The sequence below is a fragment of the Myiozetetes cayanensis genome, unplaced genomic scaffold (genome assembly GCF_022539395.1).
Source record: "Myiozetetes cayanensis isolate MyiCay16 unplaced genomic scaffold, myiCay2020 scf19, whole genome shotgun sequence".
In the NCBI taxonomy this organism is placed as follows: domain Eukaryota; kingdom Metazoa; phylum Chordata; class Aves; order Passeriformes; family Tyrannidae; genus Myiozetetes; species Myiozetetes cayanensis.
Window position 1 is genome coordinate 10073312 of NW_026087400.1, and position 141296 is coordinate 10214607.

General features: G+C 49.2%; 3 protein-coding genes and 1 long non-coding RNA gene across 4 annotated transcripts; 3 read left to right on the forward strand and 1 right to left on the reverse strand.

The window, feature by feature from the left end:
* Positions 1-61374: 61374 nt before the first annotated feature.
* Positions 61375-66688, reverse strand: CEBPB (CCAAT enhancer binding protein beta). Its single transcript, XM_050314114.1, has 2 exons — positions 64310-66688; positions 61375-63682 (listed from the first exon to the last, which is right to left on the reverse strand). The coding sequence occupies exon 1, from the start codon at positions 66435-66437 to the stop codon at positions 65463-65465; it is 975 nt and encodes a 324-aa protein (XP_050170071.1). The 5' UTR covers positions 66438-66688; the 3' UTR covers positions 61375-63682; positions 64310-65462.
* Positions 66689-67476: 788 nt separating this feature from the next.
* On the forward strand, positions 67477-71594 carry LOC126639377 (uncharacterized). The gene is made up of 2 exons (XR_007628776.1): positions 67477-67616; positions 69392-71594. It is a non-coding gene; the product is annotated as an uncharacterized LOC126639377 (long non-coding RNA).
* Positions 71595-73938: 2344 nt separating this feature from the next.
* Positions 73939-90015, forward strand: PEDS1 (plasmanylethanolamine desaturase 1). The gene is made up of 6 exons (XM_050314115.1): positions 73939-74151; positions 77219-77338; positions 85395-85486; positions 87007-87151; positions 87781-87993; positions 88876-90015. The coding sequence occupies exons 1-6, from the start codon at positions 74025-74027 to the stop codon at positions 88995-88997; spliced, it is 819 nt and encodes a 272-aa protein (XP_050170072.1). The 5' UTR covers positions 73939-74024; the 3' UTR covers positions 88998-90015.
* A 2575-nt stretch (positions 90016-92590) lies between these two features.
* On the forward strand, positions 92591-114486 carry UBE2V1 (ubiquitin conjugating enzyme E2 V1). The gene is made up of 4 exons (XM_050314121.1): positions 92591-92659; positions 101604-101752; positions 105059-105184; positions 105490-114486. Exons 1-4 carry the CDS (start codon positions 92638-92640, stop codon positions 105634-105636), a joined length of 444 nt encoding a protein of 147 aa, XP_050170078.1. The 5' UTR covers positions 92591-92637; the 3' UTR covers positions 105637-114486.
* The last annotated feature ends 26810 nt before the right edge of the window (positions 114487-141296 follow it).

Here is a 141296-nt window from a genome sequence, read left to right on the forward strand (position 1 = left end):
TTTTTCAGGATAAAATTGTTATTTGTCTGGTTGTCTAATATCTCCTGGTTGTGTAATACTCTCCCTCTTGAGCTAACTGTCCCACAATGAGACAGACCCAAAATGGTTAGTCACTTATGGAAAACCATAGCATCCTTTACTTGGGAGGTTGGCTTGTTCGTGTGTAGTGATCTCAGGAAGGCAGATAGGTAAGAGGAGGAGGGACCTCAGGACAGAGTTGAGTCTGTGCAGAACTTGGCAAGTTCTACTGAATCCAGTTCACATCCACTAGAACCTACTCGACCACTTCTTTCTTCTTTCAGTAGTGGACATGGGTCAAGTGAGAAACATTTCAGTTTTATCATTGAAGTGCTATCTTTTCCTCGCTTCTGTCACCTTCAGGAAACCTGTTACCCAATGCTGGGTGCTATTTGAGGAAGCAAAGATTAAGTAATAGGCAGCAACGGGGGATGTGTGACACTGCACTGAGAAAGTGCATCTCTGATGAACAGCAGGTTCCGTAAATGTTGCCCAGAGCAGAGGGACCATTGGATGCTTCCCTGTCTGAAGTTCCTTTCTGGACGCTTTCCCCACTCACTTGGTGTTTGTTCTTCTGCAACAGCGAGGAAATGAAGAAGAGGAAGGAAAAGAGGCAATGAGCACACATCTAATGAGGGAGGGGGCAGATTAAGGTACTGGAGGTACCCTTAACACTTGTGCAACTGGCCTGTGCGCAGTAATCAGTGTCCAAACAAGGCACAGAGGCAGTTTTCCTGTCAGCCAAAAGCCTTGAGAAGGAAAGGAGAAGTGGAGCCCTTTGGGTTACAGGAAATCGGTGGGGACCAACCAACGCCCTGTCCAGCCAGCACAGGCCCTGCCTTTGCCCTCACCTCCCATATTGTACGTCTTTATCAGTCATAGGAGCAATTTTGGGTGGTGTTCAGTACCAGCTAATGATGGGTATCTTTGTCCCAAGTGAAGCAATCTGAAGACCCATTCCTTTTGTGTGACTTGCCCAGAGCCCTGGGGGCAATTCCAGAGACCAGTTTTTCGGCCTATTCACACTGTTATTTTTGCTAAATGAGAGTCTAATAAGGCAGTAACTTTGCTTCAAACAAAACCATGGCAAGGGGCAGAGCCCCTTCTACACATGGGCTTCAGGGAGAGGAGAAGATGCTGCTTGGCCAGGGAGGCTGAAGGCAGCAGAGCAAGTCTGCCTGCAGCTCCCACTGCCAGGCAGCCCCTTCTCCAGGGCCTGGGGGAGTCTATCCTGAGAGAGAAAACCTTTGGTTGATTCCTTTGTATGTTGTACCTGGACCCCAAGGATCTTGTGGCTCATGAATCGCCCCTTGCTGGGGACCTGAGTGAGATGAAAAGCTGTCCCTCTTCTAGAGGTTCAGGCTGTACACGGCTGCAACCATACTTTTGAAGGGCTAATCAGATGAGGCTTTTTTTTGCCTGAAATCACATGATTTTTAGGCACTGTTGTATTTTTGCCAGGTGTCTGAACTCTACAAGTGCCATGACTATCAAGCCCAAAGTAAACAATCTTTTTTTTTTTTTTTTCCTGTTGCATATGTCCCCACAAAGTTTAGAGTGGACCTGGGGACACACCTGGAGAACCTCTGTCAAGACAAAAGATGTCAAACCTTATATTCTCAGTGGCTTCTTAGATCTCTTTGTTATTTAATTGTGTTGACTACAGTAATGCTTTGAAATTTTTGCTGTATTTAATTGCCAGAGCAGATGTTTTAGTTTCAGGGCCTGAAAAACAACCTGGTTTTTACAGACTGTGGTGTGTTATGTCATGCTTGAGCTCCCTGCTTGGTGCAAGGGAGTCTGCTGAAGTTGAAGGGCCATGGTTTGAACTGAACTTGTTTTCAGGTAAGAGTTTCTAATAAAGGAGATCGGTTCTGCATGCTGCTGGAGCCACCAGCTTCATCTCCCAGTGAAGCCTATCGGGCTGAGCTTCACACTGAGAGTGGTCAGCACCTTGCTGACTGAAATCGTTATATGTGATCATGGGCTGACATACCCTCAGAGCAAAATTCAGGTCGTCTGTGTGTTTGAGAGCGGTGCTGGAGAGTCCCAGCTGTTCACCTGAAACTCAGCTGTGCTGGGTGCAGCACAAACACCGAGCGCCAAAATTGGGCCCTGACCAACAGGTTCCGTAAGTGTGCGCCTTGTTTTTGCACTGGGGAGGTACACGGGGGTTTTAAATGTGTCAGCCCCAGCACTGCCATTCAACTGAGTCAAAGGCACCAGCTGAGTGGGTGGATTTTTACAGAAGGCCTGGCTAATTTTTAGACCATTAGTAATGCGTAGTGTGGGGAAGATAAGGTAATGAACAGTATGATCCAGTCTCATGCTGCAGAGTGCAAAGAGTTCAGCTGCAAGAGTTAAGAAAGAATTATTTTCCCTGTCTGTGTCATTGCACAACAGCAGAGGTGCTTGAGGGAGGGGACGGCTGAGCTGGGGGGTTGCAGCTGGAGGCCGGATATCGGATGTGCTGCGGTTTATTGGTGACCAGCACGGAAAATGCATTTCTTGTGTTTCACGAGTGGGATCTCTATAACTAGTTCTGGACAGGGAGCCTTGCCCTTCAATTCCTAAACAGCCAAGAAGGAGCACTAAGAGAGGAGCTGCAGCCTGGAAACTGTGTTGCAGGAGCAGGAGCCTGTTCCCATCCCGCTGTGCCGAGAACGGGCAATACTGCCTGTGAGGACTGTGTCGAGGTGGTACGGAACAGCTTCAGAGCTTGGGAGCACTTCAGAGCAGGACAAAAGGCTAGAAAGTGATCATTTAATATTTGAATCCACAATTACAGGGCTTAAAATAAGGGATTCTTTCCACAGTGTGGTTTTAGATGGATCAGTGTCATCTCTTGAAACAAGTGATCTGAGTTTCTGTGGGATAGTGGAGCTGTTATGGACTCATAGAAAAGTACAGAAATGGCCTTTGATTTCTGTAAAACCTCAGTAGTTTTCTTCTTAATATGTGTGTCTGTGATTGCAGGCAAAAATTATGCAGATCTCTAGAGATACTCCCAGCCAAGAAAAATGGTGTAAATTCAGGTATAATTCTACCATAAGAAAAAAAAAAAGGTAGAGATGTTGAGTGACGGAGTGCACATAACTCTCTCTACATTAGATATTTTATAAAAGGGCCCATTGGGATACTAATTTATTTTAATTTTTGCATGCAGTGCTATGCAGACCCCAGACTTCTTCACTGTTTTTGGCTACACTGAAGACATCAGCTCATAGTCCTATTTACACACAGCATAGACACAGGTGTTTATATGCCTGTATATACTGTTACAGGATGATTTTTCTTGAAGTTAGATTATAGCACGGTGCGGGTAATTAAACAGTGATCTATACACAAATTAAAAGGTTTGGTGCATGCTTTAATTTGGAAGTACAATTACAGTAATTTCAGTGCATGCTGACTGCATAACAGCAGGCTGAACCCCAGGCCGTGGTAGGGATGTGTGAGTGCTGCTTGCACATGCAAATGTGAGGCTTACTCACCTCCTGCCTTTGAAGTGCCACCGCTGAGAATCCCTATGGAAATGTGCCTGCACTCCAAGGCTCCTAGATTTTCAAATGGTTCGGGAAACACTGCTTAAAAATTAGGAGCGTTATTCCTATTTCCTGTTAAGCACACATCTGAGCAATACCCAACACACAGCTCAATAGGTGCATTTCCTTCCTCTTCTTCCCAGATTGTGCTGGAGCTGACTGGCACCAAAGCAGCTGCTTGTTCACTTCGTTGCTGACTGTTCCTTATAACCTGAGCACTGTGCAGGCTCGGGGTGAGCTGGGTCCGTGCACAGCCCATCCCACACCTGTGCCGTCCCACACCGGTGACCCAGACCACGCAGTGTGGTGCTTTAGTCCAGTCAGGCTGCATTTGAGCACATTTTGGATTGAATTGTTCCACGTGACACTTGCCTTGTGCTAAGTCAAATGCTTCAAGCACACTCCCAGTGTTTTTCCCTCATGACCAGGCTCCAAGCCAGAGCTGATGTCCAGGCTCAGGGTGAGGAGCACAGCAGGCTCGCCCGACCCGTGGCATGTGCAGCAAACAAGGGCAGCACAAGTACGAACACAGTGCCTTGTGTCTGAGAGTCTGATCTCAAAATCAGCTGGGAAGGCAATGTGATTCCAAGTGACTGCTTACAATGTAGGTCACTTGAATGCAAAAGTGAAAGCAGATGTACCATGAGATTCCCACGTCTGCAGGGGGGAGGGATGTCAGCCTGCAAGTGCAGAAAGCCCCACAACTCATGTGTGACTCGTGTTTTCCGGTGAGTGACGGGCGGTACCATCCCTCCTGGATGGGAAGCGGCAGAATCCAGGTGCTAGGGTGCGTGTGACTGGAGGAGCTGGGGGAGCCTCCGGGAGAGGCGAACAGTGTGCGTGCCCGTGCCGGGATGCGGCTCCGAGCATCCCAGCCTGCGATCGCCGCCGAGCGCCCCGACCGCGGGACCGACCGAGGGGTCCCGGGCAGAGCCCCCGGGGCAGAGCCCCGCACTCCATCCGCGGGGAGCCGCCCGGGCTGTGCCCCGGTTACCACCCGGGGTTGCAGTGACAGTAACCCGCCCCCATGTGCTCCCGCTTCCCAGAAGCCGAGCGGAGCGGGGAAATCCCCGGCCGGCGGGCGCGGGGCGGTGCGGGGCGGGACGGGGCGGGACGGAGCCCACGGGGTGCGGGGGGGGCAGCGGCGGGTCCCGGGCGGACCGAGCTGCCCCCGCACCGCTCACCCCTACCAGAGATGTACAGAGACCCCGCGGACCGTCTGGGGAATCGGGCGATGGGTTTTCTCTCCCTGTGGCTCAAAAATGGTTTGTTCACGCGTAGTCATTAATTTGCTTTACGTGTGAGAATTTTAAGTGGATCGCTGTTCCCCAGTGGCGTGGATACTCTTCCAGGATATAAGCGTTGTAATGCAAATTAATTTTACTTGTTTCCAAAGTGGATTCCAATTTAGCGCCCGCACAGGGAATTAATTAGGAGTAGCTTTTGCCTCTACAAAAAAAAGTCTTGAAATGCACAGTTCTCTGGGTGTCCCAGAACACTGCTGTGAGATGAGACTGAGATATCTGAAAGGTGTCACTTGTCTCACAGTCACTGCTTTCAAAAAACCAGAACACTCTGAGCATAAAGGTTTTCTTCATATTAAACCAGAGAGATCGATCACCTGATTTTAAACTTCTTCCAGACAGTATAATGTAGTATTAAACTGTCCCAAGGGAGCATTAAAACTAATTATTTCTATGGGTATGGAGATGTGAATATGTTACTGTAGGGTAAGGTAAGGTGAGGTGTGTTCTTCCTGCACAGCATCTATGCTGTGATTTGCCACATGTCCTTAGTTTTACACTGTGGTAAATGAGAAGCTCCCCGAGTTTGAAAAAGGGAGTATCTCTCTAACTTGAAGCATCTTGGTAAGCACCAGAGCAAAGCAAGAATATTTTTATTTCTCCTTAATGGCTCGAGGATATTTCTAATTCTCACACATCTAATGCAAGAGTGCTGTCAAATTCTGACTGCACTATTGTCCTACAGCAACGTGCCCCTCCATTTGACCAAAAAGAGCTGTCAAAGCAGGTGATGGATGAAGAGTTCAAACTTCAGTGCTGAGGGAGGTCAGCTTGTGAGTAATGGTCTGTCACTGGCCTCAGATCATGAGCTGTTTGCATAACTTTGGCTCAGGACAAACCCAGGCCGAAGATGACAGATGATGCCATACAAGCTTTCCCAGTTGGCTCATTCCAGTCTGATCCAGATCATCTGGACCCCAAGGTCATTAGCACTCTAGAGCCAGTTATTGGCAAGGGTGACAGAGTCTGTGGCCTCCCTCCCATGTTCTGAAGGATGACAAAAGGGAAGATAAACAACTAAGTGGAGTTATCTGTTACTCCTGGCCTACTCTGAAGCTTCAAGAGTAGGGAAGAGAAGGGATGAGGCCTTGGTGAGTAACACAAGCCAGTGATGTTCCTTCACAGAAGCCACCGCCCAGCTGATGGCCCTGGTGAGCATGTGATTTCTGTATGCACAGATGAGAGCAGTATCACACTCTCCTCAGGATTTAGCCACTTCCTAAATTTGTGGTTTGGTGAGCAGAATAGTATCTTGTGTTTGATGGCCTCAGAAAGTGACTAAAATTAGAAACAGAGATGGACGTGTTTTCCAACTTTTTTGGACCAAGCCTCATGGCTGGCATTCCCCCTTCTCCTTCCTCCTTGCCCTGGGAAGTAGCTGCTTCTTGCTCATGCTGGGGGCTCAAAAGAAAGGCAGGGGTGCCGTTGTGCCTGACCAGTAATCAACCTCCCACCCAGGGGCAATGTGTACACAGGGCTGAAGTGTCCCTGGAACACAGGACTATCCCCAGCTGGCTCACTCTGCTGTGCCTCCTTGGGCCAGCAGGAGCCTCCTTGGTGATGTGGGAATACTTTCCAGTGCTGTGCTCCTTAAGCTCAGTTCCACTCTGCTGGGCACAGCACGAGCAGCTCTGGCAGACACTCCTTGCCTGTCACCTCCCTGCTGTGTGTCTGGAGCACTGAGGTGAGCACACATTAACTGGGTTCAGAATCTCCTACAGGTTACTCTGTTTTCTTCATCTGTGAGGGAGTTATTTCTGATCCAAGCAGAACCTTTTTCCTTGGTGGACAGTATCAGGCTGCAGCACATCTTCCCTGTCCTTCCTGCTCCGGGCTCTGACAACCCAATTTTCATCAGTTAATCCTCCCTCCTAATTGCCTGGCCTTCTTCTCTGGAAATCATCACGTGGGAAAATCGTGGTCATGGGGGAAGGGTCTTGAGTCTCACAGAGGGTTCTGGTAAAGTACCCACCCCTCTTCCCCGTGGCCAGGCTGGGGCTACTCCTTTTTGCTATGTTTTCACAGAAAAAAAAGGAAACCGTTAAGTCAGCAGCTCAAAAAATCAGGGAAGGAAAAGGCTTCTCCACCAAGGCAGGGGCCTCCAGTGAAAGAAAAGGAGAAGGAAGAGCCCCTGCACCCAGGCTGTGACTCAGTGAATGCTGCCACAGGGGCATCAGGGGGTCTTGGATCAAACTGCCTTATAGTGGGTGGGGGAAGTTTAGTGAGGAGCCTCCCTGTTGTTTGTCCACACTCTGGTGTTGGTAAGGGTCTGCTGAGTAATCTTTTCCTCCTGCTCAAATCCACTCCTTTGGGTGCAGCACCGACTGTAGGACAGCCAGGGCCTCACTCCTTCTTTCTCTTTCCCATTTGTGCATCTAAATGTGGCAACACCGGTGTGAGTGCAACCTGCTCCTAATACTGGGCCCTAGGACCTATTACAGTTCACCTTTTTCTTTCAGGGTTGTTCATGGCATTATTATCATTCTGGAACTGGGGCACAACCTTCTCTGTGACATTTATGTGCAGAGCCTCCTCATCCTTCCAAAGATGCCTGAAGTTCTGGGAACTGACAACCATCTCCTCTCAGATCTGCAAAAAGTCACTGTCTCCAAACTGTCTAACCAGAACACCAAAAGATACTTGAGGGGACATTTTTCATTCTCCATCTCTAGTTGTCAGTAGGGTTTCATTGCCCATGTGGATTTAATCCCTCCATTCTTTCTGTAGATCTCCACCATCCATTTGGTGTTGAAGGGTCCAGTAAATCCCGACCTGCAGTTCTGCTCCCCTCTGTTTCCATAGGAATTTCTATCAGATCCTCTTGACTCTGAGATTAAGTCCTTTGGAGAAAGGAGAGAATTCCAGTCAGTCTTTCCAAATCTCTGAAATTTGTGCTCCTGTCAGGACCCAGAAGGGAAAAAAGTTTCAATTGGATGGGATCTTTGCTGAAAAAATGTAACCTGTCTCTGACCTCAGTGACCTCATATTTCAGGGAGCTGCAGTTTGGAAGCAAACAGCAGCACTAAAAATAAAGATGTTGTACCCCAATCTCCATGCTATTAGCAGTTAGTATGATAGGATGGCTGAGTGGGTGGACTGACCTTTCCATGTTCCTTTTTCTTTCCTTTTTTTTGTTTAGTTTAAGTATACGTTGTCATTTTCAGGAGGCCTGACCCAGTGCGAGGCCTTTTCACATCGTTGTTTGCTCCAAAGCTGGGCCACAGTGTCCCACTTTCAGGAAGCCTTGGCTTCAGGCATTAAGCTGCAGTGAGGGGTTGTTAGTCTAATCTATCAGTGCAGCTTCTTTCCAGCCAGTTGTTCCACCTCTGGAACACCAGTACAAGTCTCCCCCATTCTCCTCCCCACTGCCTTATCAGAAACCCAGCCTAAGACCCGTGTGGGCCACCTGCCAACACATAGTTCTGCTCTAACATGGGATGAAACTCTTGATACTGCTTTTTTCAACTTGTTTTTCAGGTAGTTCCTACCCTTTGAACACTCTCATTTTTCAGACTGTCATTCCATCAGGTCTCAACCCCAGCCTCTGAACTGAGCAAATTTATGCGGCTCATTTTTGTGGACTAGAGTAAAACAGACCAGAAATTTCCAAAGTGTCTAATGTATTCTATCCTAGTGAATTCCTCTAGGAACTCATACACATGTACAAAATTCTGCTTATAAATTCTGGACACAAAGTTCCTCCATGAGTAGTTAAACCTGGATTTCCCTGTCAAGACCTCTGTGAGTTCCAAGGCACGTTGGCATGGCTGCATGGCCCGAGGTGGGCCAGGGTTCTCAGAGTAAATGATAACAAATGTATCTTCCAAAAGGCAGAATAATCATGCATTTCCTAATTAGAATCATTTAGAATCAATTAGGATGTTGGAAAAAGGCCTTCATGTGAAAGATCATGTCTGCCTATGACAAGGATCACGTCAGCCTTTCAAGTGCAACACCATACTCTGTGGTCAGCATGGGCCCTTCTGGAAAGAATGAGATGAAGCCCTGATGTAACAAATTGCCAGGCTTGGTCTTGCCATGCTCCATCTCAGCCTCCTGTCCTGTGGGCCACATGCTTTGGGAATTATGCACCACAATGTCAGAACCCAGAGGCTTTTAGTGAAGCAGAAAATAATCCCACAGCAATGTACATGTGCGTGAAGACTTGTGAACAACCAGCTAGAACGGAACAGCGAAACCTGATCAAAGAGAACAAACTCCATCATTTAAGCTGGTTTTGTAATTGTAGAACTTTATCAACAAAGAGATATTTCTGGAAGGGCTGGTTGTGCAGATGTGTAACATCTGTGCACATTTGGCCTCTGGAAAGTGTCCTGGTGATAGTTCATTCCAAAAATTTTATTGGTTTTCTAGCTTTTCTCTTGACCGGATAAAGGAAGGATGCTTTTTCCAAGGTCATTTTTGTGAAAGTGTTTTCTGGTTCGGGCAGTGGACAGGTCCCTGGGTTAGTAAAACATGGAGGTTGGGGTGGCAATCTCCTGTGAAGCCCAAAAGGCATGTGGTTCACGACAGGCCTCTTCGCTCCAAAATTCAGGGAAACCTGAACTTTACACAGCAGAGAGAAATTTATCCTCCAACATGTTCTTCCATGACCAACTCTGCTTTCTACCCCCACTAGCATTAAGCTGAATAATCTTTTATGAAATTCAGACTTTATGGGTAACTTGGTTATTGATTGTTCAAGGGGATGTTTTTAAGAATGTTCAACATCCAGGCCAGCTAATGACTGGTTTCATATCCAGTGACAGTGTTTTAAATCTGCAGACTTAACTTGCTCTTAATCCAAACAGCCGTGAGTGCTTTAGAAAAGGTGATATTCCCCCATTTTGGGGAAAGAGAAACCGAGGCACAGTTTAGCTCAGTTATTTGTCCAGTATCATTTGCTGCTGGGAGTAGAAAACAGAGCTCAGTCTCATGTGAGAATCATTAGATAATAATTGTTTTAAAGGAAATTCACGGAATATTATTGAATTTGAGACCTGAGGAACAGATAAGTTTTCTAAGTTGGGTGAGAAAGCTCTTAGCTCTTTCACCCTCTGCAGTATGTAATGCCTCGTTTAAATACAGTGAGAACATTAACTGGAACATAACTTTGTCTTCCTTCTCCTCCTTTTCCCTTCTCTTTCAAATTCCATAAATCTGGCCTTACTTGCCTGAACCAAGCCCTTGCATTTGAGACATTCAGAGCTGCTCTGGCTTTCCTGTTCCTGCCTGGTTTGTTCCCAGTGTGCTGCTTTCCCTGTGCTCTGCAGTTGGGACACACACGGGAGCCGGTGCTCCAGCCTGGGGCTGTCCCAACACCTCCTGCACAGCCCCTGGCCCTGGCTCTGCTGCCCAGAACTCTGGGGCTTCTTTGTTTGAGCCTGGCAAAGTTCCACTGAGGGGAAATCAGCTCAGCCCCATGAGCTGGCAGATGACGTGGGTGGGCTCAGCCCAGCCTTAGCTTTTGCCTTATTTATTTTGTTTGCTCATGGATGAGCACTTTGTCCCCTTAGCAAAGCTGACCACTCCAAAATCCAGACACTCTCTAGCACCTGATTGCACCACAAGTCCTGGAAAGCCACTGACGTTAATATGCACCTCGAGAGAAAGGTTCAGGAGGTAATTTTGAGTGGTTTGGGGTTTATTTTCTGTAATCTATGTATGTGCTCTCAGGCACACGGTGGGATTCTTGGAGCTGTCCTGTGCAGGGCATGGACTTTGATGATCCTAGTGGGTGCCTTCCAACTCAGGACATTCCCAGATTCTATGTATGTACCAGTGAACATGATTCCAAAGACATGCTGAGTGGATCCACATTTGCACAGCACTTTGCACAGTGTTTTCAGATCTGTTTGTCACCGCTACTACACTGTAAATGTTTAACACTAGTGGTAATCCTAAAAGCACCATAAAAGAGGATGCAAATTAATTTGGCTTGGTCGGATTCATTTTGGGGGTTGGATATTTGGGGGTTTTTTTGTGACCTAAAGTGATGATCTTTCAATATTTAACATCTCTCCTGTTCTGCTGGCTTCCAGCCAAGGCCTCCTTCCACGGCAGGTGAAGGAGAGCAGATTTGGGGTACAGCCTGCTGAGTTCCCTGGGAGGGTGTGCCCATTGCCCCCTCTGCAACCGGGACTTTCATCTCCCTCAACACCAACCTATGGCACAAGATCGTGTTTTAAATGTCACATGTGATTCTGGGAATACTCTCCCCAGTCCCAGAATACTTTTGGAACTGTTTATCTAAGCTCTCTCATGGTACGCCAAACCACCAGGTGTTCTGTGTGCCTGGGGCCCCACTTGTTCTGGAAGGCTTCCTGGTTGTTTGTTTGTACAGAGAGTTATCCTGGTCTGGAGAGTGGGTTCAGGGAGCCTCTCCCAGCGCTCTGTGCATGTTCCTATTGATCGAGGGAATCTTCTCCTTCTTTCCCACGATGCCCCCTCTTAGGATTGCTATGACCATGCTTCAGTGTCCACTTGCAAGGCCTGCAGTGGGTGTGGGACAGGGCTGTGCAATGGCTCTTTCAGCCTTGATCCTCTTAAATACCACCCGTGGGCATTTCTTGCTTCTGCACAGCCCATTCCCCCTCAGGCACGTGGGGCCTTGGCTGGGCATTTCTAAACACGTTTCTGTTTAGTGTTATGCAGCAGCCACCACGTTGTGCTTATTGCAGTGAAAACTGGGGGGGAAATCCATGGCCTTGTGTTATGCAGAAGGTCAAATAAGATGTCCATCACATCCAGGAAACTATAAATAGAAACTGTACAAAAATCAACAGAGGATGACTAGAGGAGAGGTGGTCATGTGAAACTGCCCAAATTTATGTGCTCAGTTTGGGAACTAAAGGTTAGGTTCCCCAGATGGAGAGGAATAAATTTCTTTTGAATTGCCCTCTGGAAGATAATTCCTTAACTCTTTCCCTAGGAGCTTAAAGCAGCCTCATTTTTGTGCTCTAGAAAAACAATTAGCTGCTTAATTGTTCTGTCATCACCAGCAATAGACACAAGCTGCTCTGTGACACCTGGGCTCGGTGGTGGTTTTGGCGACAGGGCTCTGCCTGCTCCCTGTATTTACACACATGACTGGCTTGTGCATTTGCAGGGATTACTCTCCCTTTCCAAACAGAAAGCAGTGACTGGATCAAGCCCAGGCATTGTTTAAGAGTGGCCTGTGACTGTGGTTTGTTTTCTTGTTTTGTTTGTAAAGGTCAAAGACATAATGATTTTTTTTTGGGGGGGGAGGTAAAATTTAACTTGTACTTGGATCTATCACTGGGCTGAGCTGGAGAGGAAGTGAGAAAGTAGGTCTTGCTCAAAAGCCTGGTATTTCTTTGGTAATTTCTCTCACCAAATACCTGCTTGAAGTGGAAGTTGATCATGTCTCCCCATGAGGCCACATTACCTTCCATAACACCTCAGTCTGCCTGTCTAAATGTAACCCCTGAATCTGGGTTTCAGTCTAATAAATGTCTGGTTCTGACATGGTTTTCCAGGCTGTAAACCTCAGTGAGGCATGTTGCCTAGGGAGCACTTTCCAGCACTAGACCCTTTCCTTATCTGGGCTGTAAGTGGGCCAGGCAGGAGGATTTGGGAAGTTACTGTGCCTTGCACTGTGGATTTTGACTGGAGCAGCCTCTCTTAGGAACCTGGCAAAGTGACAGAAGGAAGAATCTGGTCATGACTAACAAATCCTTCCTACTTTGCTGAGTTGAAAGAGACCTTCAGTGGATTATTCTTAGCTGTTTTTCAAGGTAATAGCCAGTGTGAAATCTTTAATAAAGGATTGTTTGCTATAAGCAAGCAAGCCTATGTGCCAGCAATATTTTCTGCAGGGTCTGATCTGTGCTTTCAGGGTTGTTTGCTTGGAAATGGAACAGACATTGTACATAAACACTGGTACAAACAGGCTTAAGAACTAACCCTCCAGTTTTTACAACTTTCTGCATGCTCAGTAACAGTTAAATGAAGCAGACAGACATTCAAAATATGAGTACAACTGTTGTTGAACAGGACATTATTCCCCTGAATATGTCAGATTTTTAAAGTGGAAGTATTCAGAAGTGCATAATTTGTGATAGTCAATGGTTTGTATTAGAAAAAAAAAAGAAACTAAGAAATGTTTTTGAAGCAGAATTTTTAACTGACCCATCCCAAGCTTTTTTTAACCCTCAATTTTCATTTTGTGAAAATCATAAAAAAAATTTCAAAGTACGTACCAGGGAAGTTTTTGAAATCTCAAAAATATTCACAGGAAAGGAAAAGCATTTCCTGTTGATCCCAGCTTGGATGCATGGGGGAGTATGACATTTTCTGCAAAACTGACAGAAACCAGGTTGGATTTTCACTGCCTGCCAGGCAGGTTTGAAAACCTGCTTGCTTTCCTTCCAGCTCCCCCGCCCAGCTCCCAGGGAGCTGACAGAGGGAGCTGGGAGCCAGAGACATGTTTCTGTGGCTCCTCAGAGCTCTGGGCTCTCACCTCTCCTCCTCTGGGGTCTGGTGGGGCGACTGCTGTATCTCTGTGCAGCCCCTCACAGGCTCTTTCAAGCTGTGTCTTCCAGAGTGCTGCATCTCCCAAATCCTGCTGGGATGTCCAGTGTCTGGCTCAGCCCTCGGCAGGCTCCAGCTGACCCTTCCCAGCCTGGGCCCAGTGCTCCTGGGGGCTCCAAGTGCTCAGGGCTGGTTCCCACCTCTCATCTCCTGCAAGGGTCAGCAGCCATCCCCCTGCAGGGCAGGTATGCAGCCTCTCCAGCTGCCCCACGTCAGCTTCAGCTGCAATGCAAACTATCAATTTTTCTCAGGAATGTGAATTTGGCCACTAATTCACAGCAATTTCACTGAAGTAACTTTTGAAATTGAAATGAAGCCAGTTGAGGAGTATTCTCTAGGGTGTAACTAGGAGTGTTCTGTGAGAAATATTAATCCTTTGGAAACTATAGACAAATTGAATCCTGGATCATTCTGAGAACTGATCCTTCCCATCTTTGAACACCTTCTGCCCTAAGCAACAGAGCTGAGTCAAAGCTGATGTGGATCAGACTCATAATACTCAAACCATGTTTGCTGGTTCATGTGAAATACATCACCATCAGTAAAACATGAGGATAAAGAAACCTGGTCCTAGGGCAGCAGTAAACCCTTGACTTCAGATGTGAAATTTTAAATTTGAGGAAGTTATCTAATGAAGACCCTGGGAGGTCAGGGGTTTTTCTGTCTATGTCACACCTGCCTTGGCCAACAGAACTACCTTGAAGTTCATCAGCACTCAGCCATCCCTTCTTGCCCGTCAGGAGGAGGTGGTGTGGCTCAGCCCCACAGAGCTGCTCTCTCTCTCCCCCTTGGTGGGGTGGGGGAAGGAATCGGGAGAGTAGAAGTGAGAAAACGTGTGGTTTGAGATAAACACGGTTTAGCAGGTGAAGCAAAATCTGTGTGTGTAAGCAAAGCAAACCAAGGAATTCCCCTGTCCCATAGGCAGGCAGGTTCTGAGCCATCCCCAGGACAGCTGGGCTCCATCACATGGAACAGTGACTCGGGAAGGCAAACACAGTCACCCTGAATGTCCCCTCTGCCTCCTCTCTCCCAGCTCCCCATGCTGAGTACCACGGTCTGGGATGTCCCTGGAGTCAGCTGGACTCCTGCCTGAGTCCCCCCAGCTCCTTGTGCACCCGCAGCCCCCTCTCTGGTGGGGTGAGTGAGGAGCAGAAAAGGTCTTGGCTCTGTGCAAGCTCTGCTCAGCAGTAAGGAAAACACCCCTGTGTTATCAGCACTGTTTCCAGCACAAATCCAAAACACAGCCCACACCAGGTACTGGGAAGGAAATGAACTCTATGCCAGCCAAGGCCAGACAGGAGGCTGGCTTGTGATACCTGTGTGAGCAGAGGAGCTCTGGCAGAGGCTGTGCCACACAATCCTTGTGTCTGGGGCCAGGAGAGCTCGTTTTGTCCTAGCATTTCATCAGCTCCTGCAATGGGCTGCGGTGAAGGGTGAAGCCTAGAGATAAAGTGTCCATATGGCTCCACCAATGAATCATGAGGATCCTGTGGAATATGGCTTGCTTTCAAAAGGTTGACAACATTTAACCTCGCAGAGCTCTCAGGCACTGGGACCTGAGTGCTTTAGCCTTTACTAAACAAATACTTTTAATGATTTGAGCCTTAACAGGAAAGTCCAGTGGGGGCTGTTGAACTCTGGAATTCGCTGCAGGGGGGCATTGGAGAGATTAGAGGCCATGGCTAATCAAAGAAAATCTGCTTTACATTGTACTGCTGCTTGCACAGCCCCCAATTCATATCTGTGGCTCCCTTTTGCCTTAGAGGGAACTGCATGTGTAGACTGACCCTTTCTTTGCTGAGCTTTCCTACCAAGATCTCCCAGGACAACCTCTGTTTCTCAGGCAGTGGATTCATGTCAGTTTTTGCAGTGGCCACTCTCTCCCTGCAGCCAGTTGTCCCAGTTTTTGCAGTGCTGCTGTTTTGGATCCGCACACCTTTTTCCATGGTCGTGAGGTAAACTGAACTGCCAGCTGAAAGGAATTTTTCAGCTGTTCTGGCCGGCTGCACGGCTGCACAACCAGCTGTGCCAGCACACGGTGGGTGTGAGGGCAGGGGCTGCCCCTGCACGTGAAACCACAGCTGCACCCTCCCAACCGAAAGGGCTGAGGTGGCAACAAACCACCAACGGCCGAGCTGGCGGCCGCTTCTTCATTTCTCTTGCAGGTAGTGGGAGATAAAGATGGACCTTCAGACTCTGTAGAGTCAGTAGCTCTTCAACACAGTAGGTGCAGATATTTAAAAAAAAAGCCTCCCAACTGAAGTGTGGGTGTCTGTTGGTGTGCTCCAAGGTTTATTCCAACCCAGCTGTCTCTGGGGTCTCACCTTAGCGCTGTGGGCCTTGGAGGCCTTGGATCTGTGTGCGATCACAGCAGATCAAACTGTGGAAATGTGAAACCTCAGTGCCCACAGGCTCTTTGTTCCCAATGGCTGCCACAGCTTGGTGCATCTGGAACTCAGCTGGCAGGGTTCTGTGGCATTGCTGCACATCAGCTTTGGGCAAAGCCTTACTTTCAGTTGTTTGTGATAGCTGGAGGCAACCTGGATGACTTTGTACTGAAGCAGATGAGACAAATGCACACTGTTGTGCTAACTCATCTTCCCTTAAAGCACTGTGGAGCAATAACTTTCAGAAATACCATGGTAAGAGGTAGGCAGAGTGAAGTAATATCTCAAACAGCTTCCTCTGTTTCTGCAGTGCTTCTCTAACCATGTTTGTAAACAGGATTGAAAATGCTTAACCCTGAGCTGTGCACCCACACCAATCCCTTCACTCCTCCTTGCTCCTGGGTAATAGCCACACTGATGGGCCTCAACACCAGAGCCCAGTTACACACACCCCAAACTATCTTTTGGCAGCATCTACATCCCAGTTGGAACATGTCTTTGAAAAGGCATTTTTTTGCAGTTTCATACTTCAACTACCAACTAAACTCCTTATCAGTGTGATTCTATCAACAGGAAACTGGTAAGAAAAAAAGAAGTACCCAGCCCATAGCCCACGATGTTATCTAATCTCTGTCCAATCTGCTCTCTGCTTGGGGACACATGCAACAGGCTGCAGCAACTGCATGTCAGAAGGTCAGAGAATCCAGACAGGGGACAGCAGTACAAATAACCAGCTGGGACTCAAAGAATCCAAAGTTGAAGCAGATTTTTAAAACTGCCTAGTAATCAAAACATCTCACTGTGCAAATCAGCCTTTTTGTTGTGGCCACAGCTCCTCTGTGCTCACTGGAGTGTTTGTCACCATCACAGGTGTGACAAGAGTCACGGGAAGAAACACGGCACATGGGTTGTGGTGGGCTCAGCAGTGTGGGGTTAACGCTGGACTTGATGATTTTAAAGGTCTTGTCCAACCTAAACAACTCTATGATTCTGTGATTCTGTGGAAATAGGCGTTGGTCTTAAACCACGTACCTGTACTTTGCAGATATGGAACAAAGTGGTTTCACTTACAGTAAGAGAGACCTATTTTGGAGTGCAAAAGTCAGTTCCTGAAGTGTTCAGTGATTACAGTTTTGTGGGAATATCAGACTTAGCTAAAACTCTTATTAAAAAAATATATATATATAATATAACGATGTATAGATTTGCAGTTGCTACAAATAGTTAATTATTAGTGTTTGTAATTAGAGTGGTCCATTCTCAGCACCTGGAAGATACTATAAAACTACTTTATCTTATTATTCTATATATTGGAAAATATTCAGACTCCCTCTGGTGATTCTTTTCAGTTGAGCTTCTGTCACTGAGACTGAATGTCAGCTACAATGGCTGATGCAGCCCTGGCTAAAAGGAAAACTCGGACAGCAGGTCATGTCCTTCTCCTGCCCTCCAGAAAGGGGTGCAGTGAAAATAACAGAACACATGCCAAGGCACATCTGACCAGCTGGAACAGGTGGCACAGCAATCTTGTCATCCCTTCCCACTGACCCCAGGGTTGCCTAAAACCTTTGCAATCCAATTACTGGTTTTAATCTGTTGGTGTTACTGCACTAAGCACTTTATTGAAGGACTATACAGGCATGGTGAGCTGGAATTTGCATGAGGCTTGAGAATTAAACAGATTAATGGAAGTGAACATGGAGGCAGGTCAACAATCCACTTATGAGGAGACTGAGGAGCAATCAAAGTGGGAAGATTGAGAAGGAGAATTGAGAGTCAAACAGTTTCTTAGCACTTTTGTTCACAGATCATGGAATTAACTGATTTCCAGTTCTGGGACCCTTTTCTTGGAACTGCAAGGGTACATCTGGGTAACAAAAGAGGCTGAGGCCAAATGTACACAATCCTGCTGCACTGGAGGTGTGAATACAGGAAGTGACAATAGGGTTTTGGTGTGTAAAGACCTGGAAAGTTTTTATTCAGGAAAAGTAATAATCGGAAAAATTTCCTCAACTGGTCTAGGAGTTTAGCAGAGTTCATCAGGAGAATCTGTTATCACCAACACAGCAATCAACACTCAGAAGGACTTTAACCCCCCTGCTCTCCTCTCCCTGGAGAGACTGATTTTTTTTTTCCTAGCTAAGGTACTTCTTGGTATTCTATTTCTAAGCATTTAGCCGCTTCAGCAAAATATGCCACTGAGATCTGTTTTAGAAGGAGAGATCTTAACCATTAAAAATGGGTCTGGTGCAGACAAGATGCTCCACTCGACATCACTGAGGTGCTGCCACTTTCCTCTGCCAGTGTCACAGTCCCAGGAGGAAACCCAGTGGGAATCATTTCTCATTGTCTTGGTCTGCTCTTCCTCATGAAGAACTGTGTACACAGGGAATTGGTACTTTTTAGTTTTAGATGGAGTCCATGAGCTGAACTCATCTGATGGTGGACTTAAGGCAGTCCCCATATTTTTGGGATAGCAGACCATCTGGGAATCTTGGGTTTAGCAATAGAAGCCAAGGTACTGAAAACTTGGCTGTGTTAGAACATGAGGGGAATTTCATCATGTTGCTGAGATGGGGAATAAAAATTGAATGTGTGTATCTTGGGAGACACAGCAAATAGAGGTGATTTAGCCTACTAAGGCACTGCTGCTCCATATGCAGAGGCTGGAGACGACACAGGAGATTTGGGTATTCCTGCCTCCTTGACCGCTAGTGTCTGAATGAACTTGAACAAATCATGCTGAGCTGTTTTGGCCTCCTTGTTTCTGTCTGCAAATGCAGACAATGCACCTTCGAGAAGTTCTATAAGCTCTGCAGGAGCAAGAGGATAGGTATCCTAGGGGGTTGATGTATAGGATCCCAGGATGCATATTAGAGCAATGTTTATTGACCAAAAAGGCTATCTTTTACCCATAAATCTATGTCTCTCTAGAAATCTGGCATTTTGTTTTGTCTTACTCTCTTTATTTTATCTGCATAACTATTTTCCCATTTCTCTCCCTCGTTTGTTTGGTTTCTGTTTTTGTTTTGGTTTTTTTTTAAATCAAAATCTCCACATTTAATTTGCAGAAATGTCTGTGCTGGACAGACTCGGGTTTTGCAATCACTGAAACCTGCGAAAATTGTCTTGTTGGGTATTGCTGTGTTTGACAGCCAACGTTCAACCTGTGTTACTGGTGTCACCTCCCAGGCCTGGCTGCCGGGTGCTCACTTCCCTTCAAGTGGTTTAGTCAGTGGTTGGTTTGTGCCTCTAATTTAGCTATGGGAAACAGCTCTTCCTAGCAATGTGGTACTAGAAAAAATCCCTAGAACTATTTCATGTTTTTTATTTCCCACTCACTACTATGAAACACTCATGCTAAATTACTGAACGCTGGCAAATGCTGTGCTCTGAGCATGTGTGCAACAGGGCTGATAATATGCTTTTTATTGCATATATAGGTCTCTAACAGGAGCCTCTAAGAGCACTGTCTGCTCTGGGTGGCACCTTGCTCTGTTGTTTCTGCTTGTTCAGCCCATGGCTTCTGCTGAAAAAACACGTAGAAGACACGAAGAGGGAGGAAAAGGATTAAAAAAGGGATTGTTTGTATCACCTTACAGCCAAAGTAAGGATAACTCTCATTACTCTCATGCCTGTATCAATGCAACTTAGCATGGCAAGTTAATTTAGGCCTGGTCTTTGCAAAGCACCTGCCCTAATTCAGTGATGTTCATGGGTTTGGGCAGAGGTCTTTATGTAGAGGGAGCTGTATGGGTGTGAAAATACAAAGTGAGTGATTGTATTAAAATAACTCTCACATCCTTCCTTATTCCTCCTTCTTGCTTCTTACAGCTTGGATGGGGAGTCAGAGCAGCACCATTGCTTTCACAGAAACTGCTGCTCTTGGGAATCAGCAGAGTCGGGGCTGGCCATGGGAAGCTCCCATTTCCCAGAGCATCCACTGAGACTCAGGGGCAGCTGAGGGGTGAGAAGCTTTACCCAGAGTCATGTCACAGGTAGCCTGGAAACATGGACTGGCTCAGAAGAGCCTCCTGGACAGAGAGGTGCTGGGGTGGGTCGAGCCTCAGCAAAAAGCAGTGATTATATAAACAAAGCATCCTGTCCCCTGCATTTGAGAGTGTTTGTGAAAAGAATCTGCCAGAACCCACAAGAGGTGAAGGGACATGTAGAGCCGCCTCCACCCGCCCTGTTCCTCACACACAGTCACTGCAAAAACAAACAAACAAGACAGGACTGGCTTGGCCAAGAAGGTTTTAGAGACTGACTCAGGCTCAGCATCCCGGCTGTAAACAAAAGGGAATCTGCATTATTTGGGAAATGGAAGGGATTGATCCGAGGACCCGGGTGCAAATAAAGGCTGAGGAGCAGGGAGGAGCACGGCAGGGCAGGTCCGTGTTGGCACCGGCAGTGCCCAGTGTGGGGGTGACGCGGTGCCTGGCTGGGCTCAAGCCCGTGTTTGTGTGTGTGTGTCTGACCGAGCGTGACTGCCCACACACGGGACCGTGTCCCCCGCGCCAAGGACGCTCCTCCTCGTGGAATCCGCTCGGCCATTGGCTCTGCCCTGCGCCCCCGGTGCTGCCCTGAGCAAGTCCTGGGCGTGTGCCCGTGTCCGTGCGAGCACATGTGTGTGAGCTGCGTGTGCTGCGTGTCCCAGCCTGCGCGCCGGGGATTGCACAGAGGTGTGCACAGACACCCGTGTGCAGTGTGGGTGAATAAACACGTGTGTGCACAGACACCCGTGTGCAGTGTGGGTGAATAAACGTGTGTGCAGGTGTGTGTTCATGCTCTCTGAGCAAAGGCGGGGGAATCTGCGCCTGTAGGCGTGACTTTGCAGTGGTGAGCGCCACGCGTGTTGTACCTGTGAGTGTGCAGGAGGCTGGGTTTGTGCACAGGGGCTGCCTGCACCCATCCAAGTGCTTGCCCATCCCGCACGGGGCTTTTCCATAATAGGGAACGCTGTTTTCATTTTCTGCAGACCAGTGGCAAAATAATAATGCCAAGCGAGAAGCTCGTGCAAAACCGAGCTACTCACTGGAGTGGGGTAACTACAGTTCTCTAATGCAACGGGGAGTTTTTGCCTCACCTGCTTTGTTGAAACCTTGCCTGCATTGACATCAAACTCTGCAAAAGTGGAAGGTGTCAGTTTTGTTTTGACTCGCACTGGGATTTGTTAATATGCTTTAAATGCAGCATGTCCTTTGTATACAGTTACACTGCAGATGTTAAGATAAGGCTGGATCATTTCTGCATCACTTAGAATCAGTTAATTAAATTATATTGATTTGAACATAGAGGTCCTGTAGCAGCCCAAAACTAAAACCAGCTGTGAACCCCCCAGCATTGGGCAAGTGGACAGCTTTCTGGAGTGCCTCTTCATCTCATCTGGGACAAACAGCATACCTGTATGGAAAGATCTCAGAGTCCCTGGGCAGGGCACTTACAGAGCCTGAGCTCTGAAGGGGGCTCAGAGGGATATTTGGAGTTATGATTTTAACCAGGCCTGTAATTCACCTGGCCCTGGAAGTGACAGAACTGATTGCCCAGTTGGGATGCTTACCTTTATTTCCTCCTCTTGTTGTTGACATTCTCCCTTTTAGGTATCTGGTTGTTTCAGTGTCTCTAAGAATCTTGTATTACAACACCTAATTTTCAAAGAAAAACACCTCTCTGTGCCTAACAAATCTCTTCTTCCCATCAGACAGCCCTCTGTGTGTATGTAGGTGTTTTTGTGCCAATGAAACATCCCTGAGTGTTGCATGCACTGGCTGTGAGCTGCAGGGCCCAGGTGTCACATCCTGGCTCCCTTAGCAAGGGCTGTGCTCAGCAGTACCAGCTCTCAGTGCTGGCTGCTCTGGCCTGGTGGCACGGCCGTGCTGTGACACCCCTGGTCTCTCCTGCTCACAGGGGCAGTGCCATTGTGGTGGTTTGTGTCCTGACAGTGTTTGTTTGAGCAGTGGCATCATCTGAGGCCAGTGAAGATGACGGAGTTCACACCGTCCATACTGGGCAAGCCTGCTGGTTACACTCACAGCATCAGACTGTGGAATGTGTGTTGGGAGTCCAGGTGTGCCAGGCAGTGATATCCCTGTCCAGTCTGGCAGTTTCTTATTGGAGCTGGGAATTCTTCTATTTGAGAAAGAGCTCACTGAGCTTCATTTCATCTGCTGAATCCATCTGTATGGTGCTTTATTTTCTGTGAGTGTACAGAGTCACTCTGTGTCTCAGTGAGGATCTAAGTGGTTTGGGCCTTTTTGTGCACTAGCTGTGATTTCTCTGGCAGAAGAGTTTCTTCCTTGGTTTCCCCAACTATGAAATGAAATGAACCCTCAATAACAAGCTAATTGCCAAGGACTGCGTAGTAACTACGATCATTGTTTAATTGGCTTTAGATTCCAGACAATGTGTAACAAATTAGTTCAGTCTAAGGAATCCATCTTTCTATAGGCAAATTAAAGAACTGGGCGAACAGATCCTAATGACCCAGCAGTGATGTGGTGTGTCTTTTGTGTCATTTAAGTGCATAGTACTGTGGTTCACTTGTGACTTTGTAATTAAAGCAAGTCAAAATACTGTTTAATAATTTAAATATTTTACCTGACTATTTGTTCAAACAGTGCCTGATTCTTGGGGAAGAAAAAAAAAAAGTAAGCTAAAAGCATAAGCATGTGTAGAAAATACTTATTGCACAATTTTGCATGCACAATTACCCTGATGGCAAATGCAATTGCACACTGCACATCTCCAGCTGCATGCACACATTGGCAAGTGCTCAGCTCCAGGTTTTTATGTAGTCTGGTGAATTTATCTGGCATGAGAAGAGTTCAGGAATGAAGTCTCAATCTGTGGACACAAGCAGCTCACCTTCCTGTAGGATATGTCTCTATCCTCGCTTCTCTCAGAAGTGAGGACTGAGTTCCATCTCCATTGCCTGTTCAGACACTGATTTTTTCCCTGGAAAGCGAGGGTGAGTTTTGAACTCTCTGGGATGCTCCTGTGGATCACACAGCATCACTCTCCGAGTGTCTCTGATAGGCAGGCACTTCCCTGCTCAGAAGTGCCCTGGATCTGTTCTGCCCTTTGCTAAGTGCTCTGAAGTGTCACTGGAGCTCTTTGCATGGTGGTGTTTTTCAGGGTCCTCATGTTCCTTGTTGGTCTTTCACTCTGGCTTAGGTAGGACATGGCTTTACTTTGAGCAGAGGAACCTCTGGGGCTCTTGTCCCACTGTCCACATTTCAAAGCAGGCCAGATCCACATCTCCAGCACTGGACACTTGCAATTAGAGCCCACCTTTGCAAAGCAGCCCCACTTCCATCCTCAGACTTTTGTTATTACAATTGAGTGCCAAAACAGCTGCTGCCTTGCAGCTCCTTCTGGGATGCTAATGGCTGGATTTTGCTGTGGGCTTGGCAGCTTCTCGGAAGGCTGAATGAGGTCTCAAAATATTTGAATTCCTGCTACTTTTGTTCCAGAAGGCAAAACATACTGTGTGGCAGCACGAGTGTCTGCAAAGGTATTGATTAATCCTGTCTGGCACCAACTGGCAGGAAGCAGGCCGGGTGGTAGATGAACCTGCAGCTTGAACCTGCAGCTTTTCTTCCTCCCACAGGTTAAAATGAAGATCTGTAGCAAATCAGTAACCTGCAGGGGGGAATTCCTGTAGAAATTGCTTCTATCCCTTCAGTATACTGAAAAAGAGGAGGGGGAAAAGCATCATTATTATTATTATTAATTACTCATCTGTGCTGAGGTAGAACTCACCGACTCTTGGTGACTGATTTCAAAAGGAATCCTCTGTAAGTAACAAGTGAGTAAGGAACCCTTTGGAGAGTTGAAAGCTCACTATGAGTTGTACTCTGTGTGTTCATTTGCTGCCCATGGCTGGAAGAAGCTGGAGAGGACCTTTTGCTCCATGACAAAGCACTAAAATTATTTTTCTGGCTTGCACAACAGATCTGATTCTCCTGTCACTTATGAAAGCTTTGTAATCTTCTTTGAGCTGCTTAATTTACTTCAATGCAAGAGAAGAGAAAATTCAGGCTATTGCTGCTGTGAGAAAAGAGCAAGCAGGGGCAGTGTGTATTTGTTTCCACCTTAACCTTGTTCCTTGCACTCACCCTTTTGTTAAGCTTCTACTTCTTGAAGGTCTTCTATCGAAAAAAAATTGTTTTCAGTATGTGAAAAGAATGTGATGAAAGGATTCTTTGCACAAGGATATGGTGGAAAGAAAGTCCTCCCATTTGTGAAGTGACCTTAAGCAGCCTGGCCTAGTGATGGACTCCTTAAGGGAAAGAGGAAGGAAATTGCAGGGCTCCAGCCCCCCTCCCATGCTAGATGGTGAGTTCCATGTGATGGAAGAGCATCTGGTTGATTACACAACCTTCCCCACCAAAGCCCAATTCCTTGTGCCCTGCTGAGACCTTTACTGTAGGATTATTGCTGCCGTCTCACTGTATGGCCCTGACTTGGTCAGTCTTCCCCTCCTGGCACTCACTGCTGTGCAACAGAAAAGCAGAAACACCACAGTAAAACTTGCATGGAGTGCCTGGGTGGGGGAGTGGGAACTGGGGACTCTGGGTGTGCATCCAGCACGCACAGGTGTGTGGTGCAGGTGACACGGCCTCTGTCCTAAGGGAAAGGTTTGTCATTTGTCTTTCTGCACGGTGAGTCACGGAGCAGCTCCCCAGCTGACAGAGCAAAACATGGGGAGAACATGTGAGAACACAAAAACTTGTTTAAAAGAGGCCAACAGTAGACAATCCCTAATTTAGCTGCAATTCCCTGTGGTTGGCAATATTGAGGTGGGGGGGAAAAAAACTATTTTTAATGCCTTCCCAGCTCAGCACTATAAATCAGCAACTGCTCTGATGTAGTTAGAGCACAAGTGGAAAGATGTTTTTCTCTTGTTGCTGTCCCAGGGAATTCACTCTGAGATCTAAATGTCAGGGTCTGTCTTTTGTTTCTTGCTTGAAATGTGCCCTTATCTCCAGATCTGAATGGGAAGTGTTTTGCCATCCCAACAAATTTCTCAGAAATTTGAGAATGTTCCTGTATTCACGCTGAGCTGAAACTCATCTTCCCATGCTGTCTGCACTGGCAGACACCCGTACCAGTGAAAGGAGCAGCCTGGTGATCTTGGCAGCCCCTTGGGACAGGGGCTGCTCTTGGTCCTCCCCCAGCAAGTGCTAGTCAGGGGCTGCTCTTCCTAATCCAGCTGGGAGCTGGGAAGCCTTTCTTTACAAACACCCCCTTAAAAAATACCTACAAAAGTGGAGCTTGATGGAGATCTCTTTCCTCTGTTCAAAAATTCTTTCCATTGAAGATTCCCAAGCAGTTGTAGACGACAAAGCTGCAGACAAATCAGGCACCAGGGCAAGGCTTTCCTGGCCCATTCACAGCTGGGTTTTGGTTTTACAAGAAGAGTCAGCAGCTACAGTGATGTCAGCAGTGCTGGTCACTGTCAGGTGTTATAGCCCATTTTCCTCATATCTGTTTTCTTTTCTATATAGTCCCAGTGCTGTCGTTCTTCTGGGCAGGAGTGTGATGAGGTGTAGCCCTGGGCAAGGGAGCCAGGCTGACAAGAGTCCCTCGTGTAAACACAGTCCTGGTGGGACAGAGTTCCCAGTTCATGCTGGGCATGTGTTACTGCCATGCAATGGCTTGGCTGTGCTAGTGAGGTAACAGACCCAGTTACTTAGTGCCTGAATCATACACAGAGGATTTGTTTACAACATGAACAACAAAGTCTTTGCTTGTCCTTTTAGTCAAAGAAGAGGCACTATGTAAATGGCATAATTTACCACTATTTAACTATATATCAGTTTTCACCTTCAAAGGCTGTCCAAGTGGTTTATTTACCATAAATTTAACCTTGGACTAAAGCTGAGATGCTTAGATACCCAACTGATAGGTACCTTAGAAATGCTAAGGCAGAGATAAAGAGAGCACCATCAGATTGAGGGAAATGAGAAGAACTGTCTGGCCCCTTCACAAATACTGAGGGTACACAATAGGGATCTTTGTGCTTGAGCTGTAGGCGTGTTGTCAAGGTAAATGAGACCTGGCAGAGGGCCCTATTGTCTCCTTTCCCACAACTCATTAAGATTTACTTGTTTTATCATCAATGAGTATAATAACCAGAGCTCTGATTATGCCACAAAGACATCCCAATGCCAATGATTCATGAGACAGAGACTGCATTAGTCATCAGAAGGGTCTTCTCAAAGGTGTCCTCCTGGTCTGGTAGGAGGCAGGAACAACATTTTGGAGTGGGCTGCTCAGCAGGGAACACTAGGCTGGTATTTCACACTTGTGTGAAGCTTTTTGTTTTTTATCCAGCCCTCACCCCCTTAAGTTTATCCACCAGTGACACCCTTCCCTAATGTGCAGCATCAACACCCCCACACAGAGGTGAGTTGCAATAGGGCTGGAGGCTACTTTACCTCGGAGTCTTTGCCAGCAAGGATTGCAGCACATAATGAATCAGCTGGATTATGCTTACCTTGAACAGGTCTGCCAAAAACTCTGACCTGATTTCCTCTCCCCCCACTCTCATTTCATTGTGAGGAGCCAAATGGGCTCTGGATGCAATACAGTGCCACTAGCTAAGTTGCCAACCCACAAAATTTTGCAATAATACACCTTTGTCTTGCAGTAGCATCTCTTATCAAGCAGTTCAGAGTTATTGTTACAGACCTCAGTGCTTCAGTGCAGCAGATAAGTGCTGTTCCCCAAGCTACAGAAGGACCAAATGAGATACTGAAAGATGAACAAGATCTCGGAGTAACTCAGTAGTAAAAATAAGACCACGCTGGGCTGTTCTGCCACATGAGCTATTTATGAACATACACCCAGTAATTCCCAGATGCAATACAGTACATGAGATCTCAACACTCTCATTCTTTGTGCTACTCCACATTCACTTGCTAAGGAGGCAGTGAAAGATCTGTGATCTAGTTCATACAGTGGGACTTGTTCCTCAGCAGATGGATGTTCAAGTACAGCTGTCCCAGCACTTTCACCTTGAGCTCAGTTCCAGGGAACAGTTGCCACTGGCCATGTCAAGCCTTGACAGAACCCATTATAGATGTGAATTTAGAATACATGCTTGGACATATAACCTGTAATATTGGAATACTGCATTTAAACATTGCTCTGTCAGCAGAAGGGGAGTAGACCTGTGACACCTTTACTCTGTTAGCCTGTGTTTGTGTTCCTGGTGGTTATTTTGCTGGAGATACTTCTTGAAAAACAGAAAATGTACCATGCTTGTTTCTCCTAGTTTCTAGTTGAACTAATGGATACCTAATTATTGAAGAGTTAATTGCATAAGTCATGTGTTGTAGGGCTTTGTCCTCATTCCTTCTGACATGGAAAGCTGTGCAGCAGTGCCCTGTTTCATGTTTGTTTGGTTTTAATACACACGCAATCCATAACGACATTCATGTCCGAGACAGCAACATCAAAGGGGAGGAGAATGGAACAGAGTGAGAATTGGGAGGATTCTTGGTTCCCGGGGAGTTTTTTCCACTCTCTTGGACTCAACCACAAACCCCAGCAGTTCAGGGTCTCTGCAGCCCTGCGGTCCCATGTCCCAGGTGGGGGGAGCTGGGGCCAGCACTGAGTGTGACACTGCCTGGCACAGCACAGGGTGGCGTGGGACAGGACTCAGCCCATCCCACAGAGCTGGGATGGCTGCAATCACCCCCAATTAATCCCTCCTCTTTAACCTCCGGGCAGTCCTCACATGGCTGACCCCGGGCAGGCCATGGGCTCAGAGCTGGCACTGCCCTGAGGAGCACAGGCCAAGGTGTGCAATCAAGTGTTAACCCCTGCTTGGGTTTGGACACCACTGCAGCATGGAGGAACTATGGAAGTAACTCTTACAGATGTATTTTTATGAGACAAGGGGAGGATATTATTTTTTAATGAAATGACTATAGGATTTCCTTTGGTGTTTCTTTATTCAGGGGAGATGTTTAATATGATGTACTGTGTACATCTAGCTCACACATTGAAATAATGTATGTTGTGTTAGATTAAAAAAAAAGACTATTTTTGAGGATTAACTGTCTCCCAAACATCTTTAAAATCATGTAAGTGTTCATAACTGAATTCTTTTCTTGAATAAGATAAATTGTTTATTTGCCTGTATTTGGATTTTTATAAACAAGTTAATTTTTGAGGTCAGTGCTGCATAACTTTGCCAAAGAAAAAACTGATGAAGAGGGGTTTTATAAGTGATTTTTACATCAATTGTTTCAGCAGAAGTGAAGTAACTCTCTGAAACAGCCACTTGCAGAATTTTCCTTTTGGGAAGCCAAGCACTGGACAGTTTCTTTGCAAGCATGTACTGCATTTGGACCTTGACAAAATGAATTCAGGAACTGAATGTGCATTTTTTTTAATCCATATGAATCTTAGCAAGACAGTGCTTTTCGGAATAAATGTCACTCAAGACTATTTGCAGTAAAATCAAACCAAGGCCTTTTTTTCTCCACATACACTCTAAAGCTTTTTTATTGGTAAGACTCTATCAGTATTTTTTTCAGTCAGTGGAAAAACATATTTGTAATAATATGCAAACTATAAGTAGGCAACACCTTACACAACACTGTGTACAGTGCTCCAACCACCTCCCAGGATGTCAAAAAAGGCTCTTTGAAACAGTGCAAGCTCGAGGAATGTTTGCAGGACAAATAAAGTGAAATTTTAGGTAAAGATTCTGCTCAACATAGAAAAACTCCTCCTGTTTTTTTGTGGGAAGAGATGGCCTTTTGATCAAGAATTCTAGCAAAACTTTTAATTCTGGTGAAATATAGCAATCAATCCTAAATATCTGAGTTTTGTCACCTGTGTAGGTTTTTCCATTTCATCTCCCAGGTCAGATATATCTATGCATAATTCTCCCTACTGGAGGGTTACTAGGAGTGTGTTCCTGCCTACAGATCACTTCCAAATATTTGCCTCTGCTTAATTAGTGCTGTAATTGGCACTGGCCATCAAATACATGGCTCTGAACAGATAACTCGTGCAGGCTCTTCAGGATGGCTGCCAGAGTATTCCTCATGGAATACACCATGGCTGAAGTTGTACCGATATGGGAATTCCTGAGCATCCCCTCATGAGCATCAAAAAAAAGAAAAAAAAAAGAAGAGGGCATTTCAGAGGGGAATGGGACCTGTTTGGCGAGGGACCTTCCAATCTGTTGAGTCCTCAAGGTTTTGCAATCCCCGGGATGCACCGCGTGCTCTTTTCACTGTCGCCTTGTCCACCGACTGTGGATGTGAAAAACATGGAAGAGCTCTGCACTGAGTCACACTGCAATCTGCTTAGTCCATCAGGCTGGTATGCCAGTCTGGTTGAGTTCTTCTCTTGATAAGGGTAACAACAGAAAAATAGATAGCCAGAGAAACGAGGGATGGGAAGAGCCACAGCAAGTGTCGGGCTTGCAAGACATCTGGCCCAGATAACCCGGAGCAGGTCTGAGCTGGTGACAGCATGGCCCAGGCCATCTCATCTATAGCCTGAATCACTGTGAACCCCAGCAAAGGTAACAGGGTTTCATCTGACCCACACAAGTCACCTCTGTAAGTGGAGTGAGATAAACCACGCGGAAAGTGCCGTGAGGCAGCAAAGCCAGGCAGAGGGAGGTGGGGTGGGATGACGCTGACCCAGGTGGCAGCAGGTCACATCTGGACATGGGTGTTAGTGCTGCAGCCTGGCAAACACTGTCCCTTCAGTTAGGCCATGTGCCTCAGATTTGTGCTTTTTACTCTCTTTGTGTTTTTTTTATTTGCGCTTTCCTGAAAACTACTGGGAAAATTCCAGCCACCTCTGGGAGCTGAGGAAGGTCCTAGCTGGCATAGTGAGACAGAAATCAATTGACTCTTTTAGAGTTGTACTTTCTGATGCCAACAATGTAATTTGTTTTATTAGTCTGTATGGGCTTGATCTCACTCTCGCTAAAGTCAAGGAGTGAATGCAGAGCCTGTCCTGACAATCAACCTTATCACCATCAGGAGAGACGGGGCTCACAGCATTTTCTGTCTGCTGCCAAGAATTAATTGTGTTCAAGTTAATGCCTGAGTTAAGATTAAGCTCTGCTTGATTGACAACTATTGCTATGGCAGGAAGCACAAACCATGAGCAGCTAACTCAGAAATTAGCCATTTTGTCTGGATCACCTTCTGCAGATGGGGAAAAAATAGAAATCCTGCTTCACTGGTGTGTTGAAATGCAGCCCAGCATGTGCCAGGGCTGTGAGCAGGTGTCCCCTGCCCAGAGGGGCCATGGCTGGCACTGAGCAGCTGTTGGGACAGTCAGGAAAAAGGGCTCCTTTGGTGCCAGCCAAGGAATGGGTAGAGCAGGAGCAGGGAACACAGCAGGGATCCAGCTGGTGTAGCCAGTGAGCCCTCTGGGAGAATGGGACAGGCTGGGACTGACTGGTCATAAAGGGGCAGAGCAGCTGGGGAAGAATTCAGACTTGAGTCATCAACATATCTGTGTCCAAAGTCCCCAAGGGTTGGAACAGAGCCTGGCTGGGGACAGATTAGGAGCCTGGAGAATGGGAATATGTAGCAGCAGTAGTTTAGGGGTAGACAGTGGGTGATGTGAGCCTTTACATTGTGTGTCCTGTGAGGTTTCCCCACTGCCTTGTAGGTTCTGTGATGAGAATTGCTTTGGAGTTCAATAATTATCAGAACTTTAACATCATAGCCCTTAACAATATAGCAGGTGGGTCCCTGTTCCCTATTCTTAGTATTTTCCTGTGTTTGTGCCAGGTTTCAGGTAGGTTAGATTAAGCATTCAAACTCTTCAGCAGTTCAATTCTTTGTGTCCAAATGGCCAGAGAACATTAGAACATTGGAACACAGAGCACTGGAGGGATTGGAAACAGCAGCACTTCCGAGAAATGTTTCCTTCATTGCAAATGTATTTTGTTGTGTTTTTTTTGTTTTGGTTTGTGTTATGAGTTATGAATATAGATGCAGGGACAGTTCCTGGCTCAGAGCCTTTGGCTGGTACAAACTGGGCAGGGATTGCTCTCTTCTGCTCAGACACCCAAAGGACCTGAAGTGCTGCTTGTCTTTGCTTTGTTTTGGTGCAGTTGTTGCAGATGCTCGGGGCACTCAGGGCTTGTTGGTGCTGGGCTTTGGGAGTGAGTCTGTCCAGGGGCTGGACCAGCCTGCCTGACACCCTCCCGCTACCTGGGCTGGCTCTATTGGAATAAGCAGGGATTTCTTTAGAGATTATTATTATTACTTACAAGTATTATTATTTCAATTCAAAGTGCAGCTTAGCAATTGCAACATTTCCACTTCTCCCTTGGCTCAGTATCTCACGGCATTTCTGATTAGACTGTCAGGAGGGAACAGAAGGGACCTCACAGGCAGGAAAAGGCATCACTCTCACTGAAGAGCATTTACGACCCCCAGGTTGCCCAGTGCCTCGGAGCAGTCGTCTGCACAGGCACCTCCAGGCTCCTGCGCTGAGCACTGCCAGCCCCAGGTCAGTCCAGCCGTGCCTCTGGAACACGCCCGGGGCTGGTTGTCTCGGAGGGAGCAGGACGGAGCGGCTCCTGCTGCCTTTTGTGCAGGTGGTACCGCTCCCTCCGGCTCAGGCGGAGGCAGCAGCGCTGATCAGCTGAGGGACAGCAATCCCTGGCAGTGAGCACTCCCAGGAGCTGGGAGCTGCTCTCCCACCAGGGACGGCGGGTTCGGCATTGCCTCCCGAGTGGTAGGTACCAGCTTTGAGCTGCAGCTGGTTGGAGATGCACAGCCCCAGCTAAATCCCAGCCCCTCCAGTCCCCTGCCTTGTGAGTGTGACTGCCAGACACGAATCCTCTCCCCAGCTGGGAAGGGCCGTGCTGTATCTGCTGCTGCCTGGGCAGCTCCTTGTTGCCACATCCCGTTTTTCTTCACAGTGTTCAGCCACACTGGAAAGGAATTGAGAAGGGAAATTGCTGTAAAAGGGCTGTGCTTTCCCTGTCTCTCCTGAGGGATCCAGTTCAGAATGTCCAGCCTGTTTGAAGCCTGAGCTCTTCAGGCAAAGAACGTGTATTATCTAGTTTGTATTTTATGGCAGTATATGAATGTTTTGTTATAATAACAACAACAACAATAATAATTAGGGCTGTGAGAGCCCTGGAGGGCTGGAAAGGAACCAAGCCCTGCAGGTTCTCTCGGATGTTCAAGTTTGACGAGGTTGAACCATCCAGGTTTAACCCCCATGGCTGGTGTCCTCTCTCACCCTACTGGCTACCATTACCACCAGGAAGTCTGCTCCCGTCCCCCACATGTCAGCTGGGAACTGGGATACCCTGGGGCTTCTCAGGGAGGAACCCACAGTTACTGGGGAGGATGTGAGCGAAACTCACTGAAATTTCGTGAATGTGGGATGAGGGTCGTGAATCATCAGACCTTCAGCTGAGGCCAAGGCTGAGTTGGTCTGAGTGAGCCACACTGTGATCTGGGATTGCAACACTGTCCTTTGTCCAGGGAGTGCTCAGAGATCTCTGGGTGAAAGTCCCTCTTCTGTGTCACTCTAAAAGCACCGTGAAGGCATTGAAGCTGACTGTGTTAGGAAGTGCTGTAGGTAATAGATGTCCTCTTCCAGGACCTCAGCCCGTGTCTGTGTTTCCACCTGCTGTCTGGGTGACAGCAGGAGCTGGAACTGATACTGAAATCGAAAAAAGAAAATTTTTTTCAGATCTCCACACAGAAAACCTTTGTGGGCATAGAAGGTCAGACATTTTTGATGCACCAAAGGGCAAGCACTGCTTGTATTTAGGGACTGTGCTTAGTGAGGCACCACATGCATTTCCCAACGAGGCAGCCTGGCAATCCCTGTGTGGAACGGGGGTCCAGGCACTCCTGGGTTCTCCTGAGCACTAATCCCAATTCCCACAGTGTTGCTTCAGCTAATCGCTGCCTCAGTTTTCCTCACTTGTAAAATGTGGGGGTAATAACTGTGCATACCTCAGAGAGGGCTGTGAGGATTCATTAATTAAACGATGTTCGGGAAGTGCTTTGAAGATGAAAAGCCCTATATAAGTGCTGGGTGTTACTAGTGCTTAGTGAGTACCTGCACAGCCACAAGCAGGGTGTGCCTGCAGGAAGCAGAGGCATAGGCTGAGGCTTATGGCTAAGTGCCTTAAAAATAAATATGATCAGTAAATGCACTGGGGAGATCAGCTTCCCTGTCCTCCCCCCTGGGCTGAGCTCCCACCTCAAAGGAACTAGGGGTTTTCCTTGCCTCCTCCACTTCTGGAGAACTGAAGGAGGTTTGGGAGTGCTGAGGAGAGAGTTGTACTTGGACTCATGCTGGTGATGCTGGGAGCTGAGACATCACAGGCAACCAGTTTGCTCAAAACCCAACAAGTACAAAAATCTACATGTTCAGTGAGAAGTACTGTCCTAACAGGTACCAGAAGTCCAGGGGAGCGTGGGGGTAGGAGAACAGCAACTCTCACAAGCGCACTTTGCCAGAAGAATGTGTTTCCATGAGTGTGAGTGCCAGGGCTGCACACACCAGCAGTGTCCCTGTGAAGACAAGCAGGTGGCCAGCCGTGCCTGGAGTCCATGACTCCCTGTGCAGTCATGCTAATGACATGCATACTTCAGGGAGACGAAGGCAAATCTGTACTTGCTGCTTCGTGCGCATGCTGGAGTGAAAACATAGATGCTGATTTCCTCTTCTCCTCTGTGCCCCTGGAAAACCTGGTATTTAATATCCACCTGACTAAGCAGAAATAAGAGAAAAGGGATTTTTGATTAGGTTAATTGTTTTTAATGACAGCCTGCCACATTTGACAGATCCCGCTTGTGAAGCCTCAATAGAAGCAAACTCCTCTTTCAGATATACTCTGTGTGTGCCTGTATTTTGTAAGCTGTGCTGAAGTTTTATTTTCTGAATTGGGCAGGGAGGTCACTTTCACAGTTCTCCCCAGGTTTCTCTGGGAATGACATTACCTAAGCAATAATGTATGACCTGGTGAGGTGTTCAGGTGGAACTAATGGCAGAAACTGGTAAGGTAGAAGCTGCATTTACTAGCCTAAACTAACCTTGGTTATTGAAAATTGACAACTTAAGGCCAAACTTTGAACCAGACTTAAAAAGGTTCCTGTATGAGATTGAGGCAAAAGCTGGACATTCTTCTGAGAGATGTGTAAAGTGCTTCAAAAGCACATGGTAGTTATTGAACGATTTATAACACTAAAATTCATCAGGCCAAGTATCATTGGTTCTTTATATTCTACAATTATACAAAAAAAAGAAGTTGTAAATACCTGAGTCATAACTGAGGCTGAGGCCAGAGGGTATCTATCACATCAGGAATTCTTATTGCTGGGCTGCTGAAGGGATCAACAGAAACGAGTAGATGTTACAAGGGAAGGACAGACGTCCTGGGTTTGAGAACAATCCCTGCTGTAGGGATCAGCCAGTGATTAACAAGTTCTGTGCAGTCTGAAGGGAGTTTTATTTCATCCTTCCTGGAATGCACTCCTGGTTTGGCCCTTATCATAAAGCCTATCAGGCAGCTTGGGAACGCACTGGAACACGCTGAGCACCAGGCTGGGACACAAGCTCACCACCACTGGCAGGCTGAGACTTTAAATCTTTGTGCCTCAGTTTACCCATTGATTAAGATGATAACCTTCCCAGAGTGTTGTGGTGATTAATTATTAATGTTAGTAAAGGGTTTTGAAGATGAAGAGTGCTACATGCTGGCTAAAGATCTTAATTACCTCAGCCTCATGATGAAATTTTTATATTTACATAATGAACCAGTCATGGAAGAGGTACAGAGATGGTCTCTCCTGGTGAACAGATTCTTATAACTCAGTTATCTCAGCCATTGTCATTATCTAAATCAAATCCTTTTTTCCATAGGGAATCTGCTTTTGGAGTGAGCAGAGCCCACATGCTCCATGTGAGTCTCCTGGGATGGCAAACAGCCACAGTACCTTGGCTAATTTCAGTCCCTGCCCATGAAACTCACCTCACCCAGAACTTGTTTCAACTTCTCCAGCTGTTCTTGGCATGTGTTGAGATTTCATAAAGTTGATGCCATCAACTCCCACACATATGGCAAGAGAGAGTGAGAGAGAAAACCCACACACAGTAACTAATATATAGGGAGAAGAGGTATTTGCATGGGAGAGCACAAACATGAGGCTTTTCCAGCCGGCTCCGAAGGCTCCTGACTGCTAATGCCGAGATGCAAAGGGATATGCAGATCAGGGGGTGACTCAGAGAGTCCTTTCCAATGCATAACTCCAGGAAGAGGCAGGATGCTTCCAGCAGGGCCACTCCATGAATTTTATGGTCAGCTGGGTAATTTTTACTGCTGGCCACACCGTGGTGTGGAGCAGTGGCAGCGCTTGGACCATGCCAGGCTGGACAGGGAGCATGTGCTGGGCTCACAACTGGAGCTGCTGTGGCAGCTGCTTTCTGAGGGGCTGCTGAGAGGTGTCAAAGGTGACACATGTCTAGGTCCCTGCAGAAAATGGGAAGACTTTCCTCATGGTCCAGATTCAGAATTCAATCCCCCCTTTGAATTACTTTTGTTAAGACATTATACCTGCGGTACAGAAGTTTTCTTTTGTGAGCAAGTGCATGATTTTTCAAACTTTCAATGATACTTGTTTTCAATCCGTAATTCATTAGCAAGCTGACAGCTAATTTATAATCTCACCCTAGTTTCAATAGGAAAAATCTGGAAACTGCAGGCAAGGGAGGGTTTGAACACAAACACAGAGTGCAGGCAATAACACCCATTTCCATACTCACTTTTAGATCTGGGCAGATTTCCAGGGGAATCCACATTTGTCTCCTGGAGACAGGACTTCAGGAGAAGTATCGCGGGTGGGGTTCGGTCCCGCGACAGACCCAGCGGCACATCTTGTATGGGAGACAGGACACACACACACACAAGTGTATGTGACCCACAAAATGGCGTTTATTAAAACAAGAAGACAGTTTATATACAGGGGGATACAGAAGGTTCAGGAATAGAGGTGGGTTTCTTGCTGGGGAACCTCGAATCCCGTGAGCTAGTGATAAGTGAACTTGGAGGGATAGGCTGCATAGAATATGTCTGGTCACGCCAGGGGAAGGGAGAGCTTAGGGAAGAATGGAAGGATTGTCCTGGGGGTAGAGACATGGGAATCTGCAAAGGCTGCAAGGCTGTGGCCTTGTAGCTGGGTCCCAAGCAGTTCTGCGCAACTGCAGTTACTAGGAGACTTCGATAGAGATCTCTTCTTCTGAGCCTTCTTTGTAGTTCTTTTGCATCTCTCGCCACTCTCTGTAGGCCTCTTCTGGTCCACCCCTGACATTTCCCCCTTCTCTGTTTTGCAAGACTGGAAAAGCTTGGGAAAAACTTTTAGTCATGGATTTTTTAACGCAAAAAATTAGACAGGGAAGGAAGACAAGGATGGAGACAGTGATAATTAGAAACAAAATGATTCCTTTAACAACCTTGTTGGCCCAATCAGAAAGGGAAGGAAAGTGAAGCCAGCTAAAGAGACCTGAAAAACCTTTGTCTTGGTTTATGGTGATGTCATTAACCAGTTGTTTTAGAGTGTTGATGCTTTGGAACACACTCTCAGAGTGGTCTGAGAAGTTCAGACAACACAGCCCTTCAAATTCTTGGCAACCATGGCCGTGGGCAAGAAGTAAAAAGTCAATGGCTGCTCTATTTTGGAGAGTAGCTTCTTTGATTTTCAGGGTGTCTGCTAGCAGGCTTCCAATGGCGAAGGAAGTGGCATTGGCTTCGCTGGCCATCCAGCAGGCCATGTGGGCTAGAGTGGAGAGGGCTTTGGCTGTACCAATGCTGGCGAGTGGAAAACTACCCCAGAATCTCTGAGTATGGGACCAAGTTTGAAATTTGGGGTCACAGTCTGGTGGAACATGGATGTTTAATTTATCCTCCTTGGCTGGATTGTTTTGAGGGACCTTGTGTGCCCGTGGTTTAGAATCAGGCACGACTGGGAGTGGTCTAGATTTGGTGCGCATTAAAATGTAGGATCTTTTGTTTCGAATGAGTTTGGGTTTGTCAGAAATTTGGTTCCTGATTATTTGTAATTTAGCTGGGTTGTACAGAGTAAGTTTCCCAATGGTACATGGCCCTCCCACTGGATTTTTCGGGATGCCTTGCCACGTTCTATCTCCACAGATAAGAAAGTAGGTGGAAGGCAGTTTTGTGGGTCTAGAGAAACGTTCAGTGGGAAGAGGGTAAGGTTGGGAGTAATTGCACCATGCGGTGGTGTTAGTATAGATGGAAGAATTGGGGGATATGTTAGGTTCTAGGGCGAGGTGATTACTAGTGGGTGTGAACCTAAAGCAAGTGGCAGCTACAGATGAACCTAAAAGATCTAATTCTTGGGGATCTGTATCTAGGGTACCTAGACGTAGGAGAGTTTGGGAAATAGTGTCTGGGGAAGGAAGGAAATTATCTACAAGGGAAGTGTTTTGGATAAACCTGTTCCACTCAGGTATACCCACGAGACAGCTTTTAAAAGGATGACTCACGCTGTCGAGGGAAAGGCACATTGTGTCTGTGTTGGTGGCTTTGGCTAAGGTGATTGTCATCCCTTGGCTCGGATGGGCTCCCCATCTCTGTTGAAAATGGAGCGGCAGTAGCGTGCCCAGTGATACCCCTTCTTGCATATGGGACACAGGGTCTTAGGAAACTTGGGGTTAGGATCTGGGTTAGGGCAGTCTCGTGTAAAGTGTCCTGCCTGCTGGCATTTGTGGCACACACTATTAGCTCTGTGTGCTTCCATGATTGCTTCTGTGATGGCTTGTACTCTGACTGGTTCTGCCTCAATCAGTGCATCTGCTATTATTTTGCTTTCATATTTGCTTGAGCCAATGTCTTTACAGGCTTGTATCATGGACATGGGTGTGGGGTTCACCAAGGAACGGAGAACAGGCTGACAATCTTGGTTAGCCTGTTCTATAGCTAATCGGATAAACAGGGCATCTTGGGCCTCTAAAGGTTTCACTTGCCGAGCTATTGCTTCCCTCAGCCTGGTGGCAAAGTCATAAAAGGGTTCTTTAAGGCCTTGCTGTATGTGTGCAAATGAAGGAGAAGTGGTTGTGGCTTCTGCCACAGCCTTGATGGCTTCTAAAGCCAGGCTTTTCGTTTTATCTAGCCTGCCGAAGGGTATCCTTGCCTGCATTCTGCTGGAGGAGTAGGGACCCTCCCCGTACAATTCATTAATTAAATCTTCCACAGGCACTCGCAGTGCATGGTGTGAGTTCTCAGCATATTGCCTTATGAGTTTTTTCCACTCTTGTTCAAAGAGGGAATACTGCATTAGGTTTAAAATCCCCTTTGTAATTACCCGTATATCAGTTGGTGTCAGGGTGTATGCTGCAAATAAGGAATCTAGCATTCCAGAAACAAAAGGAGAGTTTAAACCATAGTCTGTAACCGCTTTTTTCGCGTCCCGTAGGATGGGGTATGGGACCGGTTCCCATTCGGGGTCCCGATTGCTTTCTCGGAAAACTGGGAAAACTTTCAGCAATTCCAAGTCCCCTGCATCTTCTGCCTGCTTTCTCGGACCCTGCCACTTATTGCTTGCGGTAGGGGAGTCACAGCCTGTGTTGTTACCGGCTGGGGTGTCTGTTGTTGCAGGGTTTCTACTCGCGGCACGGGATCCATGGGCGCAGTCAGAGAAATGCAGGCTCCGGCTCCTCCCCCCGGGGCGGGCGCTGCGTGGTCTCGGGGAATGAGGGGGCGTGGAGTCAGGGCTAGAGTCCCTTTGTGCGCTGACCTCATCCCGGGGTGGGGGCGTGTCTAGCTGTTTCAAGCGCTTTAGGGTGGGGGGGTGGCTGTCGGTGCTATCTTGTGAGGGCGGTGGGCGGGGTTTGGTAGTTTTTTCGGGCTTTTTGGACGGAAGAGAAGGGCTCTCGTCGCTACTTTTGGCATGTCTCTGGTTTTTCAAATGTGGAAGGATGGCACGCCACGACATGAGAGCGAGACCTGCATTTTTATCGCCCTGTTCAAAGGCATGTCCCAGCGTGTCTCCTAGCTTGTACCACCGCCGATAGGTTAATAAATCTGGGGAAATGAGCTTGTTCTTGGAAAGCCATTTCGTTAAAGCTTTGAGGGACTTTTTATCTATGGGGTGACCCTCAAAGAGTAGTATGGCTTTAATGCGTTTATAAAACTACTTTTCTGAGTTGGAAAGTGTGTTGCCCATATTGAAAGTAAAAGAAAAGGATTCTGGGATCACTCACAGGCTATCTTCAGCGAAGCGGTTCTCCAAACGCAGTCTGACGCTGGAGCGGGCTGCGACTACGATTCCCAGCGGCGTGTGCGGGGGCGCGGGGATCGCGGGAGCCTGGGTGGTTCCGCTGAGGCGCTGCTCGGGTCCCGGCGCGGAGGGGGTCTGGGCGCTGGTTCCCGGCGCGGCTCCGCGGCGGCTCGGCGTGGCGGTGCCGTCCGAAGCGGCGGCTGCCCGGGCGGCAGGGGGGGGCAGCTGCGCTGCTCGGGTGGCGGCGGCGCGGTCCCGGTTCCTCTCACTCGGCGCGGGTTGTCCCAGCACCGGGGTCTCACGCAGCTGGTTTCTCGCAGTAACAGCGGCTGAAGACTGAGTGGGCAAAGCCCACTGGTGGCTTCTGTGAGTGGGGTCTTTGGGATAGACCGGACTCCGGAAATCCAAGTCTATCAGTAGCTCTCGGGAGCTGAGATCTCTCTTAATATAAGAAAGATGAGTTCGAGCCCCACGTTGGGCGCCATTTATCGCGGGTGGGGTTCGGTCCCGCGACAGACCCAGCGGCACATCTTGTATGGGAGACAGGACACACACACACACAAGTGTATGTGACCCACAAAATGGCGTTTATTAAAACAAGAAGACAGTTTATATACAGGGGGATACAGAAGGTTCAGGAATAGAGGTGGGTTTCTTGCTGGGGAACCTCGAATCCCGTGAGCTAGTGATAAGTGAACTTGGAGGGATAGGCTGCATAGAATATGTCTGGTCACGCCAGGGGAAGGGAGAGCTTAGGGAAGAATGGAAGGATTGTCCTGGGGGTAGAGACATGGGAATCTGCAAAGGCTGCAAGGCTGTGGCCTTGTAGCTGGGTCCCAAGCAGTTCTGCGCAACTGCAGTTACTAGGAGACTTCGATAGAGATCTCTTCTTCTGAGCCTTCTTTGTAGTTCTTTTGCATCTCTCGCCACTCTCTGTAGGCCTCTTCTGGTCCACCCCTGACAGAGAAGTACAGTTTTTTTCTGCACTGAGCACTCAACGCCAAACTTTTTGTTGGAGTTTGGTTTGCCTGTTATGAGGCAACAAGTTGAGGTACTGGGATAAATCAAGACTGGGAACAATACCAGGACTCAGAGCCACACACGGTTCCTTCCGAACGGGGATGAATCTCGAGTTCCTCTGCTCATCACCCTCCGAGTCACTGGGTGTGAGTGGACCCAGGATGTGGATGAGACTCAGCAGCTCTGTGGGAATGAGGCTCTTGGCAGTGTCTTCCCTGGCCAGTGTCTCACCAGCTGAGACCAGAATCACTTCTAGGAGCTCCTCAGGTTCATGCACCTGCCCTATGCAGCTCTGGGGGATCCAGCCCATCAGCTGCAGTCGCTTCATTAGTCACTAATGGGCTGCACACTTAGAAACCATTTACATTTATTTTATAGTGATTGAAAGACTGCAGAGACATTTTGCTAATTATCCAGTTGCATACCCGGCAAGCCCTGCAAAAACTTGGCCACATTGTGGGGTTTATTGGACACCAAGTATCAGGCCCTCCATTTCCTCTTCTATTTATATTCTCTGTTCTAATGAAAACCACAAATCTTTCCAGGTGACTTGTTTATTAAGTGAATTTAGAACAGTTAACATTTGCATTTATTAATTTTCTAGAAAAACTGGTATTACTAGTTACTAGGACTCTAACTGCTATCTCAGATTTCACTGGATACCAGCTGCAAATCTTGGTAATAAGACTTTGGTGATGATTAAGCCAGTGACGTGATTTTCAGTGGCGTGGAGCACCTGCAGCTGCCTCTGGCTTTGCAGTGACCTGTGAGGACTCAGCACCTCGGACAACACCTCCACAGCTGCTGGGCACAGCCAGAATAAATGCAAAAAATCTGCAGGACCAGATTCTCCCACCTGCGTGCACAGGGGGTGACTGCTGGTGTAACCTGGGTGTGCTGTTGGTGTAACCTGCTCTGATCTACTGAGACCTGTGAGGGAATGGCACAGCTGAGTTGTTCCTAGGAATTGCATGTTTGAGCAGAATCCGAGCGCCAAGTCCTAAAGCTACTCGTGTCCCAGTGAACTGATGAACACAAACATGAACTGACTGTATTTTTAATATGAATATTTGGGTTTCTGAGCTCAGGCACTGAATTCTGATATACCCTTATCTGAAGAAGTATCTGTAGTACCTTCTCCCCAGGGTAGGACTCGTGGATCCCTCTCTGCCCTGGAGTTTTGTTCTGTGTTTCCTTGACTGCACGATCAGAAATGCTCTTTCAGTAATTTCATCACATTTCTTTTCAGTAATGACAGATCTTTTCTTCTACAAAACAACCCTTGAATTCTTGATTTCTTTTACTGGGTCACTGTTAACTCTTCTATGCTCTACATAATAATACTGGAGATTTTTTGTAGATAGGCATTCTGCCAGTCTCCTCCATAAAAACGAATTACATCTGGAGCAGGTATGAACTTGGAACAATTCCTACCTCCCAGGTAAAACTACTCATCTGATGCATGGGCATACCATGAATCCTGCACAGACTGAAGAGACTGGGAAGGAGAAAGGAAATTTTTCTGATCCATAGCTGAATTTCTTCTGATGAAGGATATGTACAACCAACTGCAAGAAAACAAATGATTGTTCTGATTATTTTCCACTGTAGGAATAATTGGTAACATTGTTCTTCTTGGCAAAGATGAATAGTTGGAACCAGACTATTTCACAGAGACAAAATATCCACAGGGAGAGATTTCTGAGGCAGTCATAGGATGCACCCTACAGAGTGTGATTCTCATGACACTAAAGCGGCGCTAATGGCATTGCCATTAACTTCTAATGAAGAAAGAAATGGACCTGATAAACACAGCGTAAATGTTCTATGGAAGGGGAAATAAAAATATCACATTTTAGGCAAGGTCTGGCTCTCATTGAAGCCAAAGGAGTTGAACTTACTGAACTTATCCAAAACAGGAAAAAGAATTTATGACTGTGGAGGACGAAGAAACACTGCTGTGAATCTGAGCCGCTGAATACCACAGAAGAGATCCCCAGAGTTTTGCAATAGTAACTGTTGTGTTACTTTGTGGAATTTTCTGATCCTTTGATAATGTTTCCTCCTTTTAACAGCAAAATCCACACTGCTTCTTGAAGGCTTTTAGAATATTTTTCCTTATGCTTTTATCCTCGAGAAGGCAGGACCACATTTGGTATTTAGGACAGGGAGCTGGCAATCTGGATTCTTTTCAGCTTTGTCACTACCCCGTGGTATGACTTTGATCTCCTCATTGTGCAGCACCACGAGGAAAAGCCATGGGGAGTCCCTCTGTGCCTCAGAAAGGGTCCTGTCTGTGCCCACCAAAGGGACTGGCTGTGCAAGCTCGGCATTCCCATCTCCTGCCCTGATTCTTTGCAGCCTGGCAAAACCTACTCCCACTCACAGAGCCTCGTGGAGCTGTGCTGAGGTTCTCAGGGTTACCTGCATGTGGTGCTTTGACAGCCTGTGATCTCCCTGGAGCTGTACCACCACAGCTTTGGTTTCACTCACCTCTTCCCCTGGCCAGGCAAAGCAAGTGTTCCTTCAGGAACAAACAAAATCGAACATTTAGATACTAGAATAGGGAGGAAGTAAACAACTAAAATGGAAAGTAAACAAACAAACAAAAAATTAAATTCTGGTTTAATTTTTGCAACCAGAGGCCAGTGTTTTAAACACTTTTCCCCAGAATCTCATGGAATGCCCACACATTCAAGCACTGGGATACATTAGTCCAGTCTTGGACATACAGTGTGCTCCATCCTTCTTTGAACAACTCTTTGAAGTTCTCCAAGCTTTTATTTTCCAGAAATTAGGTTTTATAATATAAATGGGTCTCTAATTGGCTTTTACCAAAGCCAGCAGCAGTGGATATTTTACCAGTGGTTCCTCTGGGTTTAGACCTAATTGACCAGAAGGTGTGTGACCTCTGTAAACACACCTCTGGCCATTCCTGGGAACCAGGTGCCTTATTATTTCTCCCTTCCTCCTAGCCAGCCTTCTGGTTACTGCTTCCCACCCACTCTGAGCTGGTCCCTTTATTTCTTTATATAGTTGTTATGCAGGACACTGGTTATAGGCAGATTCTATTAACTCATGACTTGTGGTGGTACCAGTTTCCTACAGAGACCTGTATATGCTAATCTATACAGATCATTGATTGGTAACAAGTTGCTCTGAGAGGACTTGTTCTATGATAGCAGTAATTCCTCAGCTTCCTCCTCTGTCCCAGTAACTTGGGCTAAAATCTTCAAACCCTTCAAAGACCCATCATTTTTAATGTCTGCCTTGAAATGAGTCGCTGAGCACCTCGAGGTTCAATTGGCCCTGTCTGGTTTGGGAGCTTGTCTTGATGTGTGGCAGCTGTCCCTGGGTACCTCGAGATTCCCCTGACTGCTTGGATTTGGGGTACTTGCTCTGGGGGATGTACACACTGGAAACAACAAGCTAAATAAAAACATGGGCTTTTTGTCAATGCCTTCAACTTTAAAATGGGACTTTCAGTTTCTAAAGGCTGGCAGGGAGTTCGTTTTGAATCAGTCTTTGTGTGGTCATTTTCATTCTGGAATGAGAGTGTTCTTGCACAGAATTACACTAAAATGTGTTGTCAAGAGACATTGTCTTTTGTTTCCATGAGTTTGCAAATATCCCCAAACAAGTTTGATGTAAGCCAGAACGTCCCAGCTTTTATCCCACCGAATAAAAGCATCTCCCTGAACGCCACAAGCCCTCGGCTGACTGGGAGCTCCAGGAGCTGCCGGAACGGAGCACATTCCTGACCTGACAGTGCCAGGCTCTTTGCCATGGCCCACACGAGGTAGATTACAGCTGCTTCAGGGGGTCTCCTTGTAATGCTGCCACAACACCATGTTTTGATGAGACTTTAATGAACTTTCTAAGCTGCCTGAATTCCTCTGATGAAGGGCATTGTATGTGTGCAGTTTGTTTGTATTGTTGCCTAATTACGAACAGCAGTTAAGACTTCACACCTACAATTTGTATTCACAATTTGTAAAATTCCCTCGCCTGGAGTTCTCTACTACTGCTACCAACAAGGTGTAAAGCAAATCTGATTCTTTCCCTGAGTGCCCCAGAACAAAGCACTGCATCAGTCCCACGTCTCCAGCTGACAGCACAAGGGCCCAGAGCTGCAGGAGCTGATTTGAAGCCACTGTGTCTGACGTGTCCCTTCACAGGGGTTGAACACACCTTAGCACAGAGAATGGAAATGACAGTGCCCAGCATCCAGCATGTCCCACCAAGCCTCATCTGCACATCCTCAGCCCATGAGTGAGCTCTCCCACAGGAGCGGGCCTGGCTGGGGACTCCCACTGGTTGCAACACAGCAGGGAGATGATTTGATACAGAAATTGTTCATATGGGGACACTCCTGTGTTTATTCAAGCCTGTAGTCCCCAGGTACCGTCAACTCTCAGTGACCTTCCCAGGAACTAGCACTGTTTAGGGCTTCATCATGTCCCATGGCTCAGCCCTAATCCATCTAACTATGTCAGTAGTGTCCATTCCCTTTAAGTGATTTCAGGAGTGGGTAACACATCAGTTGTATTTATACACCTCTAATCTACAACTTACTTGTACTTTTGCTTTGAAAACAATTCTCCTGCTGAAGAATAAATCCAGTGCTGTTTTTTTCTCAATTTTTTTTCCTAGTGCTGCTTGGCTGGGTCAGGTTGGGCAGGCCATGTGCAAGGAGGGAGCAGCAGGAACGAGCAGTCAGTCCAGCTGGGTGATGGCACTGTTTGGGAGAGCTCCCCAGCACTGGGTGACACAGCAGCCAGAACACGCAGTTACTCATGGAAGTAGTTACCTGGGAGCCAGAGGGACTGAGCAGGGGCTCTGTATTATTAATTTTATTGCTGATCCTGTACATTGTGAATCAGAGGCAGAGGCAAACCAGAACAAGGTGACATTGTTTGCACAAACAGAACAGCAACAGTCTTTCCTTCATGGATGAACCCCTTGAAAAATGCTCATTTTCTGACTCTGCTGGGGAGTTTTGCAACGGTATATAGGGAATATATTCAAATGGGAAAGTCTCCAAATGGTGACTGTAACATTAGTACAAAGCATTGTTAATAAATTAATTGACTTTGGTTTTATTAGCTAAAAAAATAAACCTAGGCTCATGTTGTTTGAGTGAAACTCAACTCAGGACAGGCAACATCAAGAACATATTTAGTATAAAAACTACCACACAATAAATCAAAGAACAAGAAAAGTACAAGGCTATTAACGCTCTACTATAACATTCCTCACGGCCTCTCTGCAGTGTGGAGAACTGCAAGCCAACATTTTTTCAACTGTCCTAAAGAATGTGAAATGTAAATGTTTAGAAGAATGTTTTTGTGCCAAGCTGAGAGTGATCATAAACATCAGCTCCTAATAGAAACATTCGAAAAAGATGCGCTCCTTGCTGCCAGCTTTTGAGAGCAACACCATGTAAATTAGGTCGGAGTCTCCTTGGATTCTTGACACTCCATAGCTTCCTCTTATTTGCCAAAAAAATTGTTGGATCGATGTTATGTTTGAATTTAAAGTATCAACTGCAACTGTATTAAATATCCTGCTTAAATGTCGTGTGGATAAACAATAAATCACCTGCCTGGGATTCACTCTGGGGACAGGCCTGAAGGAAATCTTGAAGGAAAAGAACCACTTCTTTCATTATGACACTGTATTTCTGTGGCAGCACAAATGTGCCTGGTATTTTCCTGCCAAGTGGAGTTTATGGGTCCGTTGAGATGTAACTTTTCCACAGCTCGTAACACGCTAAAAGCAAAGCGTGACTGACTCCTGACTGTACCCACCCCACCCTCCTGCTGGGAGCTCTGTGCAGAGCAGGGGTGGAATAGTGCACACCTGTACACCTGAAACCCTGCTTCTGACAGCACATTGCTTCTCCACAGCAACATCCTCCCTTATTTATCATCAGATAATCCTGGCCAAAATGTTCAGATCTAGGAAAATCGAAATGCTTTGGGAACTATGACCAGTTTCAACGGATGGGTTTAGTTATATCACCCTGAAATTCCAAACAAATCTAGCATTTTCCAAGTGAAACATTTTAGCTTTGGGATTCAGTTTCCATTTTAGTTAAGTGCTTAATTATATTTTAGAAACACTTAGAGCAAAATTAAATACTTGAATCAAAGCATTTCCTTAAGAACCAAAACATCTGTTTTGCCACTGCTGCCAGTGAATCCCATTGTTGGGAGACAGAGCCATCTCTGATCACAACCCAAAGCATCTCCTTGTTTAATCAGAGTTCATGTTCTCCAGCCTCCCTCATTCTGGCCCATGACAGGAGATGGTTATTGATGGCATGATGGTTAGAGACGACATGGTTATTCGTGGATCATGGTTATGTGTCTGCAGCTTTTATTTTGATAAAGGCTTTGAAATAACTTAGGAAAACTGTTCTTAGATAAACTCTCCAGGTTTTATGTATAGCCTGCCACTTGTTGGGAAGAGGATTTTGAAAGGCAGAGAGAGCAGCTGTAGGTACCAACCCCAGGGATGTAGATAGTCAAAGAAGCACCACAAAGTCAGTACTGGTTTGGAAATCACACTGCTGAAACAGCAGTGCAGCCAAGTGCAATCATGGGATTTCACTTTCCAGAACAGTAATACATTTTTGGTTGATTCTTTTCTTCCTTTTTTATTTTTTTTTCTGTGTGTGTATGTGTGTGTGTGCGCTTTGGGATGATCACATGCCACATTTACAGACTATTTCTGCAACTGTGGCAGCCAGGACAGTCCAGGTGCCCTGTTCTCCTCCCTAACCCCACCTGAACCCGCCTGTAAAGCTTTTGGGGAAAAGCCAGGAGAAAACACGCTGTCACTACAAGCAGGAGATGTTCTCTCAATGGATGAAGGAGACAGTGTTTGAATTCATTTCCCCCTTTCCTGTTTTGGTAGCTACAGGAACAAATATGATCTTTAGGTGGAGTTAACAACTGTTACCTGTGTCAAAGAAACAGAGGCCAAAAATGAGCACGAGTGTCCTTGTGACTCTGCCAGTCAAGCCTCACGGCATGGAAAGGTGGGAAAGGACACAACAGCAGATAGTAAGAGGATGTGAGCTGTGCTCATGATGAAATCACCGGGAATTTTGCCATGAAAGCAGAACTGAGTAGTTCTTTCAGGTATGGAAAGTACTGTGAATGACAAATCCAGAACTCCCACTAAGAGGTTAAGATGGGAAGCTGTTTTCTTCCAGGGATGAGCCAAGAAGCTCCAAAAGCTGGGTCCCTAAACTTGGGTATTCTAGCCAAGCCTTGACAGGAGTCTTGCTTCCAGCATCCCTTGAGGGTGTCTTTTAACTCCCATTAATATCTATCATAATTTTCCCACAGCTTCCTTGAGTTCTAGTGGCCTTCCCTCTCTTTTCCATCTGATCAAGGACTGCACAGTGAAGTCCACAGGAGTCAGAGGATGTCTTTGCATTGTCTTTAGTAGCCTTTGAGTCAGAGCAGGGAGGTCACAGTCCTTGGGTTTATGGTTTGTTTTGCAGAGAAATCAGGACATTTTGCTATTGCTTTGGTTTGAACCCTGAAAACAACAGAAGCAGCAAATACATAAGACAAGGTTCATGCCCATGGGACAACCAAAAGAGTTTTTATGTATCATCCCAATACAAACAGGATCTTGGTGGCAGAACTAGGAATGAAGGCTGAGTCCTGACTTCTCTCCTTGTGCTTTCACCATTCAATCATGCAAACTCCCCCAAATTATCATAAAATTGTGCAAAGAGCAACATCCAGCAGAGACCAGCTCTGCCTGGCTCCTATGAGCTTGCCAAGGCTGTTGGGATAGCGAGGGAAGAGACACACAATTCATTTTAAGAAGGTTTTTTTTTCCCCTGCTTTGTGGTGGTTTGTGAAATGCTGGGAAGGAACAGTACAATGAACAGAAAATGTTCCAAGGAAACCAGCCTTCTCCATGGCATTGCCCAACAAGCACCCAGTGTACCAACCACGGAGCTTTGCATGGGAGTGTGGGACACACATGGGGACTGTGATTGCTGCTGGCATGAGGCCTCTCCTCCCTTCTGAATTCCCAGAGCAGAGAAAGGGCAGAGAACCAGAGCCTCTCCGTGCCTGGCTGAGGCTCTCCCTCACCTCAATACAAATGCAGGTGCAAAGTTATCGAGTCCATAATTTTTTTGCATAATTTAGAGCCATAAAATGGAAGCTGCCTTTGAGCATTTGGCTCTTCCTCCCTTGCAAGTCAGGGCCAGATGCAAAAGAGGACTTAAGCACCTACAACTCCATAGGTTCCTCCCTGCTCAGGATAACATTTCTTCCAGTACCAGCAGCTTTATGCCTGGACATGCCCAGAACTGCTGTGATCTGAGCAGCTTAGTGCACAGTTCCCACCTAAAACCCACTGGGATCCCAGAAGAAGTAAAGGAGCATCGATCTTCTCAGCCCAGCCAGTTCAGTGGGAATATTACCAGCCTAATACACACCAGCAGGGCAAGTCCCCTCACATGATACAGTTGTAGCCACTTTCTTTCACCCTTGACCAGGCAGGAGAGGTGCAGTGTGGCCAGAGAGTTTGGTTTGCACCGAAGAGCTGAGCAGTGAGAGTCATCCTCGGCCATTCTGCGTAAGGTCCAGGCTGGTGGGGTTGTCCAGGGGAACGAGAATTCCCTCTAGGACTGAGACTGGGAATCTGAAAGTTTCCAACACAAAGAAGAAACAAAAACTCAACCCCCTTTCAAGGAAAACATAAGTGTAGTGAATTAAAACAAAAACAAAAAAACCCCAACCAACCAAAAAAACACACCACCAAAAAAACTGAAGAAACCACAGTTATTTTGCTGGCTAATATCATAAAGACATGATGGTACTTGCAGCTTCCTGCTTGGACCTGGCTTGCTCCAAAGTTATTTTGTGTGTTAATCCTGTGGTTTAGATGATGAAGATTAGGTCTGAGTGAGCTGCTTCAGATAAAAGGGGAAATGGCAGCAACCAAACCTTTACCCAAACTCCAACCTAAACTTTTCTAAGGTTTGAATAAAATAAAAAAGTATTAACTTTTCTTTATTATTCCTTTGTTTTGCAATTAAGATCTTATTTGAAGGTACTATTATTCATTAGCTACAGTTATTCATTCAAAGCTTTGGAAGTCCCAGTGCTGTGAGAAGGAGAGCTGTTATCCCTGCAAACACAAAATTACACATTCCAGGTTCACAAAAGTACATTTCTGTCCCTTCTCCTGAACTTGGCTTTTTAATGAAACAGGTTTTTTTAATCTGTGTTACTTCTTCCACCATACCATACAAGTTTCTGCCCACTTTTGGTTTCTGTGCATCTTGACCTGGAATGTTCAGTTACAGATTTCCTGATAAAGGTTCCAGCCAACAGTCAGTGATTTGGCCAATGTTCCTCAAAAAACGGGAATATAAAATCATGTTCCAAAACCTAAACGGAAATGTGTGAGTGGCTGATTCTCAAAGAAAAAAAAACCCAAAACCAAAACCAAACAAACAGGAGCTGCAGGCTGCTTGGCAATTTTGAAAATTGAAATTAAAGCGATGTTCTTTAGCACTTTACTACGTAATACTTCTAGGTGCCTATTTTTAAATGGTTGCCTCAGCCAGTGGCATTCTTTTGTGCTTGATTAGCACATATTTGGCATGCAGAGCTCCAGGGAAAAACACACTTACTCCATTTATTCCCAAGCTGGACAACTCTTTGCAGATGTCAAATCCATGCATAACAAAGCCAGCGTTTGCTCATGCAGACTTAGGCACATTAGTACAGTTCCTGTAGCTACTGGCCTCGTCCTGCCCTGCTCTTCAGTCACAGGCTGAGAGCTGGAGGTTCCAGATGTCCTTGGCAACACTTTACAGATAACCCTGTGGACTTGCTGGGAGCCCATGCACAGTGAGGAACTGGGGTGTAGGAATATTGCACATGGGCACTTTTGTTGAGAGAAATGTTTCCTCTGTTACAGTCCATTAGCACACCAAGGGGCAGGAAAACCGCCTGGATATATCCCATACCGGAGTGGCTGTCGGGTCCAGGTCACTGTAACACCAGGCATTTCCCAAGGCAGCTGGACCCTGAGCCTTCCAACGTGCAGGCACATCAAAGAGATGCTCAAATTAGGAGTCTGGCTTCTTCACTGCAGTCATTGACCAGACTCAGGTGCCTTCAAAAAGAGGTTGAGCTCCCCAAGTGTTAAGGAAACACAGATTCTAACAGCTCAGTAGATTAATCCAAGCCTTCCAGCCTTAGAGCCGAGGATGGATATGCCAAAGTGTCACAGGAGGATACAAGACTGTGGGAAGTGGTGTGTGGACACTGCTGCTCACACCTGCAATTACTGACTTTGGGTGGGCAAGAACAAGCTGCTTCTCATGCCAGCTGCTGTTTGTGCAGTGGTTCAAGCCCAGCTTCAGCCAGGACATATTAAAAATGGAATAAGTAAACCAGCTCTGGAGAAGGACTTCCACCAGTATAAACTAGAGAGGCTTGGATTAACATTTGAACTTTCTGAATGCTTATTCTAATTCAACCACAGAATCTTCTGAGAGTTCAGCCATCGCTAATTAAGACATGCAACAATTTATCTGTGGTTCATCTGTGCATTTGGCAGCTTTTGCTTTAGTGGGACTGATGCTGCAAAGTGTCTGTGCTGGGAAATGCTCTTCAGAGGAACACAGGGAGTAACCAACTCCACATTTTCAGGTTGACTCTCATGCCCCTTCCATAGCTGGGAATACTACCATGGCCCTGGATTTAGGGTGAAAACAAATAACCCACTTCAAAAATAAACTGCCCTAGGAAGTGCCTTTGAAAATTTTTTAATGTCAAATTACAAAAACATAAAGTGTGAATGTAAATCATTTCCCCTGCAATAAATGCAGTACAAACATCCCAGTGTTTTCCTAATACCTGAGAGCTGGAATATAAAAGGGGCTATAAACAATAGTGAATCAGAGAGGTCTGTTTTATTCCCCTTCCTCCTCCGCCTCCCTCAGAGTATTTTAATAAATATTCACAAAAAAGCAGCACCAATAACACTCTATATTAATTTTTCTCCTTTTATTTTTTGATAATGCTTAATTTAAAAGTGTTTTGGGGTTACGTTTAGTCATACATATGGTTGTTTGAGCCTTTTATTAGCCATGATTCATTCTACATATCAGCATAAAGTGGTGTTCGTGCCTCCAGTCTGTGTCTGCTCCATGATGCTCAGTTATCTGCCTGCCCCAAGCTATTGGTAGGGCTGGATTTGCATGTACACTGTTCTCCTATGGCAATAGTATGCCAGGAATGGCCGGGCTGGTATTACCTGGCCAGGTGAGGTTCCATTCAAATAATGCACATGCCACCAAAACAATTCAGATCAAAGGTCTGCCTTTCAACAGAATTAAAATGCAAGGACTTCTAAAGCAATTTTAGCAGTTGGCTTTACAAATGAACTTATGTCAGCTGCTCTGTATGATGACTGCCTAAATTACTTCCATATCTAATCTTATCTCACTATCTGTCTGTCTGTTTTTCAGCATTTCAGTGCCCATCACCATATTATCCAGGCGCCACCGTAAGATTAAGAAGCTCTGCAGTGACATTCTCAACATGGTCTGTTCAAAGGTCATTAGCAGAGCCTCTCACACTGGAAAAGACTGGAGGAGAGTACGGAAGTGACCGCAAGGGAGAGGAAAAGGAGCAGGAGGCAGCAGGCTGGTGGAGCCATTTCGGTTGTGCTCACACCGTGTGCTTTGCTCAGCTGTGTTGGAGCCCAGGGACCTTGGGGCAGCTCCTCTGTGCTGCTGCAGGGCTTGCTGGACACTCCTGTCACCTCAGAATGTTGGCCCACGTGGCCTCAAGACTGCTGTCCCTGTGCCATTACCGTGCTGGGGCTGTGTCTTCTGAGTTCTGTATCTTCCAGCCTCAGAGCAGGATGTTCCTCTCACAAATCCCAAGCAGAGAGCAAGCCCTGCAACCCGGGAACCACCTTCTCCAAGTGAATATATTAGTTAAAGTTTTATTTTTCTCATTGTGTGCAAATGCTCCCAACTCTTCGTGTTTGAAGAAGCCAAAAAAGGGTGTTTTACTACGTACACAAAGCTACACAGGGCCCACGGAATCAGGAGAGGTGATTTTACTCCAGGGGCCCCGTCCTGCTCCCCCTGAGGCTGGTTCCTGCCATGTCTCCAAGGACAGTCTGGAAACTCATGTTCCAGAGAGGTGGCACTGCCTGGACCCTGCTGCTCCCGTTTCAAGCAGCTCACTGGTAAGTGAAAGATTTGCCAAAGCTGTTTTTTCAGGGCTGCAATTAGGGAGCCTGGCTCAGTCCTGAGGAGGCCAATGACACTGAGCTGACGTGTCACTCAAACAAACCCTGAGGTCCTTTGTGCCCCTTTTGGTACAAGAACAGCAGGGGATTTACGCTGGGGGATAAATAGGTGGTTCCAAAGTGAGAAGGAAAGAGCCAAAGTTGGAAGCTAACCACAAAACGTGGGTGTAAACGATTACCAAAGGCTTCCAGTAACTCTGCTATCATCAGAGACTGGCTTTATGGGTATGGCCTCAAGAAGTTTCCCTCCACTTAATTAAAGAGGCAGATAAGTATCTAGGTGGAGTGTGCAGATAGGTTCTGAATGAGTTATCCACTAAGGCTGGTTCACTGCACCTATTGTTAAAGCCAGAATATAATATCAGATTAATGCATTATATTTGCCTATTATAGCACTATGTCATCATTATATGACATGTTATAATTAAAGCCCTGCATTAGAAACAAAACTATTTGGCTTGGGATAAGTTGCCTTTATGACTTCTGTGGTTATGATTTCCTCCTTTTCTTAACCCCTTAAAACTGCATAATATAGCTATTTGTAACTGTATAAAGAAAGTTTCTAGTTTCAGATTCTAATCTCAGGTAATTCAATGTAAATAAAGTCAAAATCTGGCACATGGTCTTTTCCTGTGTCAGAATATTTGCTAATAGGGGAAAATCCACATTGTTTGGGTTGACGGAGCCTCAAGGATGGGCAGTAGATTAAAGGAGATCATGCCTGGTTTGCCATCCCTCTCAGCTGTTCCCCAGTTGTCCCCACCAGCTCCTGGTTTTGTACAGTTCCCCAGTATTTCTCAGGAGAGGAAGCCCCTCAACAAACCCTCACTCCTCTTTTCCTTCCTGGAACTGCACGAGGAAAAATTGGTTATGAGACCAGTTTCTGGACGCAGCTCCCGGGAAACCACGCTCCCAAATGCAAACCTGCCCATGGGTGTGGGATCTCCTGCCTCGCTCAGAGATACGACGGAGATTACAGTTTGGGTAACTGACTATGCTAATGCGGTTAATTAGTGATTTGCATATGCACGCTGTTAAATTTCAGGAGCTGGTGATTCATGCAGTGAAGTGCCAACCTCAGCCTTGCTGTCAGATTCAGACAGAGCGTGCCAGCAGTACCCCCTCTCCTCTTGCACAGAGCGAGTGTTGTCACCAGGCAAGGTGTAACTTCCCCAAAATAGCCAGGCTGTGCCTGTTGCAGAGACAAACCTTGTAGGGCGATGAATCTTCCTGCTCTTGTTTGGAGGCAGCATTTATTATCTAATATTTTGCAATGCTCTTATATAAATCTAATTGAAGTCTTTTATGTTCCTGACTGAAGTGTGCACTTGTTTGGTTTGGAGGTGACCACCTTAATGAGGGTAATGACGAGGGGACCGCTGCCAGTAGCCAGGGGTGACATCCCACTGTCCCAGTCAGTCCCCTGGGGAGAGTTTATTCTGTTGCTGCAATGCTGGTAACTCAGTAATTTTCTTCCTGATTTGCGATGACCTTTCCCCTGGACTTAGAGAGAGCTGGATTTGGCCTTGGAAATTGGCTTGTGCACCAGGAACTATCTGGTCATTTCTGTTTCACTTGGATGTTGGAAATGTGCATTCTCTTCCCGGGGCAATTTCTGCCGTGCGGGAAGGCCCCGAGTGCAAGTGCCAGATGTCTCAGATCATCAGACTGGGGCACATACAGCCTTCTGATGGAGCTGCTGGAGACACGTTTTTAGCATTTCATCTGAAATAATAAAATTCCTAAAGCGAGGAGTAGGGAAGTGAAAATAATAACACGGAAAAATGTGATTATGAGTTTTGCCTAGAAAGGTTATTTCTCCGGTGTCTTTCACCTGGTACCCTGGCACTGCTCGAGGGAAATTCCCCTCCCTGGCTGTTACTCACACGAGTAAGTCACTAAAGCTGATCCCACCGTGCTGTTCCTGCTCACACGGAATCGGTGGGATGACTCAGAAGGATGTGATGGGCCACACGGGGACATCCAGTGGTGTGTTCTCTCCGGACCTGATTCATCTTCTGCTCTGCAAAATCCTAAACAGTCCAAAACACTGCTAATTTCTCTTTTCTTTGGACATTTCCATCAGTCTCTTAAAAGTGCTTTTATGAACTCCCCTCAGTCCTTTTCCACGCTGACTGACGAGTCCAGCCTGATCACGTGGAGCTTTATTATCGTGGCGTGGTGTCCCTGAACAACATGTAATTACACACGGAATAAATCCGTGACAATACCCACCAACATCAGGAATTACAAACTGTCAGAGGGAAGGGACCCTGACAGGCAGTGCTGAGTCCTCAGTGCAATTCAGCGAAGGCAGAGCTCAGCTTCAAGGGAGAAGAAGGAAGATGCTATTCAGTTCTGAGGGTGATTTTAAATACCTTTGGATTATGAGACAGGATAAAAATACGGCCCCCGCGGAGAATTTCCTCATGAGGGACAGGCTTCTCTACTCACTGGGGGAAAAAAAATTACTTTCTAATAGCATCTACCTATTTTACATATATAATGAGCCAAACTCTGTGTGGTCAAATTACTGTCTGGGAAGTGCTTGGAATGAGGGACAGTTGTGCTTCCAGTCATTTTCTCCAGAAGACTTTCCCTGCTGAATTAATTAATTTTTTTTAACTTTCAATATAAACTTTAATTATTGTATGGCATTGTCAAGGTCTCATACCTCACATTTCACATTCCTTTAAACAAATAAGACCTGAGACACAGCCAGGAAGTGTCTGTGTGCAGATAAAAGAACTGAAGCAAAGAAAGGTGAAGTGACCAGCCCAAGATCCCCAAGGAAGTTTGCAGCGGTGCCAGATCCAGGGCTTTGCTCTGAAGCAGGGGCTGCAAGGAACCATCTGGGCTCAGCTTTCAGCACAGACCCAGCCAGTGCCCTCCTGCACTGCCAGGTCCCACCGGCTCTGCTCGGCTCAGCAGTGGGGACAAAGCCCTGGTGAGATCCCCAGCTAATGTTTAATCCTTGGGGGGAGGCTGGAGGAGAGCACAAATGAGTGAGAGAGCTTTTTATTTGGAAGTCACCTTTCCCTCCCTTCTCCCCTCAGGACACAGTGGCAAGTGGAGGACTGAAGGACCTGGTGCTGTGTTTGTAAAGGAGCTTTTCTGTCCCAGAAAAGTGTCTGAGGGTGAGTTAAGTGCAGACAACTGTGGATCCAGACAAGCTGTAGATGCAGAAAGCCAAGTTGATTGTAGTTGCCAGGACATCAGGAAGTAAAAGGCAGAACCTTATGAAATGTTTTTTACATGGATAAATAATTTTTCCATTTGTCTTCTTCAATTCCTAAAAATACCTTCCACATACACAAGTGCCGGTGACAAACCCCTCTCAGAATAAAGCCTGTTTTGAAGCAAGTGAGAGTTGCAAAGGTCTGAAATGCAGATATCAGAAATGCTTCGTTTGCAGCAGGAGGGACCAAATGTTTGAGTGGTGGGAATGGCTCATACAAAAGGAATAGGTGGGTTTGGGAGGTGATCCTCACCTTCTTCTTCTTCAAATGCAGGTGAGGATGAAGTCAGCTTGTGCTTTTGAGTGGCAGCACAGCACAGCTGTACTTTCATAGGCACAAACATGTGCTGCACAGGTAACTTTTCTTTGAGGAAAAAACCCAACCCCATCATTTCTGGCCTTTTTAGTAACCAAGATAACTCTTAGAGAGGGAGCAGTGTGGAAAAACAGAACAGTGGCTGCCTCAGTCCACAGAAACCAACAAGAGACAGACACAAGAGGTCATTTTGCTTCTTCTCTGTAGGAACCTCTGGATCTGAAGATTAGGAAGGCACTACCTGAGAGCGCAGGTACTGCCTTGATGAGCAGTTTCATAGTCTTGTAAAAGCATGTCATTTTGCTCTCCCAAGCACTTTGTTGGCAGGTGGATACTGGGAAAGGGTTACCACTCTTTTTGTTTCCCCACATCTGATGGTACCTTGAGTGTTGGAGTGGAGTCATTGCAGAGGAGAGGGTGCTGTGAATGGCTGCAGACTCATCCTCTAGACCTGCTCCAGGGGCTCCCTGGCACACAGGCACTGCTGGGAAGGGTACACAACTTTGTGAGGAGGGATGTGACCCTGGGCTGCTCTGTGTTGCAGAATGTTGCCCAGCTCCTGCCTGTCCGGTCAAGGTCAGGCACCCCACAGAGTCCCTGCTGTCCTCTTCTGTTCCTGCTCTGGGACTCCAGTGCACCGAAGCAGGATTTTGCTTCTTGTTTTAAAAAGAATGTTCATTTTCCCTATCCCAGCAGCCTGGCTCTCTCATGTCAGTAAGGCATGTCTAATTGGCAGGGCTTAGACACTGATCATTTCAATTTATGCCCGGAACAGGTAGGGCAGCAATGAAAGCCTCTCCCACCCAACCCCACCCCTTCTCCCAGTGTGCCTTAACCCTGCCCTGGAGGGACCACCTGGAGGGCTGAGCAGGGAGTTCCCTCGCTCTGCGCAATAAAGAGGCACAGTCCTGCAGTAAATACCATGTTAAGCTTGCGGCTGTTTAATAGGCAGTGTCCCTCTGGTCATAAAGCTCTTGCAGGGCTCGTGCAGAGGAGCACCTGCCAGTGAATTCACACAGAAGCAGGAGCCATTTGCTGAGATTTTGCCTTTAAGGACTTGGCAGAAAGCGCTGGAGTGAAGTTTTCACGTTACCATGAGGTCAGTGGGAAAATAGGTCCATTGCGTGCCTGTTGGAAATGGTTCCCACCACTGCCACAGCTTGCAACAGCCTTCCCAGAACTGTGTGCTCTTGGGTATCACTTCCTTCTTTCCAGGCCCCTTCACACATGGAGATTTGCCTCCTTGTCCTTTTTGCCACTCCCTTTACAGTCTGTCAGCCTTGCTGGAGAACTGTATCCCTACAACCAGCACAGGCCTGTATGACAAGAGGATTCAGGGCATCATTCTCATTTTTTCTGATTTCCTCATCCTTCACAAGTAAACTCCACAGGAAAAATTCCCTAATTCTGGGGAATGGCACAGTCAACCCATATTTGGTATTGACAGAGGAAGAACTACCAAGAAGTAGTGGATTTCCTCATAAAGTGGGAGCATCTGTTCATCGAAATAAAATGCTTTGCAAAAATAAAAATCTAAACCCAAGCACTGTACAAATGGAGAGCCTTTAGCAAATCAGCCCCCTGCAATTGCAGAGCTAAAATAAAAATAACATTTTCCACTAGCCATTGGTCGCACTCAGGTTGCCCAATGCAGGCATCTCTGCTTTTCTCAGCATCTACTTTATCAGTTGTCTTCCAGCCCAGAGAAGTCCATGGTTCTTGGCAGCAGCTCTTGCTGATGTGCAGTGGGTTATTGCTCAAGAGCCCTTTGATCCAGGGCCAGGGCCTATCACACCATGCTCTGAGACAGTGGCTGCCAGACCTGGCCAGCACAAGCTGGATGGGCTCCCGAAGTGCAGGAGGAGGAAATCAGGATTCCTTTGGGCCTGCTGGAGTGCATCTCATTCACCATCTTTCCGGACATCCAGATTTTCCATCAGGTTTTCTTTCCCAGGATTTATGCTCGTGCATCACAGTGTAATCCCGGGGCCAGGCAGCTGCAGGCTCTAGAAGGATGTGTTTCAGCAGAGCACACTTGGCACATCCGAAACTTTAAAGCTTGTGTTCAGCATTGCTTTGCTTCTGCCTGGATAGCACATACCCTGGAGTACTCTGTTGAATTGGGACCCAAGAGCAGCTGTTAGAACACAGCTGTATCCCACTTCTCGGGTGTTTTGGTGGGTTGTGGTTTTCTTCCTGGGAAACGCAAAAATGCCGAAGCCGCTGTCATCTCCTTTTGCACAGCAAGTGACAACCAAATCAGCCCACGTGCCTGCGTAGCTCTCTCAAATTTGAAAACACATGAAATGAAAGTGCTTAGAATTTTCCAGGGCATGTGCTGTAAAACTGAGCAAGGCACAAAAATTTTCCCAGAGACGCCGTGATCTCAGATCCATGTATATACAGATCCATGTAAATGCATCCATGTAAATACAGATCTATGCATTTATCATTACTCATTCCAGTAATAATAGTTCCACTGAAATCACTACAGCTACATGCACAAAATGAAGCACGTGTGTAAGATTGGGATATAAATATGTAGCAGGCAGATCCACCTGCAGCTATGGCAACTGCACCTGGAACTGGAGCTGCACATACATGCGTGCAGCCTGTTACATTTAGGGGCTGACAGACAATATATAGGACCAGAAACTCTCTCTTTTGTTCCAAAGCTCAGTATTTGTCCCTTGCATCTTAATTTCTGTCAGTGTTCTGCACTCATCAACTCTGTAGCTCTGTAATTTGCTTTGAAAGGGGTTAAGGGCACTGCACCCAGTAGCTACACTCAGACATCAAGGCCTTCTGCCATCTCTCCTATTCCTTCAGATTTGTGGACTTAACCCAACAATCAGTACTATTCTTAAGTTTAAGCACAAAGATGTTTGCTGCCACCCTGAGTGGTCATCAATTACTCAGCAGCAGGAGACCAGCCCTGCGTGGAAGTCGTGTTTCTTCACAGAGCTGGCACCAAGTGTTCATGGCTGGGGGCCAGCTTGCATTCCTTCAAGCAACCAAACTCCTTGATAATTACTCCTGGGTTTTTTTTATAATTCTACTGATCTCGTTGTGCCAAGTTATCCCACAGATATTATTCTGCTCCTTGTACACTGAAGTGTTAGACACGCTCCAGTATCTCAGTAGGTTACATTCTTGGTTTGTTTTCTGGCCTTTGGTGGTGCAAAAAAAAGCAATCGAGGCAGAATCTCTGTTTCAGGACACCTAGGCTCAGGGAAGTGTGGCAAATCCCTGCCAGAAACATCCACCTCCAAGTTGTTGTCTGGATGGCAGAGGCTGGGGAAATCAGCAAAACAATGTTTCTGCTCGAGCCACCGCGCTCCTTCTGCTTCGCAAACCGGCTCCAGGCACTTTCTCTTGTTCTTGCGATTCCCTTCCTGAATTACTGCAGCCAAGTAATTGTTTCATCATGTTGCACTGAAATATTTTCCCATCGTGTCACCGTAACATTCATTTCTCAAACCAGAGCTCCTCCGTTCGCTTATAGAAAATGTATCGTAAACCCCCCGTGCCCCAGAGCCCAGGGGAGCTCCCGGAGGGGGGACACAGCAGGGGAGGCATCGGAGGGATTTTTGGGTTGTTTGGAGGAGGCTGTGATTCCTGTGACTGTCATTTCTAGGCACCATCAGTGAGCTCCTTACCACAGGCTTAATGAAGTGCTGTTGCAATAGACTGGCAAACCCGAGGTATTTATAGCAAACAAACAAGGGCTGCGCTGGGTCTGTGTGGGGATGGGGGCCGGAGCCTCCCGGAGCCTCCTGGCAAAAGCTCCCTTCTTTCCAGAGGTGTCTGCGTTCCAGCCCATCTAAACCAGGCCTGCGGGCTGAGCCAGCCCTTCTCTGGCCTGAGTTTGTAGAGGATTTATTCTGAAAATTGTGTGAAATGATGAGACCTAACTAAAACCCCTGATTAAATACCCTGAACTCTGGGAAGGTGTTTTGATAGCTATGGAATGTGTGATACAGGAATCTCAGAGGCAAGAGCCAAAGGGACAGGACAAGGTAAAAACCAGATGTAGATCATAGTCTTCCTTAGCATTTAATTAGCTAGAAAATATTATTGGAATTTATTATTATTTATTATATAATTTCCACAGTAAATTCATAAATTTTTGAAAAATTTATAACAAACGAGAGTTAAATTTGGCACTGCTTTGTGAAATCGTGGCACCCAGTTGGAAGGTTTGGAACTAAATGTGTCCCTATTGTAAGTGCAAATCAATTATTTTCACCGACTGCTAACTTATTTATCCTCGTGAATTCTCCCCTCTTGGTTTTCACATCCAGGCAGATCCAACCACCAGCATTTCTTGGAGGGGAGAAAAGCCCTTCATTCAAAACAAAACATTTGAACAACTGAGCAGATTGAGCAGGTGGGGAAATGACCACAAAAGGCATTTTGGTTTCCAGCTGAGTTTCCGATTTCCAGTGGATCAAAAGGAGCATCTCAGAATCAGGGCTGGGCCAGGCCTGAGAGCTGCAGCTCCCGAGGATGGGCTGTGCCGGGATCAAACCCCAGGGCCGGCACTCCAGGATCACTGCAAAGAGAAACTCCGTGGAGTTTCACGTAGTTCCCATCAGGCAAACACGGCACCATAAATTTCACATGATCCTGATGGCAATCCAAGCTGTACCTAATCTTTATAGGTGTTTACAAACCCACCACAGACTGTGCTGCTTGTCTGTCCAGGCTGGGGCAACACAGCTGCAGTTCACAGGATAGAATCAGGAACCTCAGAAAACCTCAGGATATAGTGTAGACTTTCTACCAAAGTTTAGCTTTAGGTTGCAAATATTAAACTCCCAGACTATGTTTTGGGTCCCAGCAAAGAGTTAAATAAAGCTTAATTCTTGTAATGGTTTCACTTGTTTGTTCAGTGAGTGTCTCTCACAGATTGAATGGTTTGACCACATGGTTTTATTTTTACTTGATTGACTTGATTGATTGATTGATTGGAAAAAGTGTTCAGAATTTGAATGTAATTGTTTCTTTGGGAGGAGTAAGTATATTTCTGAGTTTGTTTGGATTTCTCATTTAACATATTAGGACCTTTTCAACATCCAGGCATATGTTTAACATTTTTTTCACACTTCACATTAGTATACAAGGTTCACCCTAAAATTCTGACTGTTAAGCATTTGTGTAAGACATAAATAGAAAACAGCCAACACTCAGGAGAGTAGAAAGAATTTTTTTTTTTCATTAGAAATTGGGAGCAAAAAGAGAATCAAATTCTAATCTGAATTCATTCCTCCCATCCACCATATAATCATCTATATCCAGCCCAAACTGAATGCAGAGCCCTGCTTTGGACTCGCTTTGTGTCATTGGAATGACAGGCAAATGCAAGGCATTGAGCATTATCACTAGAAATAACAAAAGAAGATATGTAATTTGGCCTCATATACAGCTTTTCTCTTTATTAAAGCAGATACAGAGTTGCACTGACTTTAATTCTGGTCACAGCTAACGAAACATTGCTTGAAAACCAGTGTGAGAGTAACTTCATGTTTTTACACACACCCACATCAATGACAGTTGTTCTCACAGTTCAACTGCAAAGGTAAACTTTGTGCACAAAGCTTTTTTCAGGCTCTAATTTCGGGCTATTACAGGATTTCAGTGAGGAGAAACCACACTGTTATCAAATGTAATCAAGTCTCCCATCCAGCAGCCCTTGGGTGCAATTTGGGTGATTTTCTTTGACAGAGGAGGAACAATTAGTATAGAAAGACACATCATTTTTCTTGCATCTTCCCAGAGTCACCAATGGAAGGCTGTGGGAACAGTGGGAAAGCAACACCACGGTGTGAGAGCTGCATGGGGTTACACACACTCTGGGCAGATAAGCAGAGAGTCATAATTTGAAGAACCACTAAAAAACCTATAACTGTATTCTTAAATATATTTTATAAATGCTACATATGATTCCTTTTGAAGAACTAAGTACAACTGAATTATAAACACCTTATGAACCAGTGCCAGGTGCTTTGGAACAGGGATGTCAGTGCCAGGGATTTGATATTACAGACTGATTTCTACTCTTGTTATTTTAGTAGCAATAAGAAGGACCTGTAGAAATCAGCCAGTGTAACACATCATTTGAAAAGAAAGAAAAAAAGAAATAAAAAGCCCAAATGAAATGCTGTTTAAAAACTTTCGTAAAACTCAAAACAGATCTTCTGGTGCCTGCACTTCTCTGCATGGTTTGCCTGCACATGGACTGCACAATCCTACCACAAGCTGTCCTGAGTGGTTTTGGGAAGAGCAGCTCAGGAGACCCTGTCAGAGACCAGCCCAGACGTCCCAAGTCCTGCTCTTGGCCAGCAGAATCTTATTTGTTATAGGAAAATAAATCAATATTTGGAGCTGAGCCACTGTTTGGACAGGGATTTTCCAATTCCCCCACTGCAATTAGAATAGGTATTTGGAATCTTTTGTCTACTTTATGCTTGGAATTTTCTCAGATTCATTTCCCAACTACTTTTTCCATACTATTTTTTTCTAGGAGATGTTTTAATTACAGGGGCTTTTTCACATGCTGGTTTAGAAAGTGGGGTATTTCATGACCTCCATGCGCTACAAAGCTCCTACAATGTAAGTTATGAGGGTAATACAAGATTAAGAATGAAGGATTCGGGAATTCTCCTTCTGACTCCTTCACAGATTCCTTGTGAGACTGGTGTAAAATTGGTGCATTTGTGTCCTCAGTTTTCCTGTCTGTAACTGCATCTTTCTGACAAAAAAATCGTTGTTGCACAAGGTTCCTCCTGAAGGAGAAATCTGTAATCCTAATTAGGAGATACATTGGAATAGAGCAGTAATTTAAACATCATTCTTTAAATTGCAGCAACACCGCCCTGGCTCTCCTGCGCCGTGGCAGGCAGAGTCTAAGGATGGGGATTAGCTCCTTCATGCCTGGTAGAGCTCTATCTCCAAAACTGGACTATTATTTAAACAGATATAAATACCTTCGGTACATCTTATCTTTTAATCTACCCTGCCTTCCAGCCCCCACAAACTGAACTCTTGTTGGAAGCTTTATTGTTAAGAAAGCAAGTGAGAAAGCAAGAAAGAAAGCAAGCAAGCAAGAAAGCAAGCAAGCAAGAAAGCAAGCAAGCAAGAAAGCAAGCAAGCAAGAAAGAAAGCAAGCAAGAAATAAAGCAAGAAATAAAGCAAGAAAGAAAGCAAGAAAGAAAGCAAGAAAGAAAGCAAGAAAGAAAGCAAGAAAGGTAGTTGAGGACATCTTAAGTCTTCCAGCAGTTCCACCTTCAGCAGCACTGGGCTCTGACTGGGAACACTGCTTGTAACTTTGGGTAACATTGCATGGCCTACAGCACAACAAGAAAATGGGATCTAACGATGTGGATAAGTTTCGTAACTATACGAATAGTAGAATAAACAGCCACGGGAGGCTGGAGTAATCACCGTCACGAGGGACAGTCAAGACAAGATCTAACGTCGATCTTGCCTGCAAGGACTTGAGTCATGCTGGTGCAGGAGCTCACCCAAGAAAATCTATTTTGGGGTCTCATAAAAACAGCTGAACTGCACTGTACAAATTAAAAAACAAAGGGGGGAAATCTGTACCAGGACCAACACTGCCCTGCTCACGACGGCACGGCTCCTGGGGGCGCAGGGAATGTGTAACAAATGCCAGGGAGAGCTCCAGCTGATGGACCCGCAGGAGGCTCTGATCTTGAGAGTCAAAAAAAGCAGAACAGTTCTTTCAGCAGAAAACATGTTTTGCTTAAAGAAACACTAGAAACAAGCAGCAAGTTGCAGACTTGTCCTGCAGCTCACTGCTGTTTGTATTGGAATGTATAGGAGCAAATTCAAGGCCTGTCTTTATACTGGAAAGCCCTTTTGTGCTCAGCTGTCAGAGCACAGGCAGTTAAGGAGTTTTTTTCCCAGGGCACAGGGAATCTGGATCTAAAAAATTCATGTTTAAATTCAGCCTAACAGGAAAATGGAAAATGCTGAGTAAGACGTGATTATTTGCCCGACTCCCTCCACGTAACCAGCCTGAGACTGTGCACTTCTTACAGACCTTGACATGGGAGCACACAGTGGGGAATAACAGAGCTGGGAGCCCCAGCAGGGCTGACCTGTTCCAGCAGCAGGCAGAGCCTTGGATCTCTCCAAAACAAAGTTCTGGCCTGCTGTAAACTTCCTCCTCCTCTGCCACCCCCCACTTACCCATCACTTGCCCCCAGCAAACACACACATATAGAAGCAAACACTCCTCATCAGAGAATTCTATCTTCAGTTTTCAGAAAAATGTCTCAAGAGCAAAGGGAAGGGGGTTGTTCAGGAGACTCTCACCTGGCGGGGTCTCATGGGAGCTTCCTGAGCAACGACCAAAATTACCGACATCCAACAGAAATGCTACTTTCTCATGTTTATTCCTGTAAACTACAAACATAAGAAATGCTGAATCATAGAGAATAGAAACTCTGTAAAGAAAAAAAAAACCCAAACACAAACAAAAACTCATTTAAAGTTTCCTCCCTTTTTCTTCCTCCCTCCCACTTCAGACTTGGTGTTATTTGCCAAGGATTGGTCATGGTTTGGATAGCACATCTTGCTCTACACGTTCAGAACAGCATGAAGTGCAAAAAAAACCCCAACACAAACACCTCCTCCCCAAACAACACCCAAGCGGCAGCTAAACCAAGTGATTAAAGGAAACAAAATGAGGCAACAAGAACTGGCTAAAGCTTCCAGCTCTGCTCTTTGCTGGGTTTCTCTTGGGGGTTTTGGTTGGTTCTTTTCCTTTCTCTGCGTCAGAGAAAGCTAAAAGACCAACAAAAATCCCTATCCCTGATCACAGCAATGAGCCAGATCAGCTGGAATTTCAACCCTGTGTTTAATCTAACTTTAAACGTGCCTTCAAAATAAAACAAGCTACTTTTTTTTAACCTAGTCATAAAGTTTATTAAAATTGTTCATTAATGCTTCAAATGTAGCAAGAATGCATAGATCCCAAAATATACATATGTATTTTCTTATAGAAATAGATTATTCTTTATAATAAAAAAAACTGTAAGAACATCTTTAACAGATTACTCAATCCATGACTGACAGTTACACGAGATTGCATCATGTACACAGCATTCCCAGCCATGCTTAAAGGATTGCATCACTTTGCCCTTGCTCTCCTCTCGCTCTTTTAAATAACCCCAGCGCCCAGCAGCCTGCAGAGCCCGCCCGGGGCCGGGGCCGGGGTCCCCCCGCGCCGCCCGCCCCCGCAGCCCCCGGACCCCGCTCAGAACCCGCGCGGCGGCGGAGCCTTCCGCCAACATGTCTGTAAAGACACACACACACAACAAAAATAATCCAACAGCAACAACACAAATTAAAACCAACCCCGCCCGCCCGCCCGCCGCGGGCTCTCGCCCCCCCTCGCCCCGGCCCCGGGAGCGCGGAGCGGGTCCGGGAACCGGCGGCTCCGCTCGCCCCGCCGCCCGGCCGGGGGTCAGCAGCGAGGCGAGGAGGCGAGCAGTGGCTCGGGCAGCTGTTTGAACAAGTTCCTGAGGGTGCTCAGCTCCCGGGAGAGCTGCTCCACCTTCTTCTGCAGCCGCTCGTTCTCGGCCGTCAGTTCCAAGACTTTGTGCTGCGTCTCCAGGTTGCGCATTTTGGCTTTGTCGCGGCTCTTGCGCACCGCGATGTTGTTCCTCTCCCGGCGGAGCTTGTACTCGTCGCTGTGCTTGTCCACGCACTTCTTGGGCTTGTTCTTGCCCGCCGGGGCGGCGGAGTAGCCTCCGCCGGCAGCGGCGGACTTGGAGGACTCGGAGGGGTTGGGGGTGCCGGGGGGGCTGGAGGAGGACGAGGTGGACAGGTTCCCGCTGCTGCCGCTCGGCACCGACTGGTAACCCAGGTAGGAGCGCACGGTGCTGCCGTAGGGCGAGGACATGCCCCCCGGTCCCGGCCCGGCGCCCCCTTCTTCCTTACGGGGCCCTTTGCAAGAGTCCAGGGTCTCGAAGACCGGCTCCACTTTGGTTTCCACGATCTGGGGCGGGAAGCAGCCCGGCAGCCCCCCCGGCTTGTGGCTCTGGCTGGCGCAGGGGTGGCTGTGCCGGCCGAGGCTGATGTAGGTGTAGTCGGGCTTCTTGCTGCCGCCGCTGCCTTTATAGTCCTCGGCGAAGAGATCGGAAAGGAAATCTTGGCCGGCGCCGCTGCTGCACGGAGGCTCAAAGTTGCCCCCTGCTGCTGCCGCGGGAGGCGGCGGCTGCGATGCCAAGGGCTCCAGGTACGGGCTGAAGTCGATGGCTCGCTCGTGGTCCCCGACGGTGAGCTCGGTCATGGAGCGGCCCCCGGCCGCCCGCGGGTGCAGCTTGTTGAGAGCAGCCAGACAGTCCGCCTCGTAATAGAAATTAGCCACTTCCATGGATTTAAAGGCGGGCGGCTGGATGGGGAGGCATGCTGCGTCCCAGGCCACCAGGCGTTGCATTAAAGCAAAGGGGGATGCGGGGAGGAGGAAACGACGCAGGGGGCCCCCCCCGGCAGAGGGTCAAGCTGCCGCCGTCGGGGTGGGGGGCTCCAGACCCTGCCGCAGTCCCTGGCGTGGGCACGGCCCCGCGGCGCTGCCCACCCGGGCTGGATCAGTCCCTGCGGCGCGGCGGGGCTTCACCGCTCCGGCAGCTGCGGCGGGGGCTGGCGCGTCTCCTCCGGACCATCTGGTTCTGGGTCCCGTGTCCTAAAGTCTCTGACTTAGGAAAGTTCCTTTCCTCAGTTATTTATAGGGGCGGTGGATCCCATAGCAACAGGCGCGTCACCGCCTGGCCGCCTGCCACGCCGCACGCTCGGCAACTGCTGGCCCCGGCCCCGGAGGAGGCTCCCGGGGCGGGTGCGCCGGTGCGGTGCGGTGCGGTGCCCGCCGGGCCGCCCACAACACACCCGGCGAAGGAGGGAGGGAGGGAGGGAGGGAGGGGCGGCTGAGGGCCCGCAGGTGCGGGAGGTCGGGGCTGGCCGCGGCCAGGTCCGGCGGGGACGGCGGCGAGCAGCGTTCGGCCTCGGGGACACGCGTGTGCCGGGCTCTGCTCCTGCCCCCGCCGAGCCGGCCTGGGCTCAGCTCTGACACTGGAGAGCGGGGCACTGCCCGGGGCTGGCAGCGGGGCTGGGCACAGATCCCCCTGGGTCTCGTTTCACCCTCGGGGAAATCAAGGCAGGAGGAATTTTTCCAAGTTCTTTTGGCAAAGCAGGGGGAACGCTGCAAACCAAAGACGGATCCCGTTACTCTCCATCCCGTGCTTGCTTTGGTAAATCCCACTGGCAGGCAGAAGTGTCCCCAGGGACGTGCACAGAGCCGCTTTCCAGCGGCGAGCCCTGGGCCGAGCAAAGAGGAGCTGGAGCAGGGCACGGCACTGCTCCGGGCTCCCTGCTCGCCGCTGAGAACATCCACAGTGCAGCGAACCCAGCGCTCCCTCCCCAGCGCCCCGTGCAGGGATGGGGCCCTGGAAGTTCATCCTGGCGTATTTGCTTTGCAGGATATGGTGCAACTGTGAGGGTACAGACGCGATAGGGGATCCACACATGAAACCAAAGGGGACCCACCGGGCAGGACGTGGCTCAGGAGGAAAGTGAGAGACGTGCAGGGGAACGTGGAGCCCAAAGTTTTTTGATTTGTGGGGTAAGTTTGGGAAGGAAGACTGAATCTTGATGTCCGTTTTAATTAAAGACACCCACCTTGGGAATCAAACTTATATTTTCACTCTCTTACTCCCACATTTACCTGTCTACAAGCTGGTGATTCATCCCCAGAATAAAGGACATTAATTTAAAACAAAACATATAATTAAAGGAAGTAGGAGTGTCCTCGCCTCAGTAAAGAAGACCCAGCACTGCAGGGAAAATGACACTGCCTCTTAGAATAATGTGAAGCAATCCTGCGGTGTGGGAAATATTGTAACGTTAAGCCAGAGGAACAGGTATTGCATTATATGATTCAAACAGTCAACTGTTCTTAATGTTCAAACCTCAGAACTCTGAAAAGAGGAAGAATTCAAGAATCACTCAGTGGATCATCGGACTTTTTTTTATTATTTGCTTTTTCTTTTCATGTTTTAATAGGATTTTTTTTTTCCATTACAAAAGCCCCCTAACAGGTTTTCAGGCTTCAAATATTTCTAGTTCCATCTTTATCTATCAAGTTAATCTTTGGTGAAGGCACCAGAGATTAAATTGGAGCTGGGCCTGGCCAGAGAGCTGGGTCTGGAGGTTGTAGTTGGAGCCCATACCTTCATAAATACAAACATCTGTATTGGGTGCAAATACTGGCAAGTTGCAGTGAGCCAGGGCTTGTTCTTCTGGCTGTTTACTCCCTCATCCTGCACCTTTATCCTGCATTCTGATCTGGCAGTTACATCCAGTGGCTGCCCTAACTGGCCCTTCCAACCGAACTCTTAAAATCAGTCTCATGTGCTTCCTACCTCCAAACCGTCTCAGGGACCCACAGGCAGAAGGTCTCCTGCTCACAGGCAGAAGGTGGCCTGCTTAGTGCATGGCTGGTCTCTCTTGGCCAGTCGCTGGCTAAAATCAAACGCTGAAGCTGGTTGGTAAAATTCCTGAACACCTTCTTAAGATATTTTTGGAGATCTAAATTTGCCCTCTTCGAATTTCTGCCCTACTCTCTGCTGCTCGGCAGCAGAAAGTTGTATTCCTGCCTGGGCTGATCTTCCCTAACAAAATAAAATACCTGTGCAAGTGTCATGTGAAACAGATTCTATCAGGGATGGTGTGGCCCACACCTGCTTTCCCGGCCAGTGCTGAGTAATCTCGCAGTCACTGGGATCACATGGCAGCTGGGTGGTAATTCAGGTTGGATGCCCAGCTTGTCCCCTCCTTCCCTTCTCCCCTTCACATCCCTGCTGTACCTGGATCTCTTTAAACTTCCTCCAGCTCACCTCAAATCCCAGCATCCACTCTCATGGAGCCAACGTCCGTTCTCAGCTTCTCATGGGAACTTTGTTGGCGGGACTAACCACTTATCCAAAACCCCAGCATTCGGCAAGCAGGTTTTGAGCTAAGTCTGGTCTCTTTTAAATTGTTTCTGCACTTGTCATAACAAATGCGTGGCCAGAAGTGGGGGTTTTGAGATGGGAACAGGTGCAGAGCAAGGCTCGCACCACAGGATTGAGCAGAGGTCTGGGCACACCAAGCTCTGTCCCTGCGAGTGCCTGGCTCGGCCTGGACAGATGTGGAGAGGCTGCTAATAATTGTCCTGGAAAAGCTCCTCAGAGATGCTTCAGATAGGAAAAGAGATGCAGACATTCCTGGCGAAAGGATTCAGGCACTGGCAGCAGCCCTTCCGCAGCTTGTCTCCCAGCAGAGCCATTTTCAACAGAAAAGCAGCACTTCTGTGAAAAGCTCCTTCCTACTAGTGATTTCATGAATTCTTTTTTTCAGAACTATTCAGCTGAGGAAGGAGACAGCATAACTCACCACTTACTTAGTAAGAACATAACATTTTCGAGGAAAAAAAAAAATCTGATGCAATAGCATCCAGATTCCTCTACATTCATGGGTGAAACAATACAGACATCAGGAGAGGAACAGGAGGAGACCAGCGTGGTGAAAAGGTGGAGGGAAGAATCCCATCCTCACTGCTCATCTCTGCCATGAATTAAATTCTGCTTTCCAGTTTGCCTTTTGTGCTGTAGAAGCCACGATTTTCCAGCTCCATCATCAGACCTACAGTAAAGCATTGCAGAGGCATTTTCTTCCTGGAAATTGTCTTCTTTTCCAGGATTTCTTGCAAGCTTTCCATTTCATGCAATCCAGGTCTGCAGCAGCTGTCCCTGGAATGACACCAGCTTTGGGGGGAATGCTGTTAGTTTAGTGGTGATGGCTCAAACACTGAAGTGTTTATCAGAAGGTCTGTGGACTGAGGGTCATGCTGTACAAAGAGGCTGGCTGAAATTTCTGAAGCTTCTTGGTGAAGTTTTGTCCCGTTTATTATTTTATTATTATTATTTCCCTTGTAGTAGCTCTCAGCAGGTCAGTAAGATCAGAGCTGCATCACACAGAGCTGCAGCCTGGAACAGCACGGAGGGGCAGAGCTGGGGCACAGGGAAAGTGAGGTGATGCCAGAAGTTGACAGCTGCAGCAATGCCCGGGGTGCTGTGGGCAGTGTTTTGGAGGGGAGCTGGAGGAGAAGTGAGGGGTTCCAGAGCAGAGTGTCCCTGCAAAGAGGGTGGTGTGGGAAGAGAGCACAGAGGTGGTGTGGGAAGGTCTCTAGGGGGTAGGAGGGGACCTTGCCTAAAAGTCTGACTTAAGTAGTGTTGCAATAAGGGCTGCAAAATAGAGAAGTAAAATTGAAATTTTTTCTGGGCATGATGAGTGCTCTCTTTTCCTTTCCTAGCCCCAGGTCCCTCTTTATTCAGCCACACACCATGCGCCAACAACAACTCACAAGTTGTACCTGGCAGAGGCCGGGTTTGAATCTATTGCTCTTCACTTACTCTTAACAAAATGTCAGACAGGGACAATGTCTCAACTTGGAGAGAGGTTGGCTCTCCTTCTATCTGCCCCAGCTCTTAGACCAGACTCGGCACTTTGCTTCATCTTAACATAAAAAACGATTGCCACATGCTTTCCGCCTCCTGAACCCGCTGCTGGATGCTCTGCCTGGCAGTCCCGGGCCCCAAAGCTCCCCAGGCGGTCCCAGGCCATGTCTCCTGAACTCCTTCACTTCTTTTGTTACCGACTAGAACCCTCCCCCCCGAATGCTCCCTCATCCTGTTCCCATGTGACATGGTGATGCTCGGGGTTTTGTTGGTCTTCTGCTGATTTTCTGCTCACCTCTGACCCAGCAGGCTTGGCCTTTGCAGCGCTGGGTTGCTCAATCCCCCTTTATCTGCACGTTGCTCTTTGCCCTGACGAGAGCCACGGAGACGACACCTGGAGATTGGCACCGGTGGGACAACATGAGCGAAATACCTTCCCTGACCACACGGAAAATTTTCCAGAGCAAATTTGAGGTCAGAGCACCCACTCTGGGGCTCTGAAAAGTAAAGGAAGGAGGGAGAGCCAGAGCACACAAAGGCCCGTGGAAGGGAACAGTGACAGAGCAGAAGCCACGGTCTCTGTCCTGCGTGGCAGAGGGAGTCCGTGCTGGAGCAGTTTTGCTGGCAAGATGGGGGCTGTCAGTCTGAGCAGGGACAGGGAGAGATGAGTTTGTATCTTACACAGCAATAAAAATGGCAGAGAGGTTGCTGTCCACTAACTTTCCAGAAGTTCTCCATAGTTGTCTGACATTTCCTAGGTAATCGCAGCCTCCTGCTTTGATGAATTTGGTACAGATCATGTATTAATGATCTCTTGTGTAAAGCTTTTGAAAGATCCATCAGGGGAAGAGGAATCCTATCCTTCCAGGGTACCCTGCCAAGTGTCAGAAGCTCCCAGGAACAGAACTCGATTATTCCTTTCAGAAATTTCTGAAAGAGGGGATCTATTCCAAGGTCCTGAGGCTGCATGAGAGGTAGTTGGAACTCTATGGTGTGTATGGCCGGGGCAACACAAAACAAGGAGGTCTAGGAGGGCAGTGGGTTTAAGTGGAGAATTGGAATTTCTTTTCTGTATTAAAAACATTAAAGATCTGTGCTCTAGACTGTACGAATACTTGTTTTCCATCTGCTCTCGTCCTGTGTGGAGCACCACGGGGAAATCGGGGCTGCCAGGGAATCAGTTCGGGCTTGTCAGCTGTGAGTCCTGGCAGTGGAACAGCGCCGGGGCTGGTCTGTGTCACCTGGCTGGGCTGGGTGACGGGGGGCCAGGTGGAGTAACCGCGGCGTCCCGTCCTCCTCATGCTCCTCGGTCCCTGTCATCTCCCCACCTTCGCATTTACGGCCTTGGACGGGAGCCGTGGGAGTGGCTGTTCCAGCTCCGCCACCCACTGACACTTTCCCAGGCCGGCGAGAGCCCGGCGAGGAGCGGCCCCAGTTGCTGCTCCCGCGGGGCCTCGGGGCTCGGGCGGGCACGGCGGGGCGGGGTGAGCGGGGCTGAGGCGGCCCGGGGCTGCGGGCACCCGCGGGGGATGTGAGTGCGGGGCCGCAGGGGCCGGGGCCGTGCCGGGCGGCACCAGCGCGGGGGGCGGGCGGGCTCAGAGGAGGGGTCCAGTGAGGAGCGCGCCAAGCCCCGCTGTTCGGGGATGGCTCCGGCACCGCCGCTGTTCGGGGATGGCTCCGGCACCGCCGCCCCTCGCGGTGTCCCCGTGTCCCGGCCGGGCCCGGCGGGACCGGGCACCGCACCGGCACCCCGGGCCCCGCCCACCGCTATGGCCCCGCCCACAGAACCGCCCACTATCGTGGTCCCGCCCATTAAACGGCCCCTCCCAATGCCCTAGCCCCGCCCACGGCCCCGCCCCCTCCCCGGCCCTGCAGCGCCGCCGTGGCCGAGCCTGGAGCGCCACCTAGCGGGGAGCCCCGGGGCCGTTCCAGGCGGGCGTTCCCGGGCTGTTCCCGGTGTGTTCCCGGTGCGATCTGGGCGTGTTCCGGGTGAGCTCTAGGCGAGTCGTGCCGAGCAGAGCCAGTGCCGAGCCTCTGCACTGACCCCCCGCTTCTCCCTCCTCCCCAGGGAAGGAGGATCACAAGGAGCAGTGACCCAGCTGTGCGCTGGTTTGGCTTCAGGGAAGGACCAAACCTCTCCCTCGGTGTTCTCGTCACACGGAGGTGAGGTGAGAGCCCCTGACATTGCTGACATTGTGGCTTTGGTCCGGGCGAAACTAAGGCAAAACAAGCATTTTCGAAGAGAATTTGATAGTCCATGCAAAGCCCAACTTTGGTAGCAATTTGCTGCCTTTCCTTCCTCCCGACAGCCCCTTTGCCCTGACAAACCAAGATCACCAACACACTTTGGAGGTCACTTGGGAAACGCTCCCAAGAACGTGCCTCAGATAGAATCAGTTGTGTCTTGCTCTAATTTACACATTTGTAACAGGGACATGTGGACACATATCTCAAACCCACTGAGAGTGTCCCGGCACCCCCCAGAGGAGTAACTTCTGTGTCAGCAGCAAATTTACAGTTTCCAGAGTTTTTGAGATATATTTATCTATATCTATATAAAACTATATGACGACTCCAGGACTCACTGAATTCCTGAGCCACTATTTCAGTGCTATTTTATTTGATATTCAAATAAATCTGTTACAGAAATTAATTTTTATATTTTTAACGTAGTACTTCGGTCCTGCTGCGGGCGGGGGGTTATCCACGGGTTTTGCCGTGTGTAGGGGAATGTGTTTATCTGGGAGCACTGAGAGTACATGCTATTGTGAGTTTTTCATCTGTGACCGTACTCAGACTGCGTCAATATAAACTTTCAGGCACAGCACGCTCCCTTGAGATGGTTCCTTTTTATCTGTACAATAATTGCGTCCATGATTAAATAAATATATGGGTTCTTTCAATTTTGACTGTCTAGTTCTGCACCGGCGGTCTGTTTATTGTCGCGACTGTCGCGGGGGATGCTGCGGGAACTCCGCCCCGCGCCGGCGGGGAGCGCGCGAGGCACCGGGAACAGGGGGCGCGGCCGGCACCGCCTCGCACGGCTCGGAACCGAGACTGCCTGGCAGCGCCTCGCACGGCGCGGAACCGGGACTGCCCGGGACCGCGCCGCACGGCCCGGAATCGCCCAGAGCCGACCGCCCGAGTCCACCCCGCACAGCCCGGAACCGGGACTGCCGGTACCGCCCCGCATCGCCCCGCCCGGCACGGCCCGGCACGGCCCCGCTCCAGCCCCGCTCCAGCCCCGCCCCGCCCGGAGCCTCCGCGCCCCGCCCCGCTCCTCCCGGGCCCGCCCGCCCCGCCCCGGCCCGGCCACCGCCCGGCCCCGCCCCCGCTGCGCCCGGGCCGTGCCGCCTCGCCATTGGCCGCTGCGCTCGGGGCGGCGCTGCCCATTGGCCCGCGGGGCGCGCGGCCGCGGCGGCGATTGGCGGGGGGCGCCGTGGGCGGGGCCGCCGCGCCCGCCCTGCCGCAGCGCGGCCCGTTGCGGACGCGGCCGGGCCGAGCGCGGGCCCTGCGCGCCCAGCGGCGCGGACATGGCGGGCAGCGGCGCGGCGGCCGCGGCGCCCAGGGACGAGCCCCCCGAGGAGCCCGAGGGCGGCGGGCGGCGCTGGGGCGCGCAGCACGCCGGGGCCCGCGAGCTGGCCGAGCTCTACTCGCCAGGTGAGGCGGCGCGGCCGCGCGGGCGGAGCCCTCGGGCCGGGCGCTCGGGGTGGCTCCCTCGGGCCCGGCTTCCCCGAGGCACCGCGGCCCGTCCAGGCGCGGCCCCGGGAGCGCCGAGGGGCGGGGATGGGCCAGGCCCTGCCGGGCGGGTCCCCGGGGCTGCCGCCCCCGGCCCGGCCCGGGCAGCGCGGGGCTCCCGGGGGCGCTGGGACCGGGCCGGGTGTGCGGCCCCGGGCGTTTCGAACCTGAAACGGCCCGGAACGGGTCAGGGGCGGGTGTTCTCTTTGAAAACCGGCATACAACAAGCGAGGCTTTCCTTCTGGTAGAGGGTCTGGTCGCTACACAAGGTAACGACAGAAGCTTTGGCTGCAGAGCGAGCATTCAGGGAGCTGCTCTGAGGTCTCCAGGCCTGGCCCCTCAGAAAGGGGCGGAGGGATGCTGGAATTCCTGTTCTGGTCTTCCTGGAACGTGGTACGCATCAAACAGGCTTCAATTTGTCGTTTGAGTGCTTATTGTATGACTGTTCGATCATGCTGTGGAAACAGCTGCAGACTCCTTATAATTAGGCGTAGTTTGTGTTTAGCTCACAGTGTGAGCAGTGCTGGGTGTTCCTGCCGTTCCCGGTGAATCCATTTGCAGGAGAGGGATTAGGAAAGGGAAGACACGTTTTCAGCTCTCTGTGGTTTCCAGCAGGTCAGCTGAGCTCGGCTCACACAAGGCAATTCGTGCACAAGTAGGTTCTTACTCACCCAGAGCCAAGCGATGATAAGGAAACCAAGGCCTTTGTTGTTTTGTCTCACTGTTTGGGGCAAGTCTGCCCACTTCAGCTGGTTTTGGTCACCTCCTGTTTGCCTTGAGAAGATGCTGTGTGGCACCTGGACACACAGTTCTGGTCCAGCTGGGTCTGGTTCCCGTTTTACACAAAAGCAATCCCTGACTTTGGCTCATGAGGAAAAGATTTTCCTCCCAAAACAACTCACTGTCCTTGTCGTTGGCTGTAGAGGGAGATTCCTGGGCAATCTGTGAAGCAGGACATGTGCAGTGATGTTGTGTCAGAAAGCTGTGAGGATGTGTTGGATGCACGCATTTTTTCTGGCCTTACATAAATAATTTGCATAAACAGCGTCAGAATATGTATTATGGAGGAAGCACATGATGTCCAACTTCTGAATTCATTAGAGCAGGGGTTACATTTGACTGTGCAGAGTGAGTATGACTGGAATATCTCCCTGATCCCTTTAAGCACACTCTTTGTGGCTTTGTCACCTCATTCCTTCAGGCAGGACACGCTTCTAAATTTGAGTGCCCTTTAAACACAAGTTATTGGTGCTGACTCAGCTCCTTGAGTGATTTGCCTTCGCAGTGCAGAGCTGAGGCTGCATTTTTGGGCTCAGGTATCTGCACAGCCATGCTGGGATCCCGGTGTTCAGAGTACAGAGGTGTTTGCACACACTGAGCTCAGGGGACTTGCCAGCCAGGAGCCTCATTTCCCGCAGTCAGCTAATTGTACCCACTTGGCTGCTCTAATCAGGGTGTGGTTTTCTTATGCAGGAAGCGAGTGTTAATTAACTCTTACTTTCATTACTCCAGGGATCTCTTTATAGAATCGCCCACATTGCCACCTGATGCTGCCGTCAAATATGGCTGTTCTTGGGTCTTAATTTAATTTTACGATTCTCCCCTCTGCTGCTGCAGGGGATGTTAATTTATATACTTGGGGTCCTTCTAGAGCAAAACTGGCCTGTAAAAGTCTTTGTTCACGCTTTCAAATATTGCTTTGTAGGCACATTGGAGGTAATTCTGATCCTCCTTTTATGTTCCTACTTCCCTGTTTGTTGTGTGGTACAGTTGAGAGGGAGGACTTGATTTAGCATTTAGGAGGAGAAATTTGATCAGGCAGTAGGTCAGGAGGGAGGAGGAGTAGGACAGAAGCTCTCGTCCTGAACACATGCTAGGCCTGAGTGTGCCTGGGAGAGCACGTGCACCTCCCTGGAGTCCTCACTCAGTGTTCCTTGGGTGTGGCTTTGCCTCAGCACGAGTGGGGCAGGGGCTGCTCTGGGGAGCCCTGGGCAGGAGGAGGCTGTGCTGGCTGACCCTGAGCACGTCAAGAGCTGACTGCAGCCCGGGGCCCTTCTGGCCACGGTGGCAGCTCAGATCTCCTGCCTGGCCTTGGGCATTAAAGGTCTGTTCCTGATTCCTTAATCCACGTGGGCCTCACCCTGAGCATCCCCTGCTCTTGGCCTCAGAGCCTCGTGAGGATCCAGCAGTGATGAACAGGCAGCAGCTTTCTGCTGCTAATCTGATATTCAAAGTGTTACCGTACTCTGATCTGCCTGTTCCCTTTCTATGTTCCCTTTCTATATTCATTAATGATTTTTTTATGAAGGTACAAAATAGTACAGCAAGGTGCAGGAGAGAATTTGTGCCAGTTCTTTCTCTTTGCTTATTCTGTCCTTTGTCATCTCAGAGTGGCTGAGAGTTCCCAGCCTTTGCCTGGGAGCAGGAAGGCAAAAACAAGGCAGCAGTTCAGTGAGGAGCTTCAGGGGCTACACTTGCAGTGTTAGACAAGTCATTCCAGGGCCACCAAAATACAGGATGGTGCTTTTTCCTGTTAGTGCAACAGCTTTATTTAAAATCTCAGAGCTTGTAAATATTACAGATCACGAGGAGATTTAAATACGTCTGAGGCCAGAAATTTGTTCCCAGATTCAGCCATTCCAGCAACACTGAATATTGGATGAAGTGCAAATTGAGAAAAGGAGGAACATTATGCCAGCAATCTCAGGGAGAAGGAAACTAGGACAATGTGAGATGATATCTGGTTTGTCCCTGTTATTTGGGCAAGGGCAGAGGCAAGGGGTTAAGTGGCGGCCCAGGGAAGAAGAATGTGATTTAACAAAATGAGTGCACCTCCCATGGATAAATAAGTTTCTGTTTCAGTTCCCTGTCAGACAAATGGAGCGAGTCATGCAGGCAGTAGAATGGTCTGTCTGTATTATTTCAGACTCCAAAATGTCCTCTCAGATAAAAGTAAAACGTGCTTTTTCCTTTTTTTTTTTTCCAACAGGAAAGAGACTACAAGAATGGATTTCTGTCATCTTATGCTTCTCTCTGATCTGTTTCAATTTTTACAATCTCCTCTTCTATTTGCGACTGGAACACACGCCCTCGGTTATCATTGGGATATGTAAGTAGGAACTGTTCCCTGCCCCAAACAAGGCAAGACTGCTGGGATGTGGGAAGCAAGTGTGTGATCCATTAGGTTTGACTTGCTATGGGAAAGGGAGAGGGACAATTAGTGTGTGTGCAAGGGCAGAGCCTCTGCAACTGAGACCATCTGCAGAGTTTGTTACTGCTTTGTCTTTCGTGTCAGTGGCTTCTCGGTATCTCAGAGGGGAAGTTTTTGGCATAGCTGTGTAAGTTTGGTGGTTTTGGGTAGTCACTGCAAGTGTAAGGACTATTGAGAGCCAAAAGAGCTGTCAAGATGGTCAGAGATGGAAACAAAATACACTGATCAACAAAAACATTTACAAGAACTTTTCAGGAAGCAAAAGCTTGAGAAATGTTATAAAAGGTGGTTAAGGCATCAAACTGGCTTGATTTCTGGGGACTGCAAAGTGACCATGAGAATTTTGGAGAGTTGTGCTTCCACGTCAGGATGTGGCATTTGGCCTTTATCCTCAATGGTGACTTTTTTCCAGCAATATAAGACAAGTTTCCACTTTCTTGTGATAATAAATGTGACTCTTGATCTCTTATTACTTCAGTTGGTGGGAAGTGAAGGCAGGCAAGCCCAGCAGCTCAGTCTCATCTCTGTGCCTTGGTCTGGGGAGGTGTTTACATTGGTAGGATCTCAGTGGGGCAGAGCTGCAGTGGGAGCTGGTGATTCCTCTTTCCCATGGAGGAGATGAAGAACCAGTGAAGATTCTAGTTTGATGCTGTACAGCTTTACTGATAGAGTCAAGAATTGCATGGAATTAGCTACAGGAAAAAACTGATTCAGAATGAGCAGGGTGTGAAAAGGGACTCCACAACATCTGTTACATCAGTCAGAGCCTAACCCTAGGTACAACTGGGATATTCCTTAACACACAGAGCAAAAAGTATCAGTGTTTCCATGAGTTTTGTGGCACAGGATGGTGTTGAGAAGCAGTTGCACACAGACTTTGTTGAGAAGAGGCAGAGAGGGCAGCGGAGCAGGCGGGCACTCACCTGAAGCTGACTCGGTCTGTGGGCACTGCCTGGGCACTGCTGGTTCCTGGGTGGGAGGGGATGTGGGAAAAGGAAAAAGGACTCAGTTTAGAAATCTGAAGAGTCAGCTATGCAATGCATACCTTTCATAGCTCTCTGGTAAACTTCTACTATGAGAAGAGGGAGGGAATAGTATCCAAGCACTTCACCAGTGTCCTCCCATACTTGCAAAGAATACTGAATGCAATAGTAACTCTTGTGTTGGGTGTGTATAAACATTTACATGCTTTTGCATGAATTGCCTGGTTAGCTGAAAGGAGAACACATGGTGTCATTCCTTAGGGCACTGTCTGAGGTAGTACAGCTGTTCATTCCTGTGCTTTAGAATAAAAATACATTTTCTATAAACTGTGTGAGCTGTACGTTTTAGAAGAGAATGGTGCTTGTTTATAATCTCTGCTGTACATTGCTAATGAATTAAACAAACAAACAAAACACAGCAGCAGGTTCAAGCAGTGGTATGTGATAGAAGCTATGAATTTCTCCCAGAGCTGGGAAGTGGCAATTCTTGATGTCTGTGTAAAGGGGGCTGGGGGGGAGCAGTGTCCTCCCACTGTGAATCACACCAGTCCTCTTGGCCTCATTCAGTCTTGTCTGCTCTCAGCTGATGAGGTGGAGGTGTTGGGAGGATGGAGAAGAATGTGGCCTGTGAACTGCTCCTTTGTGACGAGGGCAGATGCAGACAAGAGAGTCACCAATGGTGGTTAACCTGTAGTGCAATCTGTTTGTTGCTGGCTTTCATCTCAGAGTTAATGTTGATAAAAGCTTGAGTTCTCTGATATCCTGGTTACCAGTTTAACTGATAAAGCAGCCAATTCACTGATAGTATTATTTAAGTAGTAGTGAATGATTAAAGTAGCAGAATCTTGATTCTGTGTAAATAAAATGGTGTGGAAATAACTGATAGTGTGTACAAAAACGAGTGCAATAAAATAATAAGTGCTGCAGGCTATCTTGTTTTGTTTTCTTCAGTACATTATTTCTTCAGGTGAAGTGTGAATTATATCTGTAATTCTCAGATTTTATTAGTTTGGGGTTTTATGTTAGGTTTTATTACATTTTGTGAAGTTCATCTCCATGAAAGTCCTGATTCCTAAGTCCTGTAGATGGTATGGTGGGTACAACTGGGAACACTGAGTCACAGGCAGCTGAGGTGTGTTCCAGTGAGGCCTTCCTCAAGCTTAGTTTGGAATATTGACCTTTGAGATGAGGTCACAAAACAAACATTCTGCTAATAAAGATGTAGCTCTGGCTCAGGTTCACACCAGGCCTTTGGAAACGTGAAAGGGATCAGCAGTCCAGTGGGATGGATGCACAGACCTGTCCACTGAATGCATTGTTGGCACCCCCTGTGTGCTCTTATGCAAATACATATCTTTTAAGAAATGGAGTAGTTTGAACACTCTGCATCATTCCACTTTGCCTAAACCCTGTGTCTGTAATTAATTCTTTTTTCATACTTTTAAAAGAACACTTAATTGTGACATGAGTAATACTGTGAATACCATAATCCAGAGATTCTTGGGACAAAAAAGGTGTGATCCTGCTCTGGCTGGCAGGAAGCAGGTCCTTCTCTGTGTGCTGTGGGAGGCAGGTCTGTGCTGCTGAGCTGAGTCACCCACGGCATCGCTGAGGGGAGACTTTCGTGGCCTTGGTTAGAATGGCTCCTGCACTGGGGTGTTTCCTGCTGACTAAGGATGATCTTGTTGGAAAGGAAGAGGCATGGGAGTCTCTTGTCTTTCAGGCTGGTTTAGCAGAGATGAGACAACTTCCTTCCCTTCCTCACTGTCAAAAAAAGAGTGGGCAGAGGATGGCTTTCTTTTGTTGCTTCTGTTAAATCCAGTCATGCCCTATTCTGAATATCCTCAGCTGCTGAGCAGCCATGGAAATGTTCCTCTCTCTGCAAGCTGCCAGTCGTGCAGATTTCAATTTGGTATTTTATTGGCACGCACACACATGCACCCAGTTAACTGTGGGCAGCCCTGGCTGGGGGTGGGGTGTGGTGGAGGTTCAACACCCCCAGCTTTTCCCACTGCAGCAGGGCACCATCCCAGCAGGGCCACAGAACCAGAGCAGCACTCTAAGAGATGTTTAGTAGTACCAGGAACAAGGCTGGCAAAGGCATTATTGTTTGATAAGCAGAAAAGCCTCACCAAAACACATAAAATCAAGGTTGAAAGCCCTTATACCTTCAGGTGAGTTTGTGGTGTCCAGAATATTTTTCAATACATTTGAGTTGAATATGTAGTTCATATATATGAACAGCATCTAGATAAAAAGTTTGGCAAGTTAAAACACGGATCCTGGTTTTCATTTCCTCCCCCTTCCTCTTGCCTTTGTATAGGGTTTTAAACCCTCTTTTCCAAGTTGGTTGACTTGCTTCAGACATCTGACTTTCATGTGCAGCCACATTCTCTCATAACAGAGACTGTGCACTGCAGTCTTAAAAAAAAGAAAGTTAACTTTGTGCTGTAACCTGTTTATATTTGTAAGAACTGCCCCACATAGGACAGATATCTTTAGGAACATCTTGTGCCATGACACAAGGTACAGTTAATTGCTGCTGACTTGAGAGCTGGGCACCTCATTTTTTTAAACCAATTTGAGGTCCACGTTTCATTCCTGCAGATGTTGTGGGTTAGGCAGAAGAGATCACACAGGAGGAAATCACTTAGTGAGCTTTCAAAATAGAAACTGGATCTCATAAAGGCCCAGCAGCTCTTTGTTCCAAGCTCAAGCAGCTCTGCAGGGCTGCACTTCATCAGCTGCATTGCAGAGCCAAAGGATGAGTGTGTAACACACGAGAGCCTTGGCACCGGTTGGAGTGAAACCATTCCAGAGACATCAGTGCTGAATGGAGTGCTGGGCACGTGGGGCAGGTGCCCACATCCTCTGCCTCGCAGCTCTAACAATGTTGCTTCATTTTGGAGTTACTTTGTGCACTAAAATGAAATTTCCACTTGAAATTTTGCTTTAAAAGGTCCTTGAAATTACGCTAGAATCCTCAGTTAGCAACAGAAAATGATCTTTTATTTCAGTGTTGGTCCAAATAAGCCCGTTCTTTCTCAACCGCTTTGTCCTACCCCACCTGCAGTACCCAGCAGTTAGTTGGTAGCTGTAGGTAACTTGTGTTTCCACACTAAACTGTATCATCTCTTGAAGGTGTAAACTCCACAAGTGGTTAAATAGGCAAAACTTTGATTCTGTTTTGCATTTTGCACAAATGAGTGTGGGTTGTATTAAAGTGTTTGTATCCTGTCTCCTGTGGATCCACTGGGCACTACTGGGATGTTCTCTTGGGAGCCCCAGTCCAGCCCCCATAAGGAGGAGAGGAGGAGGCTGCTGATCGTGAAAGTGGAATTATGTGGTACAATTGCTGGTTTGCACTCAGGCATGTGATGTTGACACCAGTTATCTGTTCTTCATGTCACTTGGATTAAGGGATGGACTTTCCTGGCAGCTGTCGGCAGGGCGGAGGGAGAGCTGAGCCATTCTACCCCACGAGGCTCCTGCCCTGGTGCTGGAGGGACTCTGGTGACACGGCCCCTTCTCTGTCCCCACTGCGTGCACAGGGGACATGCTGTCGCTCTCTCTGGCAGCAGCAGGGACAAAGACAGCTCTGTGTGCCTGCCCAGTTGTCAGGGGCTCTCTCCAAGTTACGGGGGACTTTGGCTGAGGATTTAAGAGCTGTAGGTCTCGGTGGTCCTGATCCACTCAGAAAACTGCCTCTTGCACCTCAAACACACACACGTGTTGGGTGTTGCCCTGCTGGAGTGCATGGGCACAGTGCAGACTCTGAACAGAGCAGTGTGATGGTGGGTTACGTCCCATGCCAACCCCAGTTCAGGTGCTGGGGCTCTGGGTGCCAACCTGCAGGCACAGAACTACCCAGTGCTCCCAGGGACTGAGCTCACCTTGCTTCATTCTGGGAGTGTTTTAAAGGGATGAAACTGGAGGATTAGTTGATTAATCATGCTAATGAAAGTATTGGACTTTTTTTGCTGGGATAAAATTTGCTCTTGATTTTCATTTAGTATCCATTGTTCTCTGTATCTTTAATCACCATCTTCTGGGATGGCATAAATGCTTTTTCTAGTAGTGCATTTACAGGGAAAAGAAGTTCTCACAATGGTACTTTTTCTTAAAGAACCTGAGGCCTTGGTAAAGTTGTCAGGACTTTGCTATTTAAATGTGCCAGGTGCTTTACAAGCCCTTTGTCAGCTGGAGAAAGAGCAGGAACAGCTTGCTTCGTGCAAACACACTAAGGTTAGAGACAGAAGAATAAAATCTGGCTGTTCCTATCATTAAGTTTATCAGGCAGTGATTCTTAGCCAAGCTGTGCCTTGGTAGATGAGTACTTGCTTTAGGAGCCACTGCTGTTCAGCCTCAGGGGAGACTGTGCCCTAATTCCTTGGGGATCTCCTTTCCCTGGCAGCTGGCTCAGCCCCCAGGCCAGGTCAGGTCTGCTGCAGTCAGGGCTGAGCTGTGAAGTGTGGGGTGTGCTGCTCTCAGGGGGCATTGCTGGGACACAAGGATTACACGGCTCCCAGAGCAGGGATTCACCAGAAGGAGAAGTGCCAGCTCCGTGAGAAACGTGCCAGTCCTGCCAAGGAGCTCCTGTGACACAGCACAGACTTGTCCTCCCTCTGGAGAGCTACAGACAGAACTTGTTTGAAACTGTAGCTATAATGGGATAGAACTATATGTATAACAATAATACTATATAACAATAATACTATAATAATAACAATAATAATATATGTGCTATCCCAGCCCTTTTTGTATTTCACAGTTCTGCTGCGTTCTCTGGTCACTGCGCTGAGGCCCATTCTCACTGCATTCTTCTCACCTTTATTAGCCAAAATGATGAACTCTTCTTTTTTTGCTTTCAAGCTGCTACACTTTATACTTGTTGGAATGTCCAGATTTTATTTTCTTAGCCTCGTAATTTGCCATGGTATCAAGCCTCTGTCTTCTCTGTACTGAAAGCCACTACATGGAGAAGGCAGATGACTAAGGCATTTTATTTTTATAAGCATGTAAGTGTTCACAGAGTTCAGAGCATTCTGAGTTGGAAGGGACCCACAAGGATCATCAAGTCCAACTCTTAAGTGAATGGCCCATACAGGGATCAGCCCCACAGCCTTGGCTTTGTTAGCACCATTCTCTAACCAACTGAGGTAATGACAAACAACTGTCATTTTAGCATATTGATTTTTAGAAAACAAGATCTTTTTCTGTGTGGAGTTGGCCATTCCCCTGACCCTTTAGTGCTGTAACATTCAACTCTTTCATACAGCCACTGATTAAAAATGACTGTACTTCTCAATGATGTTACACAACAGCATCAAGTTATTAAATAACACCTTGTGCTGGTTTTTTGCCTCTCGAGAAACTCTTAACTGAATTTTTACAGTAAATACAAACCTATATGTGCTCTGCTGTAAGAGCTCCAGGTTACAATTTGGTAATTATACCTGTGCAAAGCCAGGCTTACTCTCAGCTTGTAACATTTCGGCAAAGTACATCTTTTTGTTGTAAACATGTAAAATAGCTTTGTCTCTTGAAGCCCTCGCAGTGCAGTGCCTGCTCTCGTGGGGCTCCTCCCGCCGGCCCGGGAGCAGCCAACCCACAGGAAGCGGTTTGTGCTCCCTGTGAGAGCAGCCCTTGGGTGAGGCTGCAAGTTGTTGTGTCTCAGTTTGACTCTTAAACAAGGAAGAGGTGGAGCGGGGCCTTTTCTGTGGCCCAAACCCCGACAGCTTCCTGGTTTCTGAGCAGGACACGAGTGAGACAAAGCTGTCTTGTGTTAATGGTGTGTTTGGGGCAGTTGCTCTTCCAGCCTTGTGGCCGAGTGGTGACTGTGCTGAGTGCCAGGTCCTGCTCCAGCATGTCCCTGACCCAGAGGAGGGTCTTGCTCCATCATGACCTCTGAGCTTGGGGACAGGACACACCCTAAGCATTATGATTCTAGTCATGTATAATCTTAGTACAGTTTTACCTCTTCTATTATTACTCACCCTGCACAAGTGCAGAAGAGTGAGCAAGCCCTTCTGCAGCACAGCTAGAATGAGATTGCTGGTAGTTGGGTTTTTTCCAATTGCTGAAGTATAATGCATTGCTCCAGGCACCCTCCATTCTTCCCTCTTAGCTTTCTACCAGCTGACATCAAAGCAACATGTGAAACATCTATTGAACTGTCAGTATTTTGCCTCAATTTGTGTTGCTGCTCCTGCAGTCGTTTCAGACTCTAATGGTGCAGCTGCTGGAGGCCATGAGGGCTAATGGGGGCATTAGCTCAGTGAGAATGGTATTTTAGTTGTTGCAAAGAGAAGTGTTGTTTGGATATCTTCCCCTGAACCCAGGCTGCTTGCCCTTTCAGCTGCTGGGAGCAGATCTAAAAGCTATTGTGTCCCACCCGGTCTCACTGGAGCTTGCATGTGTGGTCTGAAACAAGAACAAATGTACACAATTTACTGCTTATAAAATAAGCTGTCTCCAGTACAATAAGGAGATACATAAAGAATGAAGTGTTTCCTGCTGCATTTAAGAGCTTGGGCCAACTGCATAATGGATTCAGCAGTGAGGGTTGATTTATGGTATGACAAGAAAGCTTGCCGGGTAGTGGGTGCCACACTAATCGTGCATTTATTTCTTCTCCCTGTTTGAAAATGAAAGGTGAGAAGGACTGCAGAGGTGAGGGGTCAGCTAAGCAAAAGGTACCCACGTGGAGTGGTCTATCTGTTCTGTACAAGATGGGCTAAACACAAAATCCTGCTGTAGATTTAACGAAGATTGTTACTGTCCAAACTGTGTATTGTTAACCTCTTTTTCTTACTTGCCTGACCTTATGTTTATTCAAGACTGGAGTAGATCTTCTAGTGGGTGCAAATATGTAAGTGAAAGGTAGATAAACAACTTGTAAAACAAGTATAAAATGTGAATAAGTCAGTAACAATGCTGTGTTTCTCTAACTGTCTCTCTCCTCATTGAAGTTGCAGGAGTTATTACGGCTGACTTCCTATCAGGATTATTTCACTGGGGAGCAGATACCTGGGGATCTGTGGAGCTACCCATAGTTGGAAAGGTTTGAGATTTGTTATTCTTAAGATTGAAAAAGTTACGAAATACCTTCCTGAAGCACTTCCAGTGTTCCCAGCTGAGTTGGGCAGTTACAGGCTCTGTCTTCAGTCCTGCCAGCGTAACCAGCTCCACACCCCAGAGCCTTCCATGGAACAGCACTGGGCTGTGCTGGGGCAGGGCTGTGTTTGCACCTGGCCTGGGTGACACGTGCAAGGTGACACTGCTCCGTGTTATCACCTTGTTTGAGGTTTGCACACAGTTTTGCAATAGCAGTGTTTGCAGACCTTCCCGAGGTTCTGTGGGAACCACAGGTGGAGGAACCTGGCTTGGGCACTGTAGATCCTGAAAAAACAATGTCCATAAATGTGGAGAGTTGTCCCTGCAGCTGAACTCCTAAATACTTGTGAAACATGAGGGTGCTCCAGTAAGAGTCTTTGCAGCTCTCTGTTCTGCTGCCCCTGCTGTAGATGTAGTAATATTAGAATGGTGATGACTGAAGATTTAATTAGAGATGTATTATACACCTGCAGCTACAAATGCCACTTGTTTAGTCAAAGGTGCACTGGTTTCTATTGTAAGCCATCATCTGTTTTCTTAATTAAATTTCTAAATAGCTACTATTAATTACTCCTCACAGTGCAGTATTAGAAGGATCATGATTTTAAAAAAAAAAAGCATGTGGGCTATTCCTTGTAATTATTCAGAAATACATAAACTACAACAACAGAATTCAAACTGCTGGTTTTGGTTTATTTTTGTTCACCTTCAATAGACTTAGTAGTCTTTAAATCCCAGTATCTCTGGACCATAGTTTATATTAAAAAAAAAAATGGAGACTCTGCACTAAATGACCATGAGTTCAGGCTGCTCAGAACACCTTTGCACAGGCTGTATGTGATGGATGTGGTAAAGGCAAATCAGTAACTGGTTTGAGTGTCACACACAGTAAAGCAATTACTCTGTCTCCTTTGGGACTGTGTGTTCTGATGTGGTTTCTGCCCTTAGAGGTGACTTTTGTACAGTCTCTTTGACTTACTGCCTTATCCAGTCACTTAACTTGCATTTACTCTGTTAGTGCTGTCATCTGTACCCCATACAAAAATGTTAGGCTGGATTTTAATGTTTTAGTGTTTTTTCCTTTGTTGATGCTGCTTAGCAAGCAAATTATATTTGTGATTTTCACTGGTTTATTTTGTCTGTGAAATTAGGATGCTGAGGCTTTGTTTTTTGTAGTCTCTTTTGTCTAGAGACTACAGGTTCTAATTGAAAATTAAGAATAAAACTGAAAAGCTATGAAAGCCTGGATTGGGGTTTGGGAGCTGAATTGCTTCTCAAATGTAAATCAAATAATCTGAAGTGTTGTCATCACAAAAGTTTGATGCTGCTCACATGCTTTGTACTCTCTTAAACTCAGTCATCAGATTAGAATGCATGAGAGGGGCTTGGGGGTTTGTTGGGGGGTTTCTTCGGTAATATTTTCTTTCCAAGACCAATGTTGAGCCGTGGTGTCGTTTCTTTTTCCAGGCTTTCATCCGACCCTTTAGGGAACATCACATTGACCCCACAGCAATTACCAGGCATGATTTCATAGAGACCAATGGGGACAACTGCTTCATGACACTGGTCCCACTGGCAAACATGGCATACAAATTTGTTTCTTTCTCCCCAGGTAAGCTGTTACTTCTGACTTCTGTGGATTTAGTGTTGCTGCTATTTAGGTGAACATTTGTCTGTGTGAAGGTAGGAGAAATCCATGACTGTGACATGACAAGGAGGAGCTGTTGGTGCTCCTGGCAGGAGGGAGGGAAGCTTTTTTTCCGCAGGTGGGGTGGCAGCAGGTGCCACAGAGAGGTTCTTTACTCAACAGAGGATCTGGGGCAGAAGAGTTGTGCAAGGAAGCATTAGAAATTATGTTAAACATTCTTTTTATAAGAAGGATCGAGCTGTGAGCATATGTGGAAACCTTTGTTCTAAAACATATAACATATAACAGCAATGCTTCATCTCTGTGCAGAAGCACTTTATGTGCAAATTAGAAGTCAAGAACTAAAGGATTAAGTTAATTTTATAGATGGTCAACTCAGTTTGACTTCCTGTTTATGGTGCATTCACAGATGTTGGCACTTCCCAGCCTGTCTTGTGACATTTGGGAATTGCTTATGGCTCACTGGCTCTTGTGACACTTCTGCCAAAGCAGCTCGTTGAGGCCTTTGTTAGGTCCTGTGGCACCAGCCATTGTCCTAGCAGAAATTTGCCTTTTCATAACTGGTGTTTACAGATGCACATCTTGTTTTGCAGAGGCACTGTATGAGACGTGTCCCTGGGAGTGTTACGTCTTCGCACTCATCATCTTCATCACCATGACGAACCAGATCCACAAGTGGTCCCACACGTACTTTGGGCTCCCACGCTGGGTCATATTCCTGCAGGACTGGCACATTATCCTGCCCAGGAAGCACCACAGGATCCATCATGTGTCTCCACACGAGACCTACTTCTGCATCACCACTGGTACTGCCCCTGGGGTCGTGCTGCAGCCTCCCTGGAGTGCAGTTCACCTGCTGAGATGTAGCTTAGGGACAGCCTATTAAACTGGAAAATGGCATGAAGTTAACTGTGCTCTTACTGCACAGGCTCTTAGTAAAACTGGAGTTGCTTTTGTTGCATAAAAGATGTGGGGGGAAGGTTTGTGATCAGCTAAAGGGAATAGTCCCAGACTCCAGTCCATTGGATCTCAGCACCACTTACTATTCCCTCAGCTTGCAGCCTGAGGGAATAGTGGTGCTGGGATCCAATGGACTGGAGTTTTGGTAAGCTCATGCCTTAGTGGGTTTTGTTCACTAAAGTCTTCAAGCTGCTGTTTCTTCAAGAGAGCATTTCATCTGCAGCTGGTCTGGAATGCTCATTTCTAAAGCCAGGCTTCTGGATTTTCAGCATCCACTCATTCTGTCTCAGGGTAGAGGAGCAGACAGGTGTTGCTACCTTTGATTTCCTGTTATATCCGTGTTCAATATTATGCCCACAGGACAGGTGGGAATGCCCAGTGACCAGTGTTGCACAACCCTAAATAAGTTATCAGATTAATCAGACAGCAGGAAATAAACCACTGTAGTTCTTCATTCTGTCATTGGCTTTGACAAACAGTTCATGTGGGTTTTGAAACCTCTGCCAAGAAACAAATCTAGTTCTCATTAGCAGAATGTCGTGTAGAAACACGATACAATTAAGAAGCCTGACTTGACAGATGATGGCAAAAATCTTGCCACTCAAAGAGCTATTTTTCAGTCCTACTAGGTCCTGAAAGTTGAACCTGACCATTATTAGCAGTCTTGGACTAGCTGAACTTTGGATGCTCTGACAAGCTAATCCTCTTTTTCCTTTGTAATCCCTTAGGTTGGCTGAACTATCCATTAGAGAAGATAAGATTCTGGAGGTGTTTGGAGAACATCATCCAAGGACTTACTGGGGAGAAGCCAAGAGCAGATGACATGAAATGGGCTCAGAAAATCAAATAACTTTTGCCAGCCTTCTGCAATCCTTAACTTGTTGCCAATGTTGTTTTTAAAAGAAAAAAAAAAATAAAGCCATCAGCCAAATTCAAGACCTGCAAAGAAATAACAGACTCTAAAGCACAAACTAAAAAGTGCTAACACAGACTGCAATGAAAAGAACTAATTCTTAAAACAATACTTGAAATGAAGATGATTACTCTCACTGAGCACCTTTTTGTTTAGCCATGTCTGCTTACACATTAGAACGTGCTGTGTCCGTGAGCTGTCGGGCAGCCCGAGGGCAGGACAGTCACTCCAGTGGTACGTGGTGGTGTAGGAAACGTGTGTTGTATCAACATTATTTAACACTTCCAAAATAGCTTGTTGCCTAAGTCCTATAGGGAGAGTGGTGACAAGGGTTTGTCACTCTGTGTCCAAGTGCTCTGCATGAGAGCAGTGTCAGGGCAGGGGGAGCCCAGAAAATCATGACTGTTCAGTGCACTTTGTGATTGATCAGCGTGCAGCTCTGTCTTCACTATCATGTTAAATCCAATTGATGTCATGTGGAACAGACTTTGAGAATCCTGCTCCTCCAGTGGGCCACGAATCCTCAAGTGTCTTCAGCTTCCCTTAAAATAAAATTGTTCTACTCTCCACGTGGAATTGAGCAAACCATTTCTACATAAGCCTTCAACTTAAGGAGCCTCTGAGGAGGGAGGGCACCCCGTACAACACCTGCTCGTGTGGAGTGCTCACTGCTATTAAGTGTTTCCTACCCTGACAATAAATGTTTAAACTAGTTCTAGCATTGGGCACACCGCAAATAGCTGTATTCAAGAGCTCAAGGTATCAAACTTGTAATGTTAGAAGGGAAATGTCAATGACTGGTGTTTTGTTCTTTTTTTTTTTTTTTTTTAAGGTGCTTGCTTGTTTCTGTAAATAATATAAAGCCTTAATCTCTTCTGGTGTAATGGAATAATATTTTAATGTGATGTTTGAATGTATATAATATATTTATAACAAAGCAGTTGGATAATACTAATCATGTTTAAGTCTTGTTGCCGTTCTTCATTGATACATTGTCAGCACTTAGTGCAGGAACTCAAAATCATTGACTGCAAAACATTTTGTGCAGTTCCAGCCCCCTGAGACACCTGTCGGCCTGTTATGTCCTGTTTAGGTCGCAGTGAACATTTGTCAGTGTTGTAGGAGCCTGTATTATACCACCTTCTACACCTTTCAACAAGTGCAAGTAATTAAGTAATTCTGCTTTGGATGCGAAGGAGTAACTCCAACTGAGTGCTTAGAAACATCTCTTGCTATGAGCACAAAGCACTGCAGGGGATGGTATTTATACCATCTTGCCAAAAGTTTATGTTCATACCTGCTTCTATCTTGAGACTCCCATAATCCCTGTTCTAACAGATCTGTGGTCCTTAGTTGTCTGTCCCTCCTGCCCTCATCCTTTTCTTCTCCTTTCCCTCACCCTTGACCCCAGTTTGAGTTAACTAAACCAGTGTCAAAGCCCAGGACAGAACTGGGTGGGTGCTCAGGGCTCCTGTGTAAAACAGCCTGAAGCACTGGCTCCTGTGAGAGCTCATTTCACTGCAGATTGAAATGCCAAGTGAGCAGCAGTGGCACAGTGGATGTAACAAATGGATTTGGGACACACAAATTACTAGAATTTGTCCGTCTAAAGTGCTGTTAAAGGCAGCTGCAGCTGCCCAAACCTCTCTTGGCCTCTTGAGCCTTATTGGAAACAAATCTGAGCTACTCATACTGGTGGCTGCTGGGACTATTTATCTGTTAATCTTGCTTAATTATGAGAAACTGGGACAGCAGTTAATCTCCAGATGCAGTTTTCCATGGGATGCTGTGCTGAGCTCCAGAAGCTGAGCTGGCTCCGTGACTCTTCACTCCTGACACGGCTCCCAGGGCCCCTGTTTCGCCCATTTAAAGATGTGGATCTTTCCACAAAACCAATATGGCAATTCTGGAGCAAAGGGCTGTGTGGATCCTTCTTAACAGCTGCAAATCTGGCTTAAGATAAATTTGTCTTAAGTTGATTAGGAACAGATTAGAGCTGAAGCAGAATAAGGCACTCCTGTTGAACTCCACAGAGAGCATTTCAGTTTAAATGTTTTAAAAGCTCTTTCATTTCAGTCTCACCTCCACAAAAAACTCTGTTCTCAGGCTCCTGCTCTCTGCCCAGACTGCAGCTGCCCCCGGTGAGCTTGTGGTCACACAGGGCCTCTGGAGGAGCAGGTGGAATTCCTTACTTGAATCCCAGGAGCAGGTGGATCCATGATGCTGCAGAGGCCCTACAGACAGAGCTGTCTGGGGACACAGCTCCAAGGGGAAGTGTTGCACTGCATTAAATTGAGAAAAAATTACTGCAAAGAGCCTTAAAATCCCACTCAGGGATTTCTTAAGCCAGGACAGACTGAGGGTTTGTGTTTGCTTTGAGGTTCTTATGGACACAAGTCAGACTGCTCAGCTTTCCGAGGGCTCTCAACTTCTCCCATTTTGTTCCATTTTGCTCCTGGGTTAATTATCCGTGTTCTCCCACCCATCTGTCTGCAGCCCTGACCTGTCTGCTGCCTCTGTGACACCCTGGGGACAAATACAGAGCCTGTTCGGAGCTGGCATTGGCTGGGAACAGGCGGGAGGCAGTGGTGGCAGACTGGGAAGGAGGGGATCCTGAGCAGCCTCCAGACCGCACAGGTGCAGGGCCAGAAGTGTTCGCTTGGCATGGTTTTGTTCTGCAGTGTATTAAAAAGGGGGGGGAAAAACCCTCTTGCAGCAAGAAGGGGTTCTGTCTGCTCAGTGCCAAACCTGGTTCTCCAGGTCCTTTAGTCCCTGTGCCCTGGCCGGCTCAGCTGGGTTCTCCAGTCGCGATCCAGCTCGGCTGGGCTCTCCAGTCGCGATCCAGCTCGGCTGGGCTCTCCAGTCGCGATCCAGCTCGGCTGGGCTCTCCAGTCGCGATCCAGCTCGGCTGGGCTCTCATGCCATCTAGCTGCCCTCCTGCTGCTCTCAGCCAGCGCCGCGCTCAGCCGCGGGTAAAATGAAACTTTATTCGATGAAATGCCCTCCAAGCAGCGAGGCGAAGTTCTAAAGCAGCTTCGAGGAACAATGGACGAGAGCAGCTCCTCGGCTGCCGCCGCTGCTCCAGGCTGAGTCTGGCAGGGTTCGCTGCAGGAAACGCCTTAAACTGCCAGGGGTCTCCAACACGTTTCGCTTCGTAATTGTTTCTGCAAATTTTCATGCGAAGTCTTGGGGCACAGCTTTTGGAAGATCTGTTGCAACGCAAGGCAGACCGCATTCCCTTTCTAATTTTTTTTTTTTTTTTTTCACAGTATGTACGAAACAGAGCGGGCTGGGGGAAGCTGTGCTGGAGTGTTACGGGTGTTAAGTGCCCGACACCGCGCTGGTGTTTGGGCACCCCGGGGTGGGTGTCCCGGGGCGGGGCGGGGCGGCGATAACCCCGGGGACGCCCGCCCGCATCACAGAGCTGCGGAGCGCTGTGCGTGCACCACAGAACCACCCACGCAGCAAGCGCCGCGGCCTCCCCTTAGCGAGCCCGCCCGCGCCGCGGCTACCGCCGCCGCAGTTCCCGCGTTGCGGTGACGTCACGTGGGGGCGGGGCCGGCGGCGGCGGCGCAAGATGGCGGCGACCACGGGCGCGGGTGAGCGGGGCCGGGCCGGGCCGGGCGGCGGCGCCGGGGATGGGGAGCCGGGCGGGGCTGCCGAGGGCCGGGCCGGGCCGGCGGAGCGCGGGGGAGGGCGGCGGCCACGGGGAGGGCGGCGGCGCGGCCCTGAGCGGGGCCCGGCAGGGCGGGGTGGAGCCGGAGCCGGTGCCGCTCCGTGCGCGGGGCCCGCGGGCCCGGCCGGCCCATCCCGGGGCCGAGCGGAGGGAGAGGCCCCGGGCCGGGCCGGGTGGGCGAGCGGGGCCGGCGGGGCCCTGCGGGACGCGTGTCCTGGCCCCGGGTGGGAGCGGGCGCTCCGCGCCGGGCCTGTGCCCGCGGGCCGGGCCGGGCCGGGCCGGGACAGACACAGGGACAGCCCTGCGGGGCCGCGGCCGCCGCTGCCGGGACAGAACCCGCACCCCCGGGGCCGGGCAGGGTGTCCCGGGGCCGCCGTTCGGGCGCTTTTCCTGCCGCGCTCCCCCCTGGCCGGTTCGTGTGTCCGGGGCTGGCCCCGCTCCCTCCTCTCGGCACTCACCGGGCCCTTGCTGGAGTTACCGGAGGGAAATCGGCTGCTTTAAAATCCTTTCTCGCTCCTGGTGTCTCCCTCTTGCACCAGAACTATGCAATCCCGTGTCAGGACGTGTGTGCTCCAAGCAGTTGGTGTATTTTTATACCCTCTGAAATTGCCCCACGCCTGCTCTGAGTAGTTACAACCCTCTCCTTGCATTTATCACTGTACATTCACCAGCAGTGCTGGAACCAGGTTTGGAATGGTTTTGTTCTCTGCTGACATCCTGTAAGGAACTTCAACAGATCGAGTCGATCAGAGTCACTTCTGTCCAGCCATTTTCATTGTCCTGTTTTCCTCAGTCCGTGCAGGGTCTCACAGGTGCCCCTGCAGTGCTTTGTTTTCAGGTTCCTCCCTCCGGAGTTTGACTACAAGCTCACCAGAAGGTGACTGTTGGAGATGTAACAGAAATACTTTGGAATTCTTTTTTTACAGATAGCCCTCTGTCCATGACCACTTTCAGATTTTAAGGATAACCATCACAGTGCACATAATCAAGTTAATAAAAACTCTTTTAAAAGTGCAGTAGGTGCTGTCCTGAGAATTATATATTATGGGTGTGACTGTGAGGAGTTGATTAAAGACACAAAAACTCTAGTGGACGCTCCTTCCCCTGTTCTGTCACGTTCTCCTGGCTGCTGTGTGGTTCTCAGGGATCCTTTCAAGCTGCTGACTCTGCATTTTGTGCTTGGCTGGAAGAACAAGGCAAACATTTTTGGTGTTGAGGCTGTGCAGCTCCTGAGGTAATTACCTGGGTGGTCGTGGAGGGGCCTGGGCTGTGCCCACAGTCCCAGCACAGCACCGAGCCAGGCTCTTGTTGCCCACCATGTGCTGGCCACACCGTGTCTCTTGGACTGTTCCTGTTATTCCAGGGTTTCTGACAGCTGTTGTGTCCCCAGAGCTGGGAGCAGGGCCCTCGGTGTCCTGTGCCTGCAGAGTGGGCACAGCCCTTCAGCTGATCATGGGGAGTGTGACTTACAAACACGTGCTGCAGGAACATTGGATCTGTGCAAAAAAAACCCCAAAATTCAGTCTGGAAGACCCTTGGGATACAGATAAGCAGCTGCCATGGGTGGGAGCCTGAGAGCTTGGGCTGTAACTCATGGGGTGCCCTCCCAGCAGTGCTCCCTGTTCTGTTGTGTTGGGAAAGGGTGGAGATTTCCCTCTCCTGACAGCAAGGACATCCCAGTGTCCAGGTGCTGGCAGTGACACTGCAATGCAGGTTGTTCCTTCGTTCCCAACACTGCACTGAAGGCAGAGAGGCCTGGAGGTGACACCTCCTCACTCTCCATCACTGGGAGACTTGGGGCAAGTGCCTTAGAACTGCCTTCACCCATCTGGAAAACAAAGGTTGCTAATGCTTGTTTCATGGAAATCTTAATGCATTCCTATTTGCTTGTAAAGCACTGGAGTATATGTGACATCCTGAGTTTGTGTTCAGCAAAGGAGCTTAAACAGACATTGAAGGTGAAAAATACTCACTCTGTCTCCAAAAGCAGCCACTGGCCTAGAGGAAGAAGTGGTTGCAAATGTCTCTGTGACTTAAAAAGGGCTGGCCCTGGCAATTAGACAGGTAGATAGATTAGATACTTATATCTAATAAACAGGTAGACATAATTAACAAGGGCAAAACCCCAACCCTATGTAGCTGGTTCCATACTGCTGTCCTGCAGATTAAGGTTTTTAAAATGGGTCAAAACCCAGCTGTCTTGGCCTGTGAGATCCTGCTTCCCTAACTTTCACCCTGGGAAGAGTTTAGTGATCTCATTTAACTCACTTTTCTCTCATAGTTCAGTTTAGTGGATATGTTTGAGACACTGTGTTTACCAACAGCCTGGAAGAACTCAGTAGTAAAATGGTTTGCCCAGATTTAATGTGTTCAAAGAATGTGAGGAACTGTGGAAAAACAATTCATTCAGTGTATGGCCATGATAGTGCTGATACACGTGGCTTAAAGCTCCTAAGAGAAGAGCGTGGATCAGGTTTGGTACAGTGTATTAAAAGTATATATTTGTAACTGTTGAGGGCCCTATAACATCACTGTAAACTCAAAGTTATGCTTGTGGAAAGCAAAGGAGACCTTACAATGAGAATAAACTGTGTATTGAAGGATACAGGTGTAACTGCCCCTGGAAGTGCCCCACAATGGCTCCTTGGAATGCCCAGCAGAAAACAGCCTTTCTTATCTCAAAGGAAATATTGCAGTCACCAAGTGCCCTCTGAGCCTGTAAGTAAAATATTCAAGGGTAGGGGAAAAGGAATTGAAGAGAAAATGGAAGATAAATTATGCCTTCTTAAATAAGATGGACTGTAATAGCAGCTGCCAGAGGAGTTGATTGCAGAGCTCTGTGAACTGTAATAAAAGGATGCAGTAGACTGAATAAAAAGGTAAATAGTTCACAATTCCTACAAGATGATACTCAGTTGAATATTTTCATGTCCAGTGATACAAATTACATAATATATTTGAAGAACACTATTCTGGCTGAGAACTTAAAAGTATTCATTAGTGTATTGAACACGTGAGCAGGTGGGGATTGTGGAAGATGCAGCACTGACAGATTTGGTGAGGGGTGTGAAGGGTGGGACTCTCAGGGTGGGATTTTCAGCTTGTGAAGGTGTGTTTTAACTATTCCAAGTCCCTTTGCTTCCCCCTCCTGGTGGTTTGTGCCCTCCCGGGTGTGGGCAGGGCCCGGGGGGCACATCCTGCCTGTGCTGGCACAGCCCAGCCCAGCAGTGTCAGCGCCTGCTCTTCAGGGCTTGTCTGCAGACCTGTGCTCTGCCCTCACCTGTGGGTGGTGTGAATGTGGGAAAACCCAGCCAGCCTCTGTGGCAGGAGGGCCAGCAGGAGAGCGGCTCTCCCTCAGTCCCAACCATTTCTTCTCACAGTGCCAAAGGAAATGGTGGGTTTTTCCCTGGGGAGATGAAGTGTAAAGATTTGGTCCGGGACACCAGTTCAGGGTGACTTATTTTCTAGAGTCACTGCACTGGAAGTGTTTGCTTTTCAGCTGTGATACAAGCACAGAAATCACCTGATTTTAACTCTGCTGCTGCTGGAAAGCTGTGCTTGGCCTCAGACCTGAGTGGTGCTGCCAGCCTGCCTCAGACTAAGTGATCTCTTTTCAAGTGGCCTGCCTAAAGTATTGAAAGGTAGAACGAGCACTCAAACTTACACAGAAAGAAAACACTCAGATTGTTTCAAGGGCACAGGAATTTTGGGCCTGCAGAATACCTGTCTGCATCGTCAGAGTGGAAATCCTGACTGTAAAGATGATGCAAGAAATGTGAAGTTCCTGTGTCCCAAAAGCTTTTGGGACAATTGCTGAAAGCTTTTGATTCAGTTTTAAATATTCCATCACTTCAGAAACCTTATATACCATTGTGACAGGGAATGTTTACATATTTTTTACAGTCCCAGTGCTGCAAGGGTAAGCTTATCCAATTGGCAGTAGTTGCAATCTTTCCGAAGAGATGAGACATATATTGGAAAGGATGTAATTAAAGCTGAATATCAAATACACAGAATCAAGCAACAGAAGGCCCTTTAATGTATTAAGCAACAGAGGTGTTTAAAGCTGTTGGATTTCAGCTCCCTTGAGTTACTGTAAATCAGGAACTAGTACAGAAAGCAGAGTTTAAGTTGTCCATAAAGACCAGTTTGATAAGTTGCTTGTTATCGGTGAAGATATTGAGAAACCTTCAGCAAAATACAGTTCCTCTCTTTGGAGCCCCATGAGAGTGAAGTGCATTTTCTGGATACTTTGCTGAGGTGTGCTGTGCCCTGTGCCTGTTCTTTAGTCCTGAAGAGAAATGCTTGTGATTGAATTTCACTTTAGAAAGGAGAGAGAAACATGTTCTTGAAGTTTTTGAGAGGTGTGTGCTTTGTTCTACTGACACTGATCAAAAATGCTTGAGAAGAGGATCTGCTCCCAAGGCACCTTGCCCACCTGGTTTCACTGTGCTGTTCTCAGCTTCTAAGGCTTCTGGATTTGGAATTGCTTCTGCTGTGTAACTGAGGAAAATGGAAAGATGGAAAAGTGTAGTCTGTGAGAAAGTATCATTTTTAACTTGGTACAAATGTACTGTGAACTTCATGGGAATGTAAATTTGAGAAAAATCTCAGACTGGTAGGATCACTCTTAAAACTGTTGTAAGAGCATCTGTGTGCCTTTAGTAGTGCCGTGATAAAAGGTAAATCTGAGAGTGCTTTAAGCTCTTTAAAAGTCCACACTGACATTTAAATGTCTTCCAGGAATAATTTAGTGAGATTCTGACCAGACATGGTCACACTCCTTTTGTCCCCATTTCAGTGTGCTGGCTCTGTCTTGCAACTCACTGCTTTAGCAAACAGCTGGGTTGTGAGGTGCCAGGGGGGTTTCTGACCAGGAGAACAGAAGGTCTTGAAGGCTGAAGAGGATGTCACATCACCCAAAACCAAGCAGCTGCTTAACTGCAACTCTGAGGTCTGCAAGGTGTAAGGTACATTTCCTGACTTTCTGGAAAGCTCAGTGTGTGGTTTAGTTCTGCTCTTTAGTTGCCATAAAGTGATTTCAGTAATTTTGTGTAACTGCTGAACTAGTGTGTGGGGCTGAGGCTTCACCAGCGCACGTTACTGAAAGGTGAACTTTTAGAAGGACTGTACAAGTCTGTCATTGGAGATCTCCCTGCTCAGTACAGTTATGATTTAGCTTTCACAGGTTTGCTGTTGTGATTAATAGTAAATATCTCCTTTTGCTCTGAAATACATTTTCAGCTCCATTTCTGGGCGTGTTTCTGTGAGGTCAGGCAAGCTGCAAGTGAAGCAGTTATTGAAATATTACTGTATTTTTGTTTCAAATGAAACTGCTATTTGAGAGCCATCTTGAACCACAGTAAAGACAAAATGCATAACTGAAAGTACTTTAGACAAGTTGATTACTTTTTAATTGCCTCTCACTTCGCATAGGTTTTCTTGTGTTAAATGAAGGGCTCTTAGAAAAACAGGTTAGTTTGGTTGCTGCCTTGGAAATCTCCATTGCTACACTGAAAGGGTTATGCAAGGTATTTATTGGGGGGTGGGAGGAGGGAACACAGGCAGCTCATGGTTGTGTCAGTGGATCAGCCAGGACATCTCCTGGCTCTGCATCTGCCATGGTTTAGCCATGGAAGTCACTTGGCAAATACTGTGTGTGCCTAGAACAGATCCAATCACCCTCTAGGAATCTTGGTGGGCAGCAAACATGATGATGATGTATTTGTGTAGGAGCACAAGTGACAAAGTCCGTGTGGGTTCTGAGGTTCAGGTCCTGGCAGGATGTGGTGGTGGACCATGAGTGCTCCAGGCCTTTGCAAGTGAAGAGGAGCTGGGCTTGGCTTAATGGCCATGTGCATCTTTCCTGGCTGACCAGAAGGGTCAGTCTGGTCTTGTGTTCTGCCTTGCTTAAGGGCAGGTTGTTTAGAAATTATTTAAAGCATAGTCTTCTATATGTATATGTGTGATTTTCCTTCTGCTGTGTGAATCTCCTGAGAATGTGTCAGGGAAGGAGCAGAATTACCACGTTCTGTAGTGACTGAGGTGATGGTCCTCAATGTTACACCTCTGAGCTTTACCACATTTTTAGGGGGCAGCGTGGACAGGGTCATTGGTTATAAAGTGACCAATTATCTGCCATGATCACCTTGTTTTCTGTGAAGTGCATAAAACCTCAAATGTATGTACTTCCCTTGGGCACTCCCTTTGCCATGGTGGCCCTGCAGTGCTCACAAGTGAGCAGTTGCTGTGGAATTAGCACTCATTTATGGTAACGTTTTCCATGTGATAGGAGCCAGCTCACGATATGACTCGCCAGCTCTCTGGAGACCTCAGGCTTGCCAGAGAACTGCAAGGTCCTGTGTGACTCTTTTATGGCTCTGATTCATGCTGGATTCATGCTGAATCAGAGCAGCTGTATCTGGGGAGAGCTCAGCAATAAAGTTGCCTTCCCTTCCCGTAAGGTTGTAAAGCCTCTGATTAGCAAATAGAACTAAGGCTGCCTTTCAGCCTTGGTTGTGGCCTGCTCGAATATATACATGATGATGTCATTTTTAATTACATGCTCTCTTAATTTTCTTCACGGGGATTCCTGTCTCCCTCAGTGAACAGGGCGTGATGCTCAGAGGAATCCCTCAGAGGTGATGCTCAGAGGAAGGGTGGACAGGCAGTATTTGTGGTCTCCTTCTTTGATGTGTGGCCTGTGTCTGCCATAAAGCTGATTCCTCCTGGGTTGTTTGGTTTGGCCTGAGTAAATGTCAGTAAATTGTCTTTGCACCACTGATGAATATGAAGGGTTGTAGTCAAGGACCGAAGTGCTGAGATGATGCTTGTTAAGCATTGTGATGGTGTGGTCTGGAAGAGTGGTTTTTTGGCTCTGTGACACATTCCAGGCAGGTGTTCAGGGGCCCAGGCTGATTGCTGGAGTTGGGGGGCTCGGGCTGGGGGTGTGGTAACAGCCACAGAGTTCCCTCTGTGGCATCACCTGCGCTGTGGAAGAGCTGCTGTGCCAGACTGAAAGTGGAGTCCCCCTCCACAAGGACCTTCTGCTTTCCCTTCTCCCCTGACCCTTCCTTTCAGGGGCAGGGCTGAAGCCCAGACAGTGGCTTTGGGCACTGCGTGCTGTAAATCATTCCCCATCACCAGCTCTCCTGTGCATCCACTGCAGCAAAACCAGGAAAATAGTTGGGGTGTGTGTAAGCAAAGGTGGCACCTTGTCCTTCAATTCCTGCTCCATCTGTTTCTCTTGTCCCCCAGCTCTTGTATCCCCGGTGCTGGAGCTGGGCTGCTCTGCCTCCCCAGACTGCAGCGTGGAGAGTGTTGGGAATAGAATTAAGAATGGGGTGGCTCGTCTCTCAAGGGTCAGGCATAACCTGCATACTTGAACCTTCATATGCCTGAGGTACACAGGATACACACTTCATACTTTTAAGACTTTCTTGGAGAGGAAATGCTGGAGTTCATTGTGTAGGGGATGTGAGAGTGGTGCCCAGGAGGTCCTGTTACCACCCAGGGTTTGGTGCTCGGGGCAATCCCATGGTGATGGCTTCACCGGCCCCAACTGACTCATTTCCTTTCACAGCCAAAGATCTGTGTTCCATGGAAACAGCACGGCCTGGCTGGGAGGGGATTTGGCAGGGAGCTGTGCTGGAGTCGTGCTCAGCAGCCCCTGAACGAGGTTTGGTTTAGTGCAGGTCTGGTGTCTGTGGACACTGCTCTTCTGGGTGTGGGCTCCTCATCGTGCTGCTGCTGCTGCAGCTGTGTTACTGAATTGTGTTTCCCCGGAATGTTCTTCAGCATGACCACGTTAGGTGTGTGTCAGACTGGCCAACGAACTCTGTAGTAATTTACTGGTTTGGTTTCTTTCATGCATGCTTTGTAGTGAATGAAATTTGGACCACACCGATTCTGCAGCAGAATCATCTCTGACATTTAATTTCTTTAGGTCCTTAATGTATTGGAAGGAAACTTTTATGCTACTGCAGTTATTCAGTTTTAAGCACTGCTACATTTTGCAATGCCTTAGCAATGTGTATTTTGCACATGGGGCCAAACACGTGGCCCCACAAACACAACAAAAAGAGCAACCTCAAGTGTGTCTGTTTTGTGATGCCCAAAGTGCAGATACCTTGAAGAAGAGCGAGTCTTTAAGCCCACCATGGCCTGGGTTTGAGATCCTCCTTCACCACTGACTTAGTGACCTTGGATATGCCACCTAGGCTCTCTGTGCCATTGTTTTCCATTACTGTAATAAGTATAAGAAAATTTCCCTGTTTTGCTGTGTGTTTTGAGGATAAATGTGCCAGCAGTTACCAAGTGCTGAAATTCCTTGGTGGTGGAGGTCATAAGTACAAGGGATGCTATTGCTGCTGACAAAGCCCACTTCAATTAACTTCAGATTAACCTACTGATGTTATGAAACAGTTTTATTTGCTTTAAAAGGTATTTTAAAAGCTCTGAGTGAGTCGAGTGATGTGAAGCCTCTCATGGTGTCGTTTTGGAGACTCTTCTACATTTTCATGCTGTAAATCATATACACAAGTGCTAAATTAGAGCTCCATAATATACCAGGTGTATCTTTGAGGCAACAGAGATTTCTTTTTATTTCACTGACTGCCATAACATGTGGCCTGTCAGCCTTCTAGCAGGTTTATCTGGGGGATACCTTGATTTTGCTTGTAAAATCTAAGCTAAATATGGGATAGCTTTTTCATTATGTTGAAATATTGTCATTCAAAAAATAGTGATATTTTTAAGATTTTGCCCAAAATGTTTTCTGTGCAGTGCCCACGAGTATCAGGGAAATTACTCTAGCTTTGTTTCTTTATTAGATTTCTCAACTCAAAATGTTTTTCTGATTGTTTCAGGAGTAAAAGTTCCTCGTAATTTTCGTCTTTTGGAAGAACTTGAAGAAGGTCAGAAGGGAGTAGGGGATGGAACAGTTAGCTGGGGCCTTGAAGATGATGAAGATATGACACTTACAAGATGGACAGGAATGATTATTGGACCTCCAAGAGTAAGTATCCAGTTAAATCCTAAAATAGTACAGTTATTTTTTTTCTTCCCTCTTTTTTTCTCCTAATTTAACCACTGAAGTACAAAACAAACAAAGACAAATGAGTTAAAAAACACTTCAGAAAGTGAATTATGTTGAAGTTCCAAGTTCTGTATAATGGTTTTCATGTACTATATTGCTTTTTGCTTCGAATTTGGAATATTTTAGTGCCTTTCTCTGGTTGGTTCTGTTACATGTCTGCTTTATATTTGCAGATCCATTAACACATAACTTCTGAGATCCCAGATTTCTAGTATCCTGTACTCTTGAATATTGCAAGGTTTAAAATCCTTCGGCTAGTGAGGTTACATGTGGAGCTTGACAAGGGGATGTTCTGTGCAGCACTGCTGGTCTTTCTGCTGTTCTTCGATGAGTTTATGGGTTGATTTTTATTGCATCAGATCTGACTTGCTCTTGTAGAGTTTCAGCTAACTCAGGAAACACAAATTTTAATGAATTCAGTTCCTTCTCTGAATGTTCTCTCCCAAAGCAGCATCTTAGAATGCAACTGGTCTTTGTGGGAGTGTTGTTGTGCTCTCCCTTCTCCCCCCAGGCCCTACTAAACTGTGGATCTACACTTTAGTAGTGAACTTGAGGACTTAATTGTGTGCTGTACGTGTGCGTGTGCTCTAAAACCAGAACCTGTCTGTTGTCTCCAGTTTCACTGTTCTGTTTCCTTAATTCCTTCCCATGGAGTGCAAGGAGCCAATTCTCCTTCCTGCAATAACAGATGTTGTCTTCTACATCTGGCCTCAGTATCGCTTCCCAGTAATTTAGGGGTCATTACATGCAAATCTTTACAGACCTTCAGCCATGCCACTGCCCTGTGTGTTCCCATTGTGTCAGTGCCTTTTCTGACATGGGAGGTTGTACAAGAATGTACCTTCTAATGGCATTCATTACACATGCAGCATTTTCCATCTCATCCAGAAGTGTTGTTTACTTCTTGTCTGCCTTTGTTAACATCTCCCCAGTCACGATCACTTTGTTTGTTTATGATGTGCCCAGATTGTTTTCTAGAACAGCATTTGATTTTAGAACATTAGGAGAGTGCTAATGAGCCTGCATCAAGGCTGTGAAGAAGGCTCACTGTGTGCATACACTTTATGGAAAATTTAAACAACCTTGAAATCTAATTTAGAGAATTAAATGGGAACTGGGGTGTGCAAACAGGCGTGTGCTGCCTTGCCAGCAGTGATGGAAGTTTGTCGTTCATGTCATGCTGCAAACCGAGGCTAGGGGACCATCACAGGAGAGGATTCAGTTCTGCCTCTCTTGTCTTTCTGACACACTTAGGAATGCAGATTTTTTCCAGAAGTGTCTTGACATCTTTTGAACTTATTGCTTGAAGGCAACAGGCTGTATTGAGAAAGATTTTTGGGAACTTCCAGTCATTCTTGCTTGCTCAGTGGCTGTCCTGCTGAACGAACTGAGTTTGTACTCAGTTATGACCATTTTGTTTCTTAATAGGACGTGGGAATACTGGCTGTGGAAACTCCTATTTCCATCTGGGCAGAAAGCAGTTGTGCTTGCAGCAGGTGGAAGAATCTTATGTTGGATATCTTGGGGGGGAAATGAACAGTGGTGCAGAGTTCCCTGAGTGTCCCTTCGGCCACACACAGGGTGTGTTCTCCTTCCCAGGCTGTGTGTGGATGGTTCCACAGCCAAGGGTTCACCTTGCTGATACAGGCTACTTAGAAACAGTGGCACTGCTAAAGCTTCAGCTTTATCAACATGTTTTATGTTGGCTGTTCACAGCCAAGGCTTCCAGCTCCCTGCTCCCTGCGTGGGACAGGCGTTCACAGAGACCTCAAAGCCCTGCACGAAGCTTGGGGTTGTTCCTTGCTCCATGCACAAGGCAGCTCAGGGACACAGTCAGGAGATCTGGGCAGGCCAAGCAGAGCTGATGGATGGCTATTTTCCCCCAAAACTTTGTGGCGGTGCCCAATTTGCCCCTGCCCTGGTTGGGCGTGTGAAAGGCTGTGTGGCTGAGGAGCAGCCAGAAGGTGCCAGCGCTGGCCAGGGGCTGGTCCTGCTGCTGGTGGTGCAAGAGGGATTGAAGACACTTCCTTGGCACAGATGAGGAACAGCTGGATCAGGAAGTTAGTTCTTACATTTTGGTAGTGGTGTGCATCAAGACATTGATTAATACCAAGGGAATTATTAAGCTGTTCAGAGTCAAACCAGGCCTCGGAAGGGATTGCACAGAGTTTTCCACTAAGAAGGTTTTGGACACTGGGCAGCCACTCTGCCCAGTCCCGGTGGGACCATCATGCCATGATGCCACAGGTGAGCAGGAGCTGCTTCTGAGCTCACAGGTTCACCTGGATTTTTGTTCATGGTCACTGCCCTGTGAGTTTAATGTTCCTTGCAGATGTTGAAGGTGCAGGAAATGGTGTCAGAAGCTCTAAATCTGGAGAGCTTGTCTGCCTAAACTTCCCTGTGGTGATCCTGTTCCTGTTGTGTAAGTCTGCCAGCTGCCTACATTGCCCAGCTCAGCTGGAGCTCTGGGCCAGATATGCCAGAGCAGCACAGCAAGAATAGTTATTCTCAGAATGCAGAGTGACATTGAGTGTTGTTATTCCTTCTAATGACTTTGAAATATTGAAGAATCAATGTGGCCATGTTACATTTGTCTCTCTTTGTACCCACGGGTTAGTTAGTTAGTTACAAACCCAGGATCCAGGATTTCTGCTACCAGGAATGGGACAGTGTTCCTGCTGTGGGGCCAAAGTGATAGTGCTGTTTGGGATCAGGATGTCCTTTCAAACGTGTTGAATCCTGGAGCCTTCCCCCTTCTGAGAACCAGCAGGTTTATGACCAAAGAATACTTCCCAAAAGCAGTTCTAGGATGGGAAGACTCTGTAGATCAGAAGTTAAAGTTGTGGCCTTGGTTTCCAGGTAGTGTGTGGGATTAGAAAACTGATTAAAACAAAGCTGCTTCATAAAGATTGGTTGGAAAGTTATATCTGAGCTATATGATGATTAAAAAAATCATTTCAGCTGGTGACTGGGAAGCGATGCCAGTTTCATTTCCTCACATGAAAATTTGATGCTTAAAAGAGCAGTAGAATTTATTAACCTGAAGCAGAAACATTAGATACCCTGAATGTTATAAAATGAACCCAAAACAGAGGTAGCCAGCATAGTGTCAAACTGGCTGCCCTTATGTTTAGTAGTTCCCATATTCCTAAAGTAGCCACTGCTTTAACCAAATGCTTATTGAACTGCCTGATGTAATTCTTTTCCCCTTTCTTTTCCCCTCAGACAATTTATGAAAACAGAATATACAGCCTTAAAATAGAATGCGGGCCTAAGTATCCAGAAGCACCTCCATTTGTAAGATTTGTAACAAAAATTAATATGAATGGAGTAAATAGTTCTAATGGAGTGGTAAGTTTTTTGCTTTTGTTCATTTTGATGTTGTTTTTATGTGCAGTTTCCTATGCTTTGTTTATACTTGTAACTTGCTTAACTACTCACTGCTTGTGGTGCTGTTTGTTCAAAGAGGGGGAAAAGGGGTAGCAGGGAAGTGGACAAGTGGAGATTTATTATGCTTTTAGGGAAAACACTTGCTTTTGCTTGCTTTGCTTTCTCCCACTTGGATTTCATGTAGGATCTTTAGCTGGGGGTGTGGGTGGAGTTAAGTGTATCCAACATGCCAATTCTGACAGGAATGGTCTTTTTGTCTATTTTAGGTGGACCCCAGAGCCATATCAGTCCTAGCAAAATGGCAGAATTCTTATAGTATCAAAGTTGTTCTGCAAGAGCTTCGGCGTCTAATGATGTCTAAAGAAAATATGAAACTTCCTCAGCCACCTGAAGGACAATGTTACAGCAATTAATTAAAAAAACAAACAAACAAACAACAAAAAACCAACATGCCCCCCTTATTCAATTTAAGCTGTCTTCATTTTCCACAGTAGTAAATTTTCTAGATGCATCTTGTAGACCTCAAAATACTGGAAAGGAAGTTCCCATTCAAAGGAGGTTTTTCTTGAGATACTGTAAATGATACTAATTTTTTTTTCATTTGAAATATAAGTTGTGCTATAACAAATAATCCTGTCGTGTAACCACTGTCCACATAGCTGAACTTCTGGTATCAGGAAAAGTCTATTTAAATTTATTACTGTCAAGACCAGTGTGGCACATCCAACTTAACTGTGAAAGGATCCATCCCACAATCACCTTGCTGTGTGTCTGGCCTGGGTTATTTTTTTCTTTCTCTGTCTTTTGCAATAGAGTCGAAGCTCAGGGCTATTTATTAGAGTAGACACAAAGGTTTTTGCTTCCAGTGCTACACTGGGCTGTATGGACTACTACTGGGGATGTGTGCTAACCTCAGTCATCCCTCCCTTTGTGCTCGCTCTAGTAAAGGCTGAATGTGACTGTGGTCGTTTTTGGGTTTTTATTAATTTTTTTTAAATGCCCTGATAATCTGGGGCAAGCTTTCCTTCTTTCCTTTGGCCAAGGCATAGATTGTATTTCTCTTCCTGGTCCCCCTCACCAGTGACGTGGGCTTTGGGTGAGGGATTCAGGGTTCTTTTAATCTCTTCCCTCCTCCCCTCTTTTTAGTGGGGGTGCTGCTTTCTTTTTGCCCCTTTTGGTGACTCTTCTCGCCCCTGGCCCAGGGGTAAGTGTTGGGGCAATAACTTGACCTGTTCCCTCTTGCTTATCATTTTGGTTTTGCAACAAATTTAGTCTTCACCAGCCTGGAAAACAAGAGTATCCGTTCTGCTCGCAAACTTGGATTTTCCCTCCCCTCCAGCACTGCTGCCACTCTGCCAAGCTGGCCACGGCCGTGTTGTTAGATAGGCTTTGACGTGGGGAAAAGAGCAGTAATTTACCAGGATTGCCCAAATCTTCTGCTGCCAAACTTGAATGGGGGAAGCTCTGCACATAGAGATTCTGAACACACTCCAGTCACACTCAAATCGTTGTGTTTTGGTGCTTTAGATTGACCTAAGAATGTTAATTAACAAATTGTTGCACTTGCATTTGGCCCTTCTAAAGATGTGACAACTGCAGACAAATCAAATCCGTGTGGTAGCTTTTATTAGTGTTCTGTAAGTCTTAGAAATCTCTTCAGTGAAGATTTTGGGAAAGTGTTGTACAGCAGATTGAGGACCTTTACTGGCTTTGCATCCTGGCAAATCACTGCCTTTTCTGGTTTACTGTTTTGGACCACTAACTGCTGCAATGTGGATGCAAGCTTACAGAAACCAACCTAGTGTGTCCTAAGTTTTATGAAAAATTCAGTGTTTGTGTAAAAAAAAGAATAAAAAAAAGGAAAAAAAGAAAAGAGTAAAAATAAACACATTTTAAAGCAGCAGCTGTCAAGTCAATGAACAATTGATGTTTCCATTAACTTTTGAGGAAAATATTAGTTGTAAGGATTTAACATCCTCTGTACTGAAAGTTTAACATAACAGTATTCCATAAGCAGCCTTTTTATTGTATCAGACCATTGCCTGATTTTAATATAATAAAAAGTGTGCATTAATATTAGAAGGCTTTAATTGTATTTATGTTTAGAAATTTTGATCCCTTATGGAATTCTTGATTTGTTGGAAGTATCTTCCTACAGATCACGTTTAGCTGACAGAATGTAACCTGGTGGCGAAAGGCAATTGTCTCTATCCAGCTGCTGCTGCTGTGCCAAGGAGCATCTGTACTTTTGGTTTAAACCTCAGGCTGCCCCAGCCTTGGCAGTTGGTAGGGTCAGGATGTGCAAAGGAGCTGCCAAAGGGAGTTCCTGGCTCCGTGTGCTGTCAGTGCCGTGGCCTTGCTGTGCTGTTGTCCCCAGGAAATCGAATCCTCTACAGATGCATGTTATGCTGTCTGCCAAGGTCAAGGACTGTTTCACAACCTGTAGTTTTAAGTGTTTTCACTCAAATAGTGAAGTGCAACAAGCTGAGCTTCTCTCCAAATCTGGGTGAAAACGTAGCTGTGAAATTTTGGCCTTTTCCGAGTGTAAGTGTCTCCACTTCAGAGGATTTACTGGAAGGTCCTCGTGCACTCACCGCAGTGTTGGGGTGAAAAAGGTTCTGCCTGGGTTGGGAATGAAAAAGGGAATAACCTTTGTGAAACTTGCTGCTGGTTTCTGGCCTGGAGTAAAAACTGTTCCTTCTGGGGCAGCCCAGAGGGTGTCTGTGAAGACAATGTGATTAATACTATGTCAGTGTCATGTGTATGTGCTTATTTAAAATAGCTTCATGTCAAAGATGGTAAATGGGCATCAGAACAATTACAGTGGATAATTACAGTGGGCTGCTTGATTGTCTCTGGTTTTCAGAGTGTCCTTGCCCTGTTTGGGAGGTTGGTGCATGTTTGAGGCCTCCCCGAACCTTCCTACTTCAAGTAATGATTTTAAAAACTTCCCAGTGTGGTTTGCTTTGCAAGGTGTACAGGTTAGAGCATTCTATCCTGGCTGGGAGCTGTGCTGGCAAGAGTCACTTAGCAGCATCTGCCATACAAAGTTGGGTGCTGCTTTTAAAAAAGACCTGGTTCATTGTGAATGTTCTGCCCTGGGAGTTGCACTCTGTGGACACATCAGCGCTCTCTTGCTGTTCCACTCAACCTGTTAGGGTTGGTGTGGAAAAATAATGCCCAGGGAATGATCTTCCAATGGATCTGTGTGTGGTGGCTTTGTCAGGGGGTGTGACCTGCACAGTGGAAGTGACTGGTCATCCCACAGCCTGGTGCATGTTGGTGCTTCAGAAATGAGGTGGGGCGACGAAACTGTGCTGTACGTGTGTTTATGTGAACTCAGCAGCGCAAAGGCAAAGTGCTCCAGTTGATCACTGCTGGCCCTCACTTTATGTCCTGAACCAGTGTCTCTTTGGAGAAGAGTATGAAGGGATAATAAATAAAATAAGCTGATTGGCCATAAAATTAAGTGCTGTTCCTTGGAGCAGGTGCTGCTGGAGGTGCTGGGGCTGGGCTGAGCAGGAGCTCGCCCTGCACTGCCACCAGCAGAGGGGCCATGAGCCATCCCTGTGCTGAGGGTGCTGGACTCTCCCTCACCTGCCTGTGCTTCCCGAGGATGTGGAGTGAGCCTCTGCCTCAGCTCATCCTCGGAGACGGCAGAGGGAGCCAGAAAGCTTCCCAAGGCTGGGGCTGCCTCAGGCTGCTTGGTTTAAATGTTACGTCCTCTTGTGGGAACCACTTTTCATATTTATCCGGAATCAATTTCAATTTTAAAAACCTGTTTATTGCAACTGTCTCACTGTACAGGCATTAACTTGCTGGGGGAACACCAGCATCTCAGTGAGATATTAATTGTTAATAAAGACTAATGGTTGGTTGATTCTTGCTGTGTTGTAATTAGGCCCTGTGTGTGTATGTAGGGAGTATGTGCTGTCTGCTCTCTTACAGCTCCGTGCACTGCTTTATATTTAGAATTTCAGTTTCTTCCACTATCAATTTTTAAGCCAGAAAGTGTCATCAGCCGCTCTCCAAGACCCCCCTGCTGTGTGTGGCTCGTCCTGGTGTCAGACGCAGACACAGAGAGGGCAGAGGGGCGGGTGGGCACGGCCGTGCCCGTCGGCCTTGGGCACGCACTGATCCGGTGCTTCATCTCAGAGCCCCAGTCCTGGAGCTCCCGTGGCACTGCCGGGCAGGCGAGGGCAGAGGGATTGTGTAAAGCTGGGTCAGTTCTGCTGAGGGACTCAGAGCCCGCAGGGATGTGCAGTGGGATGTGCTCCTGCTCCTCTGCCAAATACTTGTCGTGTCTTGCCGGCCTGGCAGAGCTGTTTGTGGCTGACCTTGCTGTTTGTGGGAACCGGCCCTTTGGCACCTGAGGTTGCTGCTTTACCCACAGGACAGTGTTTCCTACACCAAGAAACAGCACAGTGGGTTCAGTGTGGTTTTTTTCAAGCTGGCACCGACTTACCTGCAACAAGGGGGTTCCAGTTCTGCACATACCTGTAAATAAGTGTCTGTGTCAAGCTCTACCTCCCTTGAGCTGAAAGAAGCTGAAGAGAATTTGATATTCTTAATAGCTAAGGTTTTTTACTTATTGTTTTATATTTAATAAGCTTTTTCTGATGGCTTAAGAGTGGATTTGCCCTGTAAGTCAGTGGAATTGCCCTGTTGCATTAATCTTTGGATGGTGTGCTCCGGGGGAGCTAACCTGGCTGCTGACTGAGATTCTGGTCCCTCAATAGCTCCTCGTTTTCTCTGGTCGTACTATAGCACATTGCTGGAGAATGTGCTGAACTTTTAAGGCTGTGAAGAGCCCCAGTAAAGGCAAATTTAAGTTAGGCAAGTGCTTAAGTGCTTTGTTGGACCAGAGCCAGCATGCTCAGCCTCTGTTAGGAAAGAGGCTTTTTTAGCCCTTGTTGAGCATCTTCTTCCTCGTCCTCTATTCTTGGTGCTACATCCCTAGTGCTTGTGCCTTTGCTTTTTGTGACAACAAATGTGGGCGACATCAGGGAAAATGTAAAGAGCAGAAGATGATGTGGAGGATAGGGAGATAAACTGGATGCTCAGCGTTTTATCTGTCAAGTATCTTGTCACCTTTTTTCATCCTTATCTCTTCTTAAATAAAGCCTACAAAGGGTTTTCAGAAATGTGGGTCCTGTCCTGATTTTCTGCCTCTTGAGCCAGGTTGTTGGTGGCTTTGCCCTGACATGTCTAGAAAGCCCTGCAGAACCTCCATGGGTAATAGGAGGGGAGAGTAAATGTCCAATGCTCTAAAAGTCTCTTCCCTCTCTCTATTACTCAACCTCTATTATGGTGTCTTACTTTGTTAGCTTTCCACTCACCAAAGGATGTTTCAGGATAGCCAAAACTGAAGTTTCTTTGGGAGGAAAAAAGCAACCAAGCAGGAGTTTTGGAAGGAAAACGGTTGTAAACTTTGAGCCATCTTCATCAGAAATGATGAGGCCGTTTCCCCTCCCTGCTCTTTGCGTGGAGCTGCTTTAAAAGCACGTGTTCCTCATTGGCCTGACCGTGGTCTGCAGATCTACAGAGAGGGGGATTTTGTTTGCCTGGTGGTGGGGGCTTTCTGGGGCTGATTTGTTGGTAGTAAGTGGAGGCAGAGGGAAGACAAGTGGAGGGGAAGCTGGAAGGCTGGTGACTCTGGTGCTGCTCACACATGGGCTGGGGCAGGGCAGGGGTGCTTGGTTTGGTGAGCTGGAAAGGAGCTGCTGTGACTCCCTGAGAGAGAGAGGGGGAGCACAGACAGTCCCACACCTTCAGGAGTGTTCGTGGCCGTTAGGAGCAGCGTCTGATTGCAGCTCTGTGCAGTCATTTGGGATGCTGTGAGTGGGATCGGGGTGTACATCGGCTGTACGTGTCATCCCAGAGCAGTGAGCGGGACTTGAGAAACAACCACAGCAGAACAGAGACCTCAGGAAGGATCTGCCAAACTTCTGTCCCTCCGAAGAGACCTCTTAAATCCCTGGGCTACCAGATTAGATGCTGTCCAAGGTTAGCGGCCAGATGTTTCTCAGCTGTTTGGACTGGTTTCCAGCTGAGACCCAGTGAGTGGCTGTCCAACATGTACGTATGAATATAAACATTTCAGAGGCCTTGCCTTGAGTGAGCCATTAAAAACTTCCCACGATCTGTGAGCGCTGCTGGCTTCCTTGGAGAGCACCAGCATTTTGTACATCGCACTTGAATATCCTGAGCGGGTCAGGCTCGGGCTGCCACCTGCTCACGCAGCACTGGGGCCGGGCCTCCCCCTTGTTTTAGTGGCGCCAGAGCAGTGTGGTCCCTGGAATTTGATTATTTGTGTTAGCAGATAATTTAGGCCAGAAGGCTAAGAGTGTTCCCTTCCTTCCCTGGATGTCGTCATGCTTCCCAGCAAAACACAGTCCTGGGGCCTGTGTTCCTTCTCCTCCCCTTGCCCCACAAGTGCAACAAAAACTCTTTCAATGTCCCTTCTTGTGAAGGGTCACTGTCCACTCGTTTTAAGCTTGGTTTTGGCTTGTGCAGGCCTGCCAGAAGGGGAGGATTTCATAACTCCACCGTGTAGAACCATGGTTTTAATTAATACTTGTATTAAAAAAAACAGAGTGAGTTTTTGATGTGTGGTTCCTCTCCTGAAATGTGGCTAATGCCACCCATGAGCTTTGGTGTTCAAACATGAGTGACGAGAAATGACCCCCTCTGGTCTCCCACTGCTGTGAAACAAGATCCTTCTAATGCTTTCCATCATTTTCATCGGGTTTTAGTGCTTTGGTTCTCCCAGACCTGGCTGTTTTAGCCCCAAACTGATTGTGTTTTACAGCACAGCCAGGCCCTGCTGGAGGTGTGGGATGGTTATTTACAGAGGCAAATGCTGTTCCTTGGATTAGAGTGTCTTGGGGCCGGATTCCAGGAGCTGAGTTCACACCCCAGGGCTGGTGCCTGCAGTGAGAGCAGCAGGTGAGCTCAGCCTCCTTCCTTTGGAGTGGCTGCATTAAAACCTGAGGAGACGTCCTGGGGCTGTGGGTGTCCTGTTACCTGGGATCCCTGGAGATCCCTGGGATCCCTGCTCGGAGTGAGGTGCAGAGGGGGAGTTCACCTTACGGAAGGGTTTTTTTAGTATGAAAGGTTTGGAAGCCACAGGTGTTAAGGGCATGGGTAAAAAGGGAGGATTTAACAATTCAGGTGTTTGGGCTGGATTTAACAAAACGAATTTTGACATTTATAGGCTGAAGGGCTTGGTGTAAGGTGGTGTCTTCATCCAGCACCTGGCAGCTTCACTGGGCACAGTCAGCCCAGCCAAACACTCTCTGAAACAGTGAACTGCTAAACACAGAACTTATTTATAGGTCTGCTTGAAAAACCCAGAAATACCACCACGGCAGATGTTTGTTTGCTGTATTGGGCGCTGAACAGGAGGTCCTGAAATTGGGGCCATCATTTCATTTACTGACTGCCAGAAAATCCAAACCTGTGGAGCAGTGAGGGAAAAGGGCCTTTAATTAAGGAACAGTGTTCCCAGGAGAAGGCAGGGCTCCCAGTGGCTGCTCTGCTCCCTGCCATCTGCTCCTGCCTCTCCCTGCCAGGTTTTGGGGTGTTTGCAGAGCCTATGAGTGACCTGTGGGTCGTATCCGTCCATCTGATGCCTTGTGGTGTTCGACCCTGGGGTGTAGCATTAACTGTAATAACAATAAGAAAAAAAGTTTAGGACATCAGATTTTTAAACCAGCTTGGCAGAGTGAGGTGTTTTACTGTCAGTTCACCTGCTGTGCTTTAGATCAGTTATCTCTGTTTACAAGCAATGAAGTTTTCTAAGGCAGAAATGTGCAGTTGTAACCTGTAAATTTTCAGGGTTTGAGCTGGAATGGCTCTGCTAAAGCCCCGCGTGTGGCATTTATTGTACACACCCCATTGCGCTGCTCCAGGTGAATCCAAGACCGTCCAAGAGGTGTCTGTTTCTACCCTGCACTTTTCCTGTCCCATTCCCGTGTTGTTCCTGACCTGCCTCCAGCCATCTCCTCTGTGCCGTGGGACAGCCCCGAGGCAGGACTGGGCTGGTGTGGGGCTGGAGGCAGGAGAGCAGCTGCAAAGTCTGTCCACAGAGGGTGAGGCGGCTGCAGGAACTGCCCTGGGTGTGGAAGGGGAAAATCTCCAAGCGATGTTTTTAATGGGATTATCGGATCAGCTGGAGAAGCAGCCGTGCTGACATGTGCCTTGGCTCGTGCCATTTCTTGCCTCAGAGTCTCAGCCACCAGCAAGGCCCTGGGACTGGCACTGACTGGGGTGTCTTCCCATGCCAGAGCTGAGAGATCTTGCTTTTGGAAACTTTTCTAACTCGTAATGCCACAAGCACCGCTTTTAGTGTTGTGTGCAATAACACCTACGTTTTTGACGTGTCCTGGTGTCAACGGGAGCAGGATGCAGCTTCTCTGCTCGTTTATTAATGCTCTAAAAAGAGTGCTGTGATGAAGTGGCTTTTCCCAACCATTCAGCCCCCAGGTGTGCCCAGCTGGACCTTGTCCATGTCTGCAGCTCCCACAGTTCATTTACAATCACGGATTTTTGGGGGTTTCGTTCTTGATACTGTTCCTTCTGCATCCTCTGTAATCCTTCATCCCAGTGTTGATCCTCTCTGTGCATCCTGGCTCTGGGAAAAGAACAGCCAGCACCTCGGGACCTGTCCCCAGGCTGCTCTGCTGGGAGCACGGAGGAGCCCTCAGAGCCCTTCAAATGGGACAGTGGGCTTCTGCTGATGTTCTCACACAGCGTTTCTGGCTCGGCCCAGCCGGAGCCACGGAGCTTCCCCCGGCTCTGAGGAGCCGCTGGGGTTTGCAGACGCCCTCGTGGGCACACGGAATGTCCTGCTGTGTCCTTGGTGGCCACTTTGCAGTGGGTGATGTGCCTCGAGATGCCACACCCACATCCCCTGGTGGGAGCAAACGTGTGCCGGCACCGATCCCGGTCAGGGTCCGGGAGCGGTTGGAGCCAGGACTGGGAGTTGGATCTGCTCCTCTTTCCATTCCCCTCAGCTTGGCTTCCCCAGCTGGGAAAAGGATGCAGTTTGGTTGAAAAGAAAAATGAGAAGTTATTTTCCCGCTCTCCAGCACAGAGGCATTCCTGCGAGTGGGAATTGTCAGCCCTGGATGCTGGGATGGGTGTTTTCAATCATTTCATTTCCTTGTATTTTTTGCTCATTTTTTACCGTTTGGATTTATTTTTAATGGCCCTGACACCCTTGTTTATAATAATAAATAGCAAACGTGTGGACACAATGAGTCTGTTTCAGGTTCAAGTGTTTTTAATAACCTTGCAGCGAGAAATAGACCCGAGCCCAAATCTGGAGAAACCCGATGAAGACTCTCTGCTGCTGCAGTGAAATACGATTTCGGAGTGGCTGCTGTGCAAACAGCCCGGACTGCGACCGCCGCGCCGCTTTGACTCCCGGCCAGGCCTTTCAGACAAGACTCCCCTTTGTATCGCTCCAAACCCTGACTCCCAAGCAGTGTTTTTGTCTTCCAGACATGACCTGATTTAAGCAAAGGAAAGACAAGGGGGTAGGTATAGATTTTTTTTATTATTATTATTATTATTTATCAGTAGCTCTGCAGCTGCCCTCAGTGCACTCCCTGTCCGGAGCAGGGCCTGATAATTCCCATCTGGGATGTCGCAGCCATGCAAGGCGAAGGGAAAAAGTGACGACCAGCATTGTGAGGCCTCGCGCCGTTTAATTAAGTAAAACCTTATTAGCTATTTTCAATGGCTTAACAACTTGGAAGGAGTTGTTGTTTGCCAAGAAAAATACCCGTGGGGGTCTGCCCGTGGGCTACCCCTGCCACCAGCGCCCGGCAGAAATCTGGGCATGGCTGCTGGAAAAGCGCTGCCCTGGTTGGGAGGTGGGGATTGGCCTTTTGGGAAAACAAGGGTTTGGTTTTGGAGGACACAGGATGATAACGCTACCCCTGGGTGGTCATGGGCTCGCTGGTCAGCAGAGGGGCTGAGCTGGGGCTCAGGTCCTGGGGCTGAGGGTCATGCCAGGAGCCCTGTGGAGCTTGGGCAGGTGTGCCACAGCCCAGCACGGGGGCAGGAAGGAAAGGGGTGTCCGTGAAACCGGGGCCCTGATGTGCCAGGGATCACCTATAAATTATCACAGTCCTCATTAGCAGGGATGGAGTCCATCCAAGCAACCCCTGTGCTGGAGCAGATCCTGCCTCCAGCAGCACCAGGGTGGCCCAGGCGATGGCTGGGAGCAGCCCTGGGTGCGTGCACCGAGCTGTGCACGTCCTCAGCTGGTGCTGGGAGCTGGGAAAGGCTCTCCTTGCCCCTCTGCAGCCCTGTCCCAAGGCTGAGCCAGGCCATGCTCAGCCCTTTGTCTTTACAGGGTCTTCTGCCCTATTTATCTTCCCCAAATGTCACCTCCCCTCCCCAGTCCATGCAACACCCCCAGAAAAATAATAAACGGCGGCAGGCTCTGTAAACAGAGCCTATCTCAGGGCTGTTTGAAATGTAGACAGGCTCAAGTGAATTAGTTCAGCGAGGACTTAATTGCTGTCCTGTCTGTCAGCGTGCAGCACTGAGGGTTAGCAGGGGAGGCCGTGGCAGGGAGATGGATGGGGTCCTGTGCTGGGGTCACTGCTCCAGAAACCACGTCCTGGCGTGACCCCCGCACAGATAAGCGGCCTCTGCGCCGTCCCCACCGCTGGCTCGTCCTGCTGCTCTGACCCTCCCCAGCCTCCCCCGACATCCAGCCTGGAAGGAAAGCGCTGGGAGAAGAGTCTGGGTTGGCAAAAATGACCTGTTGTCCCTTCCCCATGCCAGCATTTCTGGGGCTCAGGGCTGCTGGTCCCCACAGGATTATGAGGGGAACAGGGGAGTGGTGGCTGCTGGTGGCAGTGTCATGTGTCCCCAGAGCATGAGGCACTGCAGGGATATCTCCATCGCAGGCAGGAAGAATTACTTCAGTCACGTATGAGAGGAGCAGGGTATTCATTCCCTGTCCCCTCCTGAGCAGCAGACCTGTATCCCTCGTGCCTTGCCGAACAATCCCGACACCCCCAGGCAGATCCCAGCCCTGCCGGAGCCGGCTGCATCCCTTTCACACGCTGCTCGAGTCAGCACAAGCACAGCTGGTGGGCAAAGACACTGGGAAAAACATCAAGGATAACCATCACTGTCACAGCACGAGGGTTTTTTGGGGCAGGGAGACAGGAGGCGTCCCAGGGAGGTGGGTGGGGGCCTGGTGGGTGATGGGGGTAGGGGCAGCACCCCCGGGGTACAGTGCAAATGGGGTGTCAGTGCAGGGAGCTGGGTCTGGGCCCAGGGTCCAGGGAAGGCAGCCGTCAGCAGGGCGTCTGGCCGGGCTCTTCCCCACCTCCCCGTTAATTAACCGGCAGCCTCTGATGCTTGTGGAAAAGGAAGGAGAGAAAGAAAAAAAGATCAGCAAACCCAAGCCCTTAGATTACTGTTTACCCCCTCGAGGAGCACAGAAGTATATTGTCCATTTAATAGAAGCCTATAAATCACTGAAAAACATTTATAAAATAATTGAAGGTAATGGGAACCATTTGTTTAAATAACATCACGTTCATGCCCCAGAGGTGCAATAAAAGTTAGATTAATTGATAGGATTTTATATCTCACTGTGAAAAACCGAGTCACATTCTAGACACCAACAGTTTGGGAAAGTTGCAAATTCATCAGGCACCCAGCTACTATCAAAATAGTCTCTTCCATGTGAAGAGGCACATTTATATGACCCTGAAGGGTTTTGGGATGAGAACTATTTACTTAAACTGTGAAGTGAACTAGCCAGTGTGAGATCCTGACCCAGATTGGGGTTTTTTCCTTCCTCTTCTATCTGCTGTTGCATTTTTTTCCCATTATGATAAAAGCAAATAAATATCTCTAAACCAGAGGCTCATTCCTAATCCCGGGCTATAGCGTCCTGCATCCGGCCGTGCCCATGGGAATGGCACCTCGGAGGCACCAAGCTGGGGTTGGAGGAGGCTGGGGCTGGAGCAGGGATGCAGGGCTGGGGAAGCCCTGCCCATGCCAGGGCCAGTCACCCCATCCTGGGCTGCTCCCCCAAAGCTTGTCAGGTGTGTGCCAGCCCTGGCACCAGGGCAGGGTTTGCCCTGCTCGGGCTCCTCTCCGCTGCCAGCCCAGGCCAGCAGTGAGCTGTTCTCAGGCTGGGAACCATCTGCACCCTCCCCTTTTCCCTGTAACTGTGTTTTGTGGTTTATCTGGTTGAAGGGCAGAGAAGTGGAACAGAGCAGGGTTTCAGCAGAAGGGCAGCTGTCAGGGTGCTGGGATCTGCGGGTGGGCAGGGACTCCCCAGCCCTGCCACTGCTCTGCCTCCCTGGGGCTCCCTCGCTGCCCACGCTCTGCTCTGGTTTCACCCAGGTTTTCCCCCAGTTCCATTTTCACTTCTTTCCCCTCCTTCCAGCCACTCTCTCGTGTGCCCAAGAGCAAGGCCACAGCAAGCTTGGGTTCTGCCAGGCAAGACCGTGGCACTGTCACTCCCAGGTCACCCCATGGTCCTGCAGTGGTTCCTGCTGCTGGCAGCAGGGACATTGAGCTGCTCAAAGCCCTTCAGGGCTCATCTCTTCAACACCTCAATCAACCCCGGGTGTGGAGGTGCACCCACAGCACAGGTGTCCCCAAATGCAGCCCCTCAGGGTGGGTGGCACAGTGGGGACCCCACCAGAAAGCCCATCCCTGGGGAAGGAGCAGCTCCCAGCCACCCTCTCCAGCCCACGCCGCCGAGCCCGGGCTTCGCATCGGCTTTTGATAAAGGCGCCCTGTCAAACAAGGGCTGAATAAATCATGATGTGTTACCAAGACGCATTACAGCTTTTAAAACAACCACCATGGCATTCTACCCCACGGACTGATGAGTCTGGGGATGCCAGATCCCTGGCGCTCCGCAGCCTTGCTGGAGCCAGCTCACATCTGGAGTGCAGTAAACGTACCCAGAAGCAAGAAAGCAGCTCTGTAAGGGTCAGGAGTACAGAGAGCGGCTGCTGACTCCAGGCGCCACCCCAAAACCCACATGCATTTCCTTGTGTAAACACATGTGGCCAAAAGGCAGCCATGGTCACCTTTCTCCAACGTGAGCCCTATAAAACCGCCAGCAAAGTGAGGAACAATGTCACTATTATTGTTTTAGAGGAATTCCTCCGAAGCAGAAAAGCATAGCCGGGCTGCCGACAAGGGTGTCTTTAAAAGCAGGGCTGACAATTGACTCCAGAGCCGAGGGGAGGAAAAAATCCCCCTGGGGTTGATCATTTGCAGTTGCTGGGGGCTTCCAGAGCCACCCGTCAACCTGCTGGGTCCTGCTGCTGCAGAGGCACAGCTGGGCACAGCTGGGTGTGCAGAGCCCTGACACTCATCACCCCAGTGGTGCTGAGGCAGCCCCAGAGATGGGGTGCTTTGGGGCCAGCCTGGGGGGAGGGTGTTGGATTTGGATGCTGGTGAAAAGCATCCCTGGAGCCCTTTCTATCTTAGCAGTGCACAGTGAATCAACTCACCAAGAGCCAAGAAACCACTCCCAAAGCTGTCCTAGGTTTATTGCCCCTGGAAAAGGATTTCTCCCCCCACCCACTATCAACTGCATCTGCAAGCCTGCTGATGCAATCAGAGGTGGCATCCTTCAGGCTGGGAGTTCCCTGTACCCAGAAAAGAAAACCACGAGTGCATTTGCAAGGGATCTGACCAGGGCAAATATTTGGGGTCTGGACCTGTTTTCTCTTGGGGGGTCCATGGATGGAGACCTTATAGCTGCTTCTCCTTGGAGATTTATTGCCTGGCTGCAAAACCAGACCTGGGCTGCCAGAAGCAGCAGGAGAGATAACCTGGGGCCAGATCCTGCCCGTAAATGAGGAATCACAGCCTGGAGCTGCCCTGGCTGTAGCCTGTGGCCACTGAGCACAGACTCCCCTGGCACTGGGAGCTGGCAGCAGGCAGTGAGGATTTAATCCTCTACCCAGAGCCCCAGCTGGACAAGACTCCAGCACCACTGGGATTGGTAGAGTCCCCATGGGAGGCTGGGGCAGGAGGGTTTTGGGGACAGGACGGGGAAAGGGCTGTGAATATGTAGGGGGGCTGGAGGCGTGCAGATAGGGTGAGTCTCCAGGCTTAACACCTGATTGGGATGACCTTGCTCCTGGATCAGGGCTGTCCTCCAGTGGCCATAGATGAACATTTGAATTTCAGTGATAAGCCCATCAAATAGTTAAGTGTGTTAGAGGCTGTACGAATGTGCTGCAGAAAGTTTCTCCAGTGAGTCAGGGTCCCAAAACCTTTCTTTGGGGAGCTTATCTTATCAGGCAGGGATGCAGCGCTCCCGAGGAAACAGGGCCAGCTCAGCCTGAGTAATGGGGCTCTGAGCAAGAGCATTGCAAAACTAAAGGTGCTTTTTAAAAAGTCCTGACATGGTAGACAGAGGGGTGAGGAGAGAGGAAGAGGAGGCTTAGTCACGCTGGCCATAACCCAACACCCTGGTGCTTCTCCCAGGGCAAGGTCTTTAATGTCCTTCCTGGGACAAAGCCGTGCATCTGCCTTCCCCCCTTTCCCTGTGAGAGAACCTGGGGGCTGTTCCCAGCCAAATCCGCTCCTTAATTCCCTCCATCAGAGGCTGGGGCCAGCGAGAGGGATCCTGCCAGCATCATCCCGAGGAGCCAGGAAGCCCCGTTCCCGCGCCGAGCAAGGGGTGCCTGCGGGGCTGGGGTCCCTCAGCCCCCGGCCATAGCAGCACTGGGATCCCTGGGGACGCCCCAGCTGGGGCACAGCCCGTGCCCCCCCGGAGGCAGCCGTGGGAGGATGAGCTGTCGGGAGCCACCGAGACAAGCAGCAAGTTTGATTCTGAGTGAAAACAAACCAGCTGGCCAGCGAGCTCCCTCCCTCCCGCCGGAGCTGAGCCCAAGCCTGAGCCGAGCCCAAAAAGCCCCTGCGGTCCTTCGGGTCCCCTTAGCACCGGGAGCCAGGCAGATGGGGAGCCAAAAGCTGGTGTAAATAACACGCAAATACTGGCTAAAGTTTTAAAACAGCTAGAATTCCTGGGAGAGAGTAATATCAGTGTCCAGGGAATAAATACCCCAAACTGTCCCCAAAAGGAGGAATATTAGTGCAGAGGGGCAATGCCTTCCCTGCTCCACCTTTCTCCCTGTGCTGATGGAGATCATGAATTTCCCCCTACTTGGGAAATTCTTCCCAGGGTAAGTGCCAGTATTAAATTAAAACCTCCTTGAGAGCCTTCCCCTAAAAGCCAGCCTGTCCCAGCCGAAATCCAAGCACGGCCATGTGCGGAGGGGCGCCTTTGGGAATGCCTTGTGTATGGTCCCTATAAGTGCATGTTGGACAGAATTCCTAGGGCTGGTGGGATGGGAAGTCTCCAGGCTGTGGGAAGCCTTTGGTTTCTGCCTGCTGTCTGCATAAATCCCTGGACACCCACATTCTGGAGATGGTGTGGAACTGAGGGAACAGCTCTGCCGCTGTCAGAGCAGAGTGACCACGCTCTGGTCTTGGGCTGGGTGACCAGGACAGACCAGTCATGACACGTCCCTGGCCCCGAGCGAGGGGCTGGTGTGGGGACCTCGGTGCTCTCTCCCCTCGTGGGCATACAAGGGTTGAGGCACGTGCACCTCTGGAGGCTTCACAGGGCACATGCGATTATTATTGTCATTCACTTCATTTTTTGGATTTCAGAAAAGTAGCTGCCCTTAGGACAAGGATCTAGAGGAGGCCGTGGCGGAGCCAGTGGCCTTTGCTGCTGGGCACTGTGAAGGTGGAAGAAAAGGAACTTTTTTATGTGGATTTTTCATAGTTAATAAAAAAAATAAGAAGATGTGTCTCTTTTGCCACGGCAGAAGGAAGTGTCACTAATGATTAATGACACTGTGAGCTCCTTGTTGAAATATGGTCAAAGCCATTGTGTGGGAAATGTTGGGAGCCAGTTCTGCCACCTGCCCGCTGTTTGCTGGGGCCCAGGGCTTGCACAGGGCTGCTGGGGGGTCACAGCCTCATCCCCAGGTGTCCACCAAGGTTCCTCCTGCTTTTGTCAGCTAAGCATGGGAGGTTTGGCAATCTGCTCAAGCCATCCATGTCCTACAGGTCCTGTACCTCAGCTGCTATCCCAGTGCTGGGAGAGCTTCCATCCGAGCACCCAAGTCATGGTGTGCCCTACATGGATACAATTTTGGGAACGTCACAGAGAGCCTCAGCAAGGGCACTGCCTGGTGCAACAGCACATCTCCTCTTCAGCATCCTGGGGAGAGCCAGGCAGCCCCACACCCTCACCACAGTGAAAGACAAGTGCAGGGGACCTAAGGGCCAGCTCTAGGGGACAGACACCCTCTGGCTGTGCAGGTCCTGTCCCGGCACTGGCCTGTCCACACACCACCAGGATCCCAGCCCGCCTCTCTTTGTAGTGCTATTTTTAAACCACCAAAGGAGAACTCCCACCTCTGTCTGCTGGAAACGTGGCGTGTCCCCCCGCCGCCAAGAGCCCTGCTCATTTTCAAACCTGCCGGAGTTAGCCTCAGATATAAAACCAAACAAGCAAACTGAAAGGGGCTTGTTGTGTAAAAAAGTTCCTCCGAATTAGTTATATCTGGCTTGTGATCCCTTTTTGATTGAATACTTAATAGCAGCCAGGTGCAGGCAATACGGGCCGCTCGCCCGCGCCTCTGGAAGCAGCCTGGGAACGCCGGGTGGTGGGGCAGCCCACGGGTGGCTCGGTGTGTGGGCTGCTCCTGCCCTTCCTCTGCCTCCCCGCTTATCCACAGGGATCCCAGCCTTTGTTTCCTTCCCTCGGCGCTGAAGCAGCGAAGGAGATGCACGCGCTGTGTCTGTGTGTGTGTGTGTGTATCTGCACAGGCACAGGCTCGGGGGGTCGGGTGTGTGCAGGAGTGTGGGCACGGGCACAGGCTGTGCCTGCACGTGGGCAGGTACCGTGTGTGCAGCACACGTGTGTGTGTGTGTTCATGCATGTGTGTGTGAGCATGTTGCTCTCGGGCAGCTGGCACATGGTGCCCTCCGGCGTGCCCGAGGGTGCCAGAGCCCTCCCAGCACTCACGGCATTCCCACAGCGGGACGTTCACACGGAGCTCGGAGACGTTTTTCCATCCTGGCACTTCCAAACGCGTCTGCTGGTGTTTAAGCCCGTTTCCATCCCCCAGTACGTATGTGTGCAGTTTCAGTGCATTAATTTTAGAAACACACTGCCTGCACAGACGATAATAAAAAGTGGATGCCAGGGAGAGAGTCTGTCCAGAACCGACCAAGTTAAAGACATTGCTTTTCTGGAGCATGACATGTCTCTGGAAGCACAGGGCCCAAGCAGGAGTGCTCCTGAAGGCAGGAATATTAGCAGGATGTGCCCAGTTCTAGGGCAGGTCACAGCAGTGCTGTGGTCTCAGTGCCCTCAGTCCCCCTCCCTGTGCCACACTGTGGGAGCAGCACTGCTGGGCAGCTGAAGATGCCCAAGCTTCTCCTGGCTTGGTGTGGCCTTGTGGTCTTTTTCTATCCCATGTCCCTATTAGAAATGCACTTTTTTTTTTTCTTCCCTTCCCCTCCCATTTCTTATTCCCAAGTGATGCAATTTCCACCCAGCAGTGTTCTGGAGAAAGATCTACAGCATATCTCTTATGACTCTAACTCCTGCAGCCTGCCTGGTTACTGGGGTTACTGAACTCCCAAAATCTCCAAAGACACCCAATGATTTTATATAAACAATTTCCTTACGCTCAGAGCCGTTTCCTCCATCACTGAAATATAACCCCAGTTTTCCACCTGCAAATGGGGCTGATAACACCTTTAAGCCATGGAAAGGGTGATAAGATTCAAGGGGAAAAGGCGCCGTGCCAGAGCCAAGGCATTCCTTATTATCCTAAGGTTTCAGGTGTGTGCAAAGGGCTGCAGAGAAAAATCAGCCAAAGGTCTGTTCCTTCTCCTGGAGGGGAAGTGTTTGTAGGATTGGGGCATATTTAGACATGGCAGAAATGGGATTCCTAAACAAAGGGCTGGGGGAGGAGAGCCCCTGCACCACTGCCACCACTCCCACCCTGCAGAGGGTTTCCAGATTCGCTGCCTACCTGCCTGTGGGAGTAAAACTGTCCAGACCCACTGCCTGGCGCTCCAAACTTCCATTTTAGGAGCTGGTGGAAACAGGGTGAGGCCTTTCTAATCCCCTGCTTTCTTACCAGAGCAGATGAGGTGGGCTGGGAGCCTGTGCTGCTGCTGCAGAGCCGCTGCCGTGCCGTCGGCTCCAGCGGGCAGGACTCATCCTGGTCCATGCTGGGATCACATCCAGTGCCACACATGGGAATGAAACTGGTGTTGATTTCTGCTGATCTGGAGGATCCTCCCACCTTGAGCACCATCACAACAACCACGCTGGCCAAAAATGCAGCACGTGCCCAAGCTGCGTCCCCTGCCTGGCTGGGTTTGTGCTGGGCCCCTTTGCCTGCCAGTGCTTTGTGTTGGTCGTGGATGGAGCCTCCTCTCCATTAATAACCATGGAATAAATTGGACTTAAATGCTAAACTGAAGCACAGCAGGCCGTTTATACAGATTTACTCTGGGATTGTGCAATTAGCAGAGGGGGACATGCAATCCTTGGAGTCCGTGTGCAGGACCAAATTCCTTCCTATGGAAGGAATCAGGGCAGTCTGAAGAAAGGTGTCAGTGCCAGCTGTCGAGCAGGGATGGGGCTGGGCCAATTAAGCTTTGGCCTGAGGTTAGGAAATAAAGATGTGTGATGCCAGATTGATGCTATGGAGCGAGGAGGGGATGCTGACACGAGGATTTTGGATGCTGGAGGTGGAGAGAGAGAGCTGCACCACGGGGACAGAGGGGATGGTGAACCACCTCCCCTTGGAAACCTCCCTCTGAGCAGGGCCCTTGGAAACCTCCCTCTTCCTCCCCGTTGCTCCGTGTGTGCTCAGCTCAGTCCCCGCACGTGCACGGACGCTGCACGCGTGGGGCGAGCGCTCGCAGATGCAGGAGGTTCATGTGCTGGGCTTGGCTTGCGGCACTGCTGCACATGCAACTTTTTTTTTATTTACGCCCACAATCAGTTTACAACCTCTGGCCAAAACTTCATCTCCTGTATGGGAAGGTTTGGCCTGTGGAGAGACGTTAGCACGAAGGCGAGTGGGAAATATGAAAGGGCTCTCTATGTGAGAGCAATTCCGTTCGTCGCCAGTGCACAGCCGTGGTTTTTCCATCCCTCTGGGTTTGGGCTCGGAGATGTCTCCGTGCTGTGAGCTCTGCCTGGGCTGCCACGAGCACTGCCTGTGGCTGGGCAGCTGTGGCCAGGCTCCCACTGGGGCTCTGACTGCTCATGGATGGTGATGGTGTGGGAGGGACAGAGGGCACTGGAGCCACAGCTACCACTGCTGTGCTCCTGTGCAAAGGCAAAGCTGGGAGCTGTGCTGTTTGGTTTTTCAGCCCTGGGGCTCAGCATCCATTCAGAAGTACTGCCATGTTACTCAGCTGGAGGGGACGTAGCTGGCCCTGCTCTGAGCAGTCCTGGTGGATTAGCACAGTATTGGGAAAGCACCAGATCCAGCAGCCTCAGTTGGACCTCGGCAGCCCCAGTTGGACCTTGGTCACCCAGGGAGCACCTTGGGATGCAGGGCTCCCTCCTGGCCCTGGAAATGTGGGGTGCAGTCTTATACCACAATGCCCAGTTGGCACTGAATTTCCTTGTGAGTTACTGGAAAAGATAAAAAAATTAGTCTTGTTTTAAAACTCAGAAGAATAAAGGGGGTAGGGGAATGAAAGAGCCTGCTGGTGTGCAACTGATCTGCTGACTCAGGCACCCTTCAGGAGGATGGAGGAAAATCCTTTGGCTACAGAACTGCCGAGCACTTGGAACACCGGTGGTGGCTCTGCCAGCGGTGAGCAGGATCCAGCCCGGCCCTGGCCCCGGCACTGCCCTGGCTTCACGAGCTGAGGCAGATGCCGCTCTCACACATGCAGTGAAGGTGTGGGGCCTCAGCTCACAGCCCAGTGCTGCTCCCACCCCTGCCCCAGCAAAACTTAATTGTTTTCTGCAAAGAAGAAAATCATTTGGGGAATAGATGGAAAAAGGAGATAGCGTCAGGCAGTCATGGCCTGTTCTCCACCTGTTGTTATTTTGGTCTGGCCCAATCAACCTGCTAGCCAGGCTGGAGCCAGAGACCATCTGGAAAAACTGCCGTGTTTATAAAACTGACATGGAGCAGCACCCCAGGGCCCTGACCTCCCACACAAATCTGGAAATGATTAAAATGGCCCTGGCTGCCTTCTCGGCGCAGAGCTGCCTGCGGAGAGCAGCCCACCGCCTGCATTTGGAGTTCTCATCAGCGGGGCTGGGAACGCGCGCCCTCCTCCCGGCACCCTGCCCGGAGCCCCCGCGGGTGGGCAGCTTGGGGATGCTCCAGGGAAGTGTGCCCTTCCAGCTCGTCCTACAGCACTTCTCCCCACTCTGAGATGCCTTGCTTGCCCTGGCTCCAACAGACATAGGCATCAATCCCTCTGCCTGCAGTGGTTCTCTATTTTTACAGCTCACTGGAATGAGAAAGTGCAGTAGTATCAGTGACTCTGATTTCAGCAGGATGAGATTCATTGCCAAAGGCAGTGAGTGTGAACCCCAATGAACTGGCTGTGAGCTTTGGTGAGCTCCTTCTGTGGGCAATGAACAACTGCACGGCTCCAAGTCACTGTTGCAGGACTGGAGCCATGTCCAGCCCTTCCCCAGGAGCAGAAAGACTCTGGCAGGGCTTTGGGTTGGGCTCCAGGTTTGGAAAAACCCTCCAAAAGGGCTGCTGCCCTTCCCCCTGTGCTGTTCTCACACCTCCCACCTCCAGGACATGGTTTATCAAAGCAGCTTTGTGTCCTCCATGTAGCAAAGGATGCCCAAATTCAAGCCACATTGGACCTTGCTGACCTGTTCTGGCCAGGGGACATGTGGCTGGTCTCAGCCTTGCCTCGCCTGCTGGGCAGCAGCCTAATTAGAGAGGTGTGAATAATGAATTATCCGTGACTCCAAGCCATCCACGGAAAATTCAAATCAACCTGCTTTTCAGTTACAAGGCGTCAGCAAACTATCTGCCAAGAGAGAGCAGGGGGAGAAGGAAAAGCCAGCCTGTGTCCTGGTGGGGATGAAGGGCAGGTGGAGGTGATGCTGGGTGCTGCAGCCCTGAGTCCGCCTGGGCTCAGGGGGAAAGGAATGCTCAGCCCCTTGGCTTGTGAGACAGGGCTGGAGCTGCCAGGCTCTGTGATGGATGCTCCCTGCTCCCACCTCACTCCCCTCTTGCCTGCTGGGCAGGCATGGCAGTGAGTGCAGCCATGGTCAGCACCTGAAGGGGTAGGCAAGCCCTTCTACATGGGGTCCCACACCCTGTGTGCCCTCCAGCTCCCACAGGAGCAGGTGAAACACTGGTCCTGGCACAGAGATAAAGCTGGGGTCCTGCTGGGGTAGGGGGCAGCTGGCAAAGCTGGCACACGGGTACAGAAGGGGAGCAGGGGTAGAGAGAGACCCCATCCACAGCCTCATGGCACGTGTGGGGTGGACACAAGTCCTTCTTGCAAACAGGGCTGTCAGGATTGATAGCGAGGGCTTTGGTAAACACTTGCTTCACCCCAGCATGAGGGGACCTAATCCCTGGAAGGGCCCTGGCCTTGGGCCTGGAGGAGTCCTTTTGGTTGTGTTTGTCTTCCTCCCTCCCCTGCTCAGCCACCCTAAGCCCTGGCCCCAAGTTTGCTGCCACCACTATTGTTCCCTGTGTTATCAGGGGAGGAGGATGGGGACAGGGATGAGAGCAGGAGAGCCTGTCCAGGCTCCAAAGCAGGGAAGGGGACAGCCAGGACCTTGAACTTGGCGCAGCCGCTGCTGGGCACAGCTGGGCAGGATGTTCTGGGCAAGGCTTGTCCTTCCTTCCAGGTGCAGCCCTGACCTGGCTCTGAGGGTGGCAGCTCCTTCCGTCCTCTCCAACCCAGTCCTGGAGCAGCTCGTCCTGCTCAGAAGGGATGCTGGGAAAGGCACAGTTCCCACTCCCAAAGAAGGCAGGGGTTTTGATGGAAAAACGTGTAAAAATTATCAGGCTGAATTTCAGAGGCTTTAATCGGTTGCTGATAACGAGGGGGAGCGCTGTGCTGCTGCCGGGATCAAGGCTTTGAATCGGGCAGAAAATAGACCTGTCACGTCTTTTGTCCGGGGCCGGCTCTGCCCATTGATCTCTCTATCAGATGAGTAAACTGATATATATTAACCCAGAGACAAAGCAAACATATTCTGGGTGCTGAAGAAGCTCAGGTAAGTCCTTTTCTCTCTGCAGGAAGTTGGAGCTGAAGCCCTGGCTGGGGGGAGCCCTGTGGTCCCAGACCAGCTCCTGGCACAGGCTCGTGCGTGGCTGTGTGTGCCTCAGTTCCCCTGCCCTGGGGAGGGGATGGACCCTTCACAGAGGGTCCATCCTGGGTGGTCCAGCCCCCACCCCAGAGCCCATCTGTTGGCCTTGCTCACCTGACCCAAGGATGTGTGTCCTGGGCACACACCAGCCCTCCCAACTCAGCGCCCTCCTCTAGGGGAGATCATTAAATCCCCCCTGCCTGCAGAAGGCTAGGCCACTGGCTGATAGTCTGTGTGAAAGGAGGGTGATAAGAGCAGGAGAGAAACCCCCCTGCCAGCCCCAGAGGCAGTCGGGGGTCCCACAGCACACACCCACCTGCAGGGACTACAAGGGACTAACAGCCCCTACTTCACTGTAACCTCTTATAAAATTACAGTTGAAACCTACTACACAAATAGATTGTGGAAGTAAATTGTGCTGCTGGGAAGTTCAGTACTTGGAGACCTGTGGCTGATTCAATCACTGGCAAGGGATGATAAGTGACAGCAGCGTGTCTGACCTGGGTTTCTTCTCCCTTGATACTAAATGAGCATCACCTGGGCTTTAAGGGGCACTTCTGGGTGCTGGCACCCACTACCTGGGCAGTCAGAAGTGAAACACTTCACCAGGACACGAGCATTTTGGTACTTTTTCCCTGGGGGAAGAGCCGAAATGACTCACGCAGATGGGGGTTTTGGTACAACGATTTTTGTGCCTGATCTTTTTAATGAGTTTCAAAGTTTCATTTCCACATGATTGTTTTGGTTAATTTTGCTTCAATTTTTATGCTACGAACTGTGTTAGATACTTCTGCTTCGAATTTTCTATTGAATGCTGTGCTAGACACGTTGTGAACGCAATATACTATTATAGATGTGGTCATTGGGATGGTACAAAATTCTATTCGATACAAATTGCAGTCTAGGAGTGAGAAGGAGGGAGCATCCCTGGGGTGCCACATGGAGACCTCATCCCCTCCACCATTCCCATCACTGGCCAGCCCTGGGCCTGCTCCCCCCATCCTGGAGGCCAAAGGTGAACGGAGATGGTGTTTGTGGTGCTTCACTAAGGACAGAGGCGGGGAGGGGAAGGGAAGTGACTCGTCTCTGTCACCGCGGGGCTGTGTGTCACCGGGGAAGCCGGGAGGCCACCGCGTCCGGCCCGGTGAGCGGCTTGTCCAGCTGCACCTGACCCGGCGCTCTGCCTGCGCCAAGCGAGTCAAACCAAGACAGCCGTGAGAGAAATGAACAGACATGGCCACTGAGGGTGGGTGGGACACTCCTGTGTCCAGAGCCAGTGAGCAGGACCACCGCTGGTGCTGGGCTTGGGCTGCACCTTGCAAAGGCCAGGCCGGAGCCAGAGGAAGCCGCGGCGGCTGCCGGCCGTGCCGGGAGCGGAAACCGGGGCAGCCCCAGCGCCACGACCTTTCCTCCCTCTGGGAATGTGCTGCCTCAGCAGGAAACGCTCGGGGCTCTCCAGACGGGGGGCTGCTGTTCCCCTTGAGCTGCCGGCTGCAGGAGCCTGGGGAGTCCCGGGAAGAGGCTGAGAGAAGCCCTGGCCAGGGACATCCTCCTGGGCTGGTTGTGCTGCTCAAGTGGGTAAGGGAAAAGGGACTCAGAGTGAGCTTGGGTGCAGGACAGCCCATCCCAGGTCAGACTGCTCTCACATCCCACTGCGGGGATTTCTGCTGTCTGAGTCCCAGGAATGAGCATTTAGCCTTTTTTAAGTGGTAAAGAACTTTTTTTGAAAATTAAGGTGGGAAAGGATGGGAAAAGCTGACACTGAATCCTGGTTTCTCCTCTCCAGCCACACTGCGATGTGATTCTGGGGAAAAGCAGCATCTCACTGAGGCCATGGAGCTGCTGGTCCCACTGCAGGCATCTGGGCAGTCCATGGGGCTGCTCTGTGTGCCCCAGCCCCTGCTGCTCCCAAGTTAGCCACACACATGGATTACACATTACCAAAAGGACAGAGAGCCTGGTTGGGCTGACAGAGCCCCAGTGCCTGTAGGGGCACAGCACAAAGCAGGGATGGGATCCACGCTGTAAAACCTGTGTGCTCCCCTCCAAATAAAAAAATGCTTATTCAAAGAAAAGCATGTGCTCACTCAAAACTCAGCCCAGGTGAGTCCCTAATGGGGACTCCAGGTTTCACTGAGCATGGCTGACGGGTTCAGGTTTGTGATGAAATCCCTAGGGTCTGGGGGCCACTCACAGCGACCAAACACAGGGACTCCACCACAGCTGCCACCTTCTCTTGCCCTCAGCCAAGGCTAAACTTGGAAAGGGCTTTCCTTGGTGTGGTCCTGGTGCCAGGGGCAGTTCCACGGCAGCAGGGTCAGTCCCTGTAGGTGAAGCAGCCGGGGGAGCACCAGCACGCACCCTGCATAGGAAACAGGGGCCCGTTCCGGTAAGGAAATGGTGCGAATGCTATTTATTTGCAGAGTTTTGTTTTCATTAACTCCAGCATGAGTCAAACCCTTCCTGCCAGCATTCCGCCCGGCACGGTGCCTCCGGCTGGCACTGCGGGCTGGGAGCTGCGGCGGGGCGGGCGCAGGAAGGTGACGATGTGGCCCCGGGGCAGGTGCTGGCCGGCCCGAGTGCCGCTGGCGACTGTGCCGCCCGCGCACATGTGTCCCTGAGCTGGTCCTCGGGGCTTTCCAGGGAGGCTCCATGAGCTGTGTGCATGAATCATGAGCTGGCTGGGAAGAGAGGAGAAACGCCGCGATGATGGGGGCAGACGGGGAGGTGGGGGAGGGCTGCAGCAGCGCCCCCCGGGCGGAGCTGGGGCCGTGCTGATGCAGCTGCCTGCGGGATGCAGTGCTAATTTTAGGGAGAGGCTGGGAGGACACCCCGGAGCCAAGCTCCTCACGCCTTCAGTGCCGCGGCCGGTGTGGTGCGCTGAGCCGGAGCCACCCAGCCCGTATCCTGTCTCCCGCAGCCAGCCGGGATGGAGGCGAGGGGCGAGGGTAAGAATAGCACAGCCGTCCTTCCCGGCGCCCGGCCCCGTGGCCAGGGATTTCCTGAGCAGGGCGGTGCCCCCGTGGCTGACGGTGGATGCGGCGCCGCGGCCGTGCCTGCCCAGGCACCGGCCGGCTCCTGGTGCTCACACCATCCCGTGCAGCTCAGCGCCAGGGAATTGCTTCTCCTTCTGTCCCATCCAAAAGCAAGGGCTGGTGGTGACCAGCTGCAGGTGTTTCAGGTGTCAATGCCAGCCATTTGTGGGGTAGCCAGGGAGCACGACAGGAAAGGGGATCCAGACTGAGCTGCCGTGGGACCATTCCAGCTCAGAGAAGAGCCCCTTTCTGGGTGAAGAAATAGGGACATTTAAAACCAGACTGCTGACAACCATCAGAAACACCCTGGCAGGAACATGTGATGGTTTCCCAGTCTGTTCACTTGTCCCCAGAGATGCTCCAGCGTGGGTGAAAGCAAACCAAAGTTGCTTTTACTTCTCCGGCTGAGAGATGCAGCCCCCCCATGCCCTCACCCTGCCCTTCCCCTGCAAACACTGGGACACCACAGCAGATATTCCATCCATAGCCCTCTGTCATGAGCACCCGGCAGAGAGGAACAGCCCCTGCAAACCACACAGCCCTGCAGAGCAAAGGTCTTTGTGTGAGAAGGAGCCGGTTCCCCACCGCTTCCTCCGCCCTGCTGCCTGTGACCCACCGCGTCCTCCGAGCCCAGAGCTGGCCCAGGCAGGAAACAGGTGGGATAAATATTTGTGCAAACCAGAGTGAAATTCCCCTTGAAGGCCATGCAATGTGTTTCCCTCGCTGCAGTTGTGAATGGGAAGGTAACGGCCGGCACAGCAGCAGGTGCTGCCAGGGTGGTGTGGGACCGATGCTGCCGCCTTCCCGGGGAAAGTGAACCCGATACTCTTACTTCACCCAGAAGACAGGCTCGGGAAGCTGCTGGGGGCTGCAGGAAAAGCAGTCCTGGAAAAACACAGGCATTAATTGCTGCAGCATAAACCTGAGGCCCATGGGAGCCCTGCAGGGTAGGGCCAACACACCTCACCCGAGGAGAGCCAGGGTGCTGTGGAACGAGCACACCAGCTCCCATGCTCCTGGGACAAGGCAAAAGCTGTTACTGCCCCAGCACAACATTTACAAAGGGCTATGCCTTCCCTTTGCAAGGCTGGTTAAGAAAAATCACTGAATGCCACGTCCCCCTGCAGGGCTGCAGGCACAGCCAGTGCCCACTGCAGGGCAGGAGCGATGAGGTGTGGTGCCAGCACACCAGGGCAGTCATCACACAGGAGGTGCTGGCAATCTGGGACCTGATGTTACCCCGTTCCTGACGTGGAGTGTTCCCCTGGGGATGTACCCTGCCTGCTGGGAGGGGGCTGGAGTGTGAGAGAAGGGGCCATGTGGGTCTGGTGCCTTCTGCAACCAAAGTGTTGCTGAAAACAACGTGCTGGTGGGGTTGGAGTAGATCCACAAGCTCTTGCTCTCCCCTTGGAGAATGGTGGTCAGATCTGACCCAGTGAGCCCATCAGCATCAATGTGAAGGAGGGGAAAATGGATTGGAAAGCCTCCATGATCGGAGTCAGCAGCTGTAGCACCCATCTCCAGTAGTGCAAGGGTAAATTCAAAAGGCTACCTTCACTAGAACCAAAACTGAACAAGTTTGAAATCTCAAACAGCTTCATCTGGTTCATTTCAGAGTCAGACAGCGGGAAAGGAGTGGGAATTTTCTGTCTAAATAAGTGGGCGAGGGGAGCCCAGGCAGCACAGGATACAGGCGCCTCTGAGCTAACACGCACTCATTACAGCCCCGACATCTGCTCTCTGACCTCTTGAGCTCCGATTGCCGGCAAACCTGCTGCGGCTGCCTTCCCCCTCTTGGATTTCCTCCTCCTCCTCCTGTCTGCGGAGACCACGAGCTCCCGGGCCGAGGGGCAGGTGGGAGCCGTGGGCTCCCGCTTCCCCCCGCAGCGCTCTGGTAGCTGAGCCCTGTGATTTGGGGGCTGGAGGGTGGGGACGGGCTCTGCAAACCAACAAGGTTTCACAATAGTTTGCTTAAGGGCTTGTGACTTTCAGCTCGTGCTCAGGTGCTCCAGGCAGGCCGGGAGCAGCCCTGTCCTGGCTGTCCACAGGAGCCCAGCCCGCTCTGCCCTGGGGGGGCCACAACCCTGCACTCCTCTGGGGCACAGCTGCTCCAGGGATGCTGCAGGAGGGCTCGGGGAGCCCCCACTGTCCTCTCAGCAGCAGCTACTCACACACACCGAACCTGCTAGATCCAGACACAGCAAAGAGGTGCTCAGCATCCCGCAGGGCAGCTGCTCACATCGCGGGGAGTTTGAGATCCACCCAGCAGAAATCAGCACAGCCAACACGATCCTTTCCACTCCTCTAGCTCTCCCCCTTTTTTCCTCCCTCTCCTTCCCCTTCCCCCAAAAGCTCTTTGTCTCCGGGCTCTGTGGAGGAAGCAGACCCTCTGAAAATAAACTCTTTCTGCTTTGATCTGGTTTATGGGCACGCACTGTTTATAGCTCCGTGTGTACGACTTGACACCTTCCCACCTGCGGCCCCAGCAACTGCTTCTTATCACAGCCACTTTGGATATTAACAGGGCAGCAGGGAGGGTGATCTGGAGGTCCCCAAGGCCCCTGGCCCACCCCCACTCCCCACTGCCCTCCCCAGCCACTGCTGCTGCCTCTCCCCAGGCAGGAGGGAGACAGGGCTGGTGTCCCCCTGCATGTGCTAATTGCATCAACCCATGTTTATTGGGATGTTTATCTCGACCAGTGATAATGGGAGTGTTCTTCTAGGTTGGATCCCTCCGTTCCCCACAGGAATTAGCTCATTTTGACCTGTGCTTTCAGCACAGCTTGGGACAGCATTGGGTTCCCATGCCTGCCTTCTGACCTGGAAGATACACACATGTGGGAAGCAGTGGCAGGAAAGGCCTGCAAAGCTCCAAATCTGCTGAAGCGTACATTGAAGCAGGTGTCATCCACCTGGTCTGGGAACTGGAGACCATGAAGGCACCACAGCCTGGCTGAGGTCAGGACCAGAGCACCCAGATTCCCAAGGGGGCCATCACCGAGTGAAGGGTGGGCACAAGCTCTGTACCAGGGCATGGAGGGCTTTGCTCCAGTGTCAGTCCTGCATGGGGGGGCTTTGCTCCAGGCTTTGCTGAGCAGTGTCAGTCCTGCTGTCGTGCTGTGGCACAACGGTGACACCAGGAACAGCTGGGCCAGCCCCATCCCTGCTTCTGCAGCACCAGAGGGAGGGCAGACACTGCTGTCTGCTCCAGAGCCTGTTTCACCCAGCCTTCTGCTGTCCTGGAAAGGGCCCTGAGATGTTGCAATAAAATGAGTCTGTTAATAAACAAAGTCAAGTCTGGGCTGTGCTTATACTCATCTTTTATCCCGGCTGGCCCTCAAAACATCTGCCAGGGGGGCATCTCTGCTGGTAACACATGAGTCAGCAGCACAGACCCGACAGCAGGTCCCGGCAAGTCCCTGTGATGCCCTGCATGGCTCCACCACCTCACCTGCACCAGCAGGGACCAGGGCATTGCACCCGCACTGCCTGGGCATCCCACTGCCCCATGGGACCCCAATGTCCCCCTGCCTCCAATTCCTCCACTGGTCCCAGGCAGCCGCTGCCTCCACCCCAGTGCTGCAGAGCTGGCCCCAAGTGCCACATCTTGGCACTGACCATGACACAGCAGTGCCTGTCCCCCCATCTCTGCTTCTCATGGATCTCTGACTGTGCCCACTCTGCCCAGCCTGAGCAGAACAACTGACACCAAACACCCACCACGGTCCCCAGGTCTGTTGGCTGCACAGAAGTTCCACTGAGGGTTTGGAAATCTCTCCTTCAAACAGTGGGGGAAAATGAAATTTCAAGGCTCATTCCCAAGTCTTGGATTAGATCAGCCTTGGTCAGTTCTTCCATCCTCATTCAGACACTTCTGAAATATTTTGTTTTCACTGTGAACATACAGAATGTTTTTAAGTGCGTTTAATTAGCTTATATTTCATGGGGGGAAAAAAAGAGATCATTTGGACTTGGAAAAAATTAGATTTTTTTACAGAGCTCCAATGGTGGGAGCATATTTTCAAGTAGAGAAATGAATCAAAATCCACTTTTTCCCACCGTATTGATTGCAGCTCATTGATAGTTCTCAATGAAGAGCACGTCTTTAAAACATTCCCCTTGGCTCTGGTAGCAGCGCTCACTCCCAACCTCCCACCCCACGAAAGGAGATGGTAACACTCAAAACTCCGTTTGAAAATCAGCACAGAGGTGCAGTGGGGGAGGAGGACTCCTCGCCACAAGGTATCTCTGAGGTCAAGCACGGCTGAGCAGCGGGCACAGCCCCACTGATGGCAGAGGCAGGAGATGCTCCTTGCGCCTGGGACCCCCGGGACTCCAAGTTCCAGCGCCGGGGGAGCAGGAGCCGTGCCCGCGGGGCTCGGGCTGTGCCGGAGCACCTGCTCCAAGGTCCCGGGGTTACCCAATCTCCGGGCGTGCTAATGCAAGCGCTGTCTTGCACAAGTGCCTGTTATCAGCATATTTTGGGGCTGAGTGGCGGCGCAGCGAGGGCCGGGATGGGGATTGCTCTTGGCTGTCGAGCACTCGGGGCTGCAGCCAGGCGCCGAGGAACAGCCTGGGCTGCGGCGCTTCGAGCCAGCAGCTCCAGCGTACGGAAACACGTGGAAAGCAGCCCAGAAATCCCAGGGCTTGGCCCGGTGCGGGGAATGACTCTCCCTTGGCATTCTCCCCCAGCACAGCACTGTCTTCCCAGCAGTCTGCCAGGGCAGGGGATCCCACCACCCTGCAGACCAGGATCCCCCCGTGTGACAGGACCTGCACCTGGAGCTGCCGGCTGGATGTGAGAATTGCTGTGTGAAACACCCAGGGGAAGGTCTGATCTGCCACACACCCCATCTCACACAGGCTCTGCACTGTGCATTTCTCACCCTTTGCTTTCCACCCCTCCTGGCTGTGATCCAAGCCCCAGGTGAGGCTTTGGGCTGAGCGGGGGTCCCTGCCACCTCCCCAGGGAGCACATTAAACACATCCCTGTCCAACCCAAACCCTCCCCTCAGAGGGAGACCCGGTCATCCTTTTGGGCAGATGCTGAGGCATCATCCCATAGGAAGGTTCTGGTTGTGTTTCAAGTATTTGGGGAAACCCTCAGGGGCTGCCCTAGGCACAGAGCCAGCCCAGCCCTGGTTCTCAAATGCAGTCATGGTAAAGGGGACCTGGCAGTAAGGCAGGGGGTAGCTTCTGAGCATTACCTGTGAAGCTAAACAACTACAGAGCAAAGGAGGGTGAAGCAGCTCTTGTTACAGAGCCTCCTGAGGACACACTATCACAAGTAACAGAGAAATACCAGTATCCAGGGTTTCAGCGTTTCTGACAGGCTCTGGAGCACACAGAGCAGGACTGAGCAGTGTGCCCACCCAGCTCCCACAAGGTGTGCATCGAGGAGAAGTCAGCCAGAACCTCAGCTTCTGCTCGGCACCTCTCCCGTTTCCTCCCCAGCCCGACGTTTGAGTGGTGAGGGCCTGAGGAGCACTTCAGTGACCACATGCCCAGCTGTGCATGGGGAGAGCCAGTCTTGGCCGTGCCCCCCAGAGCCTCCATCCCCCCCGTGCTGCCAGCACTGGCATCTTCATGGCCAGAAGCGGCGATGCCCAGCCAGCAGCTCACCCCACGCTATCAATCACCGTCCAGCCACACAGGGCCTCCCACCCCGAGAGCTCCTTGAAAGAAACTCCTGATTTTCAACACCTACTTAAGGCACTTGAGGCCGCGTCGCTGCCGGCAGACGTGAGCTCATGCTGGGGCTCGCAGGCATGTGCCACCCTGCTCCAAGGCTGACGCCCACAGCCAAACATCTCCCCCAGCTTCTGGCTGCACGAGCAGGCGCCAGGAGAGCACCATCTGAGGAACAAAAGGGGGGGGGGAGGGTCACAGGTGGACACCCCCACCACGGCCTGCGTGGCTCCCAAGGCCTCAAGGTTTTAAATAGGAAAGGTTCAGAAGGACCTGCCTCCTCCTTTGTGCTCACTCGAGGGTATCTTCATAGTCCAGCTTGAAGATGTGGGTATTAGTGAGTGTTCCCTAACCAGGGGGGCACAGGAGAGACCCCCTGTTTGCATCCCCTGCTGATACAGGGACAGTCCTTCAATATCCCTGAGTCTGTGAATCACCAGCGCAGAGTTTGGGAGGGGGTTTCATGCAGCATCTCCCCAGAGAGGTCCTGCTGCCCTGGAGCACCTGTGCCACAGAGATGGAGCACAGTCCTTGGGATAGTGGTCTGGTCTGCCCTTGGGGCAGTCAAGACCTTCCCTCCCCAGCTGATGCCTGAGTATGGCAGAGCCAGGGGAAGGTCCTGTTTCAGCGGGAAGCTAAAAGGCAGATGGCTTTCAGCTGCTTCTGTGCCAGGGTGTGAGCAATCAAGCCCTAGGACTCCTGCCAAAGGGTCACTGAGGCAAAGGGTCACTGTCATCCCCCAGAGGAACCATCAACCACAGGCAGTGAGGCACCTGGGGTGCCACTGGGGGAGGGCTCTCCAGGCATTCAGGAATCGGGTGGGTGGCACCCAGCGGGAACGCTCAGCCCTGTCCCTGTTCCTGAGCCCATGTGTAGGCTGGACTTGTGTCTCTGCGGGTACCCCCCATGGCTGGGCAGTCCCCTGGGATGAGCATGGTCAGGATAAGTGGAGAGCTCTCTTGGTTTCTCACCAGCCCTTGGCTACCACAAATGTTTTCTTCTGGCTAACCACAGCCCTGGCCACGTGTGAAGGTCCCAGGCCCCAGGAGAGGAAAGCCTTTGGTGATTTCCCCCTGCTTCATGCAAACCAGGCTCCTGTGAACACCACATGAAAGAGCTGGGTGGTGGAAATGTCACAGGAAAGGTTCCCAAGAAGCAAAAAATTTCATGGCCTGTAAATGGACCACGATGACAAGCCAAAATAAAGCTGAGACGCCAGGTTGTCCTAAACCACCTGGACAAGAGAAGCCCTGTGTGCAGGGCCACTAAGCAGCCTCGATGCACTGACTTCCAAGGCATTTATGGTGTGTGAAACAGAAGAGGTGTCTGACACCAAACACACATCTGGAGTGAGGTCCCTCTTGGGGAGGCACCCCACAGAGGCAGGGTGTGCCCTATAGGACAGGCAGGAGCTGGGGGGGCTGCTCAGCATCCCAGGGCAGACAGAGGGTAGGTGGGGATAAAGGGGTTAAAAATCCAGGAAAAAGCTGCAAATGGATTTCACAGATGGCCCTTTAGCCACAACTGCAACCTCCACAGGTTGCACTCTGGTTGTGTGGGTCCCTGTGGGTGCTGGGGCTGGGGGGAGGGAGGGCAGGCTGCCACTTGGAGACCACTCTCCCCTCTGGCAGCCCCAGGAGGCGGCGTGGGGCAGAGGCTGGGACACAGCAGCGTGGCCTTGGTTTCAGCAGGAGGCATGGAAAATAAGAAAGATGAGGTCACTGCAAAGCAGTCGTGTAGGATGTGATACAGGAGAGGAGTGGGGCGTACAGAGGAACAAGGAGCTATTGTAACCTTGCAGAGCAAGGAAAAAACAGCTGTGGGGATGGCAGGTCACCTCCTGCTCACACCAGGCATTTGGGATTTAGCTTGTCTGAGGTCACACAAAACGAGTGTAGAAGAGGAGTGGGTAAAAAGAGGTGGTGGAGGCCTGGTGGGATGCTGTGGTGGAGGCATGGACAAGGCTTTTCTCTCCATTGCACCAGCCCTGCTGGGGGAAAATACAGCAGGTACTGACGCAGCTACTTCAGCTACGGAGAAACAGCTGGAAAACACCTGGCGTAGTGCTAGGAATGCCCTGTGCATGGATCTACCCCGTGTTCAACCCCATCCTACTGGTCCCCAGGGCATTCCCTGGAGACAGATCGTGCTTTGGGGGTGCTCAGAGCATCTGTGGAGAGCATCTCTGAGCAGTGGTAGGGGCTGGAGTGGGCTCTTAAGGACAAAACAAAAAGCTTTTCCCTCATCGCACCACCCTTGGAGCCTCCCTTTTTTTTTTTTTTTTTTTAGCTATGCCATGCTGTGCCCAGTTGGCAGAGGGTGGCTCCATACTCCATGGCACGGGGGATCCCAACGGGATGCACAGGAGGTGCCCACTGCCCCGTCTGGGGGCCGTGCGCTCACCTGAGGCTCCAGCCCTGGAGCAGCTCCCTTCCCTCCCTCTCCGCGGCACCGCCGCAGCTCCCCAAGCCTCCCGTGTCCCTCTCCCAGCCCTGGCCGGCCCCGCGGTGGCCGGGCGGCCGCGAAGCTCCAGACTTTCTGTCTGCACGGGGACTTCCCGTCCCCGCTCGGCGCTGCCGCCGCGAAACCAAAGAGCGGCTTGTTCGGCTGCCGGAGCCGCCTCCGCGCTGACTGCCCCTCTCTGTTCCCGCTAGGAATAATATACCCAGGGCTCTGCGCATAAATTGAGTTTCCCAGAGCCAGGCTGGTGGGGAGACTTTAATGGGAAGGAAAATAAACTGTGTACTCGGCACGCGGGGAGGTGTGGTGCTGGCAGAGGGGCGCCGCGAAAAGGCTCCTCTCGGTTTCTTTTTTTCCTCCGACTTGTTTGCTGAGGGAGCACACACGTATGCGTGCCCGCCCGTGCAATGTGTTTGCTTCCCAGGATGCCAAGGAAAAGAGAGGCATTCTAAAGTAGCTGCTTGAGAGCTCCGAGGCCTCCGAGCTGCCGAATTGCATCGGTGACAGGAACCCAGCCTGGCCCTCAGAGGTGGCGTCTGCCTCAGGAGAAGCTGCTGCTTTCCTCCCCAAATCGCTCCCCTCAGGGCTCCGGGGAGGCTGTGGTGCCCACGGCACGCAGGAGGGATGTTGCCGTGCCGGGACGGTGCCAGCATGTTTGTGATTTCTCAGCACAATGCTGCGATTCAGGGCCTGGGGAAGAGCATGAGTCACACTGTGAACTTTCCCGACCAGTCACCGCTGGGAAACACGCTCACATCTGCTCAGCCACCCTCACAGTGCCTCCTGCTCAGGAATAATCCCACCACTTCTCCCTTCCCGCCTGATCCCGGTGCCGGCTGGAGCTGCTCCGAGAATATCAGCAACCCAGGGAAGAGAGTGAAACAGTGAGAGAATCCAAGAGGGGGGGAAACAGCACCGAATTTGGATGCAGAAGAAAAGTGTCTGAGTTTAATTGCTTTGCTGTGCACGGTGGACACCAGCCAGGATAACCCAGGGTGCTTTTGGGGCAGCTGGGACCTGCAGCCCCCACGCCCGCCCCCCCGGCAGAGGAGGCTCTATTGACTTAACTCTGGGGTTGCACCTATTCGTGTTTGCGAAGCCTTTGAAGCCCTCGGGGAGAGGAGCAGGGCCGTCGGATGTGCCCGTGACTCAGGAGAATCCGCCCCTTCTATGACCAATAATTACCCCGAGCGGGAGGAGGGAGGCCGGGGGGTCAGCGGGCATCCCCCCACCTGCGGGCAGCCCCGGGCGCAGGAGGAACAGGACGGGCTTCCCCGGGGCCACGCTGGGGCTGGGAAAAGTCCAGGGGTTTGGGAAACAGTGTTTGCCTTTGAACACGCTCACTGTCAGCTTTCACAAACGTCAGAAATACAAATGGGAAGTGAAAATCCCACGTTTATAAAAATATTTGCTTTAAGCTGAGCGAAGGTTATTAAGGAAAACGGTGGGTTTAAGGTTTTTTTCAGCGCGATGCTCTTCTCATCCTGCTCCCCGGGGTGGCAGCCTCCCCCCGCCCCAGTGGTCCCCGGGCCCGTGATGGTGGTCGTGTCCCACCTGTGTCCCCTCGTTTCTGCAAAATCTGCCTGACCCGGGGCGGTCCCGGGGAGCAACCCTGACACAGCTCAGGGTAAGCAGTCCCTTCGGGAGTGCTGAATGGTGCTGCCCTGAAGCCCAGCCGGCAGCTCGGGGGCGCGGGAGGTGCCCCCCATCCCACGTCCAGCTTCCTGCGAGGAGAGCCATCCCACGGCGCGCCGGTGCCTCCGTCTGTGCCGCATCCTGCTGAGTAACACCGGTCCACATCCATACATGGGGAAGAGCCGGGCGAGAGCCTTTCTCCTCTGTCAGACCTCTCCCTCGCTCAGTAAATAACATTCCTGCTAAGCTGGTATGTAGGAAACTTTCCAGCTCTCCAGCTCACGTCAGCGTCGCGGCTCCATCGCCTGCCCCCAGCAGCAGGTCTGTGTGGGGCAAAGACAAACCCTGGCCAGACCAGGGTGCAGAGGGGGGGTCCCTGCTCACCCACCGCTTCTGGTTCCACCTGTACTGGCAGCATTTTGTTTTGGGGAAAATATGAATCTCTCAGACAACTTGTGGTGCCCTGTGCCCCCTCGGGGGTTCATGAAGCGGTGCCTGTGAAATGATGAGTTCTCCAAGTGACTAATGCACCAGTGAAAAGCCTTGTTCTGCATTAGCCCAAACATCCTGCTGGACCCTGACTCCTCTGCTGCTGCTGCGGCAGCTCCCAGGGTTGGGCATGGGGTGAGCAAGAGCCAGAGAGAAGAGGCAGCGGGTGCAGGAAGGAACCCAAGCACCAGCACATCAAAACCCTCATGTCCCTGGCCATTCCTGCTTTGGGCAGCCTGTGGGTAACTCAGGAATCATTCCCTTCTCCTGCTCAGCCAGAGCTCAGGCTCGTTCATGAATCATCTCCTTTGTGTTCAGGCAGAGGGGCACGTTGGGGAAGGCACTGTTGCATCACAGGTGCAACACCATCCTGGGTTCCCCCTCGATG

Bases quoted from the DNA above. Each gene is read 5' to 3' on its own strand.
- UBE2V1 (XM_050314121.1), top strand. From the start codon at position 92,638: ATGGCGGCGACCACGGGCGCGG. The intron at 101,753-105,058 runs GTAAGTATCCAG...TTTTCCCCTCAG, and splicing joins TGATTATTGGACCTCCAAGA to ACAATTTATGAAAACAGAAT. The intron at 105,185-105,489 runs GTAAGTTTTTTG...TGTCTATTTTAG, and splicing joins TAAATAGTTCTAATGGAGTG to GTGGACCCCAGAGCCATATC.
- PEDS1 (XM_050314115.1), top strand. From the start codon at position 74,025: ATGGCGGGCAGCGGCGCGGCGGCCGCGGCGCCCAGGGACGAGCCCCCC. The intron at 74,152-77,218 runs GTGAGGCGGCGC...TTTTTCCAACAG, and splicing joins GGCCGAGCTCTACTCGCCAG to GAAAGAGACTACAAGAATGG. The intron at 77,339-85,394 runs GTAAGTAGGAAC...TCCTCATTGAAG, and splicing joins CTCGGTTATCATTGGGATAT to TTGCAGGAGTTATTACGGCT.
- CEBPB (XM_050314114.1), bottom strand. From the start codon at position 66,437: ATGCAACGCCTGGTGGCCTGGGACGCAGCATGCCTCCCCATCCAGCCG.